This window comes from Anastrepha obliqua, chromosome 4 (genome assembly GCF_027943255.1).
Source record: "Anastrepha obliqua isolate idAnaObli1 chromosome 4, idAnaObli1_1.0, whole genome shotgun sequence".
NCBI classification, from domain to species: Eukaryota; Metazoa; Arthropoda; class Insecta; order Diptera; family Tephritidae; genus Anastrepha; species Anastrepha obliqua.
Window position 1 is genome coordinate 47,869,885 of NC_072895.1, and position 144,179 is coordinate 48,014,063.

Sequence of the window (144,179 nt, forward strand, 5' to 3'; positions counted from 1 at the left end):
TCACATTATTTAATTTTTTATACGCACGTTGAGTTTTCACAATTGACTTCTTTTGTTGAATGTAAATTTCAACAATTTTGGACTGACGCTTCCAACGCGGTATGTCATTAAGCGCTCTCACGACTCTGTTAAAACATACAGGATTGCCAGATGGGTCCGTCGAATATTGGCTACCCTGTACTTATAATTTGGCACCATGCTGTATATGAGAAGAAATTGTAGGGATACTAATTAATAGTGTTAAGGGCAAGTATAGCAGACGAGAAGCTTAACCTGCTTCTGGAGATCCGCGCTACCCTGAGCACAATTGAGTTCTAGATGCGATTACACTCATACCTGTTCAGAATAGATTGAGGCATACTCAGTATATGCCCGACATGTGGAGATAAGCCGCATGACACAAATCACCTCTTCCTCACATGCTCACTTATATGAGATCATCTACAGGGTGGGCCATATAGCGTTTGCTTTTTGAACCACCTATGTTTTTGAGAACGGTAACACAAATGACATGTCAAATGAGATCATAATTTACTTAAAGGCTTGACATTTACGAAATGGGACGCTATACGCTTGGACAAAATTGGGAAATATTGAAAACCTATTTCCAAAGTTTTGAGTCTTCTTCTTCTTCTTTTCTGATGAAGCTCATTTTCACATCGGTGGCTACGTCAATAAGCAAAATTATCGGATTTGGGGCTAAGAAAATCCACACGTTACTGTAGAGAAGCAAATGCATCCACAACGAGTCACTGCTTGGTGCGGATTTTGGTCTGGCGGTATCATCGGGCCATTTTTTTTCGAAAATGAGCGAGGAGCCGCGGTTACAGTAAATGGCGAGCGTTACCGTGACATGCTCAACGAGTTGTTTCCAAAAATTGAAGAGGATGACATGGACGACATTTGGTTTCAACAGGACGGTGCAACTTGTCACACTGCCAAAGTTACACTCGAACTTTTGGTTAACGTTTTTGAAAACCGAATAATCAGCCGGAATTCCCATATCAATTGACCGCCTCGGAGCTGTGATTTAAGCCCGTTGGACTATTTTTTGTGAGCAGCCGTTAAGGACAAATGCTATGCGAACCATCCAGAGACGATTGATGCTTTAAAACACGAAATCGAAGTTGCTATTCATGAAATTGGAGCCCAAACAATCGAAAATGTGCTTAAAGATTGGGTTGATCGAATGGACTACTGTAAAGCCCAACGTGCCAGTCATTTGAACGATATTATTTTTCATTCATAAATGACAATGTTCAATCTTCAAAATAAAAAAGAAAGTTTGAAAAAATATTGATTAGTTTTTTGTTTATAGCCGATTCAAAAAGCAAATTTTACATGGCCCACCCTGTACTATATCTCGCTCGTTGCACCCAACCTGTTGAAACAGTCAGTTTGCTGAGGTTGACGACAACGGTTGTTGGCTTTGCCGCACTAAGCAGGGATTTGTAAGCTTCTACTACAAAACAATTAGCCAATAGTAGTATTTCCTAATATTTTTACTCTTATTTCGTTAATACCAACTATAGTATTTTGTTTCAATACATTGTGGAATATTTGCTTGAGAAATTAATTCGGAAAGTTTTCTTAAATAGTAGTATCTCGCTAAAAAAAAAACTTCACAACTAATTTAGTGTCGCTGAGCACGAAAATAAAGTTAATTTATTTCCCAAAGAAGCATTTTCGAGATGCAGGCAAAAAATCCTTATTCTAGGTTTTTTCGCAGTTATTGACAAAAAGAAAATCCTGAAAAGCAATGCTTAAGAAAATTTAAAAGCTATAACAAGCTAAATAAAAGCGACAAATGAGTTCCAGACGTTTAAGTTCAAAATTTTAGTTTGGGCAAAAAAACATATTTTCAGCTCAAACAGTGAATGTAGTACAAATTTTAAGTGGACGCTTTTATTTAATTTGTCATAACTATAATATTACAAATTCTGTCCGATTTGAGCGCTGTTATTACTGTTGTAGCAGCATAACATTTCCCATATACTTATATACGAGGAATGCTGCTGAGGTGACAGTCCTTGGCCACATATAAAGTAAATCCGGGTCGCGCCGGTTACGTAGTACCGACTGTCATGGGAGCGCCCGATTTGGGCGCTCTTAGGTTTCACATTTTTTGAATGAAATAGCCTTTCTTTTTAACACTTTGGATTATTTTTTTACAGGGATTTTAAACTAAAACTAAAGAACAAAAATGAAAACTTTCTAAAAGTATTCTTATTTTTGAATATAAACGGCTGTAACTCAGAAAGCAAAATTCAGAAAGACAAAGAATATATTAACGCAAAGAGGTGGAACATAGCTTGCGAACGATATCCATGATAGACTAGTTTTATTCGTTTTTCTGAAGTTTTTTTTTCAATAAGTGCATTAAAACCTAGAATACAGTGTTTTTGCCTATAACTCAAACACTTATTTGAAAATATAAATTCAACTCATTTTCTTGTTCAGCAACCACATATTAGTATAAAAACACTTTTTCATCGAGGTACTTTTTTCGTGTAAACAAATCTTGTAACATCTTCGTCGAGCTTCAAGAAGTGAATTAAATACTTGGTTTATATTTCACATAAATATTATTATAGTTTGGAGAAAAAAATATCCAAATATCTCGTAAAGTATAAATTTAACAATTTAAAGTTTACGCTCGTTGTCAAGGTGACAATTCACACTAAAAAATTCTTTTGCTGTTTGTTTGTTCCCTTCAGTTGTGAGTCACAGGGTATTAACACTGAAAGTCAATTAAGAGAAAATTCCGTACAATTTACAGTTTTTAACACACTTTTATTAGGTCGGGTTGTATGTATGTATGTATGTAATATATGTATGTATGTATGTATGTATGTATGTAACGGAATCTTTGAGCTTAATTTTCACTGGCTTCTAAAAATCTGATCGACTTGAAATTTTGCACACCTATCAAGGACCGATGACAATGCAATAATTTGATAAAAGTTTTCCATTATCCTTATTAGGATTGCCAGGATTAATATTTTCTTTTTTTTACTGTGGGCAAAAAGTAAGGTGAACTTGGTTGTAAAATGAAAAATCTTTATTTATTCTTGTAAATCAGTTTCTCAGGCTCCTTCCACGAAATAAGTTCTTCATCCCGACTACTTCTTTATCACGGCCGATAACTGCATAGCTTTTGACTCGCAGTCGATAAGAAAGGAATTAAATATAACACGAATATATCGAATCATTTATTCACTGACTGCAATGATAACAATAATTTTCATTCATAATAAAAAAAAATTGTTTAACGAAACTAAAAAACACGCTTTTTTGCTTCACTTTCATAACCCTCTGTACATAGGTAGTTGCCAATAGAATGATTGTAATATTTACTATATCAAGCATCCCACGCTTTTAACTCTAATTTGAATTACTCTATTTGTATCTTAATTTTTGTTATAATTCCGTTCTGAGGTAGTTGACTATGACTGATCGTTCGATTTGCTATTACTTCATTATAGGTCCCTTTGTCATTAAAATTTATTTTCTACTTTTTAGTTCGATTAGAAATAAAAGTGTGTTTTTTAGTTTTTTTAAACTACTTTTTATTTTTTTTGATAAAGCCGAAAATGCAAGCCAGACCGCGGAAATTGTGAATGGTGTTTATGGTGCCGATACTGTAACAGCTAATTACTAGCAATTTTGGTTCGTCGATTTCGTTCAGGCATTTTTATGTTAAAGATGACCTTAGAACCGACTTCGAAAATGTCGATAAAATCACAGAAATAATCGAAGTTAACCAGCAGGAGCAGAAGGTTGGAAATAATCAAATTTTTTAAATAAAGTGTTGAATTTTACTCAAAAATAACGGATTTCTTTTTCCTCAAGCTTATCTATACTTATTCAATTCCCTTACGCGTACATTCATACACTCATACATACATAAATACTACAAATACACATATTAAATTATTACATAGTACATGAATTGTTCTTTTTGGTTTGTTTAGGTTATCAAACGAATTTCGAAGACAATCCTCGCAGTCCAGGACGTCCAAAGCCGGTATTTGTGCATTGCGATGAAATCGGAAATCATTTAAATTGTATGCTTTATTGCAAGAGCAGGGGGCATACGAGTGGAAATTGTGACGGTGATTTTATTTGTAACTGCTTTTAACATTCAATTAACTATGTAACGGTATATAGACATTTTGTAAATTGTGTTCTTTATATTATATTTATTCATTTATATGTACGTATGTATGTGTATATGTATACGTTCTGATCAATCAATTCTATAAACTGTAATAAATAATTAATAATAAATAAATAAATAAAATAAAATAAATGAATGCAATTTTTTATGCCCCATCTGTGTGCGAATAAAGGTTTAAGGCCATTTATTTCTAATTACGCTGTCTTGAATAAATCTAACTCTGCACGTGTTTTCCACATTTTCTAGTTTTAAAAATTGATTTGAGTTTCCAACAATCATTGCAATTTGGGTTTAAAATTGATTCAATGGTGCTAAAACTTTTAATATGTTGGGAAACTGTTAGGTAATGATATAACATACGGTGGTCACACATTTTATCGTACACCCTGCGTAGTCATAAAAAATTTTAGCTATGCGCAAAATGTTTGCTGTGACAATATATTTCATGTTACATTCCTAATGAGTTACCGCAAACAAAACACCCGTTATTTGAACTCACACTGAAGGGTTAAAAGGAAAGCAGGCAGATATAGCAAAAGCTGCAAAACATTTATTCGTACACTTTCAACTCATGGTATGTTGCTGCAAAAGTAACAGTAAAAATCGTTTGAGTTTTTACTAATATTGATTCAATTTCAATTTTTTATCGCCGATTCAATTTCAATTGCGCGTAATATCTCGATTGAAAGTGACCAAATGGGACGAAGTGCGGATTTACCATTAGAAATGCGTAAAATTGTTATTAAATTGTACTTGCAAAACAAGTATCCGCGCGAAATGGGCAAAACAATTGGCAAATTGTATTCTACGGTGCAAAGTGTTACTGCTAATTACGTTAATACTGGTAAATTGGAAGCTAATCACCACCAAGCCGGAAGGCGAAAAATATTCACTCCGCGTGAAGAACGCAAAATCCAAAAATAACCTCCCCCCAATATATTCAAGAGATTTTGCATAAAAGAGTAAGCCCAAAAACAGTCCGTAATTGTCTGCATAAAGCTGGTTATCATAGCACAGTGGCACGGCGCAAGCCCTACATTTCATGTATTAACAGAAAGAAGAGATTGGTATATAAATTAGTCAGATTCTTTTTGGGAAAACGTTATATTCCGTGATGAGTCGAAATTTAATGTTTTCGGATCAGATGGCGAAAAAAAAAATACGGAACTGAATGAAAAAAATCTTATTCCTAGCATTAAGCATGGAGGGGGAATGCAAAGGTTTGGAGGTGCATAGCTGCATCTGGAGTAAGAAAATAGGTTTTTATTGATGATAAAATGGACAACCATCTGTATTTAAATATTTTGAAGAATAATTTGCATGATAGTGCCGTAAAAATTGGACTGGATGCTAAAGGGTTTTTATTTCAACAAGACAATGACCCAAAACACGCATCTTATCTCGTGCAAGAATGGCTTATTTACCACTGTAAGCAACTTAAAACTCCACCTCAATCACCGGATCTGAACCCAATTGATCATATCAGGGAGCTCTTAGAAAGTATAATCCGAAAGCCGAAAATAACATCAAAGGCGTCTTAATGACAGCTTTATTAAGTGTTGAGTGGGAGAAAGCAGTTTTTAAAGCTAAAGACGGCCCAAAAATTTACTGAATACTCGTTTTTTCTATTATTTTTTTAATAAAATATTCTTTATATGGCTATGTACGAATAATATTTTTGCATAAATGTGTGCCTTATTTCGTTATTACCTTAAGTTCTCTAATTCCAGAAATGAATTTGGTAGTTTTTGTTCTTTAAATATTGAATAAAAATATTATTTTTTACGAATATATTAAAATTTTGTTCTTTTGTGTAAATCGCGCAAACTATATCTGTTTATAAAGTGTGAATGAGTAAGTGAGTATATACATATAGATATTATATCATACAATATCAATACGTTTTGAGTTTGAATACCCCGAAGGTATGATATCTTTAAGCGAAACGTCTACGCAAAGAGCGTAAGTAAATTTTTTTTATTATTTTTGTTCCAATATATATGTATGTGTATTAATTTGTTTAAAAACACTTTTCTTACCTTAATTTTTTTAACTTAATTTACAAATTGCTTCTGGGGCGATACTCATACATTTTACGTTTATTCTCATTTGTCAATAAATGTTACTAACATCTTTTCACGGCATGCCAAATGCAAGTTGGTGGCGAAATTTTACGATTCAGAAGTTAGTACTAGCCTTAATGGCTTGTTGTAATTGTTGTTGTGTCAGCATAAGTCCTCGGCCGAATATTAATGCAAGCCGTTCCAGTAACGTAGAATCGACGGTAATGGGAGCGTTGAAAACCTTGTGGTTTTAGCTGACTCATCGCTCGTCAACTACATATGAAACTTTTTGATTGAAGATCCACCACTAGCCATTATGGCTTCACATCTTCGAGACATATTTCGCGATTATCTCTGATCTCTAATCTGAATTTGCTTTAGCTCATGCAAGTCCTTTTTCAATGAGTGATAATTAGAGCACCGGTGTTTTTTGCCCGTCCTTTGGATACATTAACACCTCTTTTCCTTAAAACTGCTTCAGGTTCACGCAACAATAAGTTCAGCTTGTCATAAACAAATCAATGATCCGCTGATCTTGCTTTGACGAGGTATTTTTTGGGCCTCGTTTGGGGAAGTCGTCAACGTTTTTAACTTTGGTATATCATTGCATCCATTTATTTATGAATGTCTACGGCTTTTTTAAATATTTTGCTGTAGATGCATGTGATAATTTTAGGCCTTTAATGCCTGCTTCAAATCGTTTTCATATGCGGAACTCATATGATGTCTAAATTTCTCACAAAACTAGCAAATTGCACAATGCGTATTGCGAAAATGAAGCGCCTATTTAGCAGCATTTAAATTTTTTGTATAACAAAACTGTAAGTTTCAATTTTGCCGACCACGCTTCTACTAGACAGACTATTCATATCTTTATAAGCCCCAGCGACTTCGTTGGCTTTGCGAAAAAGATAAAAATGGAATTCCTTACTTCACAATAACTTTTTGATAAGTTCCCATCTAACCACATACACATGCCCCACAAAGTCTGCGTTCACACGAATAGCCTTCTTAAATTTATTAAAAGCAAAATAGAATATTATGATTAAATTGAAATCTTTACAATTTGTTAATTCACTACATTCCCAGCTTTTAAGGGCAAAAAAAACAAGATTCCTCACTTCACTTTTTAGATAACGGGAAAATAATTTCAGCAGCATGTAAATGTGGCACCAAAAAGTCTGCGTTCAGCCTGTTTATTTTAATGATACCGTTAATTTTAAGATATTTTTCCTTGTTTATATTAATTTTTGATTGCGCATTACTTCGACTGAATGTTAACAAAGCTTTATTTATAACTGGAGATAATTAAAGAACATGGAAGGAAAGGGAAAAGAAATAAGGGTTTCTGAGAGGAAAATAATTATAAAAATATGGAAAGACGGAAAAAGTTTCCGAAATATTGGAAAATCTATTGGGAGAACGTATTCCTCTATTCAGCGAGTTGTAACAAATTTTCGGCAAACTGGAATTTTTACATCTAAGCCCAGGTCAGGGCGTCCGAAAAAATTATCGACCCGGGAAGAGCGTTCTATAATCAACTTGGCAAAGGTTAACCCCCGGATTACATCTTCAAAATTAGTTGAAAACATAGATCAAACATTTAAAAAAAGTATTTGCGCTGAAACTACCAGAAAAGTTATACGTCAAGCTGGATACCATGGTAGAGTCGCCCGAAGAATGCCTTTCATTTCTCTTGTGAACAGACGTACACGCATTCAGTTTGCTAATGAGTACATAAATAAGCCTCCCGAGTTCTGGAAAAAAGTAATATTTTCAGACGAAGGTAAATTTTGTATATTCGGTATAAAAGGCCGTCAAATTGTTTGGCGAAAACCCGGAACTGCTCTTGAAAAGCAAAATTTTGTTGGTACGGTTAAGCACGGAGGTGGCGGGGTTATGGTTTGGGGCTGCATGGCGACAAATGGGTGGGTCAGTTAGAATTTATTGATTCGACGATGGATAAATAGGATACTTGAACATACTAAAATGGAATTTAAAGCGAAGTGCAGAAAATCTCGGCTTATCAAGAACATTATGGTTTCAACAAGATAACGACCCGAAGCACACAGCCGAGATCGTTAAGCTTTGGCTCTTGTACAACGCCCCAAAACAGCGGTGTTTTAACCGCCACAGTCCCCAGATCTTAGCCCCATCGAGCATCTGTGGGATCTATTGGAAAAAAGAATTCATCAGCAAGCGATTACTAGTAAGATGTTTTGCGGAGTGTCATGCAGGCAGAATGGAGGAAGATAACAGCAGAGGAAACAGAGAAACTCACCCCTATTATGGTATCCGCCGGATGGTTGCGGAGGGAGTTATACTCGATCCGACAGTGTTCGGTATCATAATAAACGTCGGATAAAGCAGTATGCGGATCGATAATGTGGTTTACGGATCGATTAAAAAAAATGACATTACCAACAACGCATTCAATTCGCGTTTCAAACAAATTTACTCGTTTCTCATCCGCAGGTCATTGCGTTGCGGATATTATTATAATAAAGATGGAGAGCAATAAAATGTAAGGAAAAACATTTTTATTTGTTTTTTTTCGGATTATATATATTGGCAAAATTTATACAAATGGCAAAATTTATATTTTTTAGGAAACGCACAACCACCAGAGAGCAATTTAAAGGTTTAATATCTCGTATGAAGGAGCGTCCCGATATTGCAAAAAATTTTACCAGAAGTGCTCTTAACGAGGTAGAGCAATTTTGGGAGAGTGTGCGTGAGGAACTGAATTCATTAGGGCCCCCATCGAAGAGTATTTCAGAATGGAAAAAGGTTTGTTGATAATTCAAAAGTTCATTGAGAATATAAGTACTTATTTGCGTTTTAATTAAAGGTTTGGTCAGATTTTAAATCAGCAGTAAAGAAAAAGTTGGCGCACAATAAAAGGGAATTACAAGCAACTGGTGGAGGCGAAAATAGGGAACAACCTTTATCGTTATAATAAAGGTGCGAATTGTCTCCAGCAGGTTTCAAAATTTGTATGTGCGTGCCATCTACGCATATAACTATGCCGGGAATTCTTGTTTTTCCAAAAAAATATCTTTTGGCTTCAAGCTCTTCAGTCTCGGTCATTGCCAAGCTTACCCATCTGTTGCCTCTAAAATATTTAAACCTTCTGACAGTACTATGGACACTGTGGACTGCGCCATGCCAATATTAAAATCTTGCCCAGTACCATTTTGATAATCCCCTTCAGCAAAAAATCTTAGACAGGCTTCTAGTTTGAGCTCTGGCGATATCGACCATCTTTTAATAACAGGAGGCATTTCCATCTTTAATATGTTAAGAACATATTGCAAAGCTATCTTATTAAGGCGGAAGCGCTTAACAAATCTACAAGAGGAGTTCACATAAATTTTCGTCAATTGTCCTTAAAAAGTGAACTTACACATCATCAGGCAACTGGAACACGTCAACAGCATTATCCCTTACATTTTTCCGGGTTCGTCTTGCATCATTGCTTGTACTTTCAATAAAATCTATATAAAACGCTATTGAATCCATTTTACACACTTAACAAATATTTATTGGTCTTTTGAAATTTTCGCACAACTGTTTATGCTGATAACACAGTTCACGGATTGTAATGCAGTGCATCCGTCGGTAACAATAATGCCATTTTAGTGAAAAAGTGAATCGAGTGCGGATCGAGTTAACTCCCGCCGCATATCATCCGACGTTTATCATAATAGGCATGACTAGTAAGTTCAATGCCAAATAGGCTGAGTGAAGTCCTGAAGCAACTTGGATATGCAACTAAATATTAGATTTAATTTTTTTATTAAACTTTAAGACTTAACGCAGACTTTATGGTCACTTTATTTACTTGTTACAGCCATTATTCACCGTTATCTAAAAACTTATGTGAGGAATCTTGAAATTTATTTTTATTTTTGAAACTTAAACATATAATAAACATATAAATATATACAAATTTATAAAAATTATAAAATCAGGTTGTGTGTTTCAGACTTTGTGGGGCATGTGTACATCTATGTTCACAATAATAGCAGCGTGATATATTGCAAAGTTTTAACTATTTATTTTTCCTTTGATTATATTTATTTTGTTTTTATAATATATTATATAAATATATTAAAAATTAAAGTTTGAAACTTTGTACAAATATAAAAAAATTCTTCAGTATTTCAAACTTTTTACTTCGCGTATGCCGTTTTACAGCTCATTGAATTTTGGAATAAAGTGCAAGTGTGAAGTGGTTAAAAAATCTGGTTAATTTTTGACAATTTTTTTTTTTTGTTGGCTGACGCTCTTGTGCATTTTCTTTCTTTTCTCTATATGAAGAAATTGCAACAAAAAAGTACCAAAAATCAACGCGATCTTTGAGCTACTTCACTATACATAATCAAGCTTTTTTCTAAAAATTAGAGCTAAAAAAGTTTGAAAATTGGATGTTATGATTCTTGTTTCGTTTATAATATAAAATATATTTTTATAAAAATATGTTAAAACTGTGAAATATGTTATATATATATATATATGTTATATATATATATATATATATAATTGGCGCGTACACCCTTTTTGGGTGTTTGGCCAAGCTCCTCCTTCTATTTGTGATTTGCGTCTTGATGTTGTTCCACAAATGGAGTAACCTACAGTTTCAAGCCGATTCCGAACGGCAGATATTTTTATGAGGAGCTTTTCCATGGCAGAAATACACTCGGAGGTTTGCCATTGCCTGTCGAGGGGCGACCGCTATTAGAAAAATGTTCTGTGAAATATGTTGCGCTGCTATTATTGTGAACACAGATGATGTATGTGAATTTGAATAATTTTAATTGTAATAATTTTTCTCAGTTTAGTTTATTAAAAATTATATTTTTATTCACAATAGTTACAATTACATTATTGTATAGCATATTTTATTATTTATATGTTTATTTATAATTGCATAGATCTATTAAAAACAAAACAAGAAAATAATAGTATGTCTAAATTCCACTAACACGCGTGCCATATACGCTGTTACGCATATAATTTAAAAAGTATCAGCAGATCAGAAAATTTTTAAATACCAGTATATACAATTTTTGTTTACGAAATTGCCAAATTATAGTAGTGAAATATTTAATTATCTCTTAAGTAATTTTAAAAAATGTTTACGGTAAGAGCACATAATTATAATTATATGTATGAATTTATGTACCTACATTTTCAAGGTTCATAACTTTGCATTGAGTCATCTTTTTCATATAAGAATTGCAATTTCTTTTTTTTTCGAGTTAAGTTTACAATTCCTTTGATTGAAGTAAACTAGAAAATGGTTTAGCACGAATTATCAAACAGGTATTAATAGTCCAAACAAAGTATCTGCTACGGAACATGGCATGTTCAACACATATCGCTTGTTTGCTGAAGTTGCATATTCCAACAAAAAAAAAAATAGATAAGCAATTGATAAGAAATGATGAAGAATTTATGCCGTGTAAAAACTTCATGGCGCTATCAATACAGTATCTCATTAGATAAAAATGTGCATTTACTTTTACTTAATTAGTAAATTGAAAACTTCGAAGCCGCTTTTCGCGAAATTTTAGTTTTTGGTTAGATAACCTAACCTTAGTTTCTTGGATTATGGCACACTTGCAGCAAATGAGCGATATTTGTTGATTTTGAAGTGTTTTTATAAAAGGCATTTGCACATATCCATACATACATATCTGTGAGCGTTTGTTAATACAACATAAGCACTTTTTGCCTGTGAAGCAGATAATGGCTGTAATTTTAGAATACTACTTAAGAAAAGTTAAAAAAAATATTTATTTTTCTACGAAGAATCGGTATTTGTTTCTAAGAACCATATTGCTAAGTCAAAGTCACAGATATGCACTCTAATTTCTCCACGGGATGCCCCCTCTTTAATTGGACTAATTTTAGAACTTAAAAAATGACTGTTGCCTTATCGAATGAAAACCAAATTTAGAAACGCAAAAGTTAAAAGTTGCACTGCTTATAATAATTTAAAATTAAAAGTCCAATAAACCAGTATAATTTATTATTCAAAGTAATGCTACATTTTTAAACATTAAATAAGTTTCGTGTTGTTGTGTAACAGATTTCAACAATTTACAATAGTCGTTGTAATAATTAGGCCACGTAACAACTCCTAATTATATTACTAAATTATTAAATTCATCTATATATATGACAAAAAATATTTTGCATTACTAAGTTCCAAACAAATATTAATTAAATTAATGCATAACTTTTTTTTTCAGCCCTGACAAACACAAAGAACTCTACAAATTTTAATTTTAATAAAAATCAAAACAAATTCTATAAAAACTAACATAAAATAAGTAAGAAAGACAAGTTCGAAAAGTAATTAGTTACAGTTTTAGCCATTATTGTACTAAAAATATTGGGAAAATATAATATTTGGAATTTGAAATGTAATTATGTTTCTGTATATTCATTCATATTATTATGTAAATATGTATATGGTAATTAATTATGACGAACTCTTTCCCGCCTCTGTACACACATCAATAATCGTGTCGCATTGTTAAATATACTTGCGCTTCAAGCCAAACATCGTCGTACACATACAGATCGCTCGAGTGCATTACATTTTATTATTTCAATATTAATATTGCCCGGTTTATTTACGCCGCAATCGATTCATTCACATCCATCATTCAAATGCGTCACACACTGTCATGTACTATAGTGTGTGTGTATATGAGACTTTTTCGCGCTCTATTCGCTCGCTACTTTACATGATTTGAATTGAAGCTTTACGAATTTCGTATAGGAAATCGCAACAGAAGGATGATTAATTAATATTTTAAGCAAGGAGTGCAGCTGTTCATCTCTTCTTAGATACGCAACAATTTAATTATTTATATTTTTCTCTGTTCTATTTAATGTCCTATGGCGGTAAGTCTGTGTGTTTAACACGCATTTAATTCATATGTATGTATGTATGTGTTTTAAAAACCCCATTTTACAACAGAGGTGTCCTAATCAGTTGTGTGGCTACAAATTGGAAACTTCCTAATATTCAAATTTTTTATTTATTACTGTTAATTGCCCCAAATACGCTATTCAAAGCCGCTGTTTACTGTTTTATTCGCTTAAGAACTATATTTATTTCTTTCGTACTGCTTCGCATTCTTAGTAGATACACATACATGTGTATATACTATATATATGTAGGTGTGTATGTATATATAATTTTTATTTTTTGCATTTTATAATCTAAACTTTTTCTTCTTTTCATATTTTCTTGCAGTTTATATTCGTAATTATATTTGTAAACTCCTTTTCGTATATCAATCCACCACACAGGTAATAGGTCATACTTAATTGATTAGCGAATTTATTGTTTTTGTATAAGAAGTAAATTATTACATTCATACGATTTTACATATAATATATTAAATCCTTTGTTTTATAATTTTTTACCTTTTTTCGCTAATTTCCTTTAAATTATTGTATATTATAATCAATTAATCCGTTTAATTTCCTCTTATAAAATACTATTTAACCTGAGTCCGTATATGTTGCAAAAATTCATAATACGATAAACTAGATTCACTTCGATCATCAACCAACTTCTCCATAAACTGTGGCTTGGCTGTACTTGTATCCCTGAAAAGGTGAATTATATGAAGATTATCATTAGTAGAAAATGTATAGTTAAAATAATAATAAAACATTAGAATGTGAAAGCATTTCGAAGAGTTCATGCAATGTATGTCTTTCATACATTTTTCTTAGGAGGGACCGACAGTTTTAAGCCGAGTCCGAACGGCAAATGGTTTCTTATGAGGAGCTCTTTCATGGCAGAAATACACTCGGAAGTTTGTCATTGCCTGACGAGGGCTGACCGGTATTAGAAATAAGGCAATGCCGAAACTGATATTTTCGAAATTGATGATATGTGTGTTATTGAAGTCAACCAACTAAATTGTTTAATAAAGGGTTTTTCAAAAGACGTACCTAGATGATTTTTTAAAATTAAACATATAAAATTCTTTCTGGTTTCACTATTTTTTTATTCAAAATATTGCTCTTAACTATTATACCACATAGGCTGAACACATAGATGGCACTACTTTCATGGCACTTGCATTCACCTCTTTTTCAGTTAGTACTAACCTTAAAAAGACAGCTGTTAAAATCTCATGATACTCGATTCATTAGTTCGTGAGTTAAGAGACGAGTGACGCTATTTTGGCTATTTTCAAAATAATGGATTAAAAAGAGTATCGGGTTTTAATTTTACACTACTTCTTGATGGGAAAAAATACCGTTCAGCGACAATAAAACGATGCACAAAGTAGTGGACGTCCAAATAAAGCGGTAACACCAGAACACATCCAAAAAAATCCACCAAATCGTTATGAATGGTCGAAAAGTGAAGTTGCGTGAGTTAGCTGACATCATAAAGATTTCAAAAAAACGTGTTGGCTTTATATTGCTTGAGCATTTGACTATCAGAAAGCTCTGTTCAAAGTGGATGCCGCGTTTGCTCACTGTTTTGTTTCATCAATAGAACGCACCGCGTCACAAGGCAATCAAAACAATGACAAAACTAGATGAATTGAATTTCGAATTGCTGGTCGAACTAAGGCCTATTTTGAGCCAAAAGATAACTCGTTCTACAAAAGTGGTATTAAAATATTAGAGCGGCGCTGGACTGATTGTGTTGTTCTTGATGGAAATTACGTTGATGAATAAAGTTATTTTTTTAGGCTCGGGACTTTTCAGCCCATGTGCTATGTTATATGAAAAATTACATCATTTAAAAATCCACCATGAGCGCGTCTGCAGGAGAGGTAAAATCTGCCAAACAGTCGATTCATGAATGCCTAATTGTTGAGAACGTCGAGATATCGAAGGTTGTTCAGCAACACTTTGCGCTACAGCAGCAATATTCAATTTTTAATCTAACTGTCCTTTTTCCATCCTCGACAAAACCTGCTTCTTGAAGTTTGAAATTTTTTAGCCAACCTTCAAATAATCGACTCACACAGATAATTATTTCTACCAAAAAAATCACGAATTTTGCGATATGTTGCTCTTAAAGATTTTCATAATAAATTTCAATAATTTTAATAAGTTGTTTTATTGTGTTAAATTGTACATCTGTCTACTTGACAAATCTCAAGGATGACATAAAAAACGGTACCGTCTAGGAATTATTCACTAGGCGTCACTTTTGAAAGAACCTTTATTAAATACCCCCTTGAAATTTCAAACTATTGCAGAACCCAATTCAGATGTGTTATCAAATATTGAAATGATACAGCGCCTTGAATGAAAAACTAAGGCTGGCTGCTACTATTCATAGAGATTTAAAAATATGTTTCTTTATAGATGAAATAAAAAAGTTGAAAGATTTATAACAAATCCACAAATTTTCATCGAAATTCGAACAATATTTTATCAAAATTAAATAAAAATTTGAGCACGCATTTTTTAAATCCATTAAATTGTGTAGATATAATAAAATCCAACTTTGAAATGGCTTTAATTCTCTAATTCTCGTTGACTTTTAATCATTTTTTTCACTGACGGAATTCCGATTTTTTTCTATATAAAAAAAAATGTCACACATTCGTTATATGGAGGAAACCTGCAATAAATCTCTGAGTAAGTATGTGTCATGAATGACTACAAAATCATCTGTCACTCGGAGGTGGTAAAAACTGTAAGTGACTCCATTAGTAGGGCATTATCAGAACGCACACTTTCAAATGAGCCAAGCTTCTGATGCTGAGCCAAGCATCTGGATAAAGTTATCATTAATGTTCCCTTGCGAAGTATCAAGACACTTAGCCGATTTATTTTTCATATCAATCATATAAAAAAAAATTATATAAAAATATCGAAATTGTATATTTTTAACAAGATTTAAGCCCTCATTCCAAAACGTTTGACAACATTGGATTCATTTTTCAACATAAAAAAAAAATAATACATTCTGCCCTAAACAAATTATTGACGATGGCGTGCAATTAACTTCTTAGTACGCTGGTGAATTCTTTCTGTGAATGAATTTTTAATCTCGACGCTCAACAAACTCTTGCCTTTCATGACTTGGCGCCAAAATAAGAGAGGCTCCGTACGTCACGCTGACTGAGTGCATCATGTCGTGTTAGGCAGCAAGAGGATAACAGTTGGCTTTATTAATATTAGCAACGAGCGCAAGACTAACTTACTTAATTGTAGTTACGTTCAAGAAAGTAGTCTAAATTTTGAAGGTTTAGAGGAGCCTGAATAAATTTAAGAGTTACTTGCGGAGCTGGCTCAAATCACTCGATCGATTGACTATTCGCTCATTCGAGATTATTATACCTCTGCCAACATTCACGACTTTCAATTGTCACCCTTATATGATTATCTAATCAACTCTTGTTGTTGTTGTTGTTGTAGCAGCATAAACATTCCCCGTGCATATACGAGGAATGCTGTTGAAGTGACAGTCCTTGGCCGGATGTAAATCCGGGTCGTTCCGGTTACGTAGAACGGACTGCCGTGGGAACGATCTAATTAACTCTATTCAAAGGTGGCAGTTATTTAAGATGATTATTGCCTCTAGACCAGTGCCATTTATTTAAAGTATGTCTAGCGGAGTTATTTCCTACCAGCCATTGTTTTGCCTTGTTCACTACTCAATTGCTTAAGTATTAACATGATAAATTCATTAGGATAAATTAGATTGATGAATCAGCTTAACAATCGGATTCTGCTTAACCCCTTGAACGACAATTTATTTTCAGTCAGTACTGCTCTGGCAGACGATTTAATTTTCTTAGTTTTAATTGAATTTATAGAAACTTACGGTTTTGTTGCTGAAATAATTGGTTATTATTAAAAATAATATTTGTTTCATATGAATATTTATTGTTCTAAGTTTGTCAGTCAGTTTGTACGGGAAAGTTTACGGCGAGCTGGACTCGTCATTTCCGTTCAAGGGGTTAATAGATTGCAATGAATATTGAAATTTAAGTATGCACCGGTAATTTATAACATGATAAGATGTGAAAAAAACATGTATGTCACCACCAATCATTACCATTTCTTGCGAACTAAATCTTTATCTTAATAAAGGAAAATCTGTAGATGCAACTTACCTTATGATCTGCACTATCGGAGGATACGGTTTATCATCGTTCAAACGCAATATAAAGCGTTTTAATGCATCATTTTCCGGACTATTCACTGTTGGCAAACCGTACATATAGTCAGGTAATTCTGCAGTCGATTTGACACCTAGTAATTATAATGAAAAAATAACATTTGAGTAAATTCATAACCAAATAAACTGAATGACAACTACATAATTCATTACATACCAAGGGCACCTTCCAACACATTCACGGGCACGTTAATACCCACATAGATGATTATGAAATTACCACAGTCAAGCAAAAATATTGAACGCGAATCCAAGCTGTGAAAATGAGAGGAAACATTTTAGTGTGTTCTATTTCTTGTGCTATAATTGTTGAAGAGTATTTACAATTCCGCTGATAGCTGCAAGCGTGGCACTTCCGGCAAATCGTCTTCTTCCTCATCTTCCAGCGCGTTCGCATTCCCATTTTGGCTTGCAGTTGGATAAAACAATGCATCGATTAGATAAAACTCTGGATAAATAAACTTCATTAACTGATCTAATGGCAATGTTTTCATGCAGTCCATCGCAAACACGCGGTCATCGAGGCGAGTGCTTGTGCCTACACGGAAAGCCGACTGTAAGAAAAAGAAAAATTAATTTCAAAAACTTTGTTTTCGACTCCATCGCTCATTACATGTTTTAATAGCGCCGATATATATAATGGCATCAATGCTAAGCTGCGTGGCGCAATCAATTGTCCACTTTGTCCGGATGGTAGATTTTGTGCAATTTTAAATGCATTGAAAATATCTACAGTTGCATTGATAAAAGCTTCACGCGCATCGGCGATATTCGACGACAGCGACCGGTCGACAGCCATTTTCGACAGTAAACCAATTATGGCTTCTGTATCGGCAGCATGCATGACTTCGGGCAGTGAGGCAGTCACGGGTAGGCACATTGTATGGACACGTATGCGACGTTCTCCCTCGCTATTTGTATACAGCAGTGCCGCTTGGAAGCAAACCGTTTTCGCTTCACTCAAGGATTCATCGTATGAAATCTGGAAGTGCATTTAACAAATTGTAAAGAAAATATTCGCCAAATTGTTTGTATTACAACTTACCTGCATGCCATAGCCTGCATCTGGATTCACATTTGGCAACGAAAGCAAATCAGTCGAGCGTACAAAGAAATTGCCATGGAATGTGTGCACCTGCAGACCGCGCGTACAGCGAATGCGCATAACCGCCTCAAAGCCGATTTTACGCACCAGATAGCGTTTGAAACACTGCTTGAATGAATCCACCAATTGCGGCTTTGTTTTCTGATAGAGGGGAAAGTGATGCACACAACCGCCACTATGTTTGCTAATGCCCGCTGCAAAAACGAGAGATAATTCAAATAAATGCTACAGTTGGGGATATTTAAAGCCAATTCATTTTGCACTAAAGCCTGAATTTCCAAATTTACTTAACTAAAGTCCGATTAGAAATATTAAAATTAATTAATTATTTTTTTTAATAGTACAACAATCACTATGTACTTACATATCGTTGCAATATCGCTGTACTGCTGATTCAGTAAAAACAAATCCACAGCAATTTGGTAGCCAGAGCATTCCAAAGCATAACGCTTGTAGAAGTCCGTTGCCGGGTTTAAATGCGCCACATCTTTAGCAGATCGATTGTTGGGATCTTCGCGCGGCTCCAGCGAACCAGGTCCGGTGTTGGGAAGGCACGTTTGGAAAACAGTAATGCGACCACCTGAAGCTTGCTATGATGGTAAAACCAAAATATTTATTCAGAATGACACTTTCTTTACCATCCATTCGCCTAAACTCACCATCAACTTGTAAGCCACCTGTAAAGCAGCGCCAAGCGCTGAGCCCGGATCGTGTGTATCGGCAAAGCGCTTCGGCAGTTGGGTTAGTAAATCTTTCACCAGCTCTTTACACTCCTTCAAGTTCACCAGCAGATTGTCAGGTCGTGGCAAAAACGGATCTAAAGCAGGCAATTTATACGAAAAAATATAATACAACCGACTCTAAATTGCGTCAGATAATTACTAACCGTCAATATCGATCAACGTCAGCTCGTGTGGCTGGTTATAACCTTCTGCCAAGCTGTAGAAATGCACTTGACTGTTGTATGCAATAAAACCGATCTGTGTGCGTGCATCACCTGGCATGTCATCTAAATGTTTACTTAGTGTTGCACAAACACTCTCAAGATAACCGCTCTGCTGAGCAATGATGGAAACATCGAAGAGGAACAAATAGATGGCGGGTTGTGGGGGTCGCAACTGCATGATTAGTTAATAAAAACTGAGGTTAGCTCCATTTTGAGTTGGAGAAAAACTATTAATCCGAACGATTAATTCGCTTACCATATACTCAGAAGGCGCAATAAATTCAATGGTGCTTGAACGGACCTCGGGACGACGAGTGACATCACCGTACGTTTTTGTTGCTGGGTCATATTGAAAATCATCAGGCACTAAGGGTACAAAAACATTATTCCAAGCAAAAATTGATCAGTATGTGTTGACAACAGGTACTCACATTCGTTGACCCGGTAACAAAGATTGCACTTCCACATTTTACTGTCCACAAAATAGACAAAAGGATTTATGTAAGTGCGGCACAGACGGCAGCGCACAATATTAGGACATTGTATAACTGGTAAACTCTGGAAATATTAATAAAATAAGAGTCTTACTTTAATAAAACATCTGTCCAAGTACCACAAGCATGAAACATCAAATTATAATAGGTTGGGGAATAAGTTCATTGCGTTTTTTATGTTTTCTTTTATTTTAAAAAGATTAAATTGCTGTCTGGCAAAGGGTAAACATTCATTCGCTAGAACTCTTTCTGCTCTACAAAACTATGTTAATTGAGTTTTTGAGTTATATAAAATCAACATTTTCGACACCTGCTCTTCTTTGCTATTCATCGAGGTCAAGTTCAGACCCCATGTTGCACAAGTCGTCAAAGCCGCACTCCACGAGCTCGAATTGGATATACTGTTCACTATACAGGACAAGTTTACTCGGGCGGTAGCCCTTGGTCGGGAAAAATCCGAGTCATTCCGGTAACGTAGAACCGGCTGCCATAGGAATGACACAATTGGCACAATTACGTTCTGGATATTGTAGCAGGTTAACTTATCCTACTTATCCAGAATTGACCCCGACATACCAAACGTACGTCCGACATGTGAAGGCACCCCGCGCGAACACCCCTCATCTAACACCCCTCTCCATCTGGACCCAACCTGTCGAAACAGCATGTTTCCTGGGCCTTTAGATGAGCCAGACGAAGACCACTGATGATATACCCTACACTGATGGGGCTTATATTACTGCTACAGCAACAACAACAACAAGCTAGAATGGGAGGTGCTTCAGCGTTCGCCATATTGTCCGGATCTTGCACCGATTACCATCTTTTCCGCTTCTTGTCCAACGATATGAAGGGCGTTATCTTCGATAACAAAGAGGTCCTTAAAAACTGGCTCAACAAAGTCTTTGACACCAGACCAGGCGATTTTTGGCGGAATGGCATCAACAAATTGGTCGAGAGGTGGGAAGAGGTTCTAAACAGCAACGGCGAATATATAATTGATTAACTTATTGATATAATTATTGTTTTTGTTTAAATAAAAGACTTTGGTAAAAACGCTACGAACTTATACCCCAACCCAAGAGAAACAGTTTTTCCAATAACGTTCGTTTCTCGGTAGGCAATCGCAAACCTCCTAGAGTATTTCTGCCATGAAAAAGCTTCTCATAAAAACCAACCTCCGATCGGCAGGAGGCGGCATTAAGCTGTAAGTTACGAATACGGAGAGTAGTTCACAGCTAAATTGTGACGACTTTTAGACAAAAATCCTGTGGGAGGATGCATTAATTATGGTCGTATAATTATGACCGGTATCGTTTCATTTTTAGTTAGATATTAAGTTGAGGTTTTATGGTATTTTCACTTACATTAATATCACGGAATGGATGTATTAAAATGCCCAATGGCAAACGGGATTTCTGCAACAAAGAATTGTTTTCTGGTATTTTCGCGATAGTACTGCGCATTATGCTGTTAGAAAAATAATAAATAAGATTAAGTTTTTTCCATTTTCCACTATTGTTTAACTTTGCCATCTATACTAACTTGGGGCTGCAGTTAATCGATTCGTGAAATTGATTGTTGAGCACAATACGGGGAGGTGACAAAGTGGCTGGCGTCAATATGTGACGATTTTGCATTAAATCAATAGTATCCTGACCCCAAAGTCGACTGAAACCTGCCTGAGTCACGCTCATTTGTTGATTGTATGCACCACCACTGGGCAGAGGAAAGTTTTGTTGCTGAGGGAATTGCTGGGTCTGCATTTGAGGCTGTTGCTGCATATACGGCTGAGATTGGTATTGCAGTGGAGCAGTGCTAGGTTGACCATTGAAAAGACCTGGTTGTGTTTGTTGTTGATATGCTTGCGCATATGGTTGTTGCGGTAGTTGCTGCTGCTGCTGTTGTTGTTGGGTATTCGCCAGCATTGGTGGCGGTCCAGTTGGATACATAGGTTTGCGTTGCACAGACATTTGTTGTTGTGTATTGTTGTTCAACTGATTCTGCTGTTGTTGAACAGCGGTTGCAATACTGCTAGGTGGCAAAGCCGATTGCATTGCACTAACTGCAGAGCCAGGTTTATAATTTGCATTCGAAAATGTAGACGGTTGTGGTGGCATTTGTTGCACACCTGGTGGAGCATTTGCCACGATGGGATACGAACGCGAAGTGCCAAACATGCTCGCGTTACTGGTGGAAGCAGCTAACGCTGGCGGCGGTGATGGTTGTGCACTAGCTACAGCATTAACAGTTTGCGTTGGCGCTGTTTGGCTGAAGGATGTATTCGTTAAAGGTGTTGGGGATTGAAACGACTTTGTTCCAGCATAAGGTGCGGACGTAAGCGGCGGCGGCAGAGCATTTGCTTGGGATGCTGGCGGCTGCCCGGGCAGAGAAGTGGGCGCATTTATGGCGTTAGTACGGAAATTGCCCTAATAGAATATAGAGAAATTCGTAACGATTCTTTTTTAACACAAATTACATTGAACCCACCTGGTAATTGTTAGGAAATTGCTGCTGCTGTTGCGGCAGGTTTGGCGGTGGTCGCTGCTGCTGCGTTGTCGCTGTGGTGGTCACATTCGTCGCCGCCGTACCATTCGTGCGATTAATACTTAAATTTTGCATGCTGCCTGACAAGCCAGTAGCACCGGCTGTTGCAATTTGCGGATTAGTTTGCATCATATTTCCACTAGGCGCAAAACTCATTGGTGGCTTGGCTGCATATCCGCCGTACTGGGCATGTTGTTGTTGTGTCAGCGAAGGTGATGCTGTGCGAGAAGAATTCGTGCTCAAATCACCGCTACCGCCGCCACCGCCATTGGTCAAAGGCATACCTCCTGGTGAACCGTTCATGCCAGGTGGCCGTAAATGTGGTGGTAAACTGCTGGTTAACGCTGTTGCAGTTGCTGTTTGGGGCCGTGCTTGTTCATTACCTGCTTGGGGTCCAGAATTAGACGCTGGTGGCAAAAACTTACTCATGTTACTTTGCAGTGTTGGAGCAGGCTGGGCCAATTGCTGCGGCTGCGGCTGTTGTTGTTGATGTTGTTGTTTCTGCTGTAAAATTTGTTGCTGCTGCTGATGTTGCTGTTGAGATGCTGAGAATGGCGGAGGTGCTGTGCCCACGGCACCTGATGCTGTCGGTAGCTGTTGTGTTGCTGGTAAACCATTAACTAAATTCGACTGTCCCATTTGGGGAGGACCGTAATTCGCATTCGCATAACCAGACATTTTTTTCTTTGTTCAACACATAGATATGAAAAACACCTGTTATTGTAGAAACAAAAATTAACATTAGCATTTTTTATAAGATAATGCGTTATCTAAAGGAGGTAAAGCAAATTTCGAAAATATAATAAAATAAATAAGAGCAGTTTATTTTCCAAATAAATGCTTTCTGCTAGTATTGAAAGTGGAAAGTACAACATTTATTAACTTCTTCCCAATTAGTTCCATTTCATTCATATCTTATAAACTTCACAAAATTATACTCTTTGAATGGCAGGTATTTCTAACCCTTATCTCAGCAGAAACAAAAATTATCAATATTTAAACAAGTCAGTTGTACAGGGCCTTCCAAGTATGATTTTCGCTTTTAAGTTAAAATGAAGAACATACTTTTGAATGAGAGCTCATTCTCTGTATATTGACAAACATACGTAAATATGTAATAGAGGGTCTACAACTACGAATGATATATGATATTTTCCAAATGTTACATGAGTGCAAACTTACATTTGTGATTTTCTTTTTAATTTTCGATGACATTAAGGCTTAAATTGGTTTTAATTGCACCGAATGATAATAGCTTTTTTCTGGTTTATCCCTATAAATTATTTCAATTCTCTCTTTTCTTCTATCTTATAGAATGCACGTCAGCTAAAATTTATAATAACTTTTAGATGATTACATCTATCGTGAATATTCACAGTTTTGCGAAATGTAGTCTTTACACTTCCAACATTTTAGAAAATTGTAGATGTTTTACATAATATCTGTCAAAAGTGAAGTTCGACCTTGAAATACCCTGTACACGCATGTGTAACAGTTATCTGTGTCTGACTCGCCCTTCCAGAAGTTCAAATAACTTTAGTGATACAATAAAAGAATAAAATTCAAGTATGAAAATACATATCGAGGCCAAAAATAATAATTTGAAGAAGATAAACAAACTATCAAATTTAGCAATTTGCTCGTTTTTTTGCTTTTATTTGTAAAAAAAAATCTCAATTAATTGATGATTGCAATATACGCTAAATGCTGTTCACGTGGTGGCTTGTAATAATTGAGAAGAAGTTGCAAGTTTTTCTGGATACGTTTTTAATTGCAAAAATTTGCAAATTTGCCAGCGATTGTGCTTATAAACAATTTTCCATGTTTTTAGCTTCTTTGAATCACAGGTTTTGCGTTTTGTATATTACATTTTGGACATTCTTCTTTCTGAGAGTGAATACGTTCAAATTCTCAGAAATACAGTTCCTAGCCAATTCTTACTGGAAAGAAGGTATACAGAGCTTATCACAAAAAATGCACTGCTGTTCATACAAATTCTTATAAAACTTATCAGTGGGACACGCAAATAAGTACATATGACAAAGGGTAGAGAGCGAGAAAATTACAATTTTAACTTGATAATTAATTAATTAAAGAAACAAAAACACGAGCGGACGGTAAAAAATAAATATGGTGCGCCAACTTTATTGTCCGCAGCACATGGATCTCAGTCTTATACCCTCTACGAGTTGTATTCCAACTCCTAAAAGCAGTATCTTCCATTTCAGAACTGCATTTACCGTTTTGCGATAAATTGCCGAGAAAACCCGATATTTAAAGTCTTTATATTATTTCTGATATTCAATACCAAAAATTGTAATTTCAGAACTTGTTTTACTTTTCGAATAAAATAGGAACTTTTTTTAAACTTAAGGCGATTTTTGAGCGTCTTCAAGCTTACACTTCTCTAAAATCTGCATGCATAAAAGTTTTCTAAAAATTCTGATAAAAAAGTGCAAGTTTTGACGATAATTTTTCGAAATTTGTTAAGATTTTGTAAATTTCGTATAAAGTTCGGAACTTTGTTTTATGCAATGAATTATGCTTTCATTAAAAAAAATCACTAAAAAATGGTATTCCTTTTCTATAAAAATATAAAGTGACGTAATTATACAAACTCAAGTGTAAATACACCTTTATTTACAATAGCAGCGCGACATCTTGTAAAGTTTTGACTATTTACTTTTTTTTTTTTAAACATAGTTCTTACTACAACAAAAACTATATGGTAATGCAAAATTTCAAAATTTGTACAAATTAAAAAAAAGTCAGCAAATTTTCAAATTTCTTAATCAGAGTTGTGACTCATTTTAATATAATTCTTTCCACCTTAAAGTGTCTCAAAATTCGTTGTTGTTGTTGTTGTTGTTGTAGCAACATAAACATTGCCTCATACATGCACGGGGAATGCTGCTGTAGTGGCAGTCCTTAGCCAGATATAAATTCGGGTCGTTCCGGTAACGTAGAATCGACTGTCATGGGAACGTGTCAAGACTGTCTCTCAAAATTCGATTTGATTTTTGATAATTTTTTGTTGTTGATGCTATACATTTTCTTCTAAATAACGATTGCAGGAAATTAAAAATAATTTCCGGGTCGCTGCTATTGTGAACACAGGTGAGGCAAAGTTTTTACTATTTATTACTTTTATTTTTGTTTTTGTTTTTTTTTTTTAAATATATTTCCTACTACAAAAAATATATAGTAATTCAAAGTTTTAAAAATTTTTAAAAACATTTTGAATATACGGCAATCAATTTTAATATAATTCTTGATTAAATAATAACAAATAACGAATGCTCGAAATTTTTAAAATTTATAAATAATCAACACAGGTATGCACATACGTATGTAGCAGCAGAATCAGCTACGACATTTTTCATGCGTTTAGTTAAATATTGGAGAAGCAAAAAGAACGAACAATGAACGATTACAACATGAGCCAAAAATTAAAAAAAAAATCAAATATTTATACATAACATGTAGTTAAAAAAGCTAATATAGAAAAGTGAATATTGGCATTGACCTTAACCCAGCAATAGCTCGTACAAAAATATGCCCTCCGCAGCGAATGTATGTGAAAACAAGTTATGCATACAACATTTTATAGATATTCATTATTTTAGTTTCCTTTGCATCATTTTAACAATTTCGTTTAGTTGTTTTAATATTTCATTCCAATTAAGCTCATATACATACATACATATGCATGTATTTACGTATAAATAAGGAAATTTGCAGAATAAGCCCAGAAAGATCAGCACACAAACATAAAGTTCTGTTGTTGCTATTTGAACATACAAGTACGCGTGAAAGTTGGCAAATGGCTTATAAAAATAACAGCAATTTTGCGGAAATACTAACTTTTAGAAAAACTAAGTTCTTTTAATTTTTATGTCGAACGTAGATATATGATATATATTTATGCATAGGTGTTTATAACATTTATTTTAACTCGCATGACAACTGGCTGCACACTCACGCACCATTGAGATAGTTGACCTACTTTAGCATTGTTGCCGACTCTATTACCAGGAAAGCCTCAGAAGAATTTTTTGGGTCATGGGGTCATTCTACTCCATGTAAATATGCACTCTGTCTCTACACCTTATACATTTAAGCATGTAAATACATTTAAATATGTTGGCAATAAACTACGTACTTGCTCCTATACATACAGGCCTAACTTAATATTTTAATAGCTAATATTTAAAAATACTAATATGTACCTATGTACCTATGTACCAGTATGTATGTATGTATAAGAACAAAAGAAATACTATTTAGCGTGGCTAATGGGTATTGCATGGTGTAGAGTAGTTGGATTGCATTGCAGCAGTAGATCTGTTGATCGTAACTGATAGGACATATTGATTTTATATTTATTACCTTATTAAGCTACACAACGAATATTATATTTTTAATAAATTTGATTTTGATTTTATGATGTCCAGATCATTATTAGCGTTTAGGATCTTATGTTTTTATTTTTAAGTTTGTATTTATTTAGTTTCTAGTTTTAGCACTTTGATAATTTTAGTACATTGTACGCTCTTTTAAGCGGACACCTAAAGCTGCAATTAGTGGTGCCATAGCCGTAACCATAACCATAGCCGCAATAATTCAACGACTAATCATGCCATAACAGTTGATATTGAAGTAGAATTAATGACAACATTTGCATTTTGTCAAAACGACACAGATAATTTCCCATTGAGTCAATTACTTTTTCGTAGGTCATCCAAATTTGTATTGCAAATATCAAAACAAATGTCAAGTATTTCACAGCTGCTTATGGTTATGGGGAAAAACCAAAATTCAATAGATACATACGGCTACGGTTATCGACATTGCGCTATGGCGCGGCACCTATAATCGTTTACAGTAATGCTCATATGTTTGTGAGAAAAGTAACAAAGAAGTTTATAACATGTTATGGGAGGGTTGCCCGCTCAAAAGCAAAAAATTGTTAAAGATTTGTGGTATGTACTGAGTAGTGCTCGCTTAAGAGAGGTGTTCGTTAGGAGAGAGTGTACTGTATTCTAGTCTGTAAGTAAATAAATTAAATGAAATTTCTTATTGGAACCAAAAAGTTTAGTTTCTGGAGGGAAATGTCCCGACTCTCCTTGGTTATTACGAATATATGTATATATGTAAATGTTATTTTTTCGCACGAGGATAAGCCTGTGTTAGTCATGCCGCCTGAGTCGCTGAAACAAGAAAACCAACAACAGGCTAAGCACGGGTCATTCCAGTACTTACAAAAAACTGCGGTGGGAATGCACTCCAATAAATCGGGGTATTTACGTCAACCGCCTTAGTAAGACATTTCTACATTTCTATAGCAATGGACTTGTCAGAAACATTTGACTCATCAAGAACCATTTTCTCGACTTCCCGTTAAATTAAAATTCTCAATTAACAATCTAGGTTCAAAAACAAACCTGTAAGAATTAAAGGAAGGATAATGTCATTTATAGCAAACAATTTCTACGGGTATGCTATACCGGAAGCCACCTCCTCTCGGGCTGCGGACAAAAAGTGCATTAATTTTTTCAATAAACTACTGCCCAGTGATTGCTATCATTGCAAAGCACCAGCTAAAGAAAGCACATTTCCTCAGAGATCAACATGATCTTAGCACAATTACGTTCGTGTTTCTGTAGGTTCTTAATTAACGGCGTATTGTACATAAACATTTCCTGTACATGAAGAAGGTTCGTAAGACTTACGCCCGTATCAGCTGACACAAAGAAAAAAAAGAGGGCCCCCTGTAAATCAATTCTCACCATCATCCCGTTCTGTAGTATCGTAGATCGTTGTTTCATCGTGTCAACTGATCGGGCGTACGGGCGTACGTTTACGTTGGTGAGAGTGAGCACCATTAGACAAATTCGTCGAACTCAATTAACACAGTTCTCCATTTATTGTTGTTGCAGCAGCATAACATTCCAAGTGCATATACGAGGAATGCTGTTGAAGTGACAGTCCTTGACCGGCTTTAAATCCGCGTCGTTCCGGTTACGTAGAACCAACTGTCGTGGGAACGACTTTTCCATTTATCATAACCGTCAATTGCTTTACGCTATCAGAAGAATCTATTTTTCACCACACTTAAACATTCTCTACCATACTTTTTTAATAAAAAAAATGTAGTGTTTTATCTTGTTACAAGAGAGAGAGCTTATAGAGCAAAATTATACTGTTTCGTAATTTTCAATAGACTATCGGTCTATGTCTATTGTCAAAATAGCCATGCAAATGTCGTCATATGTAGGTGCCTGCACATGTATAGTCATATATGAAGAAAGTCTTCCTAAAACAGTTTATATTTTATCTTTAAACTTATCATTGTCCGATTATTAAGTTGCCAGCAATAATATATATTTAGATATGTGTACGCACTGTGTCGGCACGTAATTTTAAACTAAACTTAACAGATAAATTCTGAAGAAACAAACATGTTCATGCGTTCTATGGTTTCAACTGGGAATATTTTTTCGATTTGAACCAAAGTTCAACCACTTTCGTCATACAATAGCGAAATAACATTTGCACAGGTGCTAAAATTTACCTACGTCAATATAGCACCGAAGTAAATGAAATTTATTAAAAAACTGCCTATGAAAATTCTACTCCCTCCAAAATGGTAAAGGTAGAGACATATAATATTGCATTTGATTAAAACGTGCAAATATGTATGCATTTTGAGTTTATCAACTTCAAGTAGGGCTAGGTTATAGTGGAAGTGGAAAAAATAACATCGTTCAAACTTATGGCAGGGCTATATGCAACTGATTGTATTCAACTTATACGAGTGACGACATCACGGTTATGACGTATTACAGGACAATTCTTATCATTCCTTATGAGGAGGATAGGGACAAAGCCGCACACACGCCTGTAACTCTCTCCCTTTTGTCCCTTGGTCGTTGCTACTGGTGCAACGATTTGCCAAATGACGTATTGAACGTTTTAATAGCTGCTTGTTTCTCGGAGATTATTGTAAATTTTGCTATTTTTTCTATACTCCTTGCGTCTCTTTTGTTGATTTCCAGAACAGCACAACACTTTGTCGAGTGAATAGCAAAATGTACGAAGATGCAAAAGCAAAAATTGCAAATCACCACAACGAAACGCACGAAATTTAACTATCAGAAAACGATGAATGTAGTCAACATAATACATCTTTCCATGCACCCATTGTATAGTCCTCAATTGTGACGACAGCAGCAACTGGCAAAGAGGGCATGGAAAGTGCCGCCGCATGTGGGCTTTACTTTAATAAGAACACACTTTCATTGAAAAGTATATCAAATTGTACGATTTTCTATGAGGATGAAGTTGCAAATAGACTTTGTTCCTCAAGTCGGGTTTAGTTGCTGTATGCAATTAGTGAAGGCTATTGTACAAACACTTTTGAGCCTATAGTTGAATCACCTTATTTAAATCCAAGAATTATTTCTTCGATGCATTTCAACAGAACTTTTAAAATTATGTTACGCTATATTGCACCAAAATTTGTGGACTTTCCACCTTTCACTAACTGGGAAAATTTTTGCACATTTTGCCAAAACTTGTTTCATGTACTTTTTCCCCAATTTTTCAAGGCACTTACACTTTTCTTCGCTGCTTTCTGTTCAGCGAAATTTTTTATCACCACCTTTACAGATGCCCTGCCTAATAAAATGAAAATCTCAGGACACTCACACGTTTGTTACAAATTTCCCAACAAATCACTGCTTTAAAACGCACCGTAATGCAGATAATTGAAGTTTTACAAAATTAATTAATTCGGAAAAGTATTTACTGACACCACCACAAAACCAGCTCGATGAATTTTCATTTAACTCCAAAAGACGAGCAAAGGAGAATGCCATAAAAAATGAGCAGAAATTATTGGGCTACACATTTTTTAGCAAAACTTGACGTGGCCCTTGGTGCTGCCATATTGTGAATGCAAAAGAAATATATTTCTATTAAATTTTCCCATAAACTAAAATAAATAGTATATAATTAAACTATACCCTACATCAAATCTGGTAGATAATTTTCTGTAAAAAAATATATGGATTTCATAGTAAAATATCTATGTTTCAATATTGTATACCCAAATTGTTTGATGGCGACATCTGGCGTGGAGTAGTGACTAGTGATTACTTCCTTGAAATTTGAGCAAAACTTCAAATTAAAAATTGATGGAAAAGTATTTAATTAAAAACACAAATTTATCTGTAAGACTAATTGGAATATTAAGATGTAAGTTAACCTACCCAGAGCTGAGTATGGGAATCGGATAACGTGATGTTTTCCCCCATTATAGGATTTATGTACGTTGCACACTTGATTCCGACGAAATATCGCCTCTACAATAGCATTCCAAACAAAATTTTTAGCAGGCACAATAAAAAATTGCCGTCAAGATTGTCGCTCATTGAAAAATCCTTGTCTTGTCGGATTATTGGTGGCGTGCGTCATCATGTTGTTACGCAAATGGGGAGACCTACAGTTTTAAGCCCACTTCGAATGTCAGATATTTTTTACAAGGAGCTTTTTTTTATTGCCTGCCGAAAGGCGACCGCTTTAGAAAAAACTTTTCTTCATTTTTATGTTTTTCTGTTTTTAATAAAGGGTTTTCCAATCAGAGGTGTTATTTTGGGGTTGGTGTCGAAATTCTGTATGTACAAAATTCTAAAAACAAAATTCTGCTTTTTTAAAATTCTGCTTTCTAAAATTCTGCTTTCAAAATTCTGTATTAAAATATAATGTTAACAATTTTAAAGAGGTAATGTAATTATTTAATTTATTATTATTATTATTTTTTATTATTATTCGAGATATTAAATAAAAAATAATAATATTTTTTTCTTCAGTTCGATAGAATCCACAGTATTTTTGCGTAGAACTTCTTTTCGCGTGGGCGGCCTTCGGGCGCGCTTCAAAAAAATAACCCTCATCAGTCCGACTCCGGCTACGCAATCCACCGTATTTTTGCGTAGAACTCCTTTTCGCGTGGGCGGCCTTCGGCCGCGCTTCAAAAAAATTACCCTCATCAGTCCAACTCCGGCTACGCAATCCACAGTATTTTTGCGTAGAACTCCTTTCCGTGTTAAAACCATTGAGGCCTTCCAGCCTTTTTTTTTATTCAATATCTCGAAAACTAAGCGAGATATCAAAAAATTTTACTCCATTTCGTTTTCTTTTGTCGAGTTCTATAATAATCCGCCAGAAGATTGCGGCGCCACGGAAACAGCAGAATCCCCTCGTACATATGTACATACCTACATTAATTATAGTTGATAATAGTTATACATTGGTATGTACATATGTTTGCAATCAAATATTACCTGGAGATGAGAACTTTGCCTCTCTTCTTGTATGACGAAAATCACAAAACTTGAATAAAGCAGAATTTTTCGCTTAAACATGCAGAATTTTGAAAAAGCAGAATTTTAAAAAAGCAGACTTTTAAAAAGCAGATTTTTTTTGCAATTTATAGAATTTTGTCACCCAGAATTTTGTAATACAGAATAATGACACGCTCCCGTTATTTTGGCATTCAAAGAAAAATACTATTTTTTAATATAAATGATCGGTTGTTTATTTCATTATAAAGAGGAAGGTATGCCGTTAATAGTGGAAAATAACATCAGGCAAATGACCACCACGACCACGTTTTCAGGACAATATCCTTTTCATTCAATTTTCCATAACCGAATTGCAAAGTGGCTGCCATATGTCCTCGATAGCATCACGAATTCCATCTTTGAGGTCTTGAATCGACCTAGACTGTTGGCGTACGTGGTCCCAAAGAAAAAAGGCACAAGGTGTTAAATCACAAGATCTCGGTGGGCAATTGTGATCACCTCTTCGAGAGATAAGCCTGTCTAGAAACTTTTTCCGTAAAATATCAATGGTTTCGTTGCTTGTGTGGCACGTAGCGCCGTCTCGTTGAAAATAAACGTTGTCCAAATCAATACCATCCAATTCCGGCCATAAAAAATTGTTAATCATCTCTCGATAGCGATAGATAACACCTGTTATTGGAAAACCCTATACAACAACATTTCTGGGGAAAATCTTAACAAAATAAATATTAGGCAAAAAAATTGATGATCGAGTACATACTATAGAACCAATAATTAATTTTCGGATTCTGAATAGAGCATAACTGCTGCAACTCCTGCAGCACTTTAATGGCAGCCGCTCCACCAGTAATGGATATCAACTATTTTGTATTTGTGCTTTAGCATACTTTCAATTAAGTGTTCGTAGCTGCCACTGGCCAAGGTGGGCAACGTTGCCGGTAGATGGAACATTTGGGTGGCACTGGGGTTGATAAATGCGCTTCAAATTTCAATTCTGCCAATGCGAAGCCAAAGATAGTTTTAGAAAGTCTGAGCCCTTTCCTGAAGCTGTAAATAAAATATACATAGGTAGTAGAAACTAGTCTGATTATAATGGAAAAAATGTAATTTTCGTACGTTGCCTCCGGCAAAGCTATGGGATTGCTTTTATCAATTTCATTATTTTGTATATGTATATGTAGGTCTGTTCATGAAGCAAATAGTTTGCTACAAATTATCACGTTTTGGTGTTCATGTACCCAAAAAACTTGCAAAGTAGGGGAAAGTGAGAGAGCAAAATGACATTTTATTTTGAGGGGAAGTTGCAAGTTTTTATTGGATACATTTTTACATATAAGAATTTGCAAATGAGAAAAACAGCTGATCGCAAAGTAAAAATAAACACGAATTAAAATTTGCGAAATGCGACTGCTAATGGAATGTTCTTCATCTGAGAAATGGAACAAATTATTGTGGAGAAAATAAAATCGTGCGATAAAGAAGCTCGTTATTTTGCATTTTATTTGCTTTATTTTCTTTTTTGTAATTTAATACGAGGCACCTCAACTGAAACATTTTTTCTGCCAACAATTTTATCAGCTTTTCGTAAAACTTGCAAATTATTACTGGTTTTGCGTTCATGTACTTTTTTTGAAATTTTTCTCTTTGAGAGAGAATTCTCGGAAATTAAGTTACTGGTAAGTTACGGAATAATTTTCACATGAACAGACCTTATGTAACACGACTTTGACTACATACATTCGATTTCAATACAAATATTTGTATTTTGTGTTGATTTGTTATTTCATAGATGTCATTTGTAGTCGATAGGTAAAAGTGGATGTCGGTATTTAAACCAACTCATTTACATAGACGGTTGCCGATACATTGTGATACCACAGCCATTTGTGGTGGCCGAAAAAACTTAAATTCGCTTCGTATTGAGTGCGGCAATCCAGTCACTCGATACCAAGGCGAATTCATTAATAATAATAGATTAATTATTAATTAATAGATTAATTATTAATTAATAGATTAATTATTATTAATAGATTCGTCTTGCTCGATGCGTTTCGAAATTTTTTTCGATAATATTGCTTGCTTGAATATGAGTGCTGCGATCGAGCACAGATTACAAATGATTTAATTTTGTGCAGAAGTGAAATGAAGGCAAGCAGTGAACTAAAATCTCAAGGTCGGACGGTTTTATCGACCAGTCGTCTGCTTGTGAGACCGGTCAACGAAATGTGATGGCAGTTGGTACTCAAAAAAATGTACCGGTAAAGAAACTCCATTTTATCATTATCGATTTATAGACTTTTGAATTTCATGGTGATTTATTGTGGTGTTAGAGCAGTTTCAACAAAATTGTATTGCTTAACCTAAATTTATTTCTTGAATGCAATTTTACTTCTTCACTTAAAATTAATAATTTTTAATATTTTCAAATTTTATTTGAATTGCATATTATTTGCGTGTTCCGGAATATTTTTCTTTATCCAAAAAAGAGTTTAATTGTTTGTATATATATTCACAATTTCTATATATAAATGCTTTTAACTGGCTTTAATACATTCTTTTATAACTATTTCTTAATGTATCATAATGAAATATACATACACGTTTATATAATGCATGCGTGTGTATGTATTTCCAGTTACATGTTTTTATAATCAAAGCATTAAATAAAAGAAATGGTGCAATTTTAAAATTGGTTTTTAAAATATTTAACCAACTTCTGTTTGCTGCTGTGCTGATTGTTTTCAAATTGGAGTTTAGTGTTTCACAGCTGCTACTTGGTTTATTTTTATTTACTACTTTGCTACTTCCATTTTATTTTACCTTTAAGATTGTGTATATATGTATGTATGTAAGTATGTAACGGTGCACGCTTAATATTTCTTTAGTAACGTATGGTTTATCGATTTTAGCCCTTTTAATTATTTCAAAAAGTTTCCATTTTATGAAAGCGTTTTTAAGTGAGGTTATGTAGTTTACCGCAATTTATGTGCCTTACATTTCGTGCTTTTATAAACATATTTCAAATACAAATAGTTTTTTTATATTACAATAAATAATTAATACTTTTGAAATTACTAAAAATATATGTATGTATGTGTGCGTTTTAAAATTACACAAGTAAAAATAGATTTTAGCAAACAAACAAACAAAAAATTATAACTTATTACATTGAATGAAAATTCGGATATTTTTAATACAATATTTTAAGTAGAGTTCTTTAAGAAAAATGCAACTATTCGAAAGACTAACTTGAAAAAGCTTCAATCAATAGGTTGTAAAATTTTAAATTAGAAGTTTATCTTATAAATATTAAGAAATTTATTTAGTACGTATAAATTTTTTGTATGTATTATTGGAATTATTTAGTAGGCGAAAACAATTTTAAATTTTCAGTGTCCTTAAATGTTTACCCAACAATTTGCGGTTTAAATATTTACCAACAGTCCACTTATACCTTTAAAATTTTGCTTAAGAAAATGTATTTAGATGCCCGCCTATGAACTCTGTAGTATTAAAACTGTCTACTGTGAAAAAAGTGTATTGCTGATTGAGGTCTGGAATTGCATGATACCTTTTTCTTGCTAAATTACTTTTCAACTTTTAAATATTTTATGTGTACGTATGTATATATATGTATATTGTAAACATTATCACTAAAAACTACAAGTCTGACTGCAAATCGTTGTTCTAGTGCATGTGCAACTACACTACGACTTCTCAACATTATTAGATCCATACTTCCTACTTACAAACTAATGTGCGACATTAAACTTTTAAATATCCTTATGTAAGTGTATGCTTGTATATATTAAATAAAACTCACAATATATTGTTTATTGTTTAAAGTAATTTGTGGGAGTGCAGGTGACTTTATTTCTGAGCCACCTGAGTGTAGACGTAATAAACTGTAATAAATGGTTTCTATGCATTAGTAAAATAAGTGAAAGCGTTTTTTGTGCAAATTTCGACAATAATAAAGAACAGTTCAGCTTCGACAACCAGAATAGGTGAAATTTGTACATTATTTTTGGTAAATGAAGCGAATTAAGTTACCGGAAAATTTACTGCACATTTATCATACATCAATTATCATAAGTTAGATTTGTCGCCAATAAAACCAGAATAGTATCATAGTAGAATGAGATTTTTTCTCCTGGAAATGAAAGCTATTAAATATATAATGCATGCCACCTCCGGACAGATACCGGCTGTTTCGACAGGCTGAGACCAGAGGGAAACCAGTATTAATTGCGTGGATGCATGTGAAGAGGGAGTTGGTATCACGTTTGGTAGCTTAACATGTCGGACCTATGAATGTAGAGTATGTCGGGGCCAATTCTGGATAAGTAAGAGTTCAACCTACAACTATGCAACAAACCAGCACAACTCGGGTGTAACGAAGTAGCGGCAGCACGTCGATTGCGATGCGTGATTGTTGGACTCCGTTGGGCAAACGGTGAGCGAGAGTTCATAAAGGCGGTGAGGGATTCTCCGTGAATGTCTCTTGAAAAGTCTGTCTGTAACTGCCGGCTTTCTATTCAGTGTTATGTATGTGTGCGGGTATTTCATTTCATAATGGGAATACTTGCACCCGATCAGCATAGAAATTAGTTTTGCCGAAAAGGGATTGTTTTTCTAATTTAGGGTATTTCTTATCAACATTATTCTGGTTTGGTCACTTTGTGATAAATTTGGAGCAACATTAGGGTGGCCGAAACGACCCGAATTTATACCTTGCCAAGGGCAGCTCTTCAAGCAGAATTCTCCTAACATTTTCTGTGGGTTGTTTTATGCAGTTACAGCAAGAATAACAACTGATATAGGACCATGCTCAACGACTGGTTTCCTCCCCGTTTCCATGAAAGTCGGTTCTACGTTACCGAAACGAGCCGGATTTATATCCGGCCAAGGACTGTCATTCCAGCAACATTCCCCGTATGTAAGTATGGGGAATATTTATGATGCTACAACAACAACAACAACTGTTTTCTCCCATTGTATACAAAAGGGTATAGCAGTGTTTGGGCTTCGATTGTTGGAACGAATGAAGAAAATATTAAAATTAGCGCCATCTTTGTGCTAGGCTTTTTGAAGAAATCATCTAATTCCGGGATACAGTATATTTTGAGTTTTGAAGTACCCATGCATTTCCAGGTTCTAACTCTGCATTTGACCTATGAGATCCCGGCATTCGTTTGTAAACTGTTTCGTTTTAAGCAGAAATTTCGTTTTTCAAGAGGACTTTCAAATTATTCAAAAACTAGATAGATGAGAACTTTCCTTGCGTTTTTTTTTAATTTCCATTATACACCGCATAAAAAGCACTGTTTAGAAAATTTCTATAATTTTTGATAAAAGTCGACCGCAAGGCCTTCCCACCTATCAACCATCGTGCACAAATTCCAGCCTTTCTTGATTGTCAAAGGAAAGCCATTCTTTATGTAACTCCTGCAATACGCCGTTTGTCAAAAGTAATGTATGTTATTGAAATCTGTTATTAAATTGCACTAATTATTTTTATGAATATAAATAGTTTTGTGAGTATATATGCATGCATGTAAATGGTCACAACACTAAAAAATATGCGTAAACTGTTAAAATGCGTAATCGATCGCTGCCTTCGTAACCTTCTTCGCTTCCCGCACTCACAACCTTCCTCACGTGGTTACTTTTATGCTTAGTGTCGAAGTATCTATAAATTTTATTATGTATATTTGTGTGTTTTAAAGTAAATGGAAATAATCAAATGTATTATATGTATATTAATTTCCCCTCTTTTTCAACAATTTCAACAATGTGCATTTGCCAACACTTTTCCCTAAGTAAAAATTTATCTCTCCATCGACCCGCATCCGTATTTTAAGCCTTCTATCAAAATATGTTTCGCCAGTTCCCTAACTGACAATCCCACCTCCCCCGACTGTATTCGCCTGCATGCAGTGTGCATCCTTTTAGAGTGTGCAGTACTCGGTTAGTATCGGTATGGACTTCAGCAATTCATTGATATTGTTTTCCTCTAGATGCGTCACTAACTTGCCAGATGTGCGCAGCAGATTATTGAAATTTTGCAGATTTTCCACAATCTCCTTAGTCATTGTATCTGATGATTTACGTATTAGCTCAGCTAATTTTTTGCCAACTTCATATTTGATGTAGCTCTCTTCCAAGTCAACACCATCCTCTTTAGCAGCACTGCTATTCGTCAAATAGACCACACACAGTATACATAAGGCAATTAGCGCTTCATTCTGCATGACTAAATGTTGTGATGTCAACATGTTGATCATAGCCTCAACGGTGCCCTCATTGGCAATAAACGCCTTTAAGCTGCTGCGATCGTAGTCCTCCGGTGGCAGTTTGTCAGCGAATTGTTCAACAGGTGCGTCACCCTTGCGTGGCAGCGCGTAGGCAATTCTACCCAAGTAGGCATGTTTGATAAGCCAAGCCATTAGCCGTAGCGATTCACCTGTGACACCAGCATAATCCGAAGATTTGCTCCAGTGCACTAGTTGCTCGATAAGCGTTTTATTGCGCAGCAGTTCCAAGGCGAGTTTTTCTATAAATAAAATACAAAAACAGAAAGTATTTATAAAAGCATATGAACTAAGTGTGCGAATTTTTATTTACTATGCACAGGGACTTATTGACAATTTTTGATAATTTATTTGTTTCTTATTTACTTTTAATAAGTTTTTATGAATATATTTTTTATGAAATATACCTATTATATCTATTATGGTGTTGGTAAATCAGCTGATTTGTTTTTTTTTTTTTTCTTTCGCTGTGTCCATATGGCTGTCAGTACAGAATAAAACAAGGCGAATTAATATTTTGTTTTCTACTTTTCCTATACTTTCCCGTGACAATCAAACGTACAAAACATTGTTGTTGGTCTAGTGCCACCACCTTTAATAAATGCGCCTTGGATTATAGTAAACGAATGCTCCAAATAATTTTTTATAGAAGAAAACAACAAACAACGTCAACAAAAAAAATTCTCTAAAATCAACGCGATTTTGAGCCACTTCAAATCAAAATTCAATGGTCTATGAAATAGCGTACTTCAAATTTTTCTAAAAAATTTGATCAAAAAGTCTGAAAATTTGATTAAAATGTGTTGAATTTATTTTAATTTTTTTTTTTAATTTACTTCTATCTAAAGGGCGATCAGTTTAGAGGTATCGGATTTGAAATTGAAATAAAAAACGAAAATTCAAATTGATTGGCCAATCTTTACAATTTTTGTCTAGAACCCTTCATGACATTTATTTTTTAAAGGTAATTCCTTTGAAATGTTAGCCGCAACTGCGAAGTAAATTAGGCATTCATAAACACCAATTTTGAATGACTCGCTGGAGAATTTCGGTCTGCATCTCGTGAATAACTTTAGTAATGCTGGCTTTCCAATGCCTCAATCGAAGTTGGTTTATCCATAAATATATCCCCACAAATAAAAGTACAAAGGTGTGATATCACACGATTTTGGTGGCCAATCCACTGGTCCGAGACGAGAGATAAATTGCTCACCAAAACGACGACGCAGTAAATCTATTGTTTCACGGGCTGTATGGCAAGTAGAGCCGTCTTGTTGGAGCCAAATTCTTCAATTTCCGGCACCAAAAAGTCGTTTATCATGGCACTATAGTGTTTACCATTCACTGTTACGTAGCCAATAAAACAAACATGGCTCTCATAACTGGACATCATAAGTTGGCCTGAGCGCGCGATGAGCACTTATCACAGAGCGTCGATTTTCATAATACAATTGTACGATTTGCAAACGTTGTTGAGGTGTAAGTCTTTCCATGATAAAATGAATACCGACAAAAATTATGTATTTAGATTGACATCAGTCACGCGTGATCTGTCAAAATAACCCTATTGGAAACAGTACCTCCAATTTGACCACCATTTATATGGATTTTGTAGTAGGATGGACTATATTTTCATTAAAAAAATTAAAAAAATAAGAAACAAATAATTTGTTAAAATTTGTAGTAGGCCCCTGTACAAGAGTTATTTAACGCAGCGTATTATTGTTTAATATGCATCCATACCTTGACCGTCTACTGTCATGCGCAATGTACCCAACAGCTTGAAAACTACTGGTGGTTGATGTATCTCCAACATCGGCAGTATAGTTTCAACAAGTCCAGCTTGTATGACAGCGTTTTTGTTTGGTTTTGGTATGACAAGATTTCGTAGTGCACTCAGAAGTGCATGCTGCAGACGCACGTCATCTTTAACGCCATTGTTCTTGGCCAACACATCGAGCAATTTGTTCATTACTTTATTTTCTACCATATAAATGCAGTGGCTGTCGGTACGTGCGAAATTGCCCAAAGCAAGCACTCCGGTGGTGAGAAGATCGATATCCTGTGAGTCGAGCCAATCCTCCATACTCTTCAGAAGCGGTGTGGAGTAAAGATAATGCATTGATTCATCTGCGCATAAACGAAAAACAAATTGTTTATTGATAATGTTAATGATCTCAAATTCATATTAACGATTTCTTATTATCTTTAGTTACACTGTGCGGCACAAAAAGTAATAGGCTATGAATATATTATATTAAAATTTTATGTATACGAGTATATACAAGATGGCGCAAAATTAATCATCCAATTTTGTTTTCGAATAACTTTTTTAGTAAATGAAAAAAATTATTTTGAGTGAGGGAAATCTTTCTTTTGACCTTTACGCGCTCCATTGCTTGTCAGTTTATATACTGTAGCTGTCTAGGTGTTCACAAGTGTCGTACGACGCCATTTGCAAAAATTATATATACATCTTCCGATTAATAATTTTGTGCCACCTTGTATTATATACCGCATATAATGGGCGCTTACACCCTTTATGGCGTGTTTACGCCTCCTACGTTTTCTATCATTTGGGGTTTCATGCCTGGGGTTTCGAACCTGGGCAAGAGCCAATAATACTCACGCACCAACACATTCGGCTACGGAGGCCACCTTGTATTAATACATAGCAAAATGTCAGCTACTTTCTAAAAGAGAAATTTATACAGCTTCACGACGTCAAAATAAACTGCTTAGGATACCCCAGGGGTCTGTGGTGTTTAACCTAGAATACTTCTATTTACCAGCTTGGGCTAAGTCAAGGTGCATTCTATAGAACTTTATCAATCGAAGACACTATGCAGATAGGATGTTGGTTGCCATCTAAATTCGCTGGAACAGTATGACGCATTCACATTAAGTTACCTCCAAGCTGGCATAGAAATGCCTTTAACTATTAATAGGCAACGTATCCATGAACAGGGTATATCTCATAAGTGTACTTGCATATAGGGGTACATGCTCAATAAATAGCAAGATATTTTCGCCAAGAAGAAGGCAGCACAAAAAGAAGTCAACATCGCTAGGCAAGTACGGAATGTAACAGACAAGAGGTAACAATACAAGTATGTTCGAAACACTCCTTAACTTTGATATTCGGAGTAGAGTAGTCACTTTGGAGTAGTCACAAGCATTCTCACTGGTGATTGCAAATAAATAATGCACTTGTAGAATTTGAGTGTCCACTACAGGTTATGTGTCGAGAAACAGGAAAGAGCAGAGGAAACATAAGGTGTCACTATCAAGCCCTTATCAGGTGCACACCTCATTTCTTAGCCTTGCAGCAGATGGCAACCCATGATCTAAATGACATTTCATCAAGGGACCATGTGAGGTTGCTTTATGATATGGAATAGAGGTTTGTTACAATAAATTTACTCTAGTGACAGTGACAAGGTGATTTGCTCAGTTTCTTCTACATATAAGCCTAATATAATATAATTTAAAAATTTAAGACCATTTTCCAAAAAATAAGAGTAATACCATATGTACACAATCAAATTTGAAAGATTTTGCGGGTATTAAACCACAAAAACGAAATTGCTACTTTCGATCCAAGTCTACTCCCAAATCGAGTTCCCTTAAAAGAGCATGCCTTCCTTTCGGTCGCTTCTGCTCGCTATCTAATGTGTCTCACAATGTTATCAATTATAAGTTACTAAGTACCAAGGAACATTGAACTGGTAGTAGCAGTAGAGCAGATCTTTTGATTTCTTTCTATTCAAATGGGCTCTAAATTGTAAAATTATTTGTTTATAGATTCTGAAATTTCAGGTACCAAAAGCAATAACAAAATACATTGCTCTTGTTGTTTTTACTCGATATGCCTTCTTAGGTACTATATATTGTACAGGGTGGTTTATCTAACGTTTGGAATTAAATTTATTTCGGCTTTAAATAAAAGATTAAACCTTGCCCTTAACATGGGCCATAATTTGAATCAAATGACTTCCACGGCTGTTGTTATACTAGTAGTAGCCCATCTGGCAGCTCAATTTCTCAGTATATTTTCGTAAGTTGCACCGCTTATCTAACCGATGGCAATATCGATTTCACATTTCAACGCTTGAGTGGTTGGCGTAACATTTATCTTTAACGGCGCCACAAAAAACGAATAGTAGTAGAAGAAAGTAGAATGGAGTCGTATCGTAGCTTCTAGGCTGCCATCAATTGGCATCACCGCTTCGGCTGCTTATTCGATTGTCGAATGCTTTTAATATTTCCAACTTTATTCAGGCTAAAAGTGACGCATTTTGTAAACGTTAACTATACTAAACTAAATGTGTGATTCCATACACTATATGAGATTATCCTGTTTATTATATTTGATTCACCGCTTACCTCCTGTGAGTATCAACACAATCAATTCGCATGCCAGCTTCATTAGTGCACGCGCCTCGCTAGTACTCGCCAAAGTCTTATATTTCTCAAGCAGATTGTAGATCGTCTCGCAGAGTCCATCTTTTGCCAATAGCAATTTCACATCATCATTCTCCGCCTGATAGTGCAAAAGTTCAAGGCACATTTCCGCTAGATCGGGATTTGTGGAGGCAGCCAAAATATGCGATAACTGAATATTAAGATTCGCATCGAAATTTAAATCGGCCACATTCTCGGTGAGTATGCTCAGCAAAGGCAAAGTATTCAACAACAAATCTTCATGTTCTTCAACATTAGCCACACCGACGGTTATGATCTGTTGTAATTTCTGCATTATTTGTAAATCCATAGCGCGTTTAGCTAAGCCCTCTCCACCGAGTAAATAATTAGAAAGTAGACCACCACGTACTTTAATGAATTGTAACGCATTCTCAGTGTCACCAATTTCCGTTATGTCGAGTAGTCGCAGCAGTACTTCATCACCGTGCAAATCCAGAATGATGTCACGCGCCTCATCGTTCAAGTAACAAATATTACCGAGCGCTCGACAAATTTGTATGGGCAATTCCATATTCTCACCGGCCGGTAAATCACGCAGACAATTCAAAAACACTTCGATAATATCACGTTTTGTGAATTTTTTGCGTTGCACTTCGGATTTTGTGATTTCGGCAATGCATTTGGCAGCCTCCTTACGGATATTCAATTCCTCTGATTGTGCCAAAGCCATGAAAAGATCGGCCAACTCATGTTTGTCAAACAATTTTGGATCTTTTGTAGCGGATATTTGGCTGAGTAAGCTGTTGGTGTTGGCATTGCTGTCACTATCGGTGGTGTTTGTTGAACTCACCGAAGTCGACTTTAGTTTCTCTATTAGGTCATCGATTTCGCCTGAGGATAAGATATAAATATATTAAATTTAATTAATTTGCAAATAAATGTATGCATTTATAAAGACTATATAATCGTATGTACATATGTAGGTATGCAAATAAGCTATAGAGAATAGATCTATAAAGTATGCCTATGGTCTTTTTACAAAGTAACTCAAGATTGACTGTAGAGGGTTTTGCTTTTAACTTAAACTTAACTTGATCGTGATGGAGGAGAATAACTTGAAAGCAACTTGGCTTCCGGAGTATACTTGCTCTACACACTATTAATTCGTACCCAACGATTTCTTCACACTATTTTTTTTTTTATAAATATAGTTCATACTAAAACAAAAATCATGCAACGCAAAGTTTCAAATTTTGTGCAAGATTTAACCAGAATTTCTAGAATTTTTCTGGGTATTCAGATTTATAGCCATTGAGTTTTAGTATAACAAAGTACAAGTTCCAAGTGACTACAAATATCGTTCCATATAAAAAAATTCGATAATGTACTTTGTATGAAAGAAGGGTGTTACACCTCAGCGCAATTGGCAAAAATTAATAAGTATTCAATATATAGTACTACGAGTATTACCCAGCTTGAGCGTGGGTTTTGCTAAAACAAGTATTTCTAGTGAGCGACCGACTTGCGAAAACCATAAGATATGGTATGTTGCTCTATAAATAGCTACCAGACCATTCTCCTTGGAACATCTATCAAACTTTGCCAAATCTACATAGGTCCCGCAGTATCCGTGGAAGGTTATGGCCTAGGTAAGGTCATTCGCATATGGGATATCTTAGGGCACAACATATCCATGCCTCTGAACAGAGGATTTATAATTGCGATTCATAGAGTGGGGATGAGAATCCGCCTCGCCGAGCCGTTGGTATACTCATTTAATGATGCCATTCCATTTTTAATAAAGTAGATTCATTAGCTACGACTATCAATGATTAACAAACAGTTGAAATAGTTACTATCAGTAATTCACTTCTTGAGTGCTAAGTAGATTTAAGTTGTTTTTCTAAAAATGTCTAAAAAAATACTGGCACCAAGTTTTATAGACCATTAAATTTGGTATAATAAAATGCACATTTGAAGCGGCTCGAAATTTTCGTTGATTTTTTTAAATTTTTATCCGACAGTGTTGCGCATTTTTTCCACACAACACATGTACGAAATTTTTCTTGATTATAAAACACCTTGAAGGGAAAAATAACTGAAATTAAAAAATAAATATTTGACAGTCATAACTTGTCAATATGTAGTGCTACTATAATTTTGCATATATATATCCATTAGGCCGGGTCGATTTGTGGGGAGGCAAAAAAATCGCCCATTGCTCTGTAAAAATCATATTATAGGGATCAAAATAAGAAACTTTGCCGAAGGAACCATACCTCTAAAACGAATTCTGATGTCCCCCAATTTGGGTCGAACTTTTAGTGTCTTTTGTGGGGAGGCAAAAAATCGCCCATTGCTCTGTGAAAATCATATTCTAGGGATCAAAATAAGAAACTTGGCCGAAGGAACTATACCTCTAAAACGAATTCTGATGTCCCCCAATTTAGTTCGAACGAAAAATCCCACTTTGACCCATTTAGAGTGCCCCAATCGAGTCCAAATGTATGACCGACCCCCACTAACTTTGGACGGCCGATCCACCCATGCCAGTGGCACACCCCCTGTAACTCCCCTGGGGGGTTCCCCATACAATCATTTCAAAATATCACCATTTTTGGCCTTTACATGAGAAAAGAAACTAAAAAGTTCGTAGAATACGATTTTCACAGAGCAATGAGCGATTTTTAAATCGACCCGCCCTAATACCCATCCAAGTTTTATGATTGTGACCCACCTGGAGATAGACATGCAACTTGCAGTGACATACTCGTACATTCATTTTTATGTATTGAAAAAACTTACAAATGAAAATCATTGCATGTCATGACGAAACTAATAGTGTTTCAATATTGAAAATAACTTAGCTGACACACTTTTCTTGAAAACATTAATAGAAATTACATTTGCCCCCAAATTTTATGCCTTGGAGCACAAAAAAAAATTGAAACTAATTCGATGCGCGCAAATGGCAGCTCAACCGAACATAACAATCCTTAAAAATGTGTCGTGCCTAAGCTGCTCAAGGATTTTGAATGGCTGATTAGTTATCTGCAACGATTTACCAGCGCTAGTCTATCAAATGAATTGCAATAATGAAGCAATCCCGTTCATCGGGGACCAACTAAAGCTAATGTAGTGTGCCAAAGCTTTAAAGGCTCTGTTAATTTAATGGTTATAAATAATAATTCTCATGTAACTAGAACACTTTTGGAATATAATAAAATCTGAAAAAAAAAATATTTGCTTTTTCAGCTTCATCTCGCTTTTAAATCTTCCATTGCCGCTCTGTACTGTTAGTTTATATTGCACTTTTAAGGGAGATATTATCATATTAACGTTTGCACTAGTACTAAGTGAAATTGTATACCTCAGTATAATCACTTTTAAGTCTTATCTATAAATAATATATTATCTTCATTTTGTAGCTCTAGTCTGCAAGACTCTGAGACAGCGTGCATTCACATTCAATATATCGAAGATTTTCCTGGGGTATTAATTCCATATATAGTTTGAGAAATGTCCTGTGAAGACGTAAATTCTTTTTGAGCAACTTTTGGATTTTGAAAATGCACTTGGAAATCAGGAATTACATGTCGATGGAAACAACTTTTCCCGACTGTAGAACTATGAAATTTGAAAAATATCTCATATCTAATTCTTGAAGAGGTGAATCAGATGCCGAAGGGGATGTTTTGCAGATTCCTCCTCTTTTCGAAAATAAATCGTTTTTGAGGTATTTCAGCTAACCAACTGAAACCTATCGAAGACACATCAATACCAACACCTCGAAATTGAAAAAATAAGCACCATACATTGGTAAAATTCCGACTGTTTAAATTAAATTGTGGCATATTTTTACACAAAGGCTCGCCTTTCAGTTTAAGAATGGTCTTCATTTTGGCACGCATCTTTACCTTTAAAAAAGCACTACACCAGGAAACCCAACTATTCCATATCACAAGATCCCTCTGGCACTAGTTTCTTAGATGTTTTTCAATAATCTTGTTTCTTCGTTCAATCGGGACCAACTTAAGCAGAACTAGGCTCTTGAACTAAAATGTCAGTCTATCGGTGGACCGATAAGTTCCTAAAATGAAAACAGATGACGCTGCCAACACAATTCCAGCATTTTGCTTGTCAAAAAGCATCGTTCAAAAGAAACGCTTCCTATTTTACTGAACGACTTCTTATTGTTACACAAAGCATAATAAAATAATCCAACAAACTATTGGAGAAAGCTGCCGAAGTGACAGGGCATAGATCAAGATTGCTCCGGTAACATACACAAAACCAACTTTCGCAGGTGCATAATACTTTGAATATAAGCAAAATAGCTGATATGTGAAATAATGTTGTTGTTACAGCCATTTTAAACAGCCTATCGATTCAAAGCAAAGACGACTGTATTTGGCGAGCAAAATCGTGCAAAAACGCATCGGCGCATATGACTGTAGCTGCAAAGACAAAATCAAGTTATGAGTAGCCCGCTGAAACTATTATCTGTTTCTAAATATGAAGAAATGATGGCATGATGAGAGATTTGCCCCGAACGAGCGGATCATCAATGAAACAGTCGCCTGTTTCGAGGTTTCCGTGAAATGTTATTATTGGAAGGTTGCCAAAAAATTGAAGAAAAGTTGAAGAACTGGTTATTTTTTCTTTTTGGCGAATAGCATGATTTTTAAAATTAAAATTTTCAGGAACTTATGCATTGACCCAATCTCGTATCTTTATTTTAAATCAACTTCACAGTCTTGGTTATCTCGTATACCGCAACAATAAAAGCCGAGTACTCAATGTGGCAAAACGTTAAAAATTCAGAATCATATAAGGATAATAGGCATATAAGTAGAATACTAGAATGAAATTCGATTTATAAATTTAATTTGCTATACATTGACAGACTGCTTTATCAAGCGACGGAACACTGATACAAATTGGGCTGTTGATAGAGGCGATGTTCAATAATATATTCTTTAAAGGTAGGATCTACTCTTTGTCGAAAACAGTTTTAAAACATTTGTTGTGCATTTTCCCCCCATAACTTGTATGGAATAACGAACACATTTACTCCGAGCACCGCTATATAAAAATAAGATTTGAGGGAAACAGCTTACGGGCCCCGCCTGCCAGCAGGAACTTGAAAAAGACCAATTGGCAAATATATAAACGGGAACTTAAGGAAAGACTTCCTAATTCGCAAAATATCACTATTGAAAATAGAGAATCACTGAACGAACACGTACAAATCCACGGAGGTTTGTAAATAAAACTACGCTATAATTAAGTAAGGGGAAGAAAAACCCGCCCTGGTGGTCAGAAGACCTGGCATCATTAAGAAATGACAGCAGAAGACAGTTTAATAGAGCGAAAGCGACACGAGAGTGTAAAGACTGAGACTGCTATTACAGTAAACAAAGAGTTTATAAAAAAGAAGTTAGGTAAACGAAAAGGTCTGGTTGGAGAACATTCTATGGAGAAATCGAGGGAACCACAGAGGCTTCTAGACTGCCTTTCACAAAAAACCACTATTCCTCCGGATACCTCCAAAAACCGGATAAGAGTTAGACTATCTCCAGTGACGAAACTCTGAAGTTGCTAGTGGCCACACACTTTCCCAGCAACGAATCATCTAACGTAGTAATCAACAATAGTACAGAAAGACCTAATTCTGACATTGAAGATATATTCACTGAAACTAGGATAACCAGGGCACCCCCTGGGAATACCTTTTAACCATTTAAATCACCGGGTCCAGATGGATTATTCCCGGCCCAAATACAACATTCACCCAATTATATTATGGAGTGGTTAACGGCTATATTCAAGACTGCTCTGAAGCTTAAAAGTGTTCCATCAGTAAGGAAAGAAGTAAAAGTTGTCTTTATTTCTAAAGCAGGAAAAAGTTGACACACAACACCCAACGATTTTTGACCAATTAGCCTATCCTCTTTTTTGCTAAAAACATTAAAAAGAATAATAGAAAAGTATATTAAGGCTAACATCAACCCTAATAAGCTTAGCACTTAACTCACTTGTTACAGAAGCCTTCCTTGATATCGAGGGCGCGCTTAACAACATCCTACCGGATACCATAAAAAAGGCACTGATTGATTTTGGGATCTCCGGGGATCTGGTCGAGTTCATCAAAAACATTATCTTAAGCAGATTTGTGATAGCAACCCTAGGTGCCTCAAAGATCAGGAAAAAAGTTAGTAGAGGAACACCTCAAGGCGGTGTGCTGTCCCCTCTCCTCTGGGTGCTGGCAATAAACTTCTTGCTAAAGAGTCTGGAGGAGAGAGGACAATACGTCGTAGCATATGCGGATGATGTTGCAATGGTAGTAAGAGGGAAATTCCCAATACACTTTGTGAAGTCATGCAAGATTTACTGAACATGGTTGAAAACTGGTCAAAAGCAAATAGGCTAAGCGTCAATCCCAATAAAACTGAACTCTTCCTATTTACCAGGAAACATAGATTTCCAAACATAACTCCCCCGACTCTAGGTGGAACTTAGGTCTAACACTAGACAGAAAACTAAGTTGGAAGGTAAATGTCGAAGATAGATAGATACTCTTGTAAACAGCTGATAGGACTAAGTTGGGGTCTTTCCCCATCTATCGTATATTGGCTTTACACAGCAATTGTCAGACCAATTCTATCATACGGTATACTAGTATGGTCGCCGGCTTTAGATAAGTTATATATTAAAAAACCATGGTACATGTACAAAGAATGGCCAGTCTTTGCATCTGAGGGGCCCTTAGGACTACACTCACAGAGGCAATAAATATTATGCTTAACCTCTTACCAATCGAGCAATTCGGTAAGCAAACAGCTGCTATAATAGCTCTCAGACTAAGACAAATCGGCCTACTCAGAACGAACCAGAGAGGACACTCTTCAATTTTAGAAAAATTCCCCTGCACTCCTGGTACAACGGATTTCTGTAAGAGCAAGGATATCAACTTAAATAAATCCTTCGTCACAGTGTTTCCAAAGAGGAATGGGATAACGGGCTTATTGTTAGGAAAAATTATATAAACATCTATACAGATGGCTCAAAACTATACAACAAAGTAGGAGGAGGGGTTTACTCCGATAAACTCGGAGTTAGCCAATCATTTCGCCTACCTGACCATTGCAGTGTATTTCAGTGTAAATACAAGTTGACAAAATCTTACAACATGCGAACTAAGCAGACAGACATGGCCGAAATGGAACAGCGGTCAATCGAAAATCTTGTTTTTAACAGAGAAGCTATGAGAAAAATGATAGGGGTATTAACTGGCCATTGTTTAATAAGCAGCCACGCTAGAAGGTTAGGACTTCCGTACTTCGATTTCTGTAGAAGCTGTCTTAATACAGAAAACGAAACAGTCAGACACCTTTCATGTGAGTGTGACAGGTTAGCTATGAGGCGGCTGCGCACTCTTGACACGGCATTTTTAACCGATGTAACGGACATAGCGCATCTAAAACTAAGGAAGCTCTGATCGTTTATTAAAACTACCGGATGGTTTGAAAAGGAGCACGTAGGGTAAAAATAAGCTCCAGTGGTATCACAATGGACCTGCTAAAGGTCAAAGTGTGTCGTTACGACAACCACCTAACCTACCTACATATGGAATAAAAGTTGCGTATCAGAATTTCACTAATGACCCGCTCAGTATAAAATAATTAATCTCTTAGGCTTATTACTACTAAATTGCCAAAAGCAGATATTTAAGTATAAAGTTTAGATATATTAAATTTTCTTTTTTAATTTTTTTTTTTAAATGGGTACAACGAGATTCCTTGCTTAACGAAACATAGCCAAACTGTACGTTTATTTAAAATTTCTCTTCTCAAATTAACAGCTAAGCTAATTTGTATGCAACTCCCCCATTAGTTTTTATGTAAAATAGTTTTCTATTTATGTATGCATGTGTATGTAGTGCTTATGTTTTTGTTTCGAGTTAAATATGGTGTATGTACAATTGAGTATTTGGCAATTAGTTAATTTTGGTTAGAAAAGTTTCATCTTTCTATTCCCCAATTAAGTTCTTAAAACCATATCTAAAGTTCAACGAGTCATTAAATCTGCGATAAGAAGCAAATAAAAACAACACAACAAACCTCGAGTCACTTGCTCATATGCGGCACAAAATTATATATATGTACATACCAGTAGGTATGCATGTGTGTATATATAATATAATTTCCTCTCCGCCCGTAACTAGGATACATTCCTTGACTGTTTAGCCGCATTTGTTTACATTACTTGATATCATCAGCATGGACTGCGACAAGTTTGTAAAAACAAAAATAAATATATTATGATGTACTCCGACGATACATACACACATCTACATATATGCATATTTGCCACCACATCATCGCCCGTCGATGTTAGCTGAGTTGACTAACAAAATTCTGCCACCAACACCAGCAGGAGCAGCAACCTCGTTCGTGTTTCATCTATGCGCATTGACGCCTCCCAGCTACACAGCTCTTCTGTTGTTGGGTTACATTTGTTCGCCTGCCCATTACACTCGTTTACTATTTATGTGTGCGTGGGTGGATAGACGATTGGTTTGTTGGTTTCTGGATCGTCCTCGTTCATCTGACTGCATACAAATTTCTTGCTTAAGTGTGGCCAAACGACTTGAGTGTGTTGCTGCTGCAGGGCTGGCATACGGAGCAATGAGTGAGGCAAATGCCGTTTGTCTACTGATGTATGCGTGAATTGTTTTTGCTGTATGAGCTTGTGGGTGACTGATTCTCCTACAAGTATATGTTTTTTTCCTGCAAAAATGAATTAGTCCGCAAGTAGTAAGAATTTCACCAGTCTGCCAGTATCTACTGAGGGGATGTCAAAAAATGCTTTAATAAACTAACAAGCAATTTTGTTGTTTCCAATAGTATGTTAAACATTCGCAAACATAAATTAAAATAAGCGCCTAATTTCGGGAACTTACACACCCCCAGAATATATTTACAAAAATTCGACAAATTTTCATAAAGATTCCAAAATTTTATAACGAATTAAATTTTAGTATTGGTATTAGTTCGGAGTAGTTTGAAGTAGCTCGAAATTCTCGTTGATTTCTAATAATTATTTCGCCTAAAAGTATTGTATATTTTCTGAATATAACAAATACGCGATATTTTTTTGTAGCGAGAGAATGTAAAGCATCATCAGTGAAAAAATTATCAAAAAATCAAAGAATTTTATGAGCGACTTCAAACTTAAATTTTGTATTGTATCAATATTTAATGGACTACAAAACTGATTACACATTTTGATGCAAATTCGTAAAATTTTTATAAATATTGGGCAAAGCTAGAAACTTGAATTATTAGGGTACATATTTCTATAAAAACATAACTGAAATTAAAAAGTAAATAAGTAAATAGTCAAAACTTGTCAATATGTGGTAGCTTTATATATTATATTATATTTCGGGGACTGCATACCTGATTCAAATCTGCAATTAGACTCAGACAGTAAAATTGCTGGAACTCGCGGTAATTTCTTTATAGCAGCAGTCCACATCCTGTTTTTTCCAAACTAGATAAAGAAAAAAGCGAATGGGTCTGGTGGTGAACGAGAATAAAACAAAGTACCTCCTGTCACTAAACAAACAGTCGGCGTTCTCGCGTATTGTCACCCACGTCACTGTTAACAGTTAAAATGTCGAGGTCGTAAGAGACTTCACTAACACCGATAACAATGTCAGCCTTGAAATCCAACGGAGAATCTCTTTTGCCAACAAGGGTTACTTTGGACTAAGTAGGCAATTGTGTAGTACAGTCCTCTCTCGACGAACAAAACTAACACTCTACAAGACTCTCATCATGCCCGTCATAACGTATGGCGTAAAGCGTGGACGATGACAACATGCGTTGAGGCGTCTCTTGGAGTATTTGGGAGAAAGATTCTGCGGACGACTTTTGAATCATTGCACATTGGTGACGGCGAGTATCGCAGGCGATGGAACGATGAGCTCTATGAGCTTTAGGACGACGTAGGCATAGTGAAGTGAATAAAGATCCAGCGGCTACGTTGGCTGGGTCATGTCGTCCGAATGGATACAAACGCCCCGTCTCTGAAAGTATTCGATGTGGTACTAGTTGTTGGTAGCAAAGGAAGAGGAAGGCCTCCCCTACGTTGGAAAGATCAGGTGGAGAAGAACTTGGCAAGGACTTGGTGTTTTCAACGGGCGCCATTTAGCACGAGAAAGAAACGACTGGTGCAAAACTCGGCCAAAAACGCGTAAGCGGTTATCTCGTCAATCAAGAAGAAGAATCAGTACATGGTGTGTGGTATATGAAAGCAAGCTGTAAAAATGTTAGACCGAAATATGAAATAATTGAAAAGTTTTAACACATAGTCGAGAATACTTTGGGACCACATGCTGTGAGTCAACCCGGTGTGCAAGGACTACGAAATTTTTTTAATGAGCAACTTATTCGAATTAATGGAAAACGTGCCTCTTGCCATGATCGCATGCAAAACTCGCTACAGGAAAAGTTTTCGAGCATCGCTCGACGATAAATATCTCAATAAATGCATTGGAATGAGGTGGATGAGGTGGAACACTACGAGTTTGTTTTTTTGAGTGGGGAAGAAACAGCATTAACTTTATTATTCTTATTATTCTCGAGGGCAAGCAATTGCTGGACAGTGTGTCTTAAGCGATGCTGAACGATTACGTATTGCCAATATTGAGAGAACATCCTTTTTTCAGTACATTTCTACATGGTTTCAGCAACATGGCGCGGTCAGAGATATGGCGATAATGTGCGATTTATTCCCTAACAAACTGATAAGCCCTTTAGGTAACGTATCCTGGCTACCCACTCGCCCGATCTTACCCCTATGGGCTTTTTACTGTGGCGGTACCTCAAAACAAACCCAGCAATAATCAAACTCGACAATAAAAGAAAACATTGAATCCGATTGTTGAGCGTTACACAATTAGAATTAAATTTAACTTAAAAAAAATAAAATCTCCATTTGTCTTCTTTGTAATAGTTATTGAAATAAACTTTTATCATAAGTAATTCTCTTTTAATTACTAATTCTGCCACGGGATAGTACGGATAGTTAAAAAATATACTACATACAGTATTACCCAAAACTAAAACTAAATCCCCTTACAGGATTTCTAATAATGACAAATAATTCAATAAAAACCATGTAATTAATATATTGCATATTTTTTGGAAAATTTCTTTTTTTTAATTAATTCGGTATTAATAAAACATAACAAAAAATATTCAACACTTTTAATATGAACAACTAAATTGAAAATATCCGTAGTACTCAAAAATGAAATTGTCGAAACTAAAGTATCTTCCATAATACTAAATTATTTACGTTTATTGTTTAGTATTTTGTTCTGAACCCATTATTTTTGATGACTTCAGCACATCTCTTAAGCATAAAAAAAAAATTAAGTTATTAACAACTTTCGACGGTATATTGTACCAGACATTAGATCCTGCATGTTTGACACATTTTGTATGCGAAAGTGAAGTAAGGCTACCGAATTCACCAGTGCATTTTACTACAGGGTGACATGGTAAATGTAACTTTGTTTACTTAATGCACGCTGTGTACCATGTGAAGCACCATGGAGAGTTCTAGCCAACAACCCAGAGCAAATATGTATGTACGAAAAAAATGTAAAATGAAATAAGCAAAAGTAAAAACGAGCTGAAAGCAGAAAGTAAATTGCTGCACTTTATTTACACGACGCATCCGTAACATTTTCGAGTCAATTGCAAGGGAACCACTCCGCTTCCATTCATTTATATATACATATGTATGCATGTAAATATGTACATAGGTATTTATGTTATATTCTTAGTAACTACATACATTTTTAGTTTATTTCATTCCTTGCAACTTTTCTAGTTCATGCCAGCGCATAGCTTCTTTCTGCTTTTGTTTACTTCAGCGCTTTTTTAGTTTAATCTAAAATACATTGCCGCCACTGCAACACGGCCCATTTCTATTTCCTTTCCAAGCCATTTGCCTCATTATCATGTATATTTTTATTTGTATTTCTCATGTCCAATTGCCATATAACTTGAATTTTCAAATGCGTTTAATGCAGAGTCCTGCTTATAATATACACACACGTACACCTGTGTTCACAAAAATAGCAGCGCGACGTATTGCAAAGATTTGGCTATTTACTTATTTCTCATTTAATTTTCTCTGCATTCTTTTATTAATCCATAGTTAATACTACAACAAAAGCAATGCAAGTTAACGTTTCAAACTTGATACAAACTTTAAAAAATTTAAGCAAATTTTGGTCAAAATTTCAAACTTGTTGGTGAGAACTTTTAGAAAAATTCTGGGTATGCAGTTTTGTAACCCATTGAATATCCATTCTGTTCTATTATAAATGCTCGACATTTGTTTTATTTGGAGAAAATGCATAAAACCACCAGAAAAAAATGTTTCAAAAACCAACGCGACTTTCAAACCACCTCAAACTTACACTTTATTATTCCGAATTCCCGACTTGATAATGCATACTTGGAATTTTTCTGAAAATTCTGATCAAAAAATGTTGAATTCTGATGAATTTCTTAAAATTTTGTACAAATTTTGAGACTTTAACTTACACTGTTTTTGTTTTAAAATTTCTTATAATTTTGTAAAAAGTTTGAAACCTTGAGGTATTTTGTTTTCCTTGTAGTATAAACTATATTTTTATATAAAAAAAGTAAAAACAAAATTGTCAATACTTTGTAATACAATATGTATGTCGTGCAGTTATTATTGTAAACACAGGTGTAGGGCAAGTAAATAGACACACACACACACACACACCCACATCCACCAGTATTAAGAGCACAAATGTTGTCTTCATTTCATCCTGGTTGTCATCAGTCAACCCTATTAGGCCAACTGAAGGGGTTATCTAGTCACTTTGTCATGGTATAGATGCGTTGGGAATAGAAGTGTTGGGTTGGGTGTTTAATTTTCTTTTCCATTTCAATTTTTATATTTGTCCTTGGTTCTATGCTGTCAAACCGTCATTAGAACTCCTTAATACTCGTATACGCCAATAGTCGCCGTGTTGGGAATAAATATACGCAAAGGAGCAGAAAAAATCATTAGCAAGTGTAGCTGGTTGTGGTGCCAGGCGCGATGGCGTGAAATTGTATAACGTTTGGAGGAGACAAAGAGCAATTTACCTTTTTTTATTATACAATTGTATTTGTCCTTTTCGGCCTTCTCTTTCCTCAACTAAACTAAGGCGAAAAAGTAAAGCCGCTACCGTTTTTCCGCCTCGATGAGCACTTTTTAACATTCAATAATGGCGTCAGTGACATAATTGTTTTTGTTTTTTTTTTAACTTTTCTAGGCTTTTTCGATTTGTAAATCTTTCATTTTCGGAGCGCCTATTTGTTCATTTCGCAACAGTTTTGATATCCCTTCGTCTCGTTGCCTATGGCTACTTTTGACTGCAATACGAAAAAAATTTAGATTTTTGCGTCCAGTCGCCGCTATTGTTGACTTAACTCGCAGGCTATTTTTGAATGTCCACAAATTTTGTAGGTCTCTTTATAAGAGGACCAATATGAAAAAAATAATAAACGCGATAAAATAAATAAGAGGTTTCGACGTGGTGAACTCAGTGCAAAATAAAAGGTTTTCAATAGGGACTTACATATTTCGCAGTTACGTACATATACACAAAGGCACCCATAAATTTTTATCAAAAATATGTTTAGGCATGAGATTTTGACTGCAAGAACGTCTGTGCCTGCTTTAGTGAATAAATTCGAGTCAACATATTCGCGATTGAATGTTTCAGTGGCAGTTCGGCAACGAATTGATGGAAGTACCGTAACTATCCCGACTTCAGTTTAGAATAAGACAAATCAAGAATTGGGATTCTCTCAATCCAAATTATAAAAGTTTAAATCAAATCAAGAAGCGAAGCCTCTTTATGAATAATTTATGATCTCTTTGAAGAAAGTTTTATGATTAGACTCTTGCAAGATATCTTAAAGAAAATCCTGAATTTCGAAAAATCATCTTTAACGATAAAGCAAATTTTTAGCTCAATGGCTTGCCAATAGCCATAATACGACGCCTGCTATTGATATTTATTGCCCAACAGTAAAAATCAACATTTGGTAGTTGAAAACGGGTTTTTAGTTTTTCAAAATATTCTCCATGATGATCAATATCTACATCTTCGCATTCGTTTGAACCAATTTTCGAAGCACTTTGTCCAGTCGGGTTAGAAGAGAGTTTTTTTTAATTGTATGGGATCTAACTCGAAGACTAGGTGCTCGTGCAAAATTTCATCGAAGTGCATCCTGTAACATGACAATCTTGCTTAATCATTTCGTGCACAGCATCGATATTTTCGGGCCCAACAAATGATTTCGGACGACCTTTCAAGAATTCGTTGGTGAGCGAAAAGCGGGCACGTAAAAATTCGTTGTACAAGTTTTTTGCGGTGCTAAAGGATGGTGCTTACTCGCCATATAATGATTTTCGTTCTTCGATGCATTCGTTTTTTTCTAATAGACATTGAAAATTGTGAAATATAAACGCATGTAAATGTTCACGATTTAATTAAATTTTGCCGTGGGGAGTTTTTAAAGCCACTGCAAACAACACTAATAAGCCTCCCACATAAAAACGTTCTAATGCGTTGGTAAAATAATTAGGTATGTCAAAATGTCTAATCTACACGCCAGAATGCACGTGACAACACTATAAGTGCCCAAGGCCAGAAATATAAATAACGAGCGTCGTATGCGTTATTAGATAGCAGCGAACTCGCAAGAACTTCAAGATACTCCATTGCATCACAATTGACCACACAGAGTTTTGAGTGAATCGTTTATTTCAGACGTTGATAATAATTATTGCCATAATACGGTAAATGGAGTTTATTACCGCGCTATTTTCGGTCGAAAAAACAAAATAACCTATTGAAGCGAAAGGTTCGGTAATTGTGATTTATTTACGAACACGCATACATCCTTAACATGTGAATTACACTTGGAATAAATTTCAGCTCGGTATCATATTTATTCAAATTATTTGGGACTTCATTTGAATAAAAAATTGTCCTTATTAAAAAAACCTTCAGGAAATATCTTTCTTGTTATTTTCTTTTGCTTTTGTAACTTAAGAATGTAATGAAAGAATAAATAAATAAAATATGTTTTCAACTATAAATTTATATAGTGTTTTTTATCAATTTAAAAATATTTGTAAAGTGTACGTATACTTGAAGGGGTATTTGTATATGTTCATGAAGGCTGAAATTTCCCGTGCAAAACATTATTTAAGAGTTGATTGAATCTCAAGCAATATTTAGCAATCACGATTATAGACGGATTTATGACTATTATATCCAGAAAGTCGCCGTTGGTGCGCTTTATGAGCCGGTGGAGACGCTGACCCCCTCGTATGTGAGAGTTGACAATTCACACTAAAAAAAATATTTTGCTGTTTTTTGTTTGTTCCATTCAGTTATGAGCTACATGGTGTTAACAATGCAAGTCAGCAAAGAGAAAATACGGTACATTTTACAGTTTTTCTTTGATAAAGACGAAAATGCAAGCTAGGCAGCTGAAATTATGAATCGTGTTTCTGGTGGCGATACTGTAACAGCGAATTAAAAATAATTAATAACAGTAATTTTGGTTGCGTCGATACCGTTCAGGCATTTTTAATGTTAAAAATGCACCTCACACAGGCAGGCCCGATAAAACCACAGAAATAATCGTAGTTGACCGGCATGTTAGTAGTCGTAGCATCGCCCAGGAGCTAAATATCGACCATATAACAGTTTTAAACCATCTGCGCAAAGCTGGATTCAAAAAGAAGCTCTATGTTTGGGTGCCACACCAATTAACACCAAAAAACATGATGGATCGAATTTCCATCTGCGAAGCCTTGGCAAAACGGAATAAACCCCATTTCTTAAACGGATGGTGACTGGAGATGAGAAATGGGTCACATATGACAATATTGTGCGAAAACGATCATGGTCAAAGCATGATGAAACAGCTGAAACAGTGACCAAAGCAGAACTAACGGCTAGAAAGGTTCTACTGTGTAATTGGTGGGACTTGAAAGGAATCATTTATTATGAGTTGCTTCCGTATGGCCAAAGGCCAAGCCCTAAGTTCAGATCTATACTGTCAACAACTGGACTGAAGCTAGCGATTGACCAGAAACGATTAGAATTGGGCAACAGAAGAGGTGTTATGTTCCATCAAGATCACACACGTCTTTAGTGACTTGTCAAAAAATCTAGGAGCGTGGTTGGGAAGTCCGGACCTGGCACTAAGCTATCACCACATTTTTCTCTTATTGCAAAACTTTCTGACTGATAAGAAATTTGGTATTAAGTGAAGATTGTGAAAATCGATTACTAGAGTTTTTCGGCAATAAGGACCAAGACTTCTATGAGAGAGGCATTATGAAGCTACCTTTAAAATGTCAACAAATTTTACAACAATTGTACGGTGCATATTTGACCCAAATCGAACAATCCGAAACATCTTAAATCAAGTTTTGAGTTTTAAATAATAATGTATTTCCCCCCCGCAAACTAATATTATTTTCGACGAGATAGAAATAGCGCAGCGAATAAATATCCAGCGGTTACGTTGGCTGGGTCATGTCGTACGAATGGATACAAACGCCCCGGCTCTGAAAGTATTCGATGCGGTACCAGCTGGTGGTAGTAGAGGAAGAGGAAGGCCTCCTCTGCGTTGGAAAGATCAGGTGGGGAAGAACTTGGCTTCACTTGGTGTGTCCAACTGGCGAAGGTTAATACGAGGAAGAAACGACTGGTGCGTTTTGTTTAACTCCGCCAAAATCGCATAAGCGGTTATCGCGTCAATTAAGAAGACGAAGAAGTATATTATTTTCACTGGGGTTATGTAAAGTTGTATGCCTACGCCATTAAACCAGAAACAATTCAACGCTTGGAGACCAACATTCGACGCGCTATTGCAGAAGAGGGGCATCCCGCGTGAGTTCTTTGCTACAATTGTTAATTCGACAAAAGCAAATTTTTTTAACCAATTGGAGAGGAGTGAAAATACTTTATTTATTCGTTAATTGCATCGACATTTTACATTTTCAGTGCATCTATGTATAAAGTTATGAATGCTAATTGATTGAATTTTTATTGTACGTATATTTTTACTGTGTATACAATTTAGTTGTTGTTTTTTTAATTTTGGTTGAGTGTAACCAAATCCATCAGGATCAAAATGATTTTATTCTATGTCTGTTGCTATATACTGTATGAATGTATCATAAATCCTGCAGAGCAGTTGACTGCATATTCAGAGGCTTATTTATTATGAATTCAGATCAAATTGTCGCATAATCGTTGAATGAAGCTCTTAAAGCCGAGATAATTATGTTCATTTATTTATTTATTTTGTGTATAATTAAATATATATATATCGGTATGCATTACACGACATATGCCAATACTGTAAGTTAATACGATTCACAACAATTTTAATGAGTACGCAGCATATGTTTGTACATATTTACATACGCGTGATTGTATATGTTTATGTATGTTTCTATTAATCGTTGTTTCTCCTTCAAAATCAAAAGCGATTCACTTCTTCAACTCCAATAATTATAATTCGAGTAATCATCTACACAAATCCAATGTGCTCGTTTCAATTCAATATTTGCCCTGGTGCAGACGTGAGTACCCTTTTAGTAGAGTGAGTAACGTGTTATGCCAATTTTCGATAGCTTTTCACACGAAGGCATTTTCAACGCCTGAGCTTGTGCGAACTTCATGCTGCTGCCAAAACTGCGTGCACGTGCCATCATGCCTTCACCTACATACGTCCCGCCGTACAGTACACATACAAGCATCCCAGCCACCGCAAGAGCAGTGTCGAAAGTCCAGTGATTGCGGAAGTGAAATGAAATTAAAATCGGTCGTATAAATGCCGGCAAGAAGGTTGGTTATTATGTGAGGGTAGCATATGCAGCACACAACCAAGAAGTAGAAGGAAAGTTTGTATTTTATTGTTACTTATATTTATTCGTCTGGGTGGGTCATAAATATTTATGATTACTTACGGTAGCTGCGCTCGCGATAACAGTTCTGTTTCATCGTATAGATGAAATCTTCCTCTACGGAGTTTTCTAAACGTCCCAGTGAGCCCTGATAATCGGTTTCGAAGCTTGACTTCACGTAATATGGCACGGAAAGGTGTTGCGTCTCCCGCAGTATGGGATATTTGCTAATAGAACGTACATTTGTTTGGTTGTATGTATGTGACACCAGTATATGCATTCGTTGAAATGGTGGTAACAAAGGTGGTTGTTTGTATGTTAGCGACGAAGAATATTTTTGTTAGTTGAATTTTACTTAATACTTCAGATATGTGTACATATAAAACCCAATAAGAGAAAAAAATAAAAATAAGAAAAAAAAGAATGCCCTTGGTAAGAAGGTACATGCATAAGTATTTATACATACATATGTACATACCCACCACCGAACGTTCCCTCCCAGGCTAAATAGAACACAAAAGAGAATATTGAAGAACGCGGGAAAGCCAAAACATTCGTACGCCAACGACAGGTGACAGCTGGCCAGCGGTTTGGCAGAGGCATTAATTTTAAATTTTGTATGCATCTACTCGTACCTCAGCTGTCCCCAGGTGCGCAATGTGCGGAATTCACAAATCAATTTGAAGACAATGTGCAAGTACACACGCACTTTCACAACGAATTGTTTGGTCAATAAGAGCGTGAATGCAACAGCATTTACAGGGTGGGATAAAAAAATAGTCGACAGTTTTCGTAATGCTTTACCGGTGTATAAGCTTAAATCCGCTGATTGCTCGTAGATGGCGTTAGTGAGCATATCAAGTTACCATAGAAATGCCATATTTTTTTTTGCATGGGTTCGACACCTGTTTACATCAATCACTGCACATCATCAGTGATTTCATACAGCAACACACTTTTTTCCTTGCGTAATCATGTCTAATTTTGTGCCAAAAAAAGAGCATATGCGGGAAGCTCTACTTTTTTGCTTTAATTTGAAGAAATCGGCTGCCGAATCGCATCGAATGCTTGTGGAGGCCTATGGTGACAGTGCATTATCGGAAACAACTTGCAGAGACTGGTTTCGTCGGTTCAAAGACGGCCATTTTGACTTGAGTGACAAGAAGCGTGAAAATCGGCCCAGAAAAGTTGAGGACCATGAATGGGAAAAGGTGGGAAAGGTCCAAAAAGTCGGAAAATGTGTACCCCATGAATTGAACGATAGACAGATGGAGCGACGCCAAAACACGTGCGAAATCTTGCTGGCTAGGCATAAAAGAAAGTCGTTCCTGCATCTTGTGGTGACTAGCGATGAAAAGTGGATATACTTTGAGAATCCTAAACGAAAAAAATCATGGGTCGATCCCGGCCAACCATCAACTTCTTCATCAAGACCTAATCGCTTTGGACGCAAGACGATGCTGTGCGTTTGGTGGGATCAGCAGGGTGTCGTTTACTATGAGCTGTTCAAACCTGGTGAAACTGTTAATTCTCATCGCTACCACCAACAACTCATCAAATTGCGCCGTACTTTGCGTGAAAAAGGCCTCGTTATGAACAAAGACATGAGAAGCTGATTTTCCTCCACGACAACGCCCCATCGCACACGTCAAGAATGGTCCAAAACTACTTGGAGACAATCAATTGGGAGGTGCTACCTCATCCCGCTTATTCACCAGACCTGGCCCCTTCGGACTATCATCTGTTTTCATCGATGGGTCACGCGCTCGCCGAACAGCACTTCGATTCGTACGAAGACGTCCGGAAATGGCTTGACGAGTGGTTCGCCTCGAAAGATGAAGAATTCTTTTGGCGTGGTATACACAAATTGCCCGAGAGATGGGAAAAATGTATAGCTAGCGAGGGCAAATACTTTGAATAAATTATTTTTTTGCTTTCTATAAAAAAAAATGGTTTTTTTTTACTAAAAAACAGCGGATTTAAGCTTATACACCTGTAAAAGCAAAATAATATGCATACACCCCGCGAAAATATATAGCCACTAAAAAATTTTACGATTTAATTTAAATAATTTTGTTATGATACAAGAGTATAGTTCATTCCATAATAAAAACCATATTAATCGAAATGCACTTGTGGAACAACATCAAGACGCACACCACAAATAGGAGGAGGACGAACTCCCAAAAAGGGCATCAATTTTTTGACAGAATTTACAAAAACAAAATGGGTACGCAGTCTTATAACCTATTAAATTTTAGTACAATAAGACGCAAGATTGAAGAAGCTCAAAATCCTCGTTAAGTTTTGATAATTTGTTTTCCCGACGATGGATTCTCGTAGATGGATTTATGTAGAAAATGCGCAACATGTCGAGGAAGAAAATTATAAAAAAGTCACGGGATTTTCTAGCAATTTCAAACTTGCACATCATTATATTAAAATTGAATGAGTTATAAAACTGGGTAACCATCTTAATTCTGATTAAAAGGTTTGAAATTTTAATGGAGATTTGTCCATTTTCCAAAATTTTTGTTTAGTTTGAAATTTAGATTTATCGGGGAGATTCTGTAATTCACTTATATTACATACCCCTGTATGGTTTTCGTTAGACAATGAGCAATACTTTTAATAAAAAAAAAACAATAATGAGCATTAAAAATAAACAGAACTAGTGGAAACTGGTCGAAATGTGGCGTTGAGATATACCTATGCGTGACACATCGGCTAGTAATCTGAAAGTCGGAAATTAGATCCTGTCACAGTCTTGTATTAGACACCTCTCCACTTTATTGAAGTTGAGGGCTTCAAAACTACTTTAAAAAAGACAAAAGTTAGCAGAATATACAAGTCACAGGGAACGAACTAAAACTATCCAAGATGTAGTATAACAGCATTAGAGGACAACGAATAATATAATTTACAATTTATAATGTTTTGAATGCATCACATTTCCAAACGTTTATTCGCTACTTTCAGAGTACGGAATTCATACAATTACTCTCTAAGAAAAAAATAATTCGTCAAATGCTCATCTACACCTTACACTTTATAATCAGAATTTTTAGAAAGAATTCGGTTATGCAGTTTTCGAAAGTTCAACACTCATTTTATATGCAGAAAAATACCAAATACCGTCAGCAGAAAAAAATTGCCAAAAATCAACGTGTTTTTTGAGCGACTTCAAGCTCACATTTTGCATTAAATATAAACTTATTTTATATATAACTTTAAATAAATTTATTTTATATATAATTTTTAATAAAGTAATACTAAAATTGAAAGGGCTATAAAACTGCATACCCAGAAATTTTCTAAATATTCTGAATAAAAAGTTGATAGTTTTTTGAAATTTGTTAAATTATTGTGAACTTCGTAGAATGCCTGGAACTTTGATTTATTGAGATTTTTGTTACACACTATATTTTTATAAAAAAAAATTACGAAAAAAATTTAGAAAATTTGACGAAAATTGTAAAAAGATAAAGTGACTCAATTTTGTAAGCAGAAGTCTATTTCCGTATTTAGCTGTTGATTTGAGGATAGAAAAGGCATACTTTCGAATTAACGTATTCATGAATTGAATTTCTAATGGCTATTTTTCGTTTTCTGCCTTGATTTTTATGCTGTAAATGAGCATCGTAAACTTTCTCCTTGGAATAGTTAATCAGTTCCGCTGTTTAACATAGCACCGTTAAATCCATTCTTGCTCGCAATTGCGAGAAATATCTGCGAGGTTATCTGTTTCATTTATTTCTCCTAACAATGTAAAACAAACAGGATGAGGAAGTTCTTTTTGATTTTTTTTTACTACTTTCCTAGCTGCTTTTTCTTTAAATACCCAATTTTTTATCAGTTAGACCCTGTTTGCGCATTTAATTCTAATTTTTGTTCCATTTAACCTTGGGAAGGCAGTCAATGTACAAGCAAACAACAATTAAATTAAACTAATAAAAATGTGACCAAGGAAAGCATCGCACAAAGACAAAATTAACAAAAACAAAAGCAACAAAATCGATCAAATCAATAAGAAACGAAATAAAACGCTAAACACAAAACTCACCTCGACTGCGCCAAACTGTATACTGGATCTGATGTAAAGAACGACGAGAACATAGAAATCAAAATCAACACCAAAATCAAACCAAAAGCCAAACTTGGTTGCTGGTTACGTTCCTGTGGTTGCCGTTGATTGGCCGCTTGATAGGGGCGCCTCTGTGGGCCGCGTGCATGTGGCGGATAATTGCCAAAGAATATATTGAATAACTCCTCTGCGGTGATATCCTCGCCAAAATTCGCTTCAAAACCACCGCCACCATTGCTGTGATAGTAGTTGCCCGTAAATGGTTGGTGTTGATGATTGGCATTCAAATTTGAGCTACTGCCATGTGCTGTCAGCGTATTCGCGCCCGATGCATCGTAATCCTTGCGTCGACGTTCATCGGTGAGCACTGCCACCGCATTGCCCAACGTCTTAAAAGCTTCAGCTGCACCTGGTGCTTGATTCTTGTCGGGATGCAATTGCAATGCCAACCGCTTGTAGGCACGCTTGATCTCCGAATCTGTGGCGTCACGCGTCACTTGCAAAACCTGATAGAAGCTCTTACATTTATTAATACGCTTTACTAAATCCATTTGCTCTTTGGTGTAATCACGACTGACACCGGTATGTGTAGTGCTATTGTTTTGAGTATTTGGCCGTCGCTGACGTAGGCGTGTTGGTGATTCATTATTACTACCTCCGCTACCATTACCAGCCGATGTGCTGGCACCTGCTGAGGTTTGTTTTTTGTTTGTTTGCTGCGCTGAAGCGTTGGCAATCAACTTGGTTAGCAGCTCTTGCAATTCATATGCTTGTGAGTCTGGGCTTAGCTCTTTAGCCTTTTTTAGTAGTTTAATGGCATTATCGTAATTTCCAGTGTTGATTTCACGTAAGGCGACATTTATGTAACGTTGCGCCTCTTCTTGATTCGCATCCATTTCAGGTGTCCTTGAACTTGTTGTTGTATGTGGGGGCGTGTAAATTCCTTCAGCAGCTTGTTTGAAGAATAACACAAATTTTTTGCGCTTTATTGCTTTACGAATTTATTTTGGTAGTTTTTTGTTAAATTTTTTTTTTTTTTGGTTTTTGTTTATGTCTTGATTTGCGTAACGAAAATGTCTGAGTGAATGTACAAATACGAGCGCATATGACGAGTGTATATGTGAATGTGTATTAAATTAATTACAACAAAATACTTGAAGAGCACAGTCTATCGCTAGTAATTTACTCAGGACAGGACAGTTTGGTGCAAGCATCGATCGGGATTTTTTGATTATAAATAGAGCGTTTTGTTGTTAGCTAATAACTGTTACTCAACGTTTCAAATTTAAGAAAATAATATTACTTATAATAAACTCTTCTATTAGGCAGTACTATAGATTTTTTATTTTTAATCCTCCAGAATTTCGATTGGTTTTAACTACAAATCACAGCAATCAGATCCGGTTTGCTGTACTGAGGTATTTTCTTTTGAACTGGAACGGAAGAAATCAATTCGTAATGTGCAACAAAAACTTGCAGCAATTCCTTCTACTCCAGTGAAAGAGCACATACTTTTTGCAATAAAAAACACATACACACACAATCAACGAATCAGCAAAGAAAATGTAACAGCCGAAAATAGCCAAAGGATGTATTTAACGACATTTGTTACACGTCAAATATGTTTCTTTTACTTACATATGGATATCAAAATAATTTCAAATGAACTCAAAATTTGAATGAACTTTCAATGGAATCATGTCGCTTGAGTTGTTTTCAATGACTGAACAGGTGCGCGTTGATTCTTATACCCATACAATTAAAAATGCTTTAACTTTAGTAATACACCGAATAGGTGAGGGGGGATATGGACTACTTTAACAAGGCGCAACAATAAGGGCCAAGGTATGTCACTGATAGATGAAGATAAGATTTTGTTTACGTGCTCAAAAGAGCGCGTTTTTTGTTCTTTTTTGCTTGAAAAAGCAATACCCCTAATACCCAAGGATGATAGTTTACAAGGTTTGGCCATTCGAAGCAAAATTGTGAGAGTAACTGCCGTAGCCGAATGGGTTGATGCATGATTACCATTCTGAATTCACAGAGAGGTCGTTGGTTCGAATCTCGGTGAAAGCAAAATTAATAAAAACATTTTTCTAATAGCTTTCGCCCCTCGACAGGCAATGGCAAACCTCCGAGTGTATTTCTGCCATGAAAAAGCTCCTCATAAAAATATCTGTCGTTCGAAATCGGCTTGAAACTGTAGGTCCCTCCATTTGTGGAACAACATCAAGACGCACACCACAAATAGGAGGAGGAGCTCGGCCAAACACCTAACAGAAGTGTACGCGCCAATTATTTATTTTTTTAACTGCCACGCCATCGGAAATTTGGCAGCAGAATTCCAAGAATGATAAAAACAAGATTGCGCCCATCAGAGACTGCGTGACGTCACTTTTGCCAAGTTGTGCCGTGTTGCCAACCATTTGCTCTTCGCAATAAACTTATTGTTTTTTTAAATATCAAAATACGAAAATTTTTAAGTTGGTGTTTGTTTCTTATTTTAAATTTAAAGCTACCGAAACTATAAGTTAAAAAAAAAACTTTATTAAATAGAAGTATGTTAAAAAAGAGAAGAGAAGATTTTAGTGTTAATGAAAATTTGTTGGTTCCTATAAAATTTAATATTTTTAAAGTGTAAATTTGATTTTTTGCTCCTTTTAAGGTTATGCAAGAATTTGAAATGCTCCTCTCTCAACTCTTCTTAATATTGAAAACCTTTTTACACATTTTAAAAAGCGTTTAAATTTACTGAATGCGAATTAAAACCATAGAGGTGTAATCGTTTTTTCCGGGATTACATTCTTAGTGGGACATAGGGCATCAAGAGGTGTATTCATAGTTAAAATAAGCAACAAAATACCAGAAAATAAAATAACGACATTTTTACAAAAAGAGTACTTTATCTTGTTACATAACCTCAAATATAGCAAAAAAGTCGTTTTCTTAACAAAAAAAAACTCATAAATTAAATTGTACATAACTATAACACATTTATTTAAAAAAATAAAAATTTGGTGTTTTATTTTTTTTAAGGGGGCATTTTAGTGCATTTTTATATCCAAAGCTAGGCACCACTGACATCAACAACAACTGCAATCGCGGGCAATGCGACCAGATGTTAAAAAAAAGTAAAGCTAAATAAAATTGAGTGAGTTATTGAACTACTTTTTAAAAAAGTTATATTTTACAAAATTATAAATATTACATTTTAATTAGAACAGGCTAGAAAAATGCCATGAAGAAAGAACTAAGACTCCGAGAATAAATAACAAAAAAAAATCCTAAATCCACTTACGAAAATGGTAATCTGGCCATACTGTTGCAAAAACGACGTAACTCATTGTCAAATTCGCTGATAACTAAGTAACAGTACCACGATAGGCACCATCTCATTATTCTTTCCATCATGAGTTCAACCATCGTTGTTCTGATGGCAACGAAGTATCACGTACAGGTTGCTTCTTTGGTTTCTTTCGTATATCACCAACACAATTTCAGTTTTTTCATAAACAAACAGCTGATTTCTTCAAAATCGCTGAGAGCTGGTTAATGGTCTGTGGTTACCCACACCTCTGGATTTCATACATCTTTAAAAATTGTCATACTCAAATTATTAAGGTGGGAAAAAATATTCAAATAAATATTTTTGTTAATTTCGGTACGTCACTTCTCAGTCCGATGCATGCGAACACACTAAAAACTTGAAGGGGTAAAAACCCCTGAAATTCAAAATATCGATTTTTTAGCCTAGCTTAAAAGTGCATATTTTTAGAAATATCTTCAAGACGTTTTCAATAAAAATATCGAAATCTTTAATTAGTTTATGTTTATTTACAGACAAAGCTGTGGAGAGCGCAGAAAACTCGTTCTCACGAAAGTTGGTTCTACGTTACCAAAACGACTCGGATTTACATATATCCGGTCTAGAACTATCATTCTAACATTATTTCCAAACCATTTATAAGGAATGCTTAGCTGTTATAACAACAACAACAGCGCAGAAGGCTACTAAACCGTCTAGCGTCATCACTTTTGCTAACTTTAAACTGCAGGAAGCTACAAAGGAGGCAAGAAAACTAAAAGAAGTACACCCAAAGGAGACTAAACAACATTTGTGCTGTTTGGAAAAATAATATTGCAGTCTTGATTAATAAGTAAGTTGAAAATATTCCAAACTATAACACTTTTAAATTCTGTTATAACTTCTTTAACGTTTGTCTCGAAACCATATTTTTCAACACGGCCGGCATGGAATGATAACTAACATCATTTAACCCATTGGGTAAAAATTTGTACACATTTTCTTCAATACATTATACACGGAGTGATGTAGGACTTTTTCGATTGGGTAATTTAAAAATATTTAATAAATCTTTCTGCTACTTTCTACGGCTACGGTTTATAAAACTTTAAAAAGTCTGCATTTAGAATACTTTTTTTAGAAAAAAAATTGTGGTGCTTAACCATCACACCCTCCACGAGGGAGTGTCGTGGAAAAACTGCTTCGTTCCATTTACATTTTTTTTGTAATATATGTAGTACAAGTTTTGAAGCTCATTACAAGTACGAAACGTAAATAAAAAGATTCGTTACAAAAAAATATATTTATATTTGTAAAGGTCTAATTTTCATTCTGTCACGGTAGTCTTATCCCTTAAACATGTGTTTCTAGAATCTACATTTTGTCATATCGGCTAGACTCTTTTTAACAAATCTTGAACGATTAACTCAAAACTTTAACTGCATATTCACAAACATATTCTGCATGGAAATACAGATATGGATATTTTCGACACACTGTGTACCCTATGATCAGGAAGTACCGTGAATGTTTAAATAAAACATAACAGAGTTATATTTCAGGCAAATTTATTTCCTCTCCTTCAAAAAATGACCCGTCTGAAGCAACACACATGTGCCAACGTTTAACCCATCCCTCCATGCACCGCTGGTAGGCCGACCTTCGATGGCCTTCAGCTCCTTCGTCGTATTCTCTTTGATATCCTCTATCGACTGAAATCTCCTTCCACGAAGTGGTAACTTCAGCTTGGGAAACAAAAAGAAGTCGCACGGGGCCATATCAGGTGAATACCGTGCTTGCACGATGTTATTTATTTGGTGTTTGGTCAAATAATTCAGCACCATTTGGGCTCGGTGCGATGGCGCGTTATCATCATGCAAAATCCAAGAATTGTCGTTTGCGATGTACAGCATCTCTCAAACGCTTCAAAACGGAGAAATAATATTCTATATTGACTGCCTAGCTCGATGGAAGGTACTCATGGTGCACTACGCCAATCGAAGAAAACAGTCTTCGCGGTCAGCCCGGTACTTTTTGATCATAGGGTAAATAAAGGGTGGTTAAATTTCAAGGGCCGATGTTAAATGTGAACCACACCTAAACGTCAAGTTGTTTTCTGCATTTCATTTCACATTTTTCAATTTCAGACTAACTCAATTTGAACCATGGAGAGATACACAATCGAGCAACGCGTTAAAGTTATTCAGGCTTATTATGAAAACGGGCGTTCAAATCAAAATGCATATCGCGGACTTCGTGGGCGAATGATAATTCAAGAGTGATTGCCGAAAAACCAATGCAACCACAAAGAGTGACTGTTTGGTGTGGTTTATGAGCCGGCGGCATCATTGGGCGGTATGTTTTTGCACCGTTGGACTTCTTTCTTTGGGGTTATTTGAAAGAAAAAGTGTACGTCGATAAGCCAGCAACAATTCAAGAGCTAAAGGATAAGATAATTCGGCACATTAACGGCATAGAACTTCAATTATGTCTCAGCATCATCGAAAATTTGGACCATCGGATGGAGGTGTGACGCCGAGGCCGCGGCGGCCATTTGGCCGATATTTTGTTCCATACGTAATTGAGCCATACCAATATTATCATAATAAAGAGAAAAGACAATAATTTCCTAAAAAAATTATATTTTATTCAAAATCGATACCGGCCCTTGAAATTTAACCACCCTTTATATATAAAAGTACATAAAACAGCTTTTCTCGGAGAATTTTTATTTTTTTATAATTTTGAATTTTTTGTTTTTTAAATGCACCGGTTTTGCGAAATTCGATATTTGCAATAAATTGTGGAGTATTTTTTCTTTTAGTTTTGAACTTTTTTCAAACGGTTCCTTTTTGGAAAAATTCCATATTCAAAGAAAATGCTACATAGCTCACCTCTAAAGCCGTATTATCGCCGTTTATAGATATAATCGAAAAAAATTCTCTTCATCGTATATTAAAAACTGATTCAACTTTTCAAATAAAGATCTTTCTTGAAAAAAAGCTTTGCAGCCACCATTTTTTTATATTACTTTGAAACAAAAAATTATTTAGCCCTCGAACAGAATTGCAGCGGGATAGCGTGTAACGGGTGATAATCAGCTGATCTACTTCCATCAGAAAATTCGGTCGGTTAAACACAATTACGACGGGAGTATTCAAATGACATTTTGTGGTTACAATAAAATTAATTTTGTAGTGAAATCTTTTCATTTGCTACATTTGAGAAGCAACTCGTGGAAGCTCATTACTACAGAAACAAAACACTTCTTTCTAAATTGTTGAATATTAATAACTTGTTATTTGAATGCTGTTGCATCTAAACAAATAAATTGGCATCAAGTATTCAGAAAAGCAACCCGAAAATAGAAATAAATTTAATTATTTTGCCGTCTTAAAAATAACGGAAAGCAAGAAGTCCGCCCCCGCCAGAATTCTGTGCAATTTCAGGCTATAAAATGTGTTCTAATTTTGACCCGTTACAGTTTATTACATGGACAATATTCTTACAGTAGTACATTTTTAGAGTTTGGATTTATTTTATTGTCCTAGAGAAACATCCCAAAATATTCAAATTTTTCCACCGCTACAGTGGCCTAACCCCTTAAGATAAGGAACATGAAAAGGAACATGTATATATTCTAAGCAAAAAGTTTTACTTTTAAACCGGTTTATTTTTTATGTACGAAGTTAACGTTTGCCCTGGCACCACAGTGGCCTCGCTAGCTCCATGCTGCTTCTCGTTATGAAATTATTTCAAACTTTTTTTTGACCAATCTTCAATTCGTGGGCAATGGAATAAGTATTCACATGCCGGTCCTAACAAAGAACTTCCATAATTTTATCAACACTTGCCCCTCTGTGTCGCCTTTTCACCTTGCGTCATAGGTATTAATATGTCAGTACTCTAAGGAATGATCGAATTTCCATTTTTTAGATAATTAATTAACTAATTGCAACAGGAGCATTCTTAATTTCATTCGGATTCATTTCCTCTCGATGAAAGATGAGCAGTCTACACTCTGTCTCAATCCCAATGTGAATTTTTGAGGGATGATAATTTAAGAAATAGTGACTTGTCAGAAAGCAAACTATTTTCCTGATGTTTACTTCACGCATATTATGCAGTTTCCTATTGTAGGTAAAAGGTCTTATATGCCTTTTGGCTTGACGGAGTTCTTATGTAACTTCCCAATGGGTAATTCTTTAAGTACTCTCCCAACCATTACCCTGTATTTAGCTTCTGCCCAGTTGATACCACAGCAGTTAATGCAGTTTGACTAGGCGAGCCTATAACTATGTGTGCACCCTTGTAGCCCCCTCACATGATTTAATCTCGCACAGATCGAAAGTGCTTGAATTTAGCCTGAAAAATTACTCCTTTTAATTTTCAAGCTTTTAATTTGTTTGTCTGTTGTTTTATTTTTTGCGCAAAAATAAAGTAAATTAACTTTCTGAGACCCAAGACTTAGGCGTTGTGAGATTCTTTCTTTGTTTAAGTTAGGTACCACTCGTTATTACTGGAAGAGAAGAAAACAAATTTTCCCTCTCCGCCTGCACTGACCCGCAAATAATTTAATTTTGACACCTAACAAATGAGTGATTAATAAACGAACAAAATAAAGAAAAAAAAAAGATTTTTACAAAAAACTGTTTGACAGATCAGTTGGAAAACTATAGAGCATACTTTTGAAAGATGCCGCTTGGCAAATAAAATGTTAGATTTAAATGGCGTAGTTATAATTTTCAGGGGCTTATTGAGACACCCGTTGCACTTCCATACATCTGAGAAACGTCAGAACACATTTTCCAAATGATTTAAGTACAATTCGCATTCGCTTTATTGCCAAAAAAGAACCTAAAGAAATCGAAATTATAATTTAAACACAAAATGCAAGAGCACGCAGTCACTTAATTGGTCCACACAATGATGTCACAGTGCTATACACCGAAAGTAGAAAAAACTTGACAAAAGAGTGAAACAAAAAAAATAAAAACCGATACTTGTAGACAAAGTTTACCAACTTTAATCCAATGAAGGTGGCCCAGTAAATTTATAAATTTTTTTTATGGAGCGTAACGTTGAATGGAATGTAAAAACCAAAGGAGAAAAACAAAAACAACAAAAAATGGTGAATTTTGGTATGCAAGTGAGCGCTTCATATTTCCACTGTGCGGGGTGATTGTGCGATAGCCAGGGTGTACAATGAAAAAATCTTATTAGCAATAAAAAACAACTTGCAGTAATTCATAAGCAACAACGTTAAGCATCACCGACTCCGGGACGACGATGTTGAATGACTGAACCAACAAAAGCGCCAACAATATATTGCCAGTTGAATTGGCTGACGCTGTCAAGCAAGCGAATAGACAGGCACAACGGAGAGTGGCAAGGCGGAAAGCAGTTAAGCTATTTCAAAAAAAAAAAAAAGCACACGAAAACAAAAGGCAGCTAAAGGGCAATCAAATTTAACCCTCTGCGGCAGATGCCTAGTTGTAGCAAAGAAGAGCAGTAGAGCAAAAGCAGAGGCAAATGTGGCTCAATTACTGCGATGCTAAATAAATTTCTGAAGTGAGTTTCAGCTAATCTAAGTAATCTGCGTGAAATGAATAAACCCAGCAAAAGCAACACACACATACAGACACAGCTACATACACTCCTGAAAGGACTAACAAAAAATAGCACTTTCATCAGGTCACACGAATACACCAACAAATATAAGTACGAGTATTTAAGCGCTCGCGCAATTTCTTCGAGAAATCCTTGCAGGTCTTCACACAACACAAGGATACATACAGTTTGCTCTAACAGGCTGTTTATTTTTTTGTTTTTGGGAAATTTCTTATCAGCAACAAATACAAATAAGCCACCACCACGTTGGTGGTGAATGGATACCGGCTTAACAGTAAACTGCTAGTTGGCAATTGTTGCAGAATATATTGTTTGAGTACAATGCTTGGAATATAATAGGAAGTGAATAGGAACAGTCAGGAAGAGAGGTGAAGTTGTGGCAATTACGGTAACTGACAGTCGGCCTTGTGCGGTCGAGGAACAGTGGGCCATTTATTTATTTTAATTTGAAAACTTTTTAAACACATTCAATTGTATTAAAAAGCAGATATTTTGTACTTGTGTAATACTCTAAAAGAAGTGTTCTGGCAGCCCAAAAAAATGTTAGACGTTGAACTGAAATGCTATCTGATATCCAAACTTTAGAGCAATTTGCAGAGGCATTAAACATAACTCATTAGGCTATTTCTAAATGTTATCCTCTTCTCAAATTTTATTGCATTTTAAACCCACCAGAAACGTAGATGACGCATACAACATTGACCGATTTGCCGAGTTTTTTCTTTAATTAAAATTTAATTCACAAAAAACTGTGTCAAAGTGCAGGAAAATCCGGCGGTCGTAGTCCAAGAATTAAGAATTCTGAGATGGATGATAATTAGACCAAAGAAAGTATATTGAGCGGTCGCGTGGTCCGCCTGACTAAATTTCGCGCTTAGCATCTGTGTGCATCACGGGAGCGACGCGCACCTGCCCTACAGTAGCGATGCAGGTGGTGGTCGAGGTGACACCGTTTCTCATTCATAGTTTTTCAATTCAGCCAAGCTCACTCTGCTTATTGTGACTAGAGAAAGAACCATCAGCTTTCACTTGGGATGACGTCACTGAGGTCATTAAATTTGAGAAGAAATTCAAAGTAAACTAGAGTACGCCTGTTCTCGAAAGGAAACTTCAAGGATGTACCCCACGTTGGAATGTAGATGGCTCGCAGATATCTGAAGGCATAGACTGGTATATATGGCGCCAAAACAAAGCGGTCTGAGCCAATGGGTACTTTTTCCTCCGTCTTCCAGGCGGAAGTAGATATATGCCATATGTCTACATATGTGAAGAGATACACTTAGACAGAAATCTCCAGAACGAGCGAATTACCTTTCTGAGCGACAGTCAAGCGGCATTCAGAGCATTTGTCATTCTTTGAGGTTAAGTCATCATTAGCCTATGAGTGCATCGAGAAATTGAACTGGTTAGGAATGCACAATCTCATCCCGCTCATATGGATCCCAAGATCTAGAGCCATCCCTGGGAACGAAGTAGCGGATGCATTGGCTAGAGGGGCTGCGGCCTCGTTATTGATAGAACTCGAGCCCTTCCTTGCCATGGGACAACACACCAACACTCGCACCAAACTGTGGGGATACGCCAGACGAAGTCTTTACTGAGATTCATCTTAGGTATATTGAGAGTGATGTGTTTGAATGAAGTTTGAACTGAAGCACAAACCTCTCCCTTTTCATTTATTCAATGCCGAATAACGGTTTGACAAACCATCTCCGATTACATGTGGATAAACGCATTTGACAACATTTCCTGCCCTTTTAGAAAGTTGATATTTGGAAATGAAATCACCACTTGTTAGTAACGTCACCAGATGTAGTTAATGTATCATTTCATGGGGCTTCATATAAACGATCCCCACGTGAAAATATTCGATGCGGTATCTGCTGGTACTGGTAGAGAAAGAGGAAAGCGCCTTATTCGTTACAAAAACCTGGCGCGAAATTGTTGAGGCGTTTTCAGCTCTAATTAAGAAGAAGATGTAACATCATGCATGAGTCCTAATCGTATGGCATGTTTTGTATCTTCGTCGGGTAATCATCCATTCAAAAGTTTAAATTATTCTGTTATTCCCATAAAATTCGAAAGAAGTTCAAATGCCATGATTCATTACTGATGAGATCGGATCGAACGCGCATCTTCGAGTCTTTAGACTAAAGGAGAATATATGTCACGTGCATTCGATTAGGCTCATGAAATGGTATTCAAAACTAAAACAAAAAAGACGTTTAACCGTACGGCCGCTCACAAGACCTGGAAGTTAAACTGTTAGCAATCAAAGTTAAGACATTGTTATTAGGACTCTATATGAATGGAGTATTCGCGAGTATTGGCACGTGACCACTTCTCATCACTCATACCGAACCCACTGTGGGATGTGAAAATCAAATAATAGGCAATGACAAAAGTGTGTGTGCATTTCTGCTATGAACCAGCTTCTCATAAAATCCAGCTGCCGTTCACGGACAGCATATAACTGTAAAGCTCTCCATTTCAGGAATAACTAATATCAAGACATACTCGTACACTGTAAATTGACAGAAAAGCTTGGCCAAACTCGCCAAAAGAAAGGTATGCTCTAATTATGTCTAGCGGGAAGCCTTCGGATAAGCGCGTACTAATTGAATAAAAGCGAAAAAAATTATATTATATATAATTGGTGTTTCTTACCTAATGCTTACGTGACTTATTATTTTCTTCTTATAATATATTTTATTTAAGTACAATAATATGAAATATGAAGAGGTAACCGCTTTTGTGTTTCAGTTACATTCGCATGCTCTACATTGCGAAATTCTGATCAGGCTTACGAACAAATGATGTACATAGACTGAGTCAGAGCCTGCTTAGTCAAATTTAAGTGTTTTGAGCAAGAAGCGAAGTAAATTTGTTAATAAATAAGGATAGTAGGTTTTGAATCAATACACAACGTCACCGATATGAAAAACACTACCGTATTTGGCAATAGAAAATATTCCACAATGCATTAGTCTTCGAATTGCTCACTTGAACACCTGGATTATTTTTTGAAATAACTCGGCGGTAAAAGATTTAGATCGAATGAGGAGGGGATCGGCGAAGCAATTTTATAAAAGGGGATTCTGTTGAAAAATAAAGTGTCGATGAACAAAGTGTTGCTTATAGTATATACTTTTTAAAGACTCATCGACCCAGCAATGTTTAAAAATTGAGATTTGAAAACGTTTTAGTTTATTATACTAATAAATGTATTTTTTACATTTTGCCAATTTAAGCTTAGAAAACAAAAAGGATTTTGAGAAAATATTCTTGGAGATCTGAAATTTTCATTGCACCTCTGCGCAAATGTTGCAAATAAATAACTTCTGAAAAACTTTATTTGTGCAAATTTAAGTGGTTTTAAAAGGAGTGAAAGCATGGCCTATCTGGCTCCAAAACATAGTGAAAAACTTCAATTGATGGCGACAGCTTTACTAAATACTAAATTAGACTTTCTGTGTGACGCAAAAATACTATAGGACAAACGGACCCTTACTAATTATGTTAGGTAACCACCTAATTCAGCATAAAATTATCCAATTATTATTAGAATTTAACAGTGTGTCCTTTACTATTATAGGTTTTGAAAACAAAAAAACGAAAAAAATGTTGCCTAAATCGCTTTATCAACTAAACCGACAAGCATCCTTCGAAATAGCGGCTACGAAGGGGGTGGGCGATGACAACGAGTGCCAAGTTCTGCTGCGCAACACATCTAACACACAAAGGACCAATTAACCGGTAGGTGGTAATAGATGTGGAGCAGGAGGTACTCGTTTTGTAGACTACCCGCATCGACTAGCGGTATCACTTGGTTATTGAGCACAGCTGTTACTGTTGCTTTATAAGTCACGCAACGAGACTGTGTGGCGCTCCCTGTGTGCGTGCGTGTATGTACAATCTTAGAGCTTATGCAGATTGAACGCGTGTAAAATGGGTATCACTTACCACCACAGATGACGCCATGAACAACTGCGCCCCGCCAACGTCAACTCTGCCATCATTGCTATTGGCATTTAGTCTGATGGTTGAGGTGCTGTTTCTGTTCCGATGTATGTATGCACAATACGTACGAATAATTGCACGAACATGCGAACATGTTGTGATGGGCGAAGCTAGTCTGAGATCTGAAGCGTAAGCTTCACATCAAACACGGCGTCAGGAATCTGGCTGCGTGCTGCGTCGAGGGAGGATGATGAGTGATATGTGTGATATGTACTTACATATGTATATCTTGTACGGTTCGTTTGTGTGTTTGTGTATTTTAAGTAATATATTTTATGAATGGCATTGCTGGCATAAGGATAACGATGCTGCTGTTCCGAAGAGCTGTTGACTATTGTGTTAGCTGGTTATTTGGTTTGTTGTTGCCTTCATTGATCCTCGAGGCGTCGAGCGAGCAAAATGTGGAAGGATGTGTTGTTAATGTAAGGCGTAAGTTGTAACGTTTTAAATACGTACATACATAGATATGTATGCATGAATACCAGCCCGTACTTCTTTTTTGTCATAACTTCCATAGGTATGTATGTATATACATACATAGCTACATATATACGTATGTATGTCTTTTGAGTGCCTGTACATATGTGCATACATAGAGACTTAGTTGTTTGTTGTGATTGCTGTTGCCACTCTTGTCCTTGTTGTAATTTTTCCATTTTACATTCTCTTGATTTTTGCTTTTCCCTAACAAACATCCCACATTTCATGCCCGTTTTTTTTTTATTGACGGCAAGGCACATACTTACATGCGTTTGTGCATATGTACATGTGCATGTTCGTACATGAAGTGGAAAGCCACTACAGACATTGCACTTTTGCATTTACATTTGAGCAGAAATACCCGTACAAACATATGTACGAACATGAATATTTGGTTTTATTTGCGACTTCACAACTTGGCAACACTTGCAGCAATATAAAAAAATGCGTTTGAACTTTGTTTTGGGCTTTTCGTTTCCTCTCAAAATGGAAATGGTATGACAATGGTGAAGAAAGAATTTCTGCACACAAGTATTTAAGGTATATACATATGTATGTGTGTATGCATATATGTATTTATATCCTAGTGGATATTTTAAAGTTTTGACAGCGTGAGTGAATACGGAAACTCTTTAATGACAGAGATCAGTACCGTTCATTTGTAAACCATAAAAGATTAAAATATTTCAGTAACTGATTAAGAGAAATTCCTCAAATTTATTACAAAGAATTACTCCAATTTAAAGAGATACCGATATCGAGCATACTAAATCTAAGCGAATTAAATAATCGTTAAAACTCAATGAATATTAGCTGAAAGTTTAGAAATGTCTATCCGAGTGGAAATATTGAGAAGTATTTGAGGGAATAACAAGGTGGCGCAAAATTAATCCCCCTATCGATAAATTTATTATATTTGCAAATGACGTCGTACGTCAATCATATTTGACACTTGTGAACTACCGCAGCAGTCATTGTAAAAAATACAAGTAAACATACTCTTCTTCTTCCTATTTTTTTTACAGGCACCCTTGGTGTGATAATGTGAGTGCTTGGTCTTTTTGCTTGAGGGGTCGCATAAAAGAGCGTTTTTGAATCAGATGATCTCAGCTGCGGGCATTTTTTGACGACCAGCTGAGAGTGTTTTCACTTATGAATCTGTAAAATTGCTGCAGTATACAAACAGACAAGCAAGTAAGCGCGTAAAGATCAAAACAAAGATTTCCAAATGATTTTTTTTTATTTAGCAAAAAGGTTCTTCAAAAACAAAATTGCATGATTAATTTTGGGCTACCTTGAACTTATAACTTGCAAAAATGTAAAACGATACCTTAGTGAAATTAAATTAAATTCTTTACTTATTTAACTTTTTCTGTCATACAGAAATTGGGTATTTTTAATTGTTGATGTACGGGACCGCTTTTTCAACATTCCATACAAAAGTTAATCAATGAATCTGAAGCAAGCTAATTAAAGTTATACATCAGTATATTTTCCCCTTTTTTTCAAAGCGTTATTTCACTTTTAATTTTTTTTCATTCATATAGGCATTACTTTTCAGAAGCCAAATTTAAATATTATAATATAAAAAAAGCGAGTTGGAAAATAATTGAAATCACAAAAAATGATTTAATGCAGATGCAGGCCAAATCAACATTTGATTAACAACATTTTTCAATTTCAAAGAATTCAATTTCGTATTGATAATGGACGAGGGAAATGAATTTGAAATTGTAAAAATGCTTCTATTACTTGATGTAAAAAATTCAAATTTACTTTTTATAAATTTTTAGCAAATTGTAACACTGGTAAGAAAAACAAGAATTGAAACGTAATAAGCAATGAAGACAGTCAGGAAATTACCACTGAAGATATTCAAACTTAATATAATATAAAGAAAATATTCGAAGTCAGGCATATATTGGAAACATTATACTCATAGCACAAAACATTGCTTTACTTAGTTCCAAAGCACGCAGAGAATTTGTACGAAAGCCAAATAATGCTTCTTTTAAACCTGAATAAGTCACTAGGATAGTAAAGCTGCTCCTACTATGGCACTGATCCAGTATATTGGATAAAAGAAAACCAAGGATGCCAAGTGGTACCTGGAGATAATAGAGTCAACCATGCTACCAGAGTGGAAGATGCCTCTCAAATGGGTGTACATGCATGAAATGACCCAAAGCAAACCAGCAAGTTGGCTAAGAATTCAGTTCGTTTCAAACACAGTTAAGGTCATGCGCTGGCCAGCTCAGGCACCAGACCTCAATTTCACTGAAAATCTTTAAAGTGTCCCAGTGGTTGGAGCTAAGAAATTTAGGGTATTTTCAGGATTTTTGTTTTACAATAAAAAAAATGAAAAACGATATTTCAATTTTTGTAAGCTTTTTTCAACGTCTTTTACATACAAAATTTTATTTTTATTTCTTATATTTTATTTATTATTTTTAATTTTATTTGTAAGGGATATGTACAATATAACCTTAACTTAATTAGTACTTTGGCTAATGATAATATTTTATTATTTAATTATTGTTTTATAAAAATAGAATTCATACAACAACATGAACCGTATAAAGCAACTTTTCGAGCTTTGTATAAAATTTGTAAAAATCGGCATATTTTCAATTTGTTTACTCAGAATTTCTAAAAAAAAGTGCACGTTTCGAGTAGGTCAAAAAATCACACCGATTTTTAAGAATATTTTTCGGTCGCGATGTTGTGCATTTTCTGTATTTAGAAAACATCAAATACCATTAGCAGACATTTTTTTTTAAATCAACGCAATTTTTGAACCACTTACACTTTATTATACCAAAATTCAATGAGCTATAAAATTGCTCGAAATTTTTCTAAAAATTCAGGGTAAAAGATTTGAAATTTTGATGAAAATTTGCCAAGTTCTAACAAATTCAGTACAAAGTTTGAAACTTAACCTTATATGTGGTTTTTGTTGTAGTATGTAGTTCTCAATATATTGTGCACATTTTCTTTTGACGCTGATTTTCTTTTGCTTTTATTATGCAATATGACCAGCGAAAAAACGAAATTGTCAAAAATCAACATGAGCGGCTAGAAACTGAGCCACCAGAATATTTATATTTAGTTCAGTATAATTTGATCTCTTTTAGCTCATGGATTTATAACGTAATTAGTTATTCATGACTTAGTCTTAATATTGTACTCCAAAGAATTCAAGTATAAAGCAGCAAGCCGAAAAATTATGTATGCATAATAATTGTGCTACCATAAACGGAAGTAAAATAAAAGTAAATGGTATTTTCCTACTAAGAAAATGGATGTGCACATATAAATGTACGTACATATAAAAAATTGCATTTAGAATATCGACCAAACAGTTTAACTATGCGCGAAATTAAAAACATGTTGCAAATTTGCATTTTTGGAACTTTTACAAACTTTACGCGATATAGGTTATATACGTATGTATGTGCATACATAGTTGAATATATGCAAAAATGAAAAATAATAAGCAATGCAATCAAACGGTGTATTTTTTATGAAAACATTTTTGTTGATCATTCAAATTTTTTATTAAAATAAACAAAATGTGTAATATCAGTGACTACACCTATTGTAACATAATTCTGTGACGGGAGAGATAACCTGATTAATGTTTTAATGCTTAAAAAACTTCTTATCATGCATATGTATAGTATGTATGCAAGTAAGTACTCGCAGATTGGTTGATTTTCATATAGACTTGTACAACAGAATTCCTTTTACACTAATAGGATTCGATGATAACAAACACACAAGAACCACAAACAGATGCATTTCCAAAGAAAAAAAAAAAACAAATCAGGGACGAACTCAAGTCAAAATATTTAAAACTTTGTCAACATCTCGAATCTTCATTATTAAAAAGATCTATCTTTCCATGACAATTAAAACCCTGCCTTCCAACTACCGGTTTTGTTCATTTAAATTTCCTTTTCCTCTATTTAAATATACTAGTTACATGCGTATGTAACCCTTTGTGCACTCATCCAAAACAATTTATTAACAATTAATTTCCATCCGACCACAAATCGCTACTAAACCCACTCAGGCATTGCACACTTACTACAAAGGAGTCACATTTGTCTAATGAGCACGGCTTATCGAGCAATGGGTTGACCGTGGGTCGTGGATGGGGGCGATGCCAACCGTTTATGTGTCGCTGTCAGGAGAATAGCTTGAGTTGAAATAGACGCACAGAGACACAAATAGATTAAATTGCAGCACACGCATATGTGGTGATGCATACATGATAAGGAGTTAGAGGAGAAACGATTGTAAATATTGATTTTTCACACAAGAACTTTATGGCGCAACTGGAAAGCTGTTTAGTGCAAGAGTACTTTTGCCATCTGACTGAACTTGTAGCATGGACATGCAGACAGTTGTGTATGCATATATCGTGGCCCTAATTTTCCAAAAGCCGAATGTGAGTTTAAATCCGTACAGCCTGCGCAGGTACAGCAAACGCATCAACTGCATCAGGAAAACCATTGCATAAATAGCTAAGGGTATCCACTCCACAAAACATTTACGAGACGGCAGAAATAAACATAATACAAGCAGCAATGAAGTGAAAATGTGTACTAGGCGTAGTTTCGAGGGCACCGCGTTCGTTAGCTGCCAAATTCGAACAATTTTAGCTACAACTTGACCGAGTGCAAATTAAACTATTTTATAATCGTATTTTAATGTTTTTTTTAATAAATAATGTTTTATATTTATCAAGAAATGCTATCAGTCTTAATAATATAAAGTGTTTGTGAAAGAAAAATGGTGAACAGTAGGTACTAACATTCACAGGAGAAACGCGACGAGTGTTTAACAAATTAAAAGTTTTAACTACAAATAACACAAAAAATAAAATAAACTCGCGGTAGCTAAAAGTGGGTATATTTGGAGAAGGGAGGACTGCAGCTTTCCAACGATACCACTTTTACTCCCGAAATCGGTTGTCCTCATTTAAAACCCAACCCGTTGTTGTTGTTGCTACCACTTCTATATGCGTACGTATATATTACACGTAAAATACAAAGAGAAGGAGTATGCCCATTGAAATTCCTTTTTGTTTATTTTTGTTCAAGATAAACACATTGGCATAAACGCAACGAATGTGTGCAAGCCTCTGCAGTCAATTGCACCTAATAATTTTATTTACTAGCAGCAATGAAGTTATCTAGCTTACTACAAAAAGAGCTATACATACAAACAAACATATATAAGAGTTTTCAATTATGTGGAAAATTTATGAAAATGCATTTTATACAATCTTTGACTGCTGCATACTTACTCGCCATGTTCTCTGCTGTAGATTCCTTAGATAATGTGCTGCTATTTGGTGGCACTTATTTGGTTGCTATACACACAAACACACGCTCCGCGCTGCTGCTTTTTGACACCGATATTGACTTTAAGAGTTTATTTTTGGATTCCACTGTTTAGTTGTGAAGCATATACACTTGCTATTTTAATTCTAGTAATTTTTATTACGCTTAATTTCTTTTTTATTTATTCTAACTTTTGCCCGATATGTCTGCGACCGATTCCCTGGCTTTCGGCATAAAAACACGATAAAAGTGCTTTACTCGCAATAATCTCGTGCACTTTTAGTCCACACTAAATCTTTATATCACATTCACTTTTAACTTAACTTTTAAGTTATTTTATTAACTTATTTTCCTTTAATTTAATAAATACATAAATCGACACGCACATTAAACAACAGCACTTGTTTTCTTCAACACAAATGACAGGGCATTGATTTGTCTCGCTCTTTTTGTCTGGCGAAAAATACCTTTCAACAGTGTTGCTTCTTCATCTACAAATTTTTGCCATCACATCAGGTCATAGGGAGTTTTTTCGAATTCAATACAAAGCGAAACGTATTAGTGTTTTGAAATATTCACATTTACATATCTACGTGAGTGGCAGCAAAATTATATTAACAAATATCAAAAAACAAAAATTTAATTTCTAAAATTGTATTGGGCTAGTTCTGCAAAAGAAGCAGCACTCTTCGATTATCGTGCTGCCATGCTGTCAAATAAAATTGAAAGTCCTTCCAAGATTATTGAAAACATAAGGGATGTTCATATCTCAAAAGAAGCCTATGATAATGATGAATCAGATATTAAAATATCATCAACAAATGTGATCACCGACAAAATTATAAATTGCTAAGTAAGTAGCTCCTCTGTCTTTGGTAATGTATAATCTGTAAATAGAGAAATATTTTATTGCAATTCAAAGAGTTTTTAATAAATATTCAAAAAAAGCTCGTCAAAATGTGTGCGTCTTGCCTTCAATTAAAATAAAGGATTTATTTACATCTGACACTAGTGCGAAACAATAAGTTACCCATTAAAAAATATATATGTTTCTTTCCTCTAATAATAATATATTTTGTAGTAAAAAACATTAAACTACTATTTCTCACTTCAGTTACAATATCAGCCCAAGAAACTTGAAGAATTAAACGTCAAAAATTGTATAACACGACAACACGCTTCAAAAATTTAAAACCAAAAAATAAATGTAGAACCCAACAATTGTTTCATTAAACCGTGCTCAAAATCGATGCTCAATTACTCATTTTAATACAACTGTAAAATTTTACTTAATGCGATGGAAATAGATCAGGTGTTTTTATTGCCTGTTATGTTATCGTCATTTTCAAATGTCGTCAAGTAAACTCGCGCTCTCGATTGTTTGAAAACATGCTTTGATTTATACGATGAAGAAGAAAGAAGGACGCCGGAAATCTGGGCGAATCTTTTATTTGCAAAGAAGGGAAAAATCTAGAAAGCTTAAATGATCAAAAATGCTGCCAATGCGAGCGTCACAAACAAATACCAAATTGGCTGTCAAACATTGCATTGCTTCATAGACGTTGGCAATATATGATTTAATATATTTAATGACTTGTTTTACCAAACTCATTCAATTTGCGGTCTCGATTGGTAATTTCATTGAAATTGACCATTGAAGGCAATTACAAATTGAGAGTTGAGATGCCTAGTTAATTTGCACGGCAACCCCACTCACACCAATAAGTATTTAGCTTCTGTCAAAAAATAGGAAGAAGAAGAGTGTTTTTACTTGTGTTAATTTTACAGGAATAATCTTGATGCTTATATTTCTGTGCAATTGTGTTTTTCTGTTTTTGCTTTTTTAATGTTTAACTACAAAAATAGGTTTATTCAGTAAATATCGTAAGAAGGAGGAAAGGATGACGGAGAAAAAGTTTAACTCTAAAATGCCCTCCGCTTCAGCATCTGCTGTTAATAATAGTAACAATAATAGCAATGCGGCTGCTGCTAAGGCCGAACGGGAGGAACGCCTCAAATCTGCGTTAAAAGCATTTGTTCTTAAGGAGCGCCAACGTAAAAAAGAAGGTGAGTATTATAAAGTACCTTTCAAATTTTATAATTATGTATTTTTCCTTACAGAGGTGGATGCGAAAGAGGAAGAGGAGCGTTTGCGTAAAGAACGGGAAGACCGCGATCATCAGAATGATGTCTCGTTAGAAGACACACGCGGCAAAATTGCCAAACTTGACCAACAAATTAAAGATTTGCACAATCAGAAACAACAGTTATTTTTGCAATTGAAGAAAGTGTTAAACGAAGATGAAAATCGTAAAAAACAACAAAAAGACAATGAAATGTTCGCAATGCAAGCACTGCAAGCACAGCAAGTGAATGTTGCACCTCCGCCACCGCAGGTCTTCATACCACCCGTTAGAATGCAACATCACCAATTACCTATTATACCGAAAGTAGGTAGCACAAGTCATGTAATATATAATCTTGAATATAAATGTGTTGTTTTCAGTCTGTTACAAATCAGCCAGTTAAACGCACTCGGAGTCCGTCCCCTCCAACACATCAGAGCTATTATAAAAACACGAACTATGCTCAGCCGAGTAAGATAAAATATTTTTTATGCTTTACACTCATTTATTATTTGCCATCTCTCTTAGAGACAATAAGCAAATTTGTTAACATTAGTTTTTAACAGGAGTGGCTAGTCTCCAATGAGCTAGCTTTTATATACTAACTATAAAAATAACTTAAGATTAACATATTTTTTTACTTAAGATTTGCTGTTCACAATTAATAGATTTAAACTCTATCTGGGAGAACTAAATTATGACATCCTTTCAGTCTTCTATTAGTTAAACTGTTGTCTATAATTTTTTTTGTTTTATTTTTTATTTATGTCTGCCACTTATTTTCTTATATAAGATCTATATGATTTTCTGTATTAGTAATGAACTAATGCGCGCTTACAATAAAGTTGAACAGCGATAAGTCCAGACAGGCTTTAATATAGTTTTTTATAGGCGTCATTTGTTTTCAATCCTGATTTGGGAAATACGACCCAAAAGCCAATGCATTTTTTTGGTTTTAATTTTATGTTGCTTGTGCTTTTCTTTGATATGGGCTTTCCATGTTAGTACGGTACACTAGGCAGGGCTAGTTTACTGGGGCGGTAGCCCTTGGTCGGGAATAACCCGAGTGATTCCGGTAACATAGAATCGGCTGCCATGGGAATGTCCATTTAACAGTATCATTTTGGGGTATCTTGGAACCATTAAGAGAAAAATTTGGGCAGTCTTCCTTCCTCAATGCAAAAGTAGCTTGAATTGATTTTTGCGAACTGACTCGAATTTTCAATTGCAATAGTCACGTTCCCAAAAATGCATGTTCTGATTGTAGAAGTTAAGATGCTTTTCCCGGGAAACTGCAGATTGCAATAATAGTCGTGTCATCAGCATATTTCGCCATGTTAATATCGTTTGATATAGGGATGTCGGCTATAAATATAGTATAGTATAGCACTGGACCCAAAACACCTCTTTGTGGAATTCCCGTAGGTAGTGGATTTCGTAGCCGAGTTTTGTTAACCAAACGTGCCGGAACGGCCTTATCTTAAATGCGCTTTGCTGTTCGTTAGTGTACATTTCAATGTAAATTTGATAATTTGATTTGTTCCAAGCAAAGATGCTAGTAAATTTAAAATTATATAAAAGAGAGTAGCATTAATATAATAACAATGCTAGAGTAAACAATTTATCATCAATTTATGAATGAGCAATAGGTACATATTTACATATATGGCGCGTGGATTCGTAAAAGGCAATATAGCGAAAGTGGGCACTTGGTGTTAAGAGCTTTAAGTCGAGCTAAATAATTATGGCCCTCCTCAAAAGGATGTGTGCAATTTAACTACCTTTTCATACATCCTTTTGAAAGCCATTTTCCGTGAAAATCTTGGGTGAGGTTGTTGTTGTTGCAGCAGCTCTATCAAACCTGCCTGCTTCGTACAGCAAGGCTGCTTCTAACACTTCTTAGGGCTGGCATTGAGCTCGAAGTTTATTTCTGCTGCGTCTGTCCAAGACGGCTCCCCCCGAACTCATTTTCGGTTAGATGTAATCAGTGCAATAGATGTTTCCCATCTGGAATGTTCTACTCCAGCCTCCATGGCTTCTGCGCCGGTGTCCTCGTTAAGCACCACCATCGGAACGTCTACGGCTCGTCGGAATTCACCAGAGCAACATCATTTTTAACTTCTTTTATGCCTCTCATTTCTAAGAGTGGTTTGTTTGTTTGTTAACAGTAGTCGTAGCCCCGCCAGTGTCGGGTATATCACCTGTCATCTTCGTCTAGCTCATCTAGAAGAGGGAGAGGGGTGTTAGATGAGTCGGTTTTAGGGGGCATGTGAAAAGGTGGTTAGTGTCGTGCTGGGTGCCTTTACATGCCGGACATATGTTTGGTATGTCGGGGTCGATTCTGGATAGGTAGGAGTTTAACCTGCTACAATATCCAGAACGTAATCTAGCCCTGTCTACTGAACAGCATATCTAAGACTGGTTGCCAATTGTGGTTGTAGGAAAATAGATGTTCCTTTAAATGGAAACAACAACTTTTTTTTGATAAAATAATGGAACTAATTTCGAACACCAATCAACATGTGTACTTACACATATTCAGACACGTTTAAAGGATTGGAATGGTCGCATAGACTTCTGCAAGTTTCCTTTTCTATCAAAATAACCGCACACGTAGTTAACGCACTAATTTTACAGTTAGTTTTTAGGGTGAATCAAAAACGAGTTCAAAAATTAAAAAATTATTAATTTTTCAGTACATCAAAACTAATTTCACTCGCTATTGTTGTTGTAACAGTATTAAGGTTCATTTTCATATTCACAATCAATCGGATTCCGTGACCTACATGATTATGTTGAGCTTATAAATACAAAGGCAGATGAAAATCAGCGCATATGAAATTACTGCAGGCACTTTTTAGGCTAATCCATTCAAAAATCCACAGCAAATATTTCTTCACAAATATACTTGCAATCTTAAAGTTTAATATAAAACATCAATAACATATTGTATTAGAGGGTTGGGCTGACAAAATTCTTCAATTAGAATTCTGCTTTGCAAGCTTCGTTTCATTGTTTACACGCATTCAATCTTTCATAAATCATTTAACTATAATTTTTTCACAGAGCACGATGAAAGCCGCCGTGGCGCTGAGTATTCCCGAGTGGCGTGGAACAGTAAGATCACATAATGACTAAATTAAAATATTTTAAAACTGCATTTATTTCACTTCACAGAACCGCCGACTCAGTATCCAGGACCGGGTGCACTCTTTTATCCTGCTACAGGTAATGCACCACAACCACAACCGGATGGGCGTGGCCCAGCCATAATTTATCCGTATGGTCTGCCATTACGACAGGGTTTCCACTTGGATTTGCAGCCAACATCTTCCGTGCCTGTTTCGAAATCCGATCAGGGATCATCGAAACCCACACAAGTGTATCATATTAGTTTGGATGCGCCACCCATCTCACAATCAGGTCCTGTGTCATCTGTGCCACCAGGTGTGCAAACGCAAAAGCCACAAGTTACAATGGAGAAAATCAGTGATCGTTATCATCCTGACGTGAAACACGATGGACCGTCGGGGCATGGACCGCCTCATCAATTACCAGAGGGTGTAGTGTATACACCAATCATGCCTGGCATGTCGCTGCATCCCAACATTATGCAAATTAGCAGCAATCCGGGACAGGTTAGGGTACATATAACATAGTTTATGACTTAATATATATTTATATTCACATATTTCACTAAGAGTTTCATAACACGAATTTGTGTATCTGTGCACATGAGATCTAAATAATTCGTATGCTGCTATTCAGCATCAGTCTGAAGTCACTAAATTTGAAATGTTATGTTACCGACCGGCGTATCCGAATGCGTTGGTGCGTTACTATCATTCGAAAGTGCGTAGGTTCGAATCCCCGTGCATGAAACATCAAAATTATAGAAGTTTTTTTTTTTAATAGCGGTCGCTGCTTGTAAGGCAGTGACAAACCTCTGAGTGTATTTCTGCCTCATAAAAAATATCTGCCGTTCGGAGCCGGCTTAAAACTGTAGGTCCCCCCATTTGTGGAACAACATCAAGACGCATACCGCAAATAGAAGAAGGAGCTCGGCCAAACATCCAGAAAGGGTGTGAACGCCATATATGTGCTAGCGACTCTGTATATTACTTTTTTCATAGCTAATTTTTGATACTCGGCTGGTTAGCTGCCGCAATATTGCAGAATACATACCGCACCGAAGGGGTTTGAAAATATGAGCCAATAACTTCATTTAGTTTGAAGCTGATTTTGCCCTAATATCAATAAATAAATAATATTAAAATTTAGGTAGTAATTATTAAATAAAAACTTATTCATTCTCTTCCATTGCTACTCTGCAGTGTAAAATTTTATACTGCGCTTGAGTAGCTGGTGATGAGCATCAGATTGTTAACATTTTACTGACAAAACGACGCGACTTTGGCATTGGAAATTATGCTACAGAACGTGGACGCTATCTCATAAAAACTAACACTGTCGCTATTATTGCAGTTCGAACAGCCCAATATTTTTGTGACTAGGGACGATATGGGTATTCAGCAACTTGTAGTCACAGAAAATTCACCAAATTTGGTGGTGAAAACCAATAGAGGCAGTCAGATCATAGTGGGTTGCAGTTAGAAATGTGCATAATTACTGCAAGTAAATTTATTAATCGATTCCTTGAATTTTTTTTGTTACTGAAAAAATCTCTTATAAAAACCAAATTGTGAATCGATTATTAAAAGATGTGTAAAAGGAGAAAATGTCACCTATCGATAATACTAGAGTATCCCTTATCGTCCATGTGCTTATGAGGAGTAACTCCTGCTGAAGATGCCGGAGAAATTATGGTGACATGGCTGCAGTCAATAGCGTCTAATATCCCCTTAATGCCGAATTCGTTATGAAAACTGAAAATGCTTTTATGCTAATAAATGTATATTTTTTACAGGAAGTATAGCAGCATTTGGTAGCTAATTTCTTTATGCTCGACTACTAAGTTGCAAATTACAATTTCCTATGCAGCTTTGATATGAGCTATTTGGAAATAAGTATAGGACTGAAATAAAGTAAAATAGCAAATATTTTTAATGGCCTGTATCTAACCATTATTTAAACAGTATTTCTAATCAGTATATCTAACGCAAGGATGATAGATACCAGGTTTGCACGTTAGGTATGGTGAAAAAAAAAAAATTTGAGGGGAACTTTGGATTCTACGTCATTCGTGTTGTGTTTTACAATATTTGTATTTAAATTAGTGAAACACGAAACGCATGACGTCGGCTTATCTGTCAAATTCGCTGAGAGCCGAATAACGGTCTGCTGGGTAGTAAACCTCTAAAAACCTTTTCACCATGTATCTAACCAGTATTTAACTAACCCGAAACCAGTATTTAACTAATTAAAACCTAAAAAAAGCTTAAAATATTTTCTTCCATCAAAAATGGGTCTGCGCACTTCGTAGAGTGGCCATTTCGTAAACGGGCATTTCTATAAGATGATAAAATTTCTTTTTATTTGTATTCATTAAACATTGTACTATATTCCAGAAAAGTAGCCTCGCTTCACTTTTGCGTTTGTTTTTTTTTCGATTAAATAAAACGCAATAATCGTGTCTTCCATATTATTTTTACTGTGGCCTGCTAGAGACTGCTTGTTGAATAGCAATTGGTCTAAAAATAAGAATTCACCACTCAAAGTCTTTATTTGTGACTAGAGACTGCTTACCGAATATCAGCACTAGTTTATCATATAGGGTGGGCCATGTAAAATTTGCTTTTTGAATCGGCTATAAAAAAAAACTAATCAATATTTTTTCAAACTTTTTTTTTATGTGAAGATTGAACATTGTCATTTATGAATGAAAAATAATAACGTTCAAATGACTGCCACGACTGGCTTTACAGTAGTCCATTCGATCAACCCAATTTTTAAGCACATTTTCGATTGTTTGGGCTCCAATTTCATGAATAGCAACTTCGATTTCGTGTTTTAAAGCATCAATCGTCTCTGGGTGGTTCGTATAGCATTTGTCCTTAACGGCTCCCCACAAAAAATAGTCCAACGGGCTTAAATCACAGCTTCTAGGCGGTCAATTGATATGGAAATTTCGGCTGATTAATCGGTTTTCAAAAACGGTAGCCAAAAGCTCGACTGTAACTTTGGTAGTGTGACAAGTTGCACCGTCCTGTTGAAACCAAATGTCGTCCATGTCTTCAATTTTTGGAAACAACTCGTTGAGCATGTCACGGTAACGCTTGCAATTTGCTGTAACCGCGGCTCCTCGCTCATTTTCGAAAAAAATGGCCCGATGATGCCGCCAGACCAAAATCCGCACCAAGCAGTGACTCGTTGTGGATGCATTTACTTCTCTACAGTAACGTGTGGATTTTCTGAGCCCCAAATCCGACAATTTTGCGACGTAGCCGCCGATGTGAAAATGAGTTTCATCAGAAAAGAAGAAGAAGAAGACTCACCACTTTGGAAATAGGTTTTCAATATTTCTTAATTTTGTTCAAGCGTATAGCGTCCCATTTCGTAAATTTCAAACCTTTAAGTATATTATGAACATATTTGACATGTCATTTGTGTTACTATTCTCAAAAAAATAGGTGGTTCAAAAAGCAAACGCTATATGGCCCACCCTGTAGAATAAATTAATGGATTTGGAAATTTGTGATTTAATTTAATTTTTCGCTTTTTGTTTAGAATCCAAAATCAGCGCCGAGCATAACCCAAGGCTATGCAACTGGTCGAAATGCTGCCGCGGCACACGAGCATTTGGCGCGACAACCGCAGATAATGCAAGGGCAACCAGGTCAACCACCACAACAACAAATGAATTACTCGCGGCGTATATTCTAAATGAGAAATGGTACACTAGACTTAAATGCATCTAGTGTAGGGATTTTTACATTATCACATATATTAAGATCTAAACTAAATAAAAATGTGTAGAAGAAACATTAAAACAATATGTGCGTGTTATAGGAATCCTATTTATTTCTTGAAAATTGTGTTATATTTTAAATTTCTGTCGTTGTTGTCTCACTGAACGCAAAAAATTGTATATTACCTTATTGTAAGCCAAAAAAGGCGCCTTTTATAAATTATTTTTATTTTGAAATGTGTTTTTTTATTATTAAAAAGTTAGTAAAAAATTATAATTTGAGATCTTTGCACAACTTGCACTCTTGTTCTTAGAAATTTAAATATTGGGAGGTTGAATTAGTTTTAAAGGTGACACACAGATGGCGCTATTTATCACTTTATCGCGTTGGCAATACTGAATATATATTCATGACAAAGCCTCATCCCTAGGCTTTGTTTATCAGTATCTGTCATTTCGCTGAAGTATAAACAACGCAGTGTTTTCGTGCTCCGAGTATGTCAACTTTCGTGCCGTCGAAATGCAATTTGCGGGAAGCTTTGCTTTTCTGCTTCAATTTGAAAAAAAATACAGCCCAAGCCCGTGAATTGCTGCAGGAGGCCTACCCAGACCATACTCCGTCGATTTCAACATGTGAGTACTGGTTTCGACGATTCAAAAGTGGTGATTTTCACACCGAAGACAAGGAGCGTCTTGGCCAGCCCAAAAAGTTCGAGGACGCGGAATTGGGGGAATTGGTAAACGAGGACTCTTGCCAAACCCATGAAGAGCTTGCTGAATCATTGGGCGTTGATAAATCAACCGTTTGCAAGCGTCTAAAAGCGATGGGAATGATCCAAAAGCAAGGACATTGGGTCCCGTACGAGTTGAAGCTGCGCGACGTCGAACGGCGATTTTTTACGTGCGAATTGCTGATCGAGCGACAAAATCGGAAGGATTTTTTGCATCGGGTGGTGACTGGCGACGAAAAATGGATCCACTACGATAACCCAAAACGCAAAAAATCATGGGGTTTGCCCGGCCACTCATCAACGTCGACGGCCAATCAGAATATTCACGGCAAGAAAATCATGCTCTGCATTTGGTGGGATCAGGTGGGCGTCGTATATTTTGAGCTGCTCCAACCGGGCGAAACAATCACGGGGGATCGTTACCGACTGCAATTGATGCGTTTAAGCCGGGCATTGAAAGAAAAAGGGCCGGAAACGGTAAAAAGGCACGACAAGGTTATTTTGCAACATGACAACGCTCGGCCGCATGTTGCTCAACCTGTCAAAAAATACCTTGGAACGCTTGGCTGGGAAGTGTTACCCCACCCGCCGTATAGTCCAGACATAGCTCCCTCCGATTATCATTTGTTCCGGCATATGAGTCTCGATTTGGCGGACCAGCGGTTCTCCTCGTACGAGGCTATCAAAATATGGGTTGAGTCATGGATAGCCAAGCAGCGGCCAGAATTTTGGAGAAACGGCATCCGGAAATTGCCCGAAAGATGGGCGAAAGTTGTAGCTAGCGATGGCCAATATTTCGAATAAAATATTTTGTACCGTTTTTTCACAATAAAGCCCCAAATCTTCGAAAAAAACCTTTGTTGAGTTCAATTTAATATTAGATAAAATACTTTATTGTTTTTCAACTTTTGTTAAATTGTTATAATTTTCTGTGAGTTAAGTAGGTTTTGTTTGTAAAGAAATGTGTATAAATACGGAACATTTTTGTAAAATATTTGTGAGAAAAAAATTGTAACTTTGTCAATTGAAGCAGCAAGTTTCATTATTTTGGGCAATTGTTGGATACAGGACTCTCCCCGCAGCATTAAGGATAGAGGACTCTCCCCGCAATGGATTTATAGCCGCATACAAGATTCTTCCCGAATTATTTTTCTTCCTGCAACGTTATTGATCCTTCCCGCATCGGTTTCTTCCTGCAACGTTATTGGTCCTTCCCGCATCGATTTCTTCCTGCAACGTTACTGGTCCTTCCCGCATCAATTTCTTCCTGCAACATTATTGGTTCTTCCCGCAACAGATTTGTAGCCGCACACAGGATTCTCCCCGCAACATTTTTGAACAGGATTCTCCCCGCAACATTTTTGGTCCTTCGAGCCGGATATAGTCACTCCGCTTGCCTTTTGCATATACGCATTCGCTTGTGTACATACATACGCGTAGCAAAAGGCGCAACGATTATTAAGAAAATTATTTTTGTGCATTGTGTGTACGTTTGTGCAGCCGTTCCTGCATTTAACATCGCGAAAATTCTAAAAACCCGTCGTTTGCTTTTCTGTCATATTAAAAATGTCGAATTCCACTAAAACGCGCGATTCCGCTCTCAATGCCATTAAACGGTATATGGCAAAAAGTATTGATGAGGCATTCACTATGGATGCAGAAAATATTGCAAGCTACCTTCAGTTATTGAGTGAACAGTGGGTTCGTTTTAACGTTGCTCAAGACGCTGTAGAAATTACGTGTGGTGCCGATGTTATTGAAATTGAAGAAAATGTGCGTATCCAAGCCGAAACTTGGTACTCTACAGCTTCAGCTAACTTTAGCCGCGTGAAAAATTGTCGTACTAATTCGCAAGATAGCTCCACAAAGGCATCTGTGTCTACGGTTATACGTTTACCGAAAATGGAGTTGCCCACATTCTCCGGTGACTCTACAGAATGGATTGGTTTTTTCGACGCGTTTTCTTCGTTAGTTGATAATAACTCTGCTTTATCAGATGGACAAAAGTTGCACTATCTCCGAAGCTGCTTGAAAGGTGACGCGTTGAAAATTATCAGTGGTTTTAAAATATGTGACGCAAATTACGTTGAAGCTTGGGGTCTATTAACATCGCGGTATAAGGTTATTCGTGTAATTGTGGAATCTCATCTTCGCGCGTTGGCTGAAATTAAAAGAGCTACGCATGACAATGCTGACGCAATCAAAGGTGTAATTGATGCGTTCCAACAGCATATTCGCGAGCTTAAAGCGTTGGGTCGTCCGATTGAGTTTTGGGATGATTGGTTGGTACATGAGGTCGTCAGTAAGTTGGCATTCGAAACGCGTAAGCAGTGGGAGTTATCGCTCGTTAGTGATGATCCTCCATCTTTTGAGCAACTAATAACATTTTTAGAGATAAGATGCCGATCGTTATCGATGTTTTCGTCGTCAACAACATCAGTACCAATTAAGGTTAAAACTGCATCATCAAGCAAGTCGACAAATGTGTTCCACACGATATCAAAACAAAGTAATGTGTGTGCATATTGTAGTGGACCTCATAAAATTTACAGTTGTGAAAAATTTCGTGAATTGGACTTGTCTACAAAATCACAGTTCGTGAAGCAAGGACACATATGCTTCAACTGCTTAAGTTCAGGTCACTATAAAGACCGTTGTAACAGTGCTTCCACTTGCCGCATGTGTAAACAACGTCATCACACTCTGTTGCACGGTGCTTTGCAGTCAACGACCGTTACCGCAGTGAACAATTACGCGACGCATTCGTTATGTGCTGCTGACGCCACATCAAAGGTAAGCGCAAAAACTTGTGAATTTCCAGCAAGCGTCGACGTTCCACGCGTTTCTTCATGCTTGAACTCGAGCTCCAATCCACCCATAGCTGTAGAAAGAGTTGTGCTGTTATCCACCGCATTAGTGAAGGTACGCGACTGTTCTGGTAATTGGCAGCCCGCACGTGCACTTTTCGATTCTGGATCACATGCTTCCTTTGTAACCGAAGCGTGTGTGCAACGCTTAGGCCTGCCGCGATCAACATCTGAAGTAAACATTACTGGAATTGGGTCAGCGCAAGGAGGACGAGCTAGAGGTGAAGTATCACTTTCTCTTTCTTCTTTCTCTACAAATCAATGCTTTACTGTCAAAACGTTAATTCTGTCTAAAATTACAAGCGACTTGCCAACACAGACTATAGCTACTTCATCGTGGCCACATATCCGAGGTTTATTTTTAGCCGATCCCCATTTTATGAAGCCTGGACGGGTCGATATATTGATTGGAATGGACGTTATGGATCAACTGATCTGTACAGAACTTCGTAAGGGTCCATCTGGAGCTCCTATGGCTCAACTGACGGTCTTTGGGTGGACTCTGTTTGGAAGCGTGAATGGATCTGAGCCTGATATGCCACGCTTACAGTCGTTACATTGCGATGTTCATTTGGATCGAGCATTGAACAAGTTATGGGAGTTAGAGGAAGGTCCGCAAAAAACGTTTCTTACGCATGAGGAGCGTTACTGTGAAGACCATTTTGAAACAACGCATCGAAGGGAACCTAACGGACGGTTTGTCGTCGAATTGCCGCTGAAGCCCGATGTAGCTCTGGGAGAGTCGCGAAACTTTGCTATCCGGAATTTGTTACGACTTGAAAGAAGACTCGCTTGTGACTCCGATCTTCGTTTACGCTACAATGAGTTCATGAATGAACTCATTGACATGAAACATATGCAGGTCGCGTCAGAGACTATGAATCCAACGTATTATATGCCTCATCATCCTGTTTTAAAGGAAAGTAGTACCACGACCAAATTGAGGGTTGTATTTAACGCGTCCGCAAAATCAACTTCCGGAAATTCGCTGAATGACGCATTATTTATAGGACCCCAATTGCAGGAAGATTTATACTCCATCTTACTTCGCTTTAGAACACACCGCTATGCTGTAACAGCAGATGTCGCCAAAATGTATCGTCAAATCTGCGTATCCTTAAAACACGCCGATTTGCAACGCATCGTATGGCGTAGCCACCCATCCCTGCCTATCCAAGATTTTCGCATGGTTCGCGTAACGTACGGAGTGGCAGCTGCATCTCATCTAGCTGTCCGATCACTTCAACAGACGGCAAGAGATTCGTCGAATGATTGTGCTAGGGCTGTTAGTGTTATTCTCAAGGATTTTTACATGGATGATCTACTTACTGGTGCATCTAGTAAAGAAGAACTTCGATTGTTGCAGCAAAATATTTCCGAAATATTGAGGGAAGGGGGGTTTGAACTTCGTAAGTGGGCATCGAACTGCGCTGAGCTAATCGCAAGCATTTCTAATGCATCTACGAACATATCACATTATATTGTCGACGATAAGGATGTTCACGCTTTAGGATTTATCTGGAACACAGAAGGAGACTATCTCACGTTTGCTATTAACTTGAGGGAACCGCCAGTTAAGTTGACCAAGCGCATGTTTCTATCAGATGCAAGTACGCTCTTCGATCCTCTGGGCCTGCTTGCTCCCGCTACTATAAATTCAAAAATTTGGTTTCAAGACATATGGTGCACTAAGGTAGGTTGGGATGATATCATTCCTGAGTCTATCGCAACGAAGTGGTTGGAGCATCGCATAGAACTCAAGAAACTGGCACATTTGAAGGTGAAACGTTGGTTTGGTACTGAAGTAGCTGGGTCATTTACGCAATTGCACGTATTCGCAGACGCGTCCGAGCGGGCTTGCGCCGCCGTTTTGTATGCACGAACAACACAAAGCGACGGTAGCATTATTGTGTCATTAATTTCGTCGAAAACCAAGGTAGCTCCGCTTAAGCCGACAACGTTGCCACGTCTTGAATTATGCGCCGCTCATCTTGCTGCTAAACTAGTGCGAAGCGTGCTGCACTGCTGGTCTGATCTCCGTTATCCGCTTTTCGCTTGGACTGACTCTACTATAACATTGGCATGGTTACAAGCTCACCCCAGCAGATGGGTGACATTTATAGCCAACCGCGTCGCTGATATTCAAGAAGTTTTGCCTCCCGAATGTTGGAACCACGTTCGTTCTGAACAGAATCCTGCAGATTGTGCTTCAAGAGGTATAACTCCCTCCGAATTATTACGTCATCAATTGTGGTGGGCTGGTCCTATTTTCCTGAAAAGCACTGAACAATTGTGGAAGCAGAAAAAATCTAAAGAGCACACTACAGAGCTGGGCATACGAAAGAGTATTCGTGCCCATGTGATTAATTCTACAGACCATTGGTCCGTGATGACAAAATACTCATCATATTCTAAGCTGCGTCGAGTTATTTCCTATGTTTTACGTTTTTTGACTAACATTCGGGCTAACAGACGGCTTAATGTTATAAAGCGTTTTGGTACACCGAGTTGCCAAGAGTTATTTGAAGCTGAACTTCGCCTAATAAGGTATACGCAACAGTTTTATTTTTCTAATGAAATTTCTCTTTGCAGCGCTAAAAGACCAATCCCACTTCGCAGTAGTCTTTTGCGTCTGCAGCCCTTTCTGGATGGGACTTGTGTTCTACGTGTTGGAGGAAGAATAAAAAACGATGAAATCGCTCCAGATGTTAGGCATCCCATTATCTTGCCTAAGAATTGTCCGCTTGCTAAGTTAATAATCTGCGAAATACACAAGGTCACTTTGCACGCTGGGCCCCGCATTATGCAAACTGTCTTACAACGTCGTTATTGGGTTATCGGCGCTCGTAGCTTGATCCGTAATATATACCATAAGTGCGTGAAATGCACTTATTTGAACCGCAATCTTACCACACAAGTCATGGGTGATCTACCTGTCATTCGTACAACCTACGCCCGTTGTTTTACTCACACTGCTGTTGACTTCGCTGGACCTTACCTCTACAAATTCACCCAAGGAAGAGGAGCTAAGGCTACCAAAGGCTACATTTGTTCGTTCATTTGTATGTGCACTGGTGCGATGCATCTCGAATTTGTTGGTGACCTGTCAACACCAGCTTTCCTAAATGCGTTTAAAAGGTTCACCAATCGTCGAGGATTTTGTAAGGTCATGGCATCAGATAACGGTACAAATTTCGTTGGAGCCGAGAAGGAGTTGCGCATTGCATTTCAACAGTGCATGGCTGATATTAAACTTCGCTCTTTCTTTGCGGACTCGAATATCGAATGGCGATTTAATCCACCGGCTGCACCCCATATGGGAGGTTACTGGGAGACCGGAGTCAAACGTATTAAGTATCATTTAAAACGCGTATTAGGAGAAGTTCCACTATCATACGAAGAGTTCAACACACTTTTGACTGAAATAGAAGCTTGCGTAAACTTTCGTCCACTCTGTGACAACTCTGAAGCTGCTGGTGACTTAGAAGTTTTAACTCCCGGACATTTCATAGTCGGTGAACCGCTGAAGTCAATACCGGAACCTGAGGGTCAAGGGTTTCGTGGAAATCTTCGACAGCGATGGCAAGCAATTTCTGCCATGAGACAACATTTCTGGCGTCGTTGGAGAGACGAGTACCTCGTGAGCTTACAACGTCGCACTAAATGGTTTCGTTCTTCACGCAACATTGAAGAAGGGGATGTGGTTGCTGTATTCAACGAGCCTAATCCTCCGACGAAGTGGACGATTGCACGAGTGATCAAATGCCATCATGGCACCGATGGACGCGTAAGAGTAGTTACGTTGAAAACACCGCATGGCGAATTGGTTCGCCCTATAGTCAAACTTTGCCTTTTGCCAACGAGAGGAGATTTATTTCATGAAGAAACTAATAACTTATCGTAAATGTTTTTCAAGGCTTTTCATTTTCTTTTTAATATTTTGTTTTGAACTTATTCAGATAGTTCAAGGGCGGCGGTATGTTGAGTTCAATTTAATATTAGATAAAATACTTTATTGTTTTTCAACTTTTGTTAAATTGTTATAATTTTCTGTGAGTTAAGTAGGTTTTGTTTGTAAAGAAATGTGTATAAATACGGAACATTTTTGTAAAATATTTGTGAGAAAAAATTGTAACTTTGTCAATTGAAGCAGCAAGTTTCATTATTTTGGGCAATTGTTGGATACAGGACTCTCCCCGCAGCATTAAGGATAGAGGACTCTCCCCGCAATGGATTTATAGCCGCATACAAGATTCTTCCCGAATTATTTTTCTTCCTGCAACGTTATTGATCCTTCCCGCATCGGTTTCTTCCTGCAACGTTATTGGTCCTTCCCGCATCGATTTCTTCCTGCAACGTTACTGGTCCTTCCCGCATCAATTTCTTCCTGCAACATTATTGGTTCTTCCCGCAACAGATTTGTAGCCGCACACAGGATTCTCCCCGCAACATTTTTGAACAGGATTCTCCCCGCAACAACCTTTAAAACTAATTCAACCTCCCAATAATTTATTTTAGCTTTAAATTTACCAAAAGTTTGTAACTCTTTGCTTTTAATATTGAAACCAGCACCTAATAAGTAAATAAGTGCTTTTGCTGTTGTTGTAACAGCATGCACATTCCCCATACATGGACAGGGAATGATGCTGGGGTGATACGTCCTTGGCTGGATATAGATCTGGGCCATTCCGGTAATGCAGAACCGACTGTCGTGGGTACGAACTTTATTTTCTTTTTACCCCAGGCCCGGAGTTCTCAGATGGGCCCGGACTCGAGATTATACGAATTTATATGAATTAGACATAATTGGAAAGGGCCCGCATTTGCAATTTTCCCCTGGGGCCCGGATATGTTCTCTACGGCCCTGATTATAGGCCTCTTTTATTCGCCACTTCTTTGCTCGCTTTCTCCCGCTCCGCTCAGCAATTTGTAAGTTATCAAGCCAGATTCGCCGCTAGCGAGTGTGACTATATCTCATAAAACTGGTATAACTCACTATTTTACAGGCAAATGTAGTTCAGTCCAAATGGAATCTTCGAACGCCTATAAGAGGCATATTTCGTATTTTTTTATAAAAGTGGTAAAAATGCAACAACTGCTGCTGCAGAAATAAACACTGCTCACGGAGAGGATACCGTTAGTGTAACCGCGACTGCGTAAAATAGGTTTTCAAAATTCCGAAGTGGTAACTGCGACTTGAAGGATGCCCGCGCGCTGGTTGACCTGAAGTCTTTAACTCCGACGCCTTGCTCGAACTCGTGGAAGCAGAGGCAAATTTGACAGTCGATATGATAGCTCAGAGGTTAAATTCATTGCATGGAACAGTTCACACGCACCTGGTTCAGTTGTGAAAGGTTTCAAAGCTGGGACAATGGGTTCCGCATAGACTTTCCGTCGCCAACCTTCAGCAGAGAGTGAATGTTTGTTCTCAGTTGCTGCAACGGCTTGAAAATGAAAGTTTTAAAGCTTTTTGAACCGTATCGTTACTGGTGATGAAAAATGGTTCCTAAAGAATAATCCCGTTCGCAAACGCCAATGGTTAGATAAAGACGAAACACCAGAACCGACCCCTAGGGATGGCCTTCACCCCAAGAAGATTCTCCTGTCTATTTGGTAGGATATGACCGGTATTGTTTATTATGGTATGGAACCAATCCAGACGATAACTGCTGATTATTATTCCCATCAGCTATCAAACCTGAATGAGGCACTTAACAAAAATCGACCGTCTTTAGTAAATAGACGCAAAGTTTTCACCACGACAATGCAAGTCCTCATACCGCAAGGCAAGCTGAACGAGCTCGGATGGGAGCGAATGCCGCATCCACCCATTCTCTCCGGATATTACACCTTGTGATTATCACCTTCTCCGTGGACTTCAATCCCATATGAGTAACAAGAACTACTCTTCAAAAGTAGCTATAAAAAGGGATATTGAAGTGTATTTTGGCTCCAAGGACAAACAATTTTTTGACCAGGGAATTAAAAATTTACCTAAACGTTGGTAAGACATTGTAAATAATGAAGAAAAATATATTATTGATTAATAAGTACATCTTTTTTTATTAATTTTAAAACAACCTTTAAAAAACGAACGAACTTATGGACTGACCTGATATTTATACCAGTTGCTTCATCTTTTCACCATTTGCAACGCTTGGCATTTTCTTATTAAAACAGGAAAAGACATAATTCAAACGGCGAATATAGAAGCGTCATTGGCTTTTTTTAATTATTTTAATTTTTTATAAAAATAAAAAAATATCAGCTTCCTTTTTGGTTATGTGTGTTTCAAGCAAAAACGTCCTAAGCATTTGAAAGTATATATAACAGAAAAAAATAAAAAACCGCAACATTTTTTGGATGCTATGTTATAATTCTCTACTTGTGCGGTCAAACGTCTATATAACGAAGTTGAAGGTTATACAAAATGCTTCAATATACATTCTGTAAAAAAAAAATATCGGGAATTGTTCATTTAAAAAGCGCGCGTTACACATATGCCTAATTTTTTTTTGCTGGAGTGTTGGTACAACTGTCCTCTATAATGTCGCAGAGTTTGAACGTGATCTGTTAATTAGCTTGTTTTTGGCACTTAATTATATCAGTCAACCGCAAGTGTGCTCTGCATCGAACAAAAATTTGTCTTAAATTTTGTGTGTTTGAAGGGGATTTCGTGTCCCGAATCGTTAAAAATGTTGCAGAAAGCCTATGGCGAGTGTGCTTTATCAAAAACACGAGTCTACGAGTGGTATAAGTCTTTTGCAGAGGGCCCCGATTTGGTCGCCCATGAACGTCTTCAAGGGATGAAAACGTCGACAAAGTCAAGGAAATAGTACTGGAAAACCATCATTTATGTTTGAGGGAGGTAGCTCGTGACCTTGGCGTGTCTCACGAATCAATTCGCAACATTTTACACCATCAATTGGGCATGAGACGCGTGGCTGCTCGATTTGGTCCAAGTGAGTTGAATTAAAAAAAAAATTCTTCGGAAGAAGGTGGCTGAAGACATGCTTGAGCAAGTGAATTCGGACCCAACGCTTATCCAGCGCATCATAACAGGTGATGAGACGTGGGTATATGAGTTTGACATGCAAACCAGTCAACAGGCGGCTGAATGGCGCTATGCACATGAGCCGAAACCCAAAAAACCACGTTAAAGTCGGTCAAAAATGAAAGTCATGCTACTCGTTTTTTTTGATTATCGTGGTGTTGTGCACTCGGAACTCATTTCAAATGGTTCTACCGTAAATAAAGAATATTGTTTGGAAGTTACGCGACGTTTGAGGGAGAATGTGCTTAGTAAACGTCCGAATTTGTGGAAAGAACACTCATGGATCTGCACCATGATAACGCACCGTCTCACAAGACTCGTACTGTGAACAACCACCGTATTCACCGGACTTAGCCCCCTGTGACTTTTTCCTTTTCCCAAAACTTAAATTGCCACTCCGCGCCGCTTTGAGTCGATAGATGGCATTAAGGAGAATTCGCTGAAGCAGTTGAAGAAGATCTTTTCAAGCGCGTTTAAAAGGTGCTTTGATGACTGGACTAATCATTGGCATATGTGTATTGCTTCGAATGGAACCTATTTTGAAGGCGACAAAATAAATTTTAATGATTGAACAATTATTTTGCGTTTTATTGAACAATTAGCGGTACTTTTTTGACATAATGTATTTGTGGGTATGCAATTTTAACATATGAGCTGAAAGTTTCCATGGTACTAGTTTTATTGCATTCACCTCTTTTTCAGTTAATACTAACCTTAAATGCACAGCTGTTAAAATCTCATGATATTCGATTCATTAGTTCGTGAGTTATTGTGCTAAGAGTGACGCTATTTTGGCTATTTTCAAAACAATGGATCAAAAAGAATTTCGTGTTTTAATTTTACACTACTTCTTGATGGGGAAAAAATACCGTAAAGCGAAGAAATGGCTAGAAAAGTGCTATGGGGACTCCGCTACATCAGAAACAACAATAAAATGATGGTTTGCTGACCTCAAACGTAGTCGTAGATACACCGATGATACACAACGCAGGGGACGTACAAATGAGGCGAGGACTGGAATACCAGAATAAATCCAAAAAAATCTACCAAATCGTTTTGAATGATCGAGAAGTGAAGTTGCGTGAATTAGCTGACATCGTAAAGAAATCAAAAAAAAAAACGTGTTGGCTTTATATAGCATGAGCATTTGACTATGCGAAAGTTCTGTTCAAAGTGGGTGCCGCGTTTGTTCACTGTCTTGTTTCATCGAGACAGGGCACCTGGTCACAAGTTAATCAAAATAATGGCAAAACTGCATGAATTGAACTTCGAATCGCTCTCACATCCACCAGATTTGGCTCACAGATTTTGCTCCCCGGTAAGAAATTTCGCTCGAACGAAGAGGTTACCGCTGAAATTGAGGCCTATTTTGAGCCAAAAGATAACTCGTTCTACAAAAGTGGTATTGAAATGTTAGAGCGGCGCTGGAATGATTGCGTTGTTTTTGTTGGAAATTACGTTGATGAATGAAGTTAATTTTGAACAAAAAAACGGGCCTTTGTTAGGCCCGGGACTTTTCAGCCCATGTGTTATAGCCCATTGCTTTTTAGTGCAAGTTTCAAGTAACTGGAAAATTTTTTTAATTTTTTTTTTGCTGAGACATCATGCTTTTTTTTCCATACATGCATGGGAATTTTTTTGAAGAAACAACAACTACTTGTTACACTTTTAAGAATCAACGTTCGAATTTAGAGAAATAGCCTAGCCTTCAACTTAACCTCAAGTTAAACTCAAACGTATGTACATGTCAATTGGGTGAGCACATCTCAGCGACTCGTATATGAATGTATTTACATTTCTTTTATTTTAATTTTTACAATACCAATACGTACATAAATATGTAAGAATATATAAGTGCGACTTAAGCTCATTCATCTACAGTTAAATAAATAATAAATATACACCGCCCGAAAAAATTAGAAGGCCAAGATGATTATAGAATAGAATAATAGAAAAATGCCGCAATAACTTTTCAATGCATTAATTGCTTCAAAAGTGTACTATGTAAGTTATCACTTTAAAAATTTTTATATTATAACTGCTTTTGATTGCTGTATCTCTTTCTCATAATTATATGATTGTTTCAGTTTAGAAACAAAAAATATGCCGCGTGGAAAAGCTTTGTCTTTTGCAAATGAATAGTCTAGGATATATAAAACGACTACCCAAACCTAGGTTAACCTCGCGACTCAAACAGGCCAAATTGACATTTGTAGAAAAGTAGCAATTTTCGAAAAATGAATGGGAAAGAGTTATTTGGTTCGATGAAAAAGAATTCGATCTGGACGGACCAGATGGTTCCCAAATGTATTGGCATGATAAACAGGAGAAAAATGAAGAGAGAAAGGTTCGTGATTTCGGAGGGGGTCCTGTCATGGTTTGGGTAGCCATTATTGTCAAAGGCAAAACGATTTATGTTTCATATCCATAAAATTGAATAGTGCCAAGTTTATAGAGCTTCTAATCGAAGTAACGGGTGATCAATCATGAGGTGCTTTTTTCAATAGTTAAAAAAAAAACAAAAATGTAAATTATGTTCAAAACCTTTATTTATCATTTGAAAGGACATTCTTTGACATTTACTTTTTGAATATGACTTCATTCAAATGTTGGCCGCAACTACGCTTAAGGTGGTCCATTCTGAAGGTCCAATTTTCAATCACTCGTTCGAGCATTTCGACTGGTATGTCGTGAATAACACGCGTAATGTTGGCTTCCAGAGCTTCAATCGTAGCTGGTTTATCAGCATAGACCTTGGACTTCACGAATCCCCAAAGAAAAAAGTCCAAAGGTGTGATATCACAAGATCTTGGTGGCCAACTCACAGGTCCTAAACGTGAAATCAGCTGCTCTCCGAAATGACTTCTCAATAAAGTCATTGTTTCACGAGCTGTATGGCACAGAACGCTGATTTTCATAATACAGTTGAACAATTTGTAGACGTTGTGGCGGTGTGAGTCTTTCCATGATGAAATGCCAAACGCTGTTCAACAAATCCACGATGACAGTTTGCCACAACTCGCGCGCGATCTGTAAAAAAACGCAAATGAAAAAAACTCCTCTTAATTGATCACCCGTTACTTATTATTTTTTTATGACAATTTCGATTGAGAGGGGATATTCCAGCATGATAATGCAGCCGTTCATGCATCGAAAGCATCAAAAGCGTTTTTGGCAGCGAAGAAATACCAATTTTAGAATTGACTACCTGCCCTGACCTTAACCCAATCGGAAATGTATGGGTAGTCATGTTTTAAACGGTTTTCAAAAATGCCAGACAGTTTGGTAACGCTAAAATCATAAGAAGCGCGATTAATGTCGAATGGTCAAAAATTGATCAAAGTATCAGGTCAGTCCATAAGTTCGTGCGTATTTTACCCATAATTTCACTTTTGTACGATTTTTGAATACAAAAAATTATTTGCGGAATATAGTATAACGGAACTATTTATATTTTCTTTGATATATTGTGCATGCAACAAGTGATTTTAATCGCGGATAGAAGCACGTGTTGTTAAAAAATAAAATGGAATCTTCGAACGCGTATAAGAGGCATATTTTGTATTTTTTTATAAAAGTGGTAAAAATGCAACAACTGCTGCTGCAGAAATAAACACTGCTCACGGAGAGGATACCGTTAGTGTAACCGCGACTGCGCAAAATAGGTTTTCAAAATTCCGAAGTGGTAACTGCGACTTGAAGGATGCCCGCGCGCTGGTCGACCTGAAGTCTTTAACTCCGACGCCTTGCTCGAACTCGTGGAAGCAGAGGCAAATTTGACAGTCGATATGATAGCTCAGAGGTTAAATTCATTGCATGGAACAGTTCACACGCACCTGGTTCAGTTGTGAAAGGTTTCAAAGCTGGGAAAATGGGTTCCGCATAGACTTTCCGTCGCCAACCTTCAGCAGAGAGTGAATGTTTGTTCTCAGTTGCTGCAACGGCTTGAAAATGAAAGTTTTAAAGTTTTTTGAACCGTATCGTTACTGGTGATGAAAACTGGGTCCTTTACAATAATCCTGTTCGCAAACGCCAATAGTTAGATAAAGATGAAATACCAGAACCCACCCCTAGAGATGGTCTTCACCCCAAGAAGATTCTTCTGTCTATTTGGTGGGATATGACCGGTATTGTTTATTATGAACTTCTGGAACCAAACCAGACGATAACTGCTGATTATTATTCCCATCAGCTATCAAACCTGAATGAGGCACTTAACAAAAATTGACCGTCTTTAGTGAATAGACGCAAAGTTTTGTTTCACCATGACAACGCAAGACCTTATACCGCAAGGCAAAAGTTAGGCAAGCTGAACGAGCTCGGATGGAAGCTAATGCCGCATCCACCATTCTCTCCGGATATTACACCTTGTGATTATCACCTTCTCTGTGGACTTCAATACCATATGAGTAACAAGAACTACTCGTTAAAAGGAGCTATAAAAAGGGATATCGAAGTGTATTTTGGCTCCAAGGACAAAAAATTGTTTGATCAGGGAATTAAAAATTTACCTAAACGTTGGGAAGACATTGTAAATAATGAAGAAAAATATATTATTGATTAATAAATACTTTAAACATATTTTTTATTAATTTTAAAACCACCTTTAAAAAACGCATGAACTTATGGACTGACCTGATATTATAAAAAAAAACTTAATCAAATCAATGTCTTGACGACATCTTCTTCTTCAACAAGTTATACTCAAGATTCAACTCAAATTACTAAGCTCCAAATTATAAACTAACACCAAGCACTTTATTTGTTTATTTTAAATATAATAACATTGATCTTATACTTTTTTAGAATTTTTTAGTAAATTTCGTGAAATAATTTTTATTTAAGTTTCGTGAAATGTGTGGTTATTTCAGGATATTTTTAAAATATTTACCATTACAAGTTTAGATTTTAAAAAATGCTTAGCCCTGAACTGATAATAAAAATATAAGCATTTAGTTGGTTTTATATTTTTTCCCGTGTGGTGTATATTTGTGTGTGTGTGCGAGAGTTCACTCAATGAATACATTCTCACAGTAGTACCACTTCAATATTGAACTTTTCTTGATGCTGAGGTGAATGTAAATTGTTCAAAAGCTGCTACAGTTGTTTAAATACACGCATACATACGTCATAACATATGATTCATGCATTATACATATAAAAATGCAAACATGAGCTTCTAATTTATTTTAAAACCTCGTTCAGTTAAACCTACTACGTATTTGAGGCAGCTGAAAAAAACGAGCAAAAGGACACGCCCAATTCAAATGTATAATACACACATACTTGTATACGTACATACATATATGTAAATGTCTGTCTCTAAACAAAATTATGATATTCTAGAAAGGAAATTCGGAAGCTGTACTTGGAGTCTTCTTTCCGGCCGTGAATTTTCAAATGTTTGATAGATTATTTTTAACTATAAAATTGTGCGTTGTTTGGAGGTATTTACATACTCGTACATATGTATGTAGATTAGGGCGGGTCGATTTAAAAATCGCTCATTGCTCTGTGAAAATCGTATTCTAGGGATCAAAATAAGAAACTTTGCCGAAGGAACCATACCTCTAAAACGAATTCTGATGCCCCCAATTTCAAAATATCACCATTTTTGGCGTTTACATGAAAAAATCAGCTAAATGGCTATGTTTTTTCTTTATTTTTATTTATTTATAATAATATTTATTATTTATTTATAATAATATCTATTTTTTCTCTTAAAAAATTTATTTAGTCAGAACATATGTAAATGAAAAAATTAATTAAAGTGAGCTATAGAAAATAAACTAAAAAGTTCGACCCAAATTGGGGGACATCAGAATTCGTTTTAGAGGTATGGTTCCTTCGACAAAGTTTCTTATTTTGATCCGTAGAATATGATTTTCACAGAGCAATGGGCGATTTTTTTGCCTCCCCACAAATCGACCCGGCCTAATATATATATATATATATATATATATATATATAAACAGTAATTTCATCGTGTACGGGTCTGAGAAGTTTGAACTCTTACGTCTAACAAAGCCCAAGATCGAATATGATTTTGAGATAATATAATTGATATGACTAGAGAAGGAAAAACTAGTGTCAAAATTTACTCCAAGGCATTTGATCTCATCCACAGATTGGAGGAAATTATTAGAGATATGATATGACAATATCACGAGATTTATAGTAAATGACTTGAAAACATTTTTTAAAATTTAAAGAGATACATGAATATGTACACCAAAATTCGAGTCCATTAAGATCAGCTAATATCATTTATAAATAAGACGAATAGTACGGGCCTATAACACTACCTTTAGCTAATCCAGAATTAGCAATGAAAAGGGCAGAATATTCACCCTCAAAGATAAAATTTTAATCATAAAAAGAAAACCGAGTGAGAGCCAAGAGAACCCAGTTTACACAAAAGAATTCTATGTGACACAGTACCAAAGACTTTGGAGAAATCAGTGTAGGTGCAATCAACTTGAAGTCCACACGAAAATGATTCATTACAATATACTCTGAAAACAGCCAGGTTGGGAACAGTGCACCTACCTGTTACATAACCATGCAGGTTGGAGGAAGTTAGACATTTTGTAGCAAAGTATAAGTTTTCTTTAATAATATTATAGTTTCGAATAATTTGGAAGTAGTGGATAGCCTTGAAATCGGTCTATAGTTACGCACATCGGTCTTATTGCCGCTTTTAAAGATTGGAGTAACTGTTGTTACTTTCCAATCATCAATGAAAATTCCGGCTGCAAGTGATTTATTAAAAATAATGTTTGGTGGGGTTGCTGGGATGGGGCACTTCTTAAAGAGAAGTACTGAAAGACCGTCCACGCCAGTCTGAGATGAGGATTTCAAAGTTAAAATTCCATCTAAGATAGTGACAGACATTATAAGGTTTCCAGATGAAGGATGCATATCCTACTTTAGAATTAGAACTTTCGAGTTAGATTTATAACAATGAAATATCTATCAAAATCATACGCAGAAGGTGATAGAATACAGAAAGTCGTGTATGTCACGACTCTTAAGGGGCTGGCCCAGTGCAGGCTGGTTTTGCGTGCTGTTCTTGCTCTGTTTGGGTTTGAAAAGTTGAATATTTAATTTCAAAATAAAACTATTTTAGCTTACATACGTAATCATATAACTTTGAGTGTAATATTTATGTAGCTAAACCGGCATTATTATCTAGGCATGGCATAGTTTTTAAAGCATTTTTTTTAAATAAAATTGATATTTCGCTTAGATTGCTGGACTGTTTACTTACCGATAAAGCTTTACCAATAAGAGAATGCATTCAATTCAGCAATACCTCTATCGTTGATAATATAAATTCGTTTCTATATCAAATGGTCTAACCCCCATTTTTCTCTAAGCTCAAATATTTTCTACCTACCTACTAAATACTAACTTCATTAAACTTCTTACCAATTTTTGGTATTCTACCATAAATGCATCCAGTGATATGCAGTATGAAAAATCCGATTTGTATAGGAGGTGTCACGCCCCATTTCTAGCTATTACCAGTTTTCATGCAGGTGTTAGGTATTAACCTTATATAATCTCTTACCAAATTTCAGTTGTCTAGCCCAAATAATTCCGGAAATATGGACAATGAAAAATTGAATTTACATGGGAGGTGCCAAGCCCCCTTTCTCGTTTTTCTCAGTTTTCTTGGAGGTGTTAGGGATTAACCTCATATAACCCCTTCCCAAATTTCATTCGTCTAGACTAAATACTTCCAGAAATACGGACTGTTAAAAAATCCATTTGCATGGGAGGTGCCACGCCCCCTCTTTAGTTATACGCAGTTTTTGTGGATGTGGTAAGGATTAATGTCATATAACCCCTTACCAAATTTCAGTTGTCTAGCCCAAATACTTCCGGAGATATGGACAATGAAAAATTGCATTTATATGGGAGGTGCCAAGCCCCCTTTTTCGTTTTTCTCAGTTTTCTTGGAGGTGTTAGGAATTAACCTCATATAACGCCTTCCCAAATTTCATTGGTCTAGCCTAAATACTTCCAGAGATATGGACTATAAAAAATTCCAGTTGTATGGGAGGTGCCATGCCCCCTTTTTCGTTATACGCAGTTTTTCTGGATGTAGTAAGGATTAATGTCATATAACCCCTTACCAAATTTCAGTAGTTTAACGTAAATACTTCCAGAAATACGGACTGTTAAAAATTCCAGTGGTATGGGAGGTGCCACGCCCCCTTTTTCGTTATACGCAGTTTTTCTGGATGTAGTAAGGATTAATGTCATATAACCCCTTACCAAATTTCAGTAGTCTAACGTAAATACTTCCAGAAATACGGACTGTTAAAAAATCCATTTGCATGGGAGGTGCCACGCCCCCTCTTTAGTTATACGCAGTTTTTGTGGATGTGGTAAGGATTAATGTCATATAATCTCTTACCAAATTTCAGTGGTCTAACGTAAATACTTTCAGAAATACGGACTGTTAAAAACTCCATTTGTATGGGAGGTGCCACGCCCCCTATATATATCAAAATATTTTTTAGCCTATGACCATCCCGGTAAGGTATCCAGTTCGTGTTTCAAATTTGGTTACGATCGGTTTATGCGTTTAGGACGCAAGTCGATCTATAGATACATACATAATTTGAATTTTATATATACATATATGTAGATATATAGATTATTAAATTATTAATTAAATATGAGAAGGGATGTTGACAGAAATTTTCTAATTTGATTTTTCTGTCACGTATACGCAGTGTTGTACTTGTATGGGAAGTTCGCATAGTAACGAAAATGAAGCAGACCATCATCTACTTTAACTGTGGTATATCATGTGGAGAATCCATCGTCGAACGGCGTAGTTGGTTGAAAGCACGTATAATCCATAAATTCTATTCACATTCATAAAGCAAATATTGTAGGTATATGTAATATGCATGTAAGCATGTACAACTGAGGCACGTTTTAAACACTTCCCAAAAAAAAAAAAATAATTATGCCGACTTAACCGAAAACATACACAAATTTTAATCAATGATATACGTCTTTTGTACGTTCGTTGGAATAAGCGAAAAACAACAAAAGCAAATACGTTTAGGTAAACTGATGTTGTATTAGTGACAAGTTGTTGAGAAATAGTGCGCTTAATGTGAACTTAAAGTTAAATCAAAGCCATGTAAATCAGACACTCAAACTTTATACCAAATTTAGAAAAAATGCATCTCAATTTTGCACTTCTTAATATGAAGTCTTAGAAAAAATTTCGAGTATGCATTTTTATAGTCCAAAGGTTTTTGTAGCAAACAAGTTTTAGTTGCAAAAATTGCGCTGAAGTTTAAAATTTTTTTTGGTGCGTGCAATTTTTTCATATAAAAAGTACAATTTATAAAAGAACTGGAATTGGTTCTTTTTAATTTTTTTGGTAAACTGTCATGCGCATTTTCTTCCAGAAGAAATTTGTTTTTATATGGAATAAAGTACAAAATGTCGTCTGAAAAGAGAGATATTAAAAATCAAAGCGATTTTTCACTCGCTTAAAACTTGCCATTTCTTAAATTTTATGAGTCATGTTACTGCGTACTCGAACATTTTCTAAAAATTGCGATTATAAAGTTCAAAATTTAGATGAAAGCTTTTCGAATTTTTCTAAATTTTATATACAGTTTGAAAGTTTTATTTATGTGGCTTTGGTTAAAGAAAATTTCAAGAGTCATATTGCTATGCATCAGAAAATTTTCTAAAAATTCCGAGTAAACGACTTAAAAATTTTGGTGAAAATTTGTTGTTTTGGCTAAAGAATGAACAACATTTAAAAAAATTACAAAAAAACCTAGCTGAAAAAAAATTGTAATTAAAAAAAGAATCATAGTGCACTCAGTTATGCTCGCCACTGTACATACACTCATTGAGCCAGTCATATAAGAACGTCACAACTCAAAAACTCAAGAAAAACGGCTTCAAAGTTTTCAGATTACTGTTCAGATTTAAAAATTAATTTTATTTTAAATATGAAACTTTTGCTGCAAATGAGTGGTGTGTGTATGTATATGCACATATATACATGTAAAGGCTGCTCAGATTGAAGAGCGACCCGAAGCCATTCAAGAACAGCCATTACATCTATTGAAAAAAACTGATTGGTGCAGCTTCGTCTCGGACCAGTGGATTGGCCATCAAGACCGTGCCTTTGGACTCTTATTTGTGGAGATATGTATAGTTTAAATGCTTTGTGGATAAACCAGCTTCGATTGAGGCACTGGGAACCAACATTAATAAAGTTCTTCACGAGGTACCGACCGAAGTCCTCCAGCGAGTCGCGGGTCATTCAAAATTGGTGTTTATGGATGGCCGAATCTACGCGCAGTTGCGGCCAATATTTGAAAGGAATTATCTTTAAAAAATAAATGTCATGTATGGTTCTACACAAAAAATGATAAATATTGCCCAATCAATTTGAATTTTTGTTGTTTTATTTCACTTTAAAATCCGATACCTTTAAATTCATCACTCCCTTTATATGCAAATTAAAAACACATGTATGCATATAGATTTTTTGTGTTGTAAATATAAAAATTTAAATTCATTAATTTTTTGACGTTTGCGGGAGCGGTCAGCAACTATTAAATAACTGGTTGTTAGTTGCCACAAAGTAACAGCTAAGCTACTGCCAACCAATTACAAATACGTGATAACAAATTTACATACCTCCATGCAAGTATGCATACTAACACATGCGTATGTACTTACACATGTGTCTGTTCAAACGGTGTTTTGCACGTATGTCCATAGTTTACATTCTCGGTATGGCGCACTTTTCTGGTGAATATCGCCATATTTATTGAATGTAGCGTTCGTGAATGGATTTCCGAGCATTAGAGCCAGGCATAAGTGTGCATGCGAACATATGTATGCATATGAGTGTATGTATCGGGTGTTTCGGGTGTTTTTTTAGCTGCATGAGAATTATTGATATCGATAACTATGGTTTGATAACTGAGAATGGCAAACTGTGTCGACAATTCTGTTCAGTAAAGTTTGACAAATCATAACATAATAAATTAACGCCAGAACAACGCTTTAGAACTGGAGAAATTTAATCTGTTCAACGAAATCTGTTCACGAAGTTTAAAGAAGAGGACATGAAAATGTCGATTCGTCGTCGTTCACAATTTATTGGCCTTTGTCCTTCCACTACGTGGAAAATTTTACATAAGGCTTACGTACCTCTAAAATACAGCTTGTGCAAGAATTGAAGTCAAATGACCATCGTTTGCGTTACTCTTTTGCTGATTGGGCTAATTTTAATTTAATATTCAGATTTATTGAAAAAAGTAATCAAAAATTGGGCTGATCGAATGGACCATGTATGTAACTCGTAGCCGCGGCGGATATACATATGCCGGATGTCATATTCAAAAAATGAATGTCATGAAATTATCTATCAGATTATAAAAAAAAAGTCATTTCAATAATATTTCTGTTTTGTACTATCATTTTAAGCTCTAAAAAACACCTGATATGTGTACTAATACTCCCTTTAATATATTTAAAAATACTCATAAGCACCTTCATATGTACATACATATATACATCCATATGCACCTGTGTTCGTTTGTTCAACAACAAAATAGCAGCACAACGAGTAACAGTTCGGTTAACAACCGATCAATACAAATAAAATAGCCAAAATAAAAGCGAAAACGTAATTAATGCATTTTCAGATTAGCAGTTCATTGCATTCGTACGGGCATGCACATGCATACACATTCATATGCATGTGTGTATTTATGATATGCAATAAAATAAAAACAAACGTGAATGTCGGAATCTAGCCAAATGCTGCTTGTTGGGTGTTTGTGTGGGTAGGGGTGTGCTAGCGTATTTTGAATTTTGCGTTCTTGGACTTGTGGCTTCGTGACACTTTCACTAATTTATGTATTATATTTTTTTTATTCTATTTAAAGAATTGGTTTTTCGTATGCTGAGGCATTTTGCTTTTAATATATTTTTATAATATTCTCTTATTTTCAGAGTTGGACAACAAACGAAACGAATGAATCGTCCAGAGACACAAAATTTGCGTTCAAATTGAATGGTTTTGTACTAGAGCAAAAACAAAATCACCATCTTTACAAAGCAAACGAGTGCAAACAAAACGAGAGTTGTTTCGCTCCTTGACCGTCATTGGTAGATCGTTTATTTACACACGAAACTTATGTATGTATACTCGTATCTACATTTACCAAATACAATAAAGAGAGTAATTGCACCAACAAAAACCATAGAAAACATGTAGGGGAAATGAAATATGCAACTTCTTGGTTTTCTGTGCGGTTTCTTAGTTTGCAAATGTTAAGAAGAATTTTGATTAGTCATTACGCGTCCTAAAATGAAATATTACGAGAAATTTTCATTTAAAGAAAAATAACACATTTGCCGTAAGTGGACAAGGTGCCAATTTGAAGCGCCATTTAAAAATTGTCTATTATTTATTTGTTATTATGTTATTTTTTTGTTTTTACTATTGATTTTTAATGCTTTTTTATATCTATAGTCAAATTGTGTTGTATTGAATTTTAAAAAACCCTTATTTATTTTAGGACTTCATTTGCTTTTACCATCTTAAGGGGGCCTCTTATAAGTGGCTTCAAAAAAAGGCGTTTTTTCTCAATTTTTTTTTTTCGAGGCGAAAAAAGCGACGCACAGGAATAATATTTTGCATTTATTTGAAGGCATGATTAAAGAGTAATAAACAATTTTTTAACATAAATAAAAAAACAAATGGCGGACATATGAGGGATCTCGCACAGCTTCTCGTTGCGCGCTAGTAAAACGGCGTGTAAGATTGCGGTCGTAGTTTTCACCTGAAACACAAAAGAAAAATATGGTCTTATTCAGAAAGCTTTCCCGCATATAATAGACTACTCTTGTATAAAAATATGAAAAAATGAACACACAATTAATTATTGAAAAAAATGCTTAATACATAAATCATAAAAGTAAAGTAATAGGAATAGGTAAATAGGAATTTGTAATATTTTCCCACATGATCCATATGATCTATTACCAATTAATAAATTTTCCTTCGTGCATATATGTACGTAAATACATTAGCGTGGGCCAATTTGAATAGACAGGCAAAGTTTCTAGCAGATCCGGACTCTAAAAGAAATTCAACGACAAAAAGTCGCGTAGAGCATAGCTCTAAGGTCAATTTCGAGCGCCTTCAAAAAACAAAAAAAGTTGGTAGATGTGCCACAAAAGAGACTAGTTTTAAGTGGCTAAAAGTCAAGTTGATTTAAACAGTTTTTTTTTTGTTAATGGCTTATCAGATTTATTTTCATATCATAAGTGCAATTTATGAAAACTGAAATTGATCGTGCGTATTTTATTCCAGAAGAAATTAGTTTTTATATGGAATAAAGTGCAAAACGTCGTCTGAAAAGAGAAAATCCAAGCTATTTTTCAGTCGCTTAAGGGGTTAGGTGGGTTTCAGAGGTTGAAAAAAGAAGATTTTGACTATTTTTTTTTTTTTAGTATAGAAAAGCATATATTTTATTTAAACAATTCACTATATCTAAGATACATATATAAACAGTATCTTGCGAAATTTTTGTTTAAAAATTTCGAAAACTAAGCCGTTGGTACCTCATTTTCCTTGACGTCTCAAAAAAAATGCTCTTGCCGTGGACAGCATAACTCATTATTGGTTCATCTAAAATCAAAAAACCAAAAGAATTTCGAGGGTACATGGATAAATCTCGTTGCTGTACGCAGGAAAAAAAATCCAAATTTGAATTTTTTACATGCTTTGAACCAAAAAACACATTTTTAGTGAAATTTTCGACATACATTGGCTCAAAAAAATAGTTGTAATAAATAAAAAACAAAATCCTTCGTTCAATAACTAGATAATGTTATTTCAAAGATTTGTACAAAATTTGAAGTAAATCTCTTCATAACTTTTCGAGATATCGTGTCCACCGACTTAAAAAATGGAGTTTTGAGATAAACACGTATACCTGCGAAGCGCTCAACTGACGTGGCCTAATTGGCGGAACTTCTGAAGGGTCTATCTCTTAGAATTTTACTCGGATCGACATAAAATTTTAGGAGAGTATTTTAAACATACTGTACTATTTAATGAGACAAAAAACAAAAATCGATTTTTTGAAATTTTCAAACCCACCTAACCCCTTAAAACTTGCCACTACTAAAATTTCATAAGCCATATTACTGAGTACTCGAATATTTTCTAAAAATTCTGATTAAAAAGTTCAGAATTTATATGAAAATTTGTTAATTTTTTCAAAATTTCGTATAAAGTTTGAAAGTTTGATTGAGATGACCACAACCAGGGAGTGAACAATATTAAAAAAAAAATCAAGGAAATTAAAACTCGAAAAACATTATAAATATAAAAAAATAATCATGCACTTAGTAATGCTCGCCACATAAACTCATTGGGAACATAGGGTCAAGGTTAGACCGTTAACCTCCTCTCAGCGAATTTGAAATAATCATCTGATTGGCTGACGTAACAGAGGTTATGAAAACAGTTTGTTTAAGACAAAACTGAGATTGTGTTGTAATATACGAAAAAATAAGCACGGGCTTCACTTATATTATTTCGTTGCCATCTGAACAACGTCTGATTGATGAATTAGAGGGCAGAATTTTGCTGCAGAGTACCCGGTAAGGTGACAGCCGAAGTTACTCGTTTCACCATAGTCAAACCTGGGAATCAATCATCCGGTGAGAAACGGATAGAAACGAAGCAACATTAGTGAATGTTGTGTTGAGTTTTTTGGTATATCGCCAACACAATCTCAGGTTTTTTGTTAACACACCCCAAGACACGTCAGCCTATCAGCTGGTTCTGTCAAATTCGCTCAGATCCGAATAACGGTCTGTTAAAGAGCTCACCTTTAAAATTCTCATTCGAATTTTTCGAATTCTGCTTATTTTAGATGAAAATGAATTTTGGGTGGAAGATCTGCTGTGATGATAATACTTTTAATGGAATATTAAAATAGAAAAAATGAAAACAACAATGCATGGAAGTGATAACCTTCCCATTATCTTTTGGACCTTAGTATCAAGTTCTGATATTTTTGGTGAACAATAAGGCCGCTGTAGCACTCATAAAAAGTCGAGGGTCGAACAAAAGCATACATTACAAAATTTAGATTCTTTATTTTGTATAAGATAGTGTTCATCAAAGTGCGCCAGTCACAAAGCACGAGCTGAAGCCAAGCCTTTCTTCATTTGGCTTATCCAACACATAGAATGTCTTCTTATTCCACTGCCACCACCAACTGGTACCGAATCGAATACTTCCGTACGAGATGACTCAGCCATCGGAGTCACTAGATCTTTTTTCGCTGCCCTATGTCTACGTCTGTGTAAAGCTTATACGCCTTACGGGATACATATTGTCATAGTTCAAGCTGCTACTACATACAATAAGAGAGACATGATGAGGAACTAACGAGCATAACATGTTGGTTGACCTCATTGGAAGAGCACTTTTTTCCTCAATTATCTATATACAGAGTGCGTACGGTATTTGAGGGCATGCATACATATATGCATATATGCGGAAGTCGTCGTTATATGTGCAAATCACATCGATTTAAAAATCTCTTAAGTGTGGCCGTTCATTCTTTCATAAGCTTCGCCATGCATGGGGAACGTTCTGACACTGTCCGATAAGCAGATTTTATTCATCAAGTGCAAACCCAATCATTGACGAGGACGCTTTCAAGTCAATGAGGACACTTGCGTGAGAGCGTAGATTTTCTGAGGGCCTTATCCGTCGAGTTGTCCATGAAGATCGCTGATATGAATCCTACCTTCTGACCTGAAGACAGTTTATGTCGAAGCAAACACGAGAACAGCGAATTATGCGATCAAAACGCCTTCTAAACAAAATTAAACAGCCCTTTGCTATGTTTAGGATCCCGGCAATGGCCCACTAGCGAAAACTCTTCTCAATCGTATCGCCTCACTTGAAAAACAAAAACGGTTGGTGTTTTTATAAAACTTGTTTAACATCGTTTCGGTTATTCAATTGTCATAATTTTTTTAAATATGTTTTAGAACTTTTATTCAAATGAGGCATATATCATACTGAAGGGTAACTCTCGAAAAATACAAATTGGTGTTTTTATTATATTTTGAGAAATGGTATTATTTACTGTTGATTTCGCCCCTCCCCCGAAACGCCGTTTTTTAGAAGAGGCTTGCGGTGATCACGGTAGCGCATGAGCAGCTCAACTGAAATGAGAAAAATTATATGATTATTGTAGAAAAATGTTTTTTAGTGAATCTGAACGGTTTATTTACCCAAAAAAATGTTTCTCGATATGAAAACCGCTGTGCACCAAAAAAAAAAAACGATTTTTGAGGGGTTGAAAAATTAAAAAAAAAAATGAATTCCAGCGAACTATGCAAATATTTATAAAAAGTGAACCGTTCAGATTCACGAGGTTGTAACTTCGAATAATTAAAAAAAAAGTTTATGCAAATCGGCCAAATAGTTTTTGATAAATAATGATCACCGCGAAGGTAATTTTCAAAAAACACGACTTCGAGATAATTGCGTCTACAGTTTTGCGTGCACTTCCTTTCCAAGAAAGGTCGCGCGCTTCCACGGTCTGTAACTTTCGTTCTAGTGCTCCGATCTTTATGATTTTTTGAATTTATATTTTTAAGGTGATGTACTTTATGCCATAAAAAAATTTTCGATTTTTTAGTCCAGCCCAAGGTGTATAACCCCTAACACACAAAAATATCAGCTAACGCCATTATGAAAATTACAATATATTATGAAATTATTTTCTATAGCAATGCTCTCTTTTTTATTTCATATATTTCATAATACATACATACATATATATGTGCATATGTATTTGCTACAGCTGCATTTCAAATACTCAAATACTTCAACTGCATATAAAAATCTTGAAAAAAAATTCTAACACACGCAACCCGACCAACAACAAAGTAAGAGTAAGTGCAATAAAACAAAACAAAAAATAAAAGTGTCCTTCACCCAGATTGCGTCAAATCGAAGAGATCAACAAATAATACATTGGTAGCAAAGCTTTTCAAACTTTACAGTATCATTATGCTCAAGGTAATCGTACATTTGTATGCCTATTTATATGCAGACGTAAATATGTATGTGTGTATATATTTCGGTTTGTGCTTTTCTTTGGAAGCGTAATTAATTATGTTTGTGTGGTTTTAAACAAAGCAAATTTTTATATTTAGTCTAGGCCTTACGAGATTTTTGTCGTCTCAGTATGCCAGATGGTTTTTATAAGAAGCGTTGGTTCATAGAAGAAATACGCTTGGACATTTGCCATTACTTGCGGTGGGCAGAGCGGCGATTATTAATTTCAGAAAAATCAACAGTTAGTATTTTGTAGATGATTAGATGTGGCATTCCTAAGGGCGATGAATTCAGAGAGAGAATTAGAAGAGACTTAATTAATTTTTACCAAAAATAAAAAAATAAAAAAAGGAAATTTTTTGGGCAGATGTACTACCACAAGACTTGATATTACTATGTATAACATATAATATTATATATGCACGAAAATAAATAAATATACAAATACATATATAGTCTTCATTGAAGTTTTACCTTTAATTATAATATATATATATATATATATTTATATAATTGGCGCGTACACCTTTTTTGGGTGTTTGGCCGAGCTCCTCCTCCTATTTGTGATTTGCGTCTTGATGTTGTTCCACAAATGGAGGGACATACAGTTTCAAGCCGACTCCGAACGGCAGATATTTTTATGAGGAGCTTTTTCATAGCAGACATACACTAGGAGGTTTGCCATTGCCTGCCGAGGGACGACCGCTATTACAAAAATGTTTTTCTTAATTTGGTATTTCACCGAAATTCGAACCTACGTTCTCTCTGTGAATTCCGAATTGTAGTCACGCACCAACCCATTCGACTACGGTGGCCGCAAACAGAAACCTTACTATGATTACTGTAAAATATATAATATTAATATCATACCAAATTTAGTAAAATTTATTCAAATTTATATGAAAGAATAAAGAAATTGTACAATAATCATCCATGGATCTCCTGAGTAAATTTTCTCCAAGAGCTGTGGAAAATGTGATCTTTTAATCTTCTGAAATACTTGTCTATGAATTTGCAAAACAAAAAAAAAAATGATGCTTACTCTTTCGCGATCTGAGAACTTCAACATAAAATGGATTATAAAAGCAAAGTACTCTATTAGGATTAGACTACATTAGATTTGTGGGGTGTTGGACAAGTGCAAGCACTCAGTCAGGATACCATTGTACTACACCCGGATAGATTTCAGTAGAAAGAATAGAGATAGAAAAGATAAAAAGTGGGTGGTAAGACGGATAAATTAGCTTGACTCCACTCTTCCACAAATCTCTTGGATTCATTGGTGAATCTTAAGAGATCCGGAAGAGGAAGAGTATGAACTTTATCCATACTCAGTATATCGCAACCCAATAACCTAAGTCTGATTCTAGAAAACGCCGGACAGCTACAGAGAAAATGCTCTGCAGTGTCGTCATATTCAAGACAGGATAGGCATATCGGGCTGTCCATGACCCCCATGGTAGCCATATGCTGACCAGAGGCGTTGTGCCCTGTGATTACACCCACCAGTGCTCTCAGGTCCTTTCTGTTGAGTTTTAGGAGAAAGATCGCTATTTGCGTGTTTGGTTCTTTCACAAAGCACTTGGCTACTCTGCACGAGTTCAACCCAGACCAACGTCCTCTATGGGTAGACCTCATGAAATCGTCAATCCATGTGGAATTCACGCCTAGAAAGGGTTCAGGGCCTAGTGGAGAAAAACGTACATATTTGCATTGAACTCTTTCAATTCTAAAATAATGTGAGGAATACATCGGATTCCAGTTGACGGAGGCATACTTCAACTTCGAACGGATTAAGGCATTATATAAGATTTTTATACACTATCACTATACATGGGTATCTAAAATCATTAGCATAGCGTTGCAAAAAAGCTAAGTTGGACCTCGAATAATAGAGTTAATATGGATAACGAACGTAAAAGACGAATCCAAAATAACACCAAGTCTCTATTTGTTAGAAATTTATTGCTAATCAAATTTTTTAAGTTGTATACTTGAACCTGCATCTTTCACACTTACAGCCGATAAGCCACGCATATTCGAATACAGTGTCACTTGTTGGATTAGTAATGTATCATATAAAATGGAGGTTGAAAAGAAATACCATCAATTAAAATAAGATCAATCCAGCGAACACCAAAAACATATATCCAGCTATTGAAAAAAGTTATAATGCTCAACTTGGTAGCACTCGAAGTTTCAAAGTTTTCTCAAGTTGAGAATCAACTTTTGTGTGAAAAATTATTCTTTTTGCTCTTGATCACCGAAGCGTTTTTGGTAGAGTTCAACAAGACCCGCCAGTCGTTTGTCTTCTTTACGCTAATTGGTGACAATAAGAAGCGTCAAAAGAAACCGGTTGTTTTGAATTTTGTCTTTAGAGCATCGAATACATTCGGAGCTGAAGCATTTACCCACTGCGGTGCGACAATGCTGTAGTAAAGCTTATACACCCTATTGTTATTTTCAAGACACATATATACAGCTATCTTAGTCGAACTAGCCAAAGGCTGCTTCATCGGATGCTGCCAATGTTCATGCTTCTGTACCATGAAATAGGATAGCTATGCAGTTATGATGGGGGAATGAAGATTGGACGAAGTGTGGTTTTCGTTCATCGAGAGATTACTTTATTGCTTAAGGTAGTAGTCTGGTGAAATACTCATTTTTTATAGATATTTTTTTTGGAATTTTTTTTTTTAAGAAAATAAAATGCGATCGTTTTGATTTTATAGTACTATCATACTTTCGTTTCTTTTCAGCCCTAACTTTCCATACTACAGTCTGAAAAATATAACTTTTTTCAAAAGTCCGCCATTTTGTTATTTTTCAAAAAAAATTTCAAATTAATAATAATAATCAGTTTAACTTTTTCGTTTCAGACGTCCTGAAGAGCCAAAATCCTGTTGACAAGCTTTTTCAAGAGGCTTACTTTGGTGCCATACTACTACAAAAACAATATGTCAAAAAGAAAAAAAAATGTTTTTGTATACTATTTGATGTCAATAATAACATACTATAAAATCTAAACGTTCGCAATTTATTTTCTTAAAAAAAAATTCCTCAAAAATATATATAAAAAATGAGTATTTAACCTTAATTATCTATTCAGTCCAACGTAGTACTTATTGGCAAAAGAGATTCTCATTATAAGCGGTGTGTTGGTTTCACAGTAAACGAGGTTCTCAACTACTTCAATAACAGTCATCAGTGACTTGCGTGCCAATACAGGCCACGGTTCGCTTCTAAATATATTCAGAAGTAATTGCGCGATTGTTGAGCTCACATCAAATGGTATCAATCTTTTTGGCATACGCCAACAATTGTTTATGTAGCTCGAAAAATCTTCTCCATCACTTGATTAACCTGAAGGGGTTATATACCTTGTAAGCCCGAAAAAATGGACGATTGTTATAATTTTTTTAAATATTTAGAACTTTTATTCAAATGAGGCATATATCATACTGAAGGGTAATTCTCGAAGAATACATTTTGCTGTTTTTATTTAAAAAAATGTTATTATTTATTGTTGATATCGCCCCTCACCCGAAACGCCGTTTTTTAGAAGAGGCTTGCGGTGATCACGGTAGCGCATGAGCAGCTCAACTGAAATCAAAAAAAATTAAATGATTATTGTAGAAAAATGTTTTTTTAGTGAATCTGAACGGTTTATTTACCCAAAAAAATGTTTCTCGATATGAAAACCGCTGTGCACCAAAAAAAAAAAAAACGATTTTTGAGGGGTTGAAAAATTAAAAAAAAAAAATACCAGTCTAACGGTTAGACGCGATAGAAGTGAAACCTTCCGTAAAACAAACTGAGAGAGAATGAGACGAAAGCAGCATTAGGAGCGGGCTATAATTAAGAGCGGGCTATAATTATTCATTATAATATTGTTATAAAGTTCATATTTTATTTTCTTCATTTTATTATTATTCATCCTCAATGTTTTCAATTTCAACAAATGATACGAGTGGCTTATGATAGCTAAAATATGATACAAATGCTTTGGTTTCGATGTTGTCAACATATCTTTGAAATACCGCGTCAAATGTTGTTTTTGATCGTGTTGTCGATTCAGTGCGATTGTTACACATTTTTAAATTGAATGTTGTATTGAGAAAGTCAATTGAAGGAACCGCTGTGTCCAATGCAAAATTTACGTTAAAATCGCCACTTAAAATCATTGGAACTTTATCGTAATCTTTTCTAAGTATCCGCGATACTTCTGGTGTATACTTTATTAAATTTCGGTGAAATATAAATTGCCACAATTAAAACTGTTTTTCCATTGCTCAATCTGGTTTCGCATGCACATATTTCTCCCACTTTAGAGAGCTGAACAGACAGTGATTCTAGTTGCTGTGCATTCAGATCTATCTGTGGAGTTACAATACGAGCACCGTCATTTTGATTGTGGTATATTGCAACACCGCCTGCAATTGCGGTAAATATTTAAAAATGAAAATATTTACGAATATAAAAATACGGACGCAATACAGCACACGCGGTTGCTATTATGAGCGTCGTAACGCGTATATTACACAGACGTACTAACATACACACAAACATTCGCAGGACGCTTGGTCTAAGCAAGTATTAGGTAGTATAGGTATACATAATGCCTTCTCGCTCACCGTGGCTCCGTAATACGCAGGCGCGCACATATACGTACTAGCATACATACAAACATACATACGTATGACGCTTGAACTAAACACCAAAGCAAGTAATAGGCAGTGTAGTATACATACTACAATACTCACTATACTAGTGTGGCTCAGCAGTACGCAGCCAAACACATATACGTATATCAACATATAACGCTTCGTAGCCAAGAGTGTCGCTTTTTCGTTTCATCGAGTCTCAAATCACTCCCAACGATTTTAAAGAAGTTTTCACTTCAAAAAATTAATTCCAGCGAACTATGCAAATATTTATAAAAAGTGAACCGTTCAGATTCACGAGGTTGTAAGTTTATGCAAACCGGTCAAATAGTTTTTGATAAATAATGATCAACGCGACGGTAATTTTCAAAAAACACGACTTTGAGATAATCGCGCCTAAAGTTTTGCGTGCACTTCATTTCCAAGAAAGGTCGCGCGCTTCCACGGTCTGTAACTTTCGTTCTAGTGCTCCGATCTTTATGATTTTTTGAATTTATATTTTTAAGGTTATGCCATAAAAAAATTTTCGATTTTTTAGTCCAGCCCAAGGTATATAACCCCTTAATCCCATGTCGTTCCATTTGGCACCTTAATCCCATATCGATGGGTCGTTCGCATCCGGCGCTTATTTCTACTATATAACGCTAACACAAAATTAGAAAAAAATCGTAAGGTCTCTTCTAAGCTTTAACTAAACATATCCGAAGAGATTTTATTTTTTATTTATTTTTTTTTTTTTATTTTTATAATATTTTATCATAAACAAATGGTATGAAAAATGCACCATGGTTCTCTAGGTTTTCAACAAATTGACCAGACACGAACGACCCATCTAGATGGGATTAGGGTTAAAAAAGTCACACGGGCGAGAGCCACCCCCGATGCTGGTTGCATCACTCAACGTCTTGTTACGCTGTTGTATTAATATTGCGGCGATACCAAAGATCGGCTTTAAGATGGATAAAAAAAGATAGTCTTTTCTAACGCTTGTCCTATTTACTTTTCTTATAGTCGTGGATGGTACTTTTCAAGCTTAAAATCACACTATTAAAAGCCAAATAGTTTATTGATACTCTAATTCTGTTGCCAACGATTGGAAATTGGCGTATTCGTCTTCTCTTGTTATTATTGTTGCGGCATAATACCAAACATTTTTGGGAAATGGTGCTGAACTGACATTCACGGCTTTTCTTCACCTTCTCTATGATTTCTGCAGCTGTTATAAATCAATAGGGTGGAGAAGCGTTACTACCACTACTGAGACACGCTGTGGTCATCAGCCACAAGATAGCCAACCGTAATTTCACAGTAAATCGCGCCGGTTCTGGAACTGGAGTGCAATTTTGTTTTGAAAATGAAAATCATACTATTATTGATTGTATGTCCATATATGTATGTATACGAGTATAATCGTACATTAGAGATAAAATTGAGAATCAATGTTGGAGATTGGAAAATATACGCCATTTGTCAACAGAGCCCCGAATTGAACTGAAGCTTAAATTGGAAGTTATTAGAAGCATACCGAGCGGAAGCTTGTAGGTCAATATTTGTTAATCAAGCTTGTGCAAGCCTAGTGTACATATGTTGACAAGTATGTATTATTAGTTTTATTAGTTAATATGTATTACATATTTAGTTTAGAACTGTGTGAATTAATGAATTGTCTGAGTATTGGAGAAATACACATATGTATGTATGTATGTACGTATGTATATATACATACATATATATGAGTCAAATGACATTTGCCATTGATGGTTACATAGGCACACATATGCACAAATTAATGTACACACATACATATCCATACATACATATATACTAATTACATCAACCAAAACAAATATTTTTTTTCGACACGTTTATAGTTGAGCAGACGAATAAGTAGTAAGTGTACAATTTCCATGCATACGAGTATAATACATACATATGCATACATACATATGTATGTATTTGTATGACCAAGTTGTACGCGTGGTGGCGGCATCAACATACCCATAACAACAGCAACACGAAAGCTGAATATATTATAATAACTATGAATGTATATGTGTTAACGCACGTACCAAAAGCATCCAACAATAACCAAAGCAACAGGCGGTTGTTTTGGCACAATTCAACTGAGCTGATGCGGGTGCTCAACTCGCTGTATGCTGCTTGCCTGTTCGCCTGGCTATTGTACGGTTACCTCTGTTAGCCGACTGACTGACTTGCTGCTGTTGCGGTTTGTTGTTTGGTTGACTCACTAACTGACTGCCCTGCGACTGTTCGCGCATTGGAGCATCGCCGAAAACCACTAGCTCGCGGTGATCTCAGTCTGAAATAACAACGGAGCTGTTCAACAACTGACGCGGATAAAAAATCGAATATAAATTTACTGTACCTAACGGAAAATTCTAAAATTTTGTTTCTACCAAAGTATTCAAATTCGTTTTCAAATATATTTACGAGTACGTAACGTCGCCAAAGTCTGTTGTAGTCATTCTGTTTTTTTTTTTTTTGTTTCTTTCTATTTCTTTTTAAATTTTTACGTTGTCAAACAATTGCGCCATTTTTTTAAGTGTTTGCATGTGGTTGTGAGGGAAAGCAATAAACAAAAATTATATAAAAATATCAATGGAGAGTTGTTTTGATTGCAGTTGGCTCACGAATGTAAAAATCAAAACAAATATCACTTAACAAAAGAAAAGAGTTACATTATTTTGCATATAGGATAGCATGGACATAAAACTGATATGTGCAGTGTTAAGAAAATTTTGAGATAAATAGATGAAGTGAGAGAGTGAGCGCTCACTTAGGGTTACTGTAGTTTTTTCTCATTGTGATCGAGTGCTGCTGTGTTTTTCTTTTATGGCACCTTCTACTCCCCCTTCAAAAGTGTGTTGATACGCCACGCCAAACACGCCGACAAGGTGTGACGCTTCTACAGTCTCTCTGCATTGTGCGATGTTCAGTCATTTATGTGTTTCGTGCACACTGCGGTTTAGTCTCTTTTGAAAAATTTACGAAAAAATACGCTTCATTTGGAATAAGTGCAATACACAGAACTTTCGAAATACGCAACAACATAAAAATATTATTGTGCTGAGGAGGCTTTTAGGCGTCCGTAAGAGAAGTAAATTTTATATGTGTTTAAACATTATGTCATCGATAATTTGAAAAACAAAAGCTGCATATTGTTAAATTTAATAGTTAATTGAGCTTATTAAATTTAAATCAATAATCAAATTGTGTAATGGTTAAATAATGCTTTTGGATTTTTAGGCATTTATCAACACATATTGATACATATATGCAGTACGTGCGAAAATACCGTCATATCATCGTATCGCAGTAGGTACGTGACGAAAGCGATAGCTAAATCGAAATTGCAAGCAACAACACCGCCACTTGACATTTAAACTAAATAAACATAGCCACGAAACACAACTCGAAAGGTGTCAACAAAAAAGAGAAAGCGCGTTAAACACATCTCCATCGTATCAGCAACTCCCAGCTGGAAATCATATTTTTCTATTTTGTGCTACAGATTCGCAAAAAATATAAAACTGTAAGTCCTACAAATACACAAAATGGAGACTAATAGCGTTAAATCCTATTTTGTGGAGAAATACGAGCGCTTATGTAACTACATGGAGCGTGACACAATCGGCACGCAAGCCGCTATTTATGGCACATCTGGTCTAATGCTGCTAATTGCATATGTGAAACGCAAGCCGGCTTACTTGGTGCGTCCTTTCAAAAAGCCTTCCCACATCCCAGAGAAGTTGATAAATGAGCGCGTGATGCACACTGGTCTTATACGCGATATACAAGTGAAAGATCAAGATACGTTGCTGCTCATCAATCATCGACCGCTGATATCTCTTTTCACCAGCAAAAATAGAGTATTGCCAGTTAAGTTGCCCGGAATTCAAGTGAATGGTAATGGTATATCCTGGTTGCAGTCATGCTTAATTGGACGTCGTGCCACTTTTATTCCGCTGGCGAAAAGTAAACGAGACGATTTTGTTGTAAGTCAGCTATGTTTGATGCATCCACCCAAGGGCGGACGTCTCATTGACATATCGGAGACTTTGCTGAAGTTATGCTTTGCACGCTTTGCTCCTGATGAGGCTGCGGCTGTGAAGCGTAATACAAAGTACTATGATCATCTAAAGAAGGTGGAGGCGAGTGCATTGTCTAAGCAATCCCGGCTACGTTGGTTAGCCAGGCATCCATCACTTTGGAGTATGCTGCGCGACGCGAAAGCGAAGATATTATCGAAAAAATCATTACTGCCCGAACTTGTGCGCTGAAAGTGTAAAGTTCGTCATAAGAAAGTGCATATAGTTATTAGGTTGCCAATTTTCCGCCGTAAAGGAGTACAAGCGATTACATTGAGTGTAAGCGCAAAACGCTGCTAGAGATAAGGTGGCGATTGTGATGAAAAATGACAATACAGATATCGTTATTTAACACTTTCTGCGCTCCAACATGGAAATCTTTGCGTTTGGCTACGTGCAGACATTTTAAGTCTTCGTTTTATTAGCTTTTATGAATTCTTTGTGCATTTTTTTGGTTACAACATTTGCTTTTATATACGATTTTGTACTTAAATTGCTTCTTTCACAACCTGGCGCCACTTTTATATAAATAAATACGGTTCGAAACCGGTAAAATATTTTATTCAGAAGTTTTTGTTTCTCTTTTGTTATGGTTTTTCGTTTTTTTTTTTTTTTGCTTCTACAGTTCTACTAATTATCAAAAGTCAGCAAAATGAGTTGTGGCATCTCTTTGGTTAAATACCTTTTATTCTTGTTTAATTTGTTATGTTCGGTGAGTAAAATTGATAAATTTATTTAAAATAATACCTTGGAAGACACTTATTTAACAAATCTGAACTAGAAATATTTATTTTTAAAATATAATACGATATATATATTAATATAACATTTATTAAAATTTGATTTTTATAAATATAGCTTTTGTAGATAGGTACAGTTGTATTATGTATATATTTTTATATTTATAAATCGACGTGTAAGAAAATACTAGAGTACATATCAAATCGTTTTTACCGGTTAAGGGGCTCAACCAGTGTGACTGACAAAAAAACAGGTGGTTTTTGAAAATTTATTTTTAAAAAAGTTTTACATTGATTGTTTTAAAACTTTGTAAGTATATTAATATATAATTAAACTTCAAGTACAAATTTTTTCAAAGGAAAATCTGGACTTTTCTTCTAATAATAGGGCATCTCTCGAAGGTCCAAAAAAAAAAGTTTCCCCACTGCTGCCTTTGTTACGGTCTTCAGAGTGCCTGAAATAAAAAAAAAAAACAAAAAAGTCATTAAAGATGATGGTATCACGCGTTGATTAACGCAGGATTGTGGTGAAAAAACGAAATCCAAAAAAATCCCGCAGTTTTGAAAAAAGTATAAAAATTTAGCTTGAAAATGTGATAGTATTTCACATCGCAAATTTACAATTTTTATTAGATTGAAATATCGGAGGGTCATTCAATGTAAAAATGAATACTTAAAATGAGGAAACAAGATTCAAGTCGATCGTAAAATTAGTTTTTAAGTTACAGTGGCAGCAAATTAAGAAAACGCTATTTTGAGAAAAACGTTTTTAAAGAAAAAAATACTGATCTCACATTTATAAAACGATAAATATCATACCTAATCCTAATCTGCTATTCCAGGCCCATATAATTCACCTTCTTCTTCAAAAAGTTGCTGCTTGCTTGCTGAAAAATATGAAAAAAATTTTTTTGAATTTTTCAAAGTTTCACACTGGTTGAGCCCCTTAAAGTCCGGATAAAGGCCGCTACTCTTAAAAATGTATACGCAAAGCTATGAGATCATTTCGTGCCAATTTAATAAAATTGGTATGATTTTTTATACTTTATATAATAAGTTTTTTGTGCTCACACCCAGCAAATAAAAACTTTCTGAATTTGGCTACCATTCCTACTTATTTGGAAGGTTGCGAAATTGAAATTCATATTTTTTGTTGGGTATGGTTAGCTGCGCTAATACATTAAAATAAATTAATATAATATGCTGAAATGTATACATGTACATACATATGTAAGAACTATGTAATTGAATTGGGATATTAAACGTATATAGATATGTAGGCACATAAAGAGATATATGTACATTAATACGTACGTAGTGCCAATTTAAAAGAAAACAAATTAAATTTACTCCTAAATATAGAACTTTTTTATACATATATTTTTTGTTATTAATTAATTTTTTTATATTTTTGGTTTTTGTTATTAATTAATTTTTTTTGTTTAAGTAAGGCATTTTTCTAATAAAACTAATACATTTTATATAGAAGCTGTGACCTTGGTGCATTTATAAATTGCATTTAAGACTTTAAGAGCATTTCTTTGTTCTTTGCTGTTAAATATACAACAAATGTAACCGTGAGTTATGTACATATATGCTGAATCGAGTTTATTGTTGTTTATTTTTCTGTTAGTGTATATTTGTATGTATGAATACGTATGCATGCCTCTATGTACATAAACAATAGCGCCGCCTTTTCAAAAGAAACAACGTTTTTTTGAATGCTGCCACAAGAAAATAATTTTTTTGTATAATATTTAAAAACAAGATTTTGTAGCATTAACCGGTTTGAAGCATAGCAAGAAATTCTTATTTATTAGTGTGTTAGCGAGGATTTGGCTGCGGGAAAATGAGAGAATTATAAAAAATTAGGTGAGAAATCAAGTCAAATAGTGACAAAGCTCGAATCAAAATATTTTAAGCTTGGAATGAAAATGTCTATACGTACATGAGTGCGTACTCAGTTATAGATGTATAAGTATATGTATATGCATGCATATGTATATGTTTATAAATATGTTTGCACGCGGCTCCTATGCCAAATTCAGAGTCAAACTAATAGTAAAAAACTGGTTTTCAAAAACAGTAGAGAAAAATATTGTTTAAGCTTCAAAAAAAAAGATTAAGAGGGGGAAAACAGAATTGGTTCTCATAAATTAACGTTATTGGGTTTCGTGTTAGCGGCGAAAAATCTCGTTAAGAAACAATTTGCTGACAAGATAGAAACAAGTTTACTTTCAGCAGCAGTGAAAACATCGTAGACATACAAAAATCGTATTTCTATTATTGCACACTTCAACATAGTTACGTATGTACATGAGTATACATATTACATGCATACATTTATTTATTATGTATGTATATAAAATTAAAATTTATGCAAACATTACTAAGTGGTTTAGTCAGCTACTAAAAATACAAATATTCTGACAAGTTTTGATCAGCCGATTGGAATTTCTTGACTTGATTAAAACTTGGTGTCTACATATGTATGTGTATACTTGTTTAGAAACATGGCAAGTTCTTGAATATGACATTTTTTTCCAACGATTAGAAGCTTTATTACTCCAATGTCGTAGCCAAGTGGGCTGGTGTGTGACTATTACTTGGTTGTTCACTCATTCGGGGGCAAGACCACAATACACATACAAAAAATTGTTGTAGAAGCTCGGCGAAACAACTAAAAAGGAATATATTGATAAACTCGTAAACTTGAAAAACTCTTCAAACTATGTTTTGGCTGTTAGAGAGTAACTTGTATGTACATTCAACCCTTTTTTTTGCTTCAATTCAAGTGTTCCTTCCTCTTTGAACATCCACGTTCAATAATAAAGTCAAGGCAAGCCATCTATTTAGGGCTCAATACATATATTACCTTCAGCCTGAAGAGGATTTTATACACACTCGAATGCTAGCAAAGATTATGGCAGACTCAGTAAACCGCCTCTGCATTTAATGCCATACATAAGCGAAAGTCTGAATGGCAGTGGATTCTGTCGCATAACGGCGATTACGGCTTCAAAAAAACAAAATTAAATAAAAAATAAATAAATAAAATTGAATTCCACTCTGTTTAAAGGATCAGTAATGGCTTATTGTACATATTTTGAAGATTTTTGTTTTATTAAAATAATAAAATCATTTTTATATTTATTTTGTTTTATTAATAATTTAGTTGTTGTTGTAGCACCATGTTTTATGCCTTATAAAGTGTGGTTAAGTTTCAAGGGCCGGTGTTGATTTTGAATAAAATACAAGTTTTTTAGGAAATTATTGTCATTTCTCTTTATTATGATAATATTGGTATGGCGCAATTATGTATGGAACAAAATATCGGCCAATGGCCGCCGCGGCCTCGGCGGCACACCTCCATCCGATGGTTGAAATTTTCGATGACGCTGAGGCATAATTGAGGTTCTATGCCGTTAATGTGCCGAATTATCTCATTTTTTAGCTCTTGAATTGTTGCTGGCTTATCGACGTACACCTTTTTTTTCAAATAACCTCAAAGAAAGAAGTCCAACGGTGTCAAATCACATGATCGGCCTCATTTTGGAAAAAATACGGCCCAATGATGCCGCCGGCCCATAAACCGCACCAAACAGTCACTCTTTGTGGTTGCATTGGTTTTTCGGCAATCACTCTTGAATTATCATTCGCCCAGATGCGGCAATTCTGCTTATTGACGAATCCACTGAGGTGAAATTGTGCCTCATCCCTGAAGATGATTTTCTTCAAAAATTGGTCATTCACTGTTGCCATTTCCTGCCACCAATCTGACCATTGACGACGCTTGAAATGGTTAAGAGGCTTTAGTTCTTGAGTCAATTGCACCTTGTAAGCGTGTAAATGTAAGTCTTTATGCATAATGTCCATCAACGACGAGCGTGAGAGGTGCAATTGTTGGGCACGACGACGAGTTGAGGTGGACGGCTCTTCAACCACACTATCGAGAACAGCAGCAATATTTTCTGCAGTACGAGCTGTACGAGCATGCACTGGTGTTTTCACATCTCCTACGGACCCGGTTTGCTCAAACTTTTGCACAATTTTTCCGATTGTACGCACATTTGGACGATTAAATTGGCCGAAAAAATCACGAAGTGCGCGATATGCATTTTGATTTGAACGCCCGTTTTCATAATAAGCCTGAATAGTTTTAACGCATTGCTCGATTGTGTATCTTTCCATGGTTCGAATTGATTTAATCTGAAATTGAAAAATGTCAAATGAAATGCAGAAAAAAACTTCACGTTTAGGTGTGGTTCACATTCAACATCGGCCCTTGAAATTTAACCACCCTTTATATTTTTGAGGAGTGCTGGTGAAGTGACAGTCTATGGTCGGATGGGACTCGTTCCCGTAACGAAGAATGGGCTGCCATGGTCGATGAATTTTTCATATCTTAAGGAATCCCTGTGGTCTAGAGCTCGAAAATGTAGGGTATTTTAATTACTGAGAAGTGCTGTCCCTAATTATTCACCAAATTTTGGAATATTATCAAGAGAAGTAAAATAAATGTGTTTAATTCTGTATATTTAAATTCAAAACAATATGTGCACTTTTATTTATATTTTTGCAATAAATATAATTTCCCTAAAAAAAAATTGTAATACTGAAAATTACTATGAAAACCTTTTAAATACGTATTTAATTGCGGCTCGCGAAAATTTTTAAATTTTGAAAAAGAATCGGACTATCAAGCAGCATGGTCACCCCTGTTATATTTTAAGCCTTCCGCCACAATATTTCGGACAAATTTTAAGCTTATATGAGCTGGATCGATTTGAAAGTACCTCCAAATATCGGAGTTTTGTATAAATAAAATGAATTTTAAAAAATATTTTTTTCCAAAAAATCACCGCAGATAATAGAAAGCTTGAGCTCAAAAGGACTGCAAAAAAATGTTTAGAAATTTTATTAACGGAATCGAAGAGAATTTTGGAGGTACTTTCAAATCAGCAATGCTAAACTTTAGTATTCTTATAAAAAATTGTGGCGGAAATCTTAAAATATAATAATCGTGTTTTCTCTCAAAGAGGTGATCACAATTAGCCACCGAAATCTTGTGATTTACCTCAATTCAAGACCTCAAAGATGGAATTCGTGAGGCTTTCGAGGACATAGGACAGCCCCTTTGCAATTCGGTTATGGAAAATTTCATGAAAAAGATACTGTCCTGAAAGCGTGGTCGTAGTGGTCATTTGCCTGATGTTATTTCCCACTATTAACGGCATAATAATGAAATAAACATGCGAGCATTTATATTAAAAAATATCATTTTTCTTTGAATATCAAAATAACACATCTTATTGGAAAACCCTTTATATAGATATGATTTGCATTTTAAAGCTGAGACATAAAGACTAAATCCACTCATATTCCGATTTTTTACATATAAGGAATGTATTTAAATTCCATACTCCTTATCGCAGTAGTACGTAGTTAGGCATACATAGGAGTAAAACTGTCTTATCTGATCTGTTTGTACATTTTGTAAAAATTTTAATACATAACAAATAGATTCATTCATAATTCATTCTCATTCAAGATGTTTGCGGATGTATTCAGAACTTGAACTTTCAATTAAATTAGCCACAAATTATGCGATTTCTCAATTCCATATTCACATCAGTATTAGCCTCATGCAGTTTTTAAAAAATTTTCGTCAATTAATTTACACGCGACTGGTGCGGATTGCCACATTTTCGTTCCATCTACTTCACATTTAATTGCACTTATTAACAGTCACACTTGGGTCAATAAGAAAGTCAAGCAAATAATTTAATATGGTGTATAAATGGTTATGTATTCGAATAATGCGAAAATATGTACAGTGAAGACCAAACCTTTAGAACCACTTTACTACATTTTTTTCATATAGTAAATTTTTTATGAATTAGGTTTTATTGAATTATTTTGTGTATTATTTATCACATATTGTTGTTGACAACCAAAAACATTTTTATATATTTTTTAGTTCAGCGTTTCATAAAAAATGTACAGTTATAACACATTTGAAGGCACAACACCTTACAGACAAAACTGAAGCACCTGCTACATCAGTTAAGGGGACAGATACCTGTAAACGGCCATATTTTCTCTGATTTTCATTAAAATTATTTAAAATGAAGAAGTCAATATATTTTTTTCAAAATTGGCATACAGTTTATTTATACATTAAAATAATATAAAAATTTTATTTTTTATTTTAATTATTTAAAATGGCGGATATACACTCAATACTTCCATGAAGGTCGCAGCGGGGCTTCTCAATCGGCGGGCATTGTAGCATCGGCATCAGTGACCTGAATACAAAAAACCAAACATTTTTTTGTTTATTAATGTCATAATTTCTATATGAGTTAAAAAAAATCGAAAAAAAATTCGCGGAATAAAATGCTTAAAAAAAATGAATTTTGGGGCGAATTTCCTACTATTTTTGCTTCTAAAATATCATAAAAAAGATGTGTGCAAAATTAAAGGGAGATCGGTCAATAACTTTTGGAGTTATCGTGTACGCCAATTCGAAAAATATAGTTTTGAGAAAAACGCGTCCAAAGTTTAAATACAACGTAACTATGCCTCTCCCAGCACTCGAACGTAAAGAATAGAGTTGTCACGGTTGGCGATCTATAATATAATAAATACTTAAATTTACGTTCTAAACCTTCCTTAACATATTCTTTAAGGATTATATTTATTAACAAAAAAAAAATAAAAATTCGAATTTTTACAGGTCTCCTTAAAAAATATAATTACTAACTAACAATACTCTCAACCAATCCAATAAGAAGTCAAAAAACGAAGGGTGTGGCATCGGCTGGCTTATTTTTAAGAATTCTATAAATTTTTATTTTTTAAAGTTTCACATACAGTTTCACATTATAAAAGGTAAATCTTCCGATTATTTGTAGGTTATAACTTTATTTAAATGGCTACTTAGGTAGGACCTGCAGTAACTCACTTAATTCGGTGGAAAAATGCAAGTTTTTAAGAATTTTTTTTGGCGATACAGAATGTGTTACTTTTTCCAGTTTTCATAAATTTCCATATAATATTGGCACAATATTTCCTTTTAATTTTTTATATTAAAATTGACAGATATACAATAACTCGGAAAAAGTGGCTTTGCAACGCACAACTCGCAACAGAATAATCTAAAAAAAAAAACATATTACAATTAATTTGTCAAGGGAGATGTTTTTCAAGGTATCATTGGGAACATTTTTTTTTTTTGTTTTTTAAATTTTTCGTAGTATTTGGAAGGCAAGAGCCCGATTTTCATCAAGTAAGGTTAGGTTCGGTTAAATAGTTGCCCCGAGAGAGGGCACACTTGGACGAAGAAATCAAATTCGTCCTTTGCGACACAGAGGAATTAATAGGACGGAAGGAAAGAGGGGCTAGTGGATGTCGACCGAACGATGATCAAGTTGTGACGGCTGTGTTAATCCATTTATGCTGCTGCTGCAGTTGATGGCTAACATCAAGGCCTGCTATATCAGCAAGCGTAGCAAAGAAATGGGAGTTAAGATGCCTAAATCTCGGCCCCCGAAAGCAGAACAGCTACGGTGAAGATGCTGAGATGATTCCATCCTATCCTCTATACATTTGATGTAAAAGGGACATGAAGTAATGTCGAGTCTCTCAGCATGCATACCACGGATACAGTGCCCTTAACAGCACCCATGAAATTCGTGAGCTGAGACTTTGCTAACCTTAGCAGATCCTTCGAGTTCCCCCGAGCTCCCTATGTGGCCAGAATGATTTCGCGATCTTACAAGTTTGGGTATTTGATTCCCCAGCAGTCGATGAGTTGACGAGACTGCCAGTTCTGCAGGAAGTCAAGGGGACTACTTCATAGGTCTCCTGGCTAGCCAGCTCACCCGCCTTCAGTTTTCTGTAATGTCGCTGTGACCAGGTACCCAAATGAGCCTTATATCAAAGAATTCGGATGCGATCGAAAGTGAAGTCAAGTATTCCCCAACCAGTTTCGAATGCACCATTATCAAGCTCAGGGCGCTGCTTGCCGCCTGGCTGTCGGATGAGATATCTACTTCCGTGACTGTTATTGCTCAAGTGAGCAGCAGCCAGTCACCCGTGATTTTTACTAATATTGGAAGATTAGTAATTATTAAAGAAAAAATGCTCTCAGGTATACCGGGTGAATAGCTTTCCAGGCATTTTCTAAGCGAAAGTGTATGCCAGCTGTCTACGTGCAGAGATCAACTTAGATAGAAGCCTCCAGAATAAGCGAATTGCCATTTTGAGCGACAGTCAGAAGGCACTCAAGGCATTGCTCTCATTGGTCTTTAAGTGCATCAAGAAATTGAACTTTCTAGGAACGCATAATCGCATCCGGCTCATATGGGCCCCAGTGTACAGGGGTATAACTGGAAGTGAAGTAAATGTGGCCTCATTATTAGTAACACCCGAGCCCTAAAGTAGGTTCAAGCAACTCATAGGAAGTACAAGGCAACTCCTAACTCTTCTTGAGGATAAACTGAAAATGCTCAACGGCATTCTCACAGGTGATTGCAGATTGCGTAATCATCTGTACAAGATTAGGATACGGTCCACACTGATTCCTGTTGCTTCTGCGATCGGTCCCCGGAGACTCCAGCACACCTTCTTCTCATGACGCTATAATGCGAAGAAGGTTGACACAGGCTGTCAGATGCAGCGAGAAGAATTGCATATACGCTCAGCCCATTTCAACTCCATTTAGGATTTATTGAGTGGTCCGGGTTTGGATGCGGTATTGTGATGAGTAAAGGGCACAAAAGCCATGCGATCAAAGTTCAAACCTCACTTTCAATTTCCCTCATTTCACACCTGTTGAATTATTCGAAGAAGTAAAGTGCAAGTAGATTTTGAGTTATCGCGTATATAAACTTCAAAAACAACAAGTTTCAGAAAAATGCACCTTATCCCCAGTGTTTTTAAAAATATGTTTAAGAATTTGTTTTTTTTTTAATCGACTTAGGCCTCATTGCTTGTGGTCACGGATACATACACATATTGTTCTAAAGCTTAGCTTAATTGCTATCTGTATCATTTCAAGGAATAAGCGATTATGTTTGGAGCATTCATACATACATACATATGCACCTAAATACATAGTTTATATATTTATCTAGCGTATGCCTATAGGTTAAGGTCGCTAATCTGCCGAGTTGCGTCAATTGATAATTACTATTCAAAACGAAATTTCAAACTCCTATTAAACGCACTAAAATATAGTACAACAAACGGATGAATACACATATATATAGCATTCATTTAAAAAAATTAAATATAATATGTAGGTACATACGAGTCATGGTGCATTGGGCAAGGTTGTTGTAAATGTACGCCAGTATTTACTTCAAATATGTTGTAATACTTTCAGTTATGGAGAGAGGAAACTATGTAAGTGTGCAACTTTTTTACTTTATTTTTAGCGATGCTTTCACAAAGTTTTTCCTTAATTTCAATGTAATTGTTTATAGAATTTTAGCTAGTTAGTCATGTTGTTTTTAATATCTATTCTGTCGTATATCATTTCAGACACGTTTCCTAGTATGGGTGGGAATTAATAGCTGTGTATTTATAAGCTAATAGAAATTGTTGTTTGCATTGGATATAAGCTGGGAATGAGAGATGTATAGTATATGTATGTGCTTTTATTTCATTTTATTCACAACAATAGTATACTAATACATATCTACTTTCGATTCCCTACTTCTCTGCTTGCTACGTTGGCTCTGCTCACGTAGCAACAACAACGTTGTATGGAAAAGCAACAACAAATTAAGCACACAGAAACAACCTTAAGCTAAGTGGTTTAAAGCGACCTACATAGATCAGTTCCTTCAAGTACAGGGTGATTCAATAAGACCGCATATAATCTTTTATAAATAAAACACAAATATTTTTGTCCAAAATTTTACATTTTATTTCATCATTTAATGGCATTTATAGCGCAAAATAAACTATCTAATTTTGTTTTTGAATAACTTTTTTACTAAAAAAAAATCACATTGAGTGATGGACTTACCTGTCTGTTTGTATGCTGCAGCTGCTTTTCAACTTTTGCTGAAGGTTTTCAGGTTGATTGTGTTTATACGGACTTTTCTAAAGCATTTGATAGAGTTTCTCATACAGTTCTATTACGTAAATTAGTCTCGCTTGGTTTTCATTCTGTTTTTTTTTCAATGGTTGAAATCTTATTTATCCGATAGATGATGTGTGGTAACTATTGAGGGTGAATGTTCGGTACCTTTCATTGCATTTTCAGGCGTGCCACAAGGCAGTATTTTAGGGCCTCTTCTCTTCGTTTTATTTTTTAATGCTATTAGTACCTGCTTTTCATTTGCCAACTTTCTTTTGTATGCTGATGATCTGAAAATATTTTCTGCAATCAGAAAAAATGAGGGTGTTATTATGTTGCAATGGAAATTAATGCGCTCGTTCGCTGGTGCATTAACTCTGGCATCTCTGTAAATATTAAGAAATGTTTTCATGTCACTTTCAACCAAACTCAAAATGTTTTCCAATCATCTTATATCATTGATAATACTTTATTTTAAACTGTTCATGAACTCAAAGATCTAGGTGTGATCTTTGACTCCCATTTTTCATTCAATAGTCACATTAACCACTTCATCCTCAATCTTGGGCTTTTTACGGCGTAATAGCTCGATGTTCTCGGACCCCTACACCCACAAATTACTTTTTATTTCTTTTTTTCGCTCTAGATTAGAGTATGCAACATCTATCTGGAGGCCTTGCCACCAAGTTGCAATTAAGATAATTGAACATGTACAGAAAGTGTTCCTTAAATATGCTCTCAGGTCGCTAAAATTCTCAAATCCTATCCCTTCCTATAATTCTCGTTTGATTTTAATTAACTCAAAGTCTCTAGGGAGTAGAAGCTCTCTTCTTTTACTGTCTTTTGTTTTTAGTGCAATTAAAGAAGAAATTGATTGCTCATCCCTATTACGTATCATTCTATTGCATATTCCTACTATATATGTCTCTAAGCTATACTTATCCATTTCATCTTAAATTGCTTAACACGAATTATGCGCGTAAAGCTCCTATTGCCCGCCCTCTGAGAGAACTCAATGAGATCTCGAGTTCTATTCCGCTTGACTTTTCGGTTTCAAAAAATGAATTTTATAAGTTTCTAAACTCTTTTTTTTATTTATTTAATAATTATCTGTAGCAATTTAAGCTCCTATTAGTTCTCAGTGGTCTGCAAAAATAGTAATTATGTTTTAGACTTAATTGACGCGTTCACTTCTGGTAGGTGTTGTGGCGTGCATCTTAATGTTGTTCCATAAATGGCCAGACCTACAGTTTTAAGCCGACTCCGAACGGCAAATGGTTTTTATGAGGAGCTTTTTCATAGCAGAAATACACCCGGAGGCTTGTCATTGCCTGCCGAGGGGAGACCGCTATTAGAAACAATTTTTTCTATTATTTGATCTTCATGCATATTCGACTACGACGGCGCACCCTATTTGCAAAAACTTTAAAATTTTTCTATAGGGTGAATAATTTTGCGCCACTTTGTATATGACGTATTAGTTAAATGCCCACCGCGACTCCTTTGACAACACCAGATGCTCATATCAATATTTTCCACGACTTTTTGGCATAAATCAGGCTTTATATAATTTATAACGCGTATAATTTCTTTTTTCAGCCCTGAAATCGTCTCGGGGCAATTGGCATAAACCATAATTTTCAAGTAGCCCCAGAGATACGAATTCTAATGGTGTCAAATCGCAAGATCTCTGTTAACATATATTAATAATTTTTTTTCATGGACCTGTCAGCAGCATTCTCCAAACATTTATTGGAAGTATTTATGCTGTTACAACAACAGCAAATTATCGGCTTTCTATCACAGCCTCTCACTACTTGGTCTTGGTGCTATGCATTTGATAATATTTTAAAGAAATTGACTACGAAAAACATACTTATATTTTCATCAACCAGTTTTTTTAAGTTTTTCCCCATCAGTTTTAACGCCCATACTTCTTTCTAGAGAACACCCGCACTTCAGCTTCGGCCTTGAATACGTGTAAACAAAGGTTGAAATTAGTGTGATTGAGACTTATGTATGTACTTTTTTCTTTTTTATTAATAAAAAAAAGAAATCATTGCTTGTTTATTACTTTTGGCCTAAAATTGGCCGAAACCCGTAGTTCGAAGGGGTACGTACGGCCTTAAAAAACCATGTTCGGTCGTTTTCTTCTTCTTCCGTTTTTCCTTTTTCCAGAAAAAAAGAGACAATTGTTTTTCGCTCCACAGTTCTTGGCAACCTCGAGGCAATAACATTAATATATATTATCATTAGATTTGTGGAAGGTTGCACAAGTCCGAGCACTCAGTAAGAAAGGTCATTGTAACACACCCGGATAGATTACAGTAGAAAGAATAGAGAGACAGAATAGGTACAATGTATATGGTAAGACGGAAAAATTGCTTAGAGGTCACTGTTCCGCAAATATTTTGGATACATTGATGAATCTTAAGGGATCTGGAAGAGGAAGAGAATGAGCTTTATCCATACTCAGTGCATCGCAACCCAACAGCCTAAGTCTGTTTCTAGAAGACACCGGACAGTTACAGAGGAAATACTCTGTAGTATCATCGTTCTTAAGACAGGATAGACATATTGGGTCGCCAATGATTTCCATGGCAGTCATATGAAGACCACAGGCGTTGTGCCCTGTGATTACAACAACCAATACTCTCAGGTGCTTCCTACTAAGTTTTAGGAGAAAGGTCGCTAATTTTCTGTTTGGTTCTTTCACAAAGCACTTGACTACTCTGCAGAAGCCCAACTCTGACCAACACCTTCTATTGGTAAACCTCATGAAGTCGTCAAGCCATAGTTGAATCGATGCAGAATTGACACATAAAAAGGGTTCAGGGTCTAGTGATATGCTTGCAGAGCCTTCAGTAGCCAGTTTATAAGCTAACTCGTTCCCTGTAATACCCCAATGTTCAGGCACCCAAATAAGTCAAACTTTGCTGTGTTTTGCAACACTGTTCAGTTTTGTCTGACATTCATCGATCAATTTGGAAGAGCAGCATGTGCCAGCAAGGGCTTTTAGTGCAGTTTGACTGTCACTATCAATTCCAATATTACTACCCCGCCACTTTTTCTCCGTTGGTCAGTATGCCTGATTCAAGTAGGATGAAGATAAAGGGGAATATGTAGACAAGGAAGGAATAAAGATAAAATAAAGATACATAAAGATGAAGATAGTAATGAAGATAAATTGAAAGCAGAAAAGATTAACATTACGGAAAGGGTAGAAAGTGAGAGAGAGATAGACATAGGGAGAGGAATAGAGATAAAGGTAAAGGACCAAAATAAGATAAAACTGAAATTGAATACTCACAATTGGTATTGTAATTGCATTGGTAGAATTCTCGATCACTGACGCTAATATAATAATAACTTGTCATGCATGAAAACTGTGGATTTAAGACCACTTAAACAAAGTTCAAAGTCCAAAGTTGTGCCCTTTGTGAAGTATTACGAGAAATGCTGACCTTACTTGAAATTTGTGTTGTTGCATGGCAAATATAATATAATATAATATTCTATAAGTATGTATACATGTACAGTCTGTGTCAGAAGAAGAGAACCGGTTTTTTTCTTGTAACTTCAAGATATATTTCGTTCTGCTTTTTGCTGCGTAATAGTCCCACTCAAGGGCTACGGCGCCAGTGCTAACTCAGGCTAGTGTTGTTCGAAACTGTCGCGTAAACGCAACCAAAAAAAAAAAATGAGTGAAAACGCGTACTTCTCGGGTTTTGAGGCGGTATTTTTATGCACACATTCGAAAGAGCCGAAATTATCTTACGCCGCGGCTGCAAAAGTGATTAAAAAGTCAAAAGAATTTGATGTGATGTGGAATCAGCGGTGTAAGTTGTACAAAAATGTTGATGACTTTTTCGAGCGCTGCTTGAAGCGAGTCACAACAAAAAAGCAGGATAAAGTGATCGTCCAACTTTTTAAACGGGACCTTTCTTTGTGACTACGCATAGCATGATCAGTTCTTCCTAAAAAGGGAATACATGGGAGTATCAACAGCATCGAACGTCGACTGAAGGAGGCGAATATATCTTACCGTCCCACATAATCAAAGCCACTGCTCTCAGAAAAACACATTGAAAATCTAGTCCTGTTTGTCGACGAGCTACGCAGAAAAGTTGGTTCAAAGCATGAAGAAGATGCCAGGCTATACTCGAACACGATGAAGACTACACGATTTATTGAGTAATTACGACT

At 35.8% G+C, this 144,179-nt stretch overlaps 7 protein-coding genes across 15 annotated transcripts in view; 4 read left to right on the forward strand and 3 right to left on the reverse strand.

The window, feature by feature from the left end:
- Window positions 1-11,082: 11,082 nt before the first annotated feature.
- On the reverse strand, window positions 11,083-30,400 carry LOC129243761 (protein transport protein Sec24A). 4 transcript variants are annotated; one of them, XM_054881044.1, is made up of 16 exons: window positions 30,237-30,391; window positions 22,961-23,240; window positions 22,470-22,909; window positions 21,525-22,408; window positions 21,347-21,449; window positions 19,917-20,043; window positions 19,742-19,851; window positions 19,426-19,657; window positions 19,199-19,356; window positions 18,904-19,129; window positions 18,480-18,733; window positions 18,048-18,416; window positions 17,759-17,988; window positions 17,592-17,689; window positions 17,370-17,508; window positions 11,083-13,878 (listed from the first exon to the last, which is right to left on the reverse strand). In XM_054881044.1, exons 2-16 carry the CDS (start codon window positions 23,202-23,204, stop codon window positions 13,767-13,769), a joined length of 3,726 nt encoding a protein of 1,241 aa, XP_054737019.1. In that variant the 5' UTR covers window positions 23,205-23,240; window positions 30,237-30,391; the 3' UTR covers window positions 11,083-13,766. The 4 variants fall into 4 exon arrangements, with proteins under 4 accessions (XP_054737019.1, XP_054737018.1, XP_054737016.1 ...); XM_054881043.1 differs by having other exon boundaries at window positions 22,470-23,240; window positions 30,282-30,400; XM_054881041.1 differs by having other exon boundaries at window positions 22,470-23,240.
- Window positions 30,401-34,181: 3,781 nt separating this feature from the next.
- LOC129246367 (GTPase-GDP dissociation stimulator vimar) lies at window positions 34,182-83,965 on the reverse strand. The gene is made up of 4 exons (XM_054885124.1): window positions 83,515-83,965; window positions 42,595-43,524; window positions 39,952-40,338; window positions 34,182-38,450 (listed from the first exon to the last, which is right to left on the reverse strand). Exons 1-4 carry the CDS (start codon window positions 83,519-83,521, stop codon window positions 37,846-37,848), a joined length of 1,929 nt encoding a protein of 642 aa, XP_054741099.1. The 5' UTR covers window positions 83,522-83,965; the 3' UTR covers window positions 34,182-37,845.
- Window positions 60,054-66,481, reverse strand: LOC129246368 (dnaJ homolog subfamily B member 12). Of its 4 annotated transcripts, none has more exons than XM_054885127.1 (4): window positions 66,404-66,481; window positions 64,745-65,717; window positions 60,745-60,908; window positions 60,054-60,497 (listed from the first exon to the last, which is right to left on the reverse strand). In XM_054885127.1, exons 2-4 carry the CDS (start codon window positions 65,659-65,661, stop codon window positions 60,370-60,372), a joined length of 1,209 nt encoding a protein of 402 aa, XP_054741102.1. In that variant the 5' UTR covers window positions 65,662-65,717; window positions 66,404-66,481; the 3' UTR covers window positions 60,054-60,369. The 4 variants fall into 4 exon arrangements, with proteins under 4 accessions (XP_054741102.1, XP_054741100.1, XP_054741101.1 ...); XM_054885125.1 differs by lacking the exon at window positions 66,404-66,481 and adding an exon at window positions 66,278-66,394 and having other exon boundaries at window positions 64,745-66,198; XM_054885126.1 differs by lacking the exon at window positions 66,404-66,481 and adding an exon at window positions 66,069-66,394.
- Window positions 83,966-85,305: 1,340 nt separating the features above from the next.
- On the forward strand, window positions 85,306-92,782 carry LOC129246370 (G protein pathway suppressor 2). The gene is made up of 6 exons (XM_054885129.1): window positions 85,306-85,618; window positions 85,673-86,001; window positions 86,058-86,148; window positions 88,744-88,794; window positions 88,855-89,315; window positions 92,365-92,782. The coding sequence occupies exons 1-6, from the start codon at window positions 85,453-85,455 to the stop codon at window positions 92,518-92,520; spliced, it is 1,254 nt and encodes a 417-aa protein (XP_054741104.1). The 5' UTR covers window positions 85,306-85,452; the 3' UTR covers window positions 92,521-92,782.
- Window positions 92,783-94,842: 2,060 nt separating this feature from the next.
- Window positions 94,843-100,047, forward strand: LOC129244122 (uncharacterized). The gene is made up of 2 exons (XM_054881738.1): window positions 94,843-98,690; window positions 98,736-100,047. Exons 1-2 carry the CDS (start codon window positions 94,843-94,845, stop codon window positions 100,045-100,047), a joined length of 5,160 nt encoding a protein of 1,719 aa, XP_054737713.1.
- Window positions 100,048-127,210: 27,163 nt separating this feature from the next.
- The window catches only part of LOC129244046 (23 kDa integral membrane protein), a 21,163-nt gene continuing 4,194 nt past the window's right edge, over window positions 127,211-144,179 (forward strand). Inside the window, exons 1-2 of the mRNA XM_054881643.1 lie at window positions 127,211-127,484; window positions 129,766-129,852. Of these exons, the coding sequence (XP_054737618.1) occupies window positions 129,793-129,852 (60 nt within the window). The 5' untranslated portion in view covers window positions 127,211-127,484; window positions 129,766-129,792. The remainder of the gene's footprint in view (window positions 127,485-129,765; window positions 129,853-144,179) is intronic.
- LOC129244044 (uncharacterized) lies at window positions 127,562-129,709 on the forward strand. 3 transcript variants are annotated; one of them, XM_054881642.1, is made up of 2 exons: window positions 127,562-127,686; window positions 128,299-129,709. In XM_054881642.1, the coding sequence occupies exon 2, from the start codon at window positions 128,607-128,609 to the stop codon at window positions 129,330-129,332; it is 726 nt and encodes a 241-aa protein (XP_054737617.1). In that variant the 5' UTR covers window positions 127,562-127,686; window positions 128,299-128,606; the 3' UTR covers window positions 129,333-129,709. The 3 variants fall into 3 exon arrangements, with proteins under 3 accessions (XP_054737617.1, XP_054737615.1, XP_054737616.1); XM_054881640.1 differs by lacking the exon at window positions 127,562-127,686 and adding an exon at window positions 127,716-128,149; XM_054881641.1 differs by lacking the exon at window positions 127,562-127,686 and adding an exon at window positions 127,716-128,140.

What these genes read in the sequence shown, in the direction of transcription:
- LOC129243761 (XM_054881043.1), bottom strand. Translation starts at nt 23,204, where the DNA reads ATGTCTGGTTATGCGAATGCGAATTACGGTCCTCCCCAAATGGGACAG. An exon ending in TCGATTAACTGCAGCCCCAA is followed by an intron (nt 21,450 to 21,524) that starts GTTAGTATAGAT and finishes TTTTTCTAACAG; the next exon opens with CATAATGCGCAGTACTATCG. An exon ending in TATCGGCGCTATTAAAACAT is followed by an intron (nt 17,989 to 18,047) that starts GTAATGAGCGAT and finishes TTTTTCTTACAG; the next exon opens with TCGGCTTTCCGTGTAGGCAC.
- LOC129246368 (XM_054885127.1), bottom strand. Translation starts at nt 65,661, where the DNA reads ATGGATGCGAATCAAGAAGAGGCGCAACGTTACATAAATGTCGCCTTA. An exon ending in TACAGTTTGGCGCAGTCGAG is followed by an intron (nt 60,909 to 64,744) that starts GTGAGTTTTGTG and finishes ACGTTCTATTAG; the next exon opens with CAAATATCCCATACTGCGGG. An exon ending in TTATCGCGAGCGCAGCTACC is followed by an intron (nt 60,498 to 60,744) that starts GTAAGTAATCAT and finishes GGACGTATGTAG; the next exon opens with GTGAAGGCATGATGGCACGT.
- LOC129246367 (XM_054885124.1), bottom strand. An exon ending in TGTGTTGATACTCACAGGAG is followed by an intron (nt 40,339 to 42,594) that starts GTAAGCGGTGAA and finishes GTTTATGCGCAG; the next exon opens with ATGAATCAATGCATTATCTT. An exon ending in CATGACAGTAGACGGTCAAG is followed by an intron (nt 38,451 to 39,951) that starts GTATGGATGCAT and finishes TTTTATTTATAG; the next exon opens with AAAAACTCGCCTTGGAACTG.
- LOC129246370 (XM_054885129.1), top strand. Translation starts at nt 85,453, where the DNA reads ATGACGGAGAAAAAGTTTAACTCTAAAATGCCCTCCGCTTCAGCATCT. An exon ending in GCGCCAACGTAAAAAAGAAG is followed by an intron (nt 85,619 to 85,672) that starts GTGAGTATTATA and finishes TTTTCCTTACAG; the next exon opens with AGGTGGATGCGAAAGAGGAA. An exon ending in TTCCCGAGTGGCGTGGAACA is followed by an intron (nt 88,795 to 88,854) that starts GTAAGATCACAT and finishes TTCACTTCACAG; the next exon opens with AACCGCCGACTCAGTATCCA.
- LOC129244122 (XM_054881738.1), top strand. Translation starts at nt 94,843, where the DNA reads ATGTCGAATTCCACTAAAACGCGCGATTCCGCTCTCAATGCCATTAAA. An exon ending in GCTGAACTTCGCCTAATAAG is followed by an intron (nt 98,691 to 98,735) that starts GTATACGCAACA and finishes TTCTCTTTGCAG; the next exon opens with CGCTAAAAGACCAATCCCAC.
- LOC129244044 (XM_054881642.1), top strand. Translation starts at nt 128,607, where the DNA reads ATGGAGACTAATAGCGTTAAATCCTATTTTGTGGAGAAATACGAGCGC.